This window comes from Gossypium raimondii, chromosome 9, assembly GCF_025698545.1.
Source record: "Gossypium raimondii isolate GPD5lz chromosome 9, ASM2569854v1, whole genome shotgun sequence".
Lineage (NCBI taxonomy): Eukaryota > Viridiplantae > Streptophyta > Magnoliopsida > Malvales > Malvaceae > Gossypium > Gossypium raimondii.
In genome coordinates this window covers 36,485,440-36,629,618 of record NC_068573.1, presented here as the reverse complement: position 1 = coordinate 36,629,618, position 144,179 = coordinate 36,485,440, and the positions used below count along the sequence as shown (strand labels likewise).

The window sequence follows — 144,179 nt, the reverse complement described above, 5'->3', positions numbered from 1 at the left end:
AGTGATGATGAGGGTGATGATGACGACGACAAGGGTGATGGTGAAGGAGAGGAGGAAGGACAAGAGGAAGTTATTAAATCAAATGCTAGTAAAGAAATTGATGCTAGTCAAGAGAGTTTAACAAATAAAGATTTGGATCTTCCGAATTCAGATGATGTGTGCCATGGAAAGGTAACTGAAGAGAACAGTGATAATCAGAAGAATGGGGCAAATATTGAAAACCAAGCAGATAACTTGGAGGAGCCACCAGCAAAGAAACAATGCCTTGAAACAGATACATCAAAGAGTGCAACCAATGAAAAAGAGAAATCCATTGATAAGCTTATTGAAGCTGAGCTCAATGAGCTTGGAGACAAGAGTAAGGTTAGTAAGCTACGACTGCTAAAGTTTGTAATTGATTATGCAGTTTAATCATTAATGGATGCCAGAAGGAGGAGAAATACATTTAGAAAGAAAAGCGTTTTATTTGGATGGTGACATACGCCTTATTGACCATAAGTTATGTTTTTGGCATTTTGCATGAAATTGGAAGAACTAAGGCAATTATATACTTGTTGAAAAGAAAAAGAAGTAAACTAAAAAATGCTTATAAGGTATTTTTCTTGTAAGTTTTATTTTTCATGTATTTCCTTATGATGCAAGATGGAAGTAATACAAATGAGGTTGTTCCTTCTGTGGTTTAGATTCAATTTTGCTAATAAAAACTAAGACCTACTAGCTTGTTGCATTTTGTCTATCAACCTTGTGCATGGTTCATCTGGTTCTTTTATTTGTTTAGAAATGAATTATTACTTACTTTTCCATGTTCAGTTTCCATTTTTAGTGCTGAATTTGTCTAACTTTTTTCATGCAATTAGCTCTTGTCATCTCTTGTGAACAAATAGGTGATGCATGGCATTATTGCATTTTCCTTTTTCTTTCCGTTATTTCTTTTACTTGAACCCTTTTCCCCCCTTTGCATCCTGTTCAAACAGAGGCTGTTCTTCAACCTTGATTCAGGCTGTAATGGTGTTGTCTTTGTGCAAATGCGGAAGAGAGATGGAGTTCCTAGCCCCAAAGATATCGTGCAGCATATGATGACTTCAGCTGCATCCACAAGGAAGCACATGTCAAGGTTCATTATTCACTTGCATGTTATGTTAAATATACAAAGCACATGCACATAGGAAATGGCATCTTGGTAGTAGCAAGCTAAATTCTTACTGTTTCTGTTATTTAGGTTCATTTTAAGAGTCTTACCTGTTGAAGTAGCATGCTATTCTTCAGAAGAGGAAATTACAAGAGCAATGAAGCCTCTCATTGAGCAGTATTTTCCAGTGGAGACACAGAATCCTAGGAAGGTATGAAATAGATGAATCCCATTCTTTTTATTTTGATTTGCATGTGGTAAAATATTTAATTACGTGCTTTGTTAGTTTCCCATAAAAATACAAGAACCTATATTCAAATTAAGTTGGTTGAATTCATAGAATGGGACAAGGTGCATCAAGTTTGAACTTGCTTTCTATAAAACATGGTTGTATTTGTACAAAAGATTATGTTTTAAATGTTCTTTAAGCATCTCTATTGTTTGTCTTTGCTTGATCCCATTAAAGCATACATGAATCAAACTTACACTTGACACAATCCAAATGCATGATTCATACACAAGCTACATGATTTAAAGCCTCAACTTCTGTTTTAGCTCAACGTGGCTGCTTTCCAAGATGAGAGATGGGACATATTTTTTATTTTGTGAGGGAATTAACACTTTGGACCTGTTAAACCTTTTGAATGCAAGTAGTAGCACCTGTGTGGATTTGACAGGAAATTAAAATGGTCTTCAAAATTGTAAGATTGACAACCATGGCTATAAATCAGTATTTGATCCATTAGTGTTCTTGGACTCCATGTCTTGTACTATTTGCTTGTTGGAAGTTCTGTATAAGATTAGGCCTCAAGTTATCTATAAAAGGAGCTGTCAATTTATTCCTGACAAGCCATTCGACTCATTATCCACTTCAATATATGTGAAACTTTCTAAATATTTGAAATGCCTTCGTTTGGTTTGCAAGATTGCTAACTTGAACCAATCTTTTGATGATTTGTTCGCAGTGGATCTGTTAATTTGGTTTTTAGGTGGTCAAATAATGTACTATGGGAAAACATACATTTATATCATATAGGGGTTAGTTTTGTTTTGTCAAGGACCCTACATGAATAAAAGATAGCATCCTTTTGGTTTAATAAAATTGAAATGTATTAACATGTGCTGGGATTGTTAACTTTTATTCTGTGCAGTTTGCTGTACTGTACGAGGCGCGTGCAAATTCTGGTATTGACAGGATGAAAATTATAAACTCAGTTGCAAAGTCTGTACCTGCACCACACAAAGTTGATCTTAGCAATCCTGATATGACAATTGTAGTTGAAATAGTGAAGGTGAGTGCATTAACTTTTGTTTATAGACTAGAATGTGGAACGTCTTTGGGGGGCAAATTTGCTAATTGTAAGATCATTAATTCAGTATTCCGTTTCACTAATTTTTTTATCATTTATTTTCTGATTCAGACAATCTGCTTGATTGGGGTTGTTGAGAAGTACAAGGAGTTGGCAAAATATAACCTGAGGCAACTTACATCACCTAAGCAATAGGGAAAAGAGATGTTGGTTCCATTGATGGAGCTTCCAGCAGCACTTAAAAAACACCTGTTAGATGGCTTTTCTTCTTTTATGAAATTTTGAAAAGATAGTTCATCAGGTAAGGAATCTAGGTTTTAATAGTTAGAGAGTTTTTTTTTTAAAGACATTTTTATTTTTATTTTTCCAAATAAGTGGGGTTTGGATATCTTTCATTTCAATTCCCTGGTGTATGTATTTGACAAGTCCTTTTATTATGATTTATTATACATGTACGATTGTTATTCCATGATAATTATCATCTATGTCTAAGTTAGCCTTGCTGTCTTATAATTTTCATTTTAATTATATCATGATATGATTGCATACTGTTGGTAGAGGATTATGGTACATTGCTTACTAATCTGACATGATGGATGCGTTATAGAGGAAGACAGTACATGAATGAAGCAAAGGTTTCATTAAATCACATTTTCTTCCATCATCTACATCCATTACATAAACATAAGTCAGGATCTGGGGATCAAATATTTCTTTTTTTAATAAAGAGAATAAAGAGATATGGCACACGGGTACAGTGGGATCGAAGGTAGGAAGCTATAGTTTATTATAAAGTTAAACGTACAAACTAAACAACAACAATGAGACAAAGATAAGAAAGATGATTTAAAAAACAAGAAAAAAAAAAAAGGGGTTCTGAGATTTGTATTATTCATCAGGACTTGTGTTTTTCTTGTGCTTTCCCTTTCAATTTCTCAATCTTTCCACTTCCATTCTTCTGGTTGCTTACAGAATCCTCCTGCGCACTGCACATTTGAGACTTCAACTTGAATCCAAATTTCTTCGATACGTTTCCCCAAGTGCTAGAACCCTTTACCCGGCCTAGCTTCTCGATTTCTTGCCTCATGTTTGAGCATTCTTTCTCAAGCTCGGAAACCCGCATTCTCATATTATCCATGCCCACCTTCAAAACCTGATTTTCTCTCACAGCTGAGGCCCACCCTCCTTCGGTAGACCCTGTGAACCCACTCCGTAACTGTCGTGATCCATCAAGATTATCAGAAACCAAAAAGCAACCAGCAATTGAGGTCCTAAGCTGAAGCTGCTCGAAGAACAGGACTTGGACAACTATTCTTAGTGGCAGTCTCTCATTTTGTGCAGCATGGGTACAGGCTTCCAAGGAGAGCTTCTGGCAGTCCATTAGCCGGCATAGTTGTTCTCTGTCGGATTCTGACAACCATGGATGTGACTGCAAGTTTGATAAGCATAGGAAAATTAACAAGTTGGAACAAAAATTGTAGCAATCAAGATTGAAGAGTTCCAAGATTTCTTGTATCATTATCTTTTCTTTTCTTTGCTTCTCAAGTTACCTTCTCTAAGATGCAATAGTCGAAAGTTAAGAACAAAATAATTTCAAGCTCTCTAATAATCAATGCATATAAGATTTGGCTTTTTGGCCTATTAACTTTGTTTCAAGCAGATAAAGAAGCAACTTAGAACAAAAACAACTTGCACCGAGAGCTTTATATCTTCTTGAATTAATGGGGGAATCCCAAATCCTATCCTAACCCAATTTAAAGCTATCCAATCATTCTCAAAACATCTTAGAAGAGACTCTAAGGTGAACTTGGACAAGGTTAAAACGTATGACCATCACATTTGGGCATAACTGCCGAGTTCTTGGATTAGTAAACTAGTTGGAGTAATGTTTGTAGCATATCAAACTGAAGAAAACATTAAGTGGCAATTACATGCAGTAAGGATGGTACCTTGAGATAAATGTCTATTGCACGATATAGACCATCATCCAATGGCCGGGCATAGTCAGGAACTGAAGCAGCAAGAGCCTGAAACTTGGGGAGCTTCAAATTAACATCAGGGGCAACCTCCGCAAGGTACCCATCAATTAGCTTGGCTACCATCGTGATTGGCGTTAATGAGGGTGACCCAATGATCTGACCATCATCAGCCGAACATGGAGAGGCTCCACCTGTGATCTGGTCCATGGCAAGAAAATGCTCAAGAATTCGCTGCACACAGTCGACATTGTAAAGTGTTTCCATGGAATAAGAGAAATTAGGCATCAGTAGATCTTCCAGAGTTGCTTTATCAAGCTGCAACCCAATCCTTTTCTCAAAGTTTGATATACAAGAGGGGCTTGCTCGAAGAATCATGGCTGTTCGAAGCAGTCCAAACAAAAACTTGGTTGGGACAAGACCTTTCTGAATAGGAAGCAACCTATCAATCTCCTCTAGCAAAATCTTCTGATCTTCTTCAGATAGAGGAGCCCCTGAGGCCACAGGTGCAAGACAGGTACTAGAGTTAGAATCATTGGCACCCTGACGACGGTACAAACCAGGTAGGTACCTTTTTGCATAAAAGGTAAGCGAGCCAGCAATTATCTCCTGTCTGATACCACGAGACTCCATTACTGAAATCAATCTCTTATAGAGAGGTAAACTTAAATTCGATGCATCCTCATACCACCAATCTGAACTAGTATTTTTCGGTTTAGCCCCTGTACTTATTCCATTCCACAACACACTTCCACCAGGACTCTGCATAGGACCACCATGTTCCATCATGGGCCATCCAAATAGGTTGGGGTCAGTAGACGCCTTCATGGCTAATGATTCAATGCACCTTTTTGTAATATTCAGTTCATCAGCATAAGAGATAATATCATCGCAGGTTTGAAGTGCTCTTAGAGAGTCTTTCCAATTCCGGAGGACTACTTGATTAAGAAAGGTTTCAGTCTGCACAATAAGATTGCCTTCCCCATATTCCTCAGTCATTTCTAGATGCTCAGCAGCACATCGAAGGTACACAACATTTGAGGCAGTGAGTTCAAGTTTCACTCCATAGCAGAACTTTGCGACAAGTTCAAAAGTTTTGGCCCCTCCAGGAATGTCAGGGAGGCATATGGAACATTTTTCTTCTTCATCAGATGCTTCTGCGATTAGTCTTTCCATAACCCCACTTCTAGAGAGTAAAGGGAACTGCACCAAATGATGATTAAGAAGAGTAAGAACTTAATGATGTACAGTTATTTGCTAATAGACACTTCATTTTACCAAGCATGCACAATAGGTACAATTTCATGCAAGGGACATTGCTGCTCATCTCATGAAAACCAATAGAGGTCTTAGAAAGATGTATGAGGCATGGGAAAGTTGCACTTTGCAGAAACCGGTATAAGCATATAAATTCAGTGAATTTCAACAAGGGGCTAATCAGAATGAATTCTATATAAGATGAAGAAAAAATACCTTGTGAAGATGAAAGGACATTTCTCCAACTTCAACAACAACATCACTGGGAAGTCCAGTTGTGCAGAACCTACATGATATAACATGCATGCTAAGCTCAATGCAGAGAGAAATATAATAATACAAGCTCAGAGAGATGGAGGATGCTTAGGATCAAACTAAAGAAACTCAGTTACATAATATAAAATATTTTTGTTATAAAAAAGTTGTCATTCATCCTAAATAAAATCATATAATAATACAAAATGGTTCCATCTATTATACACGAGACACTAATAACCAATCTTAATGGGCACTGCTGCATCAACTTTCAAGCCATATCTTTCTCATCCAAATATTAGGATACTGCATATGCAAACCCGAAGATAAGAAAGAATATCGCATTCTCAATGAGCTTTCATGAAGGAAAAGGGAATTAAGATATTGAAAACAGACATGATATTAAACTGGGTTTTTATGAAGGAAAAAGAAAGTGAATTATGTTATTTTACCTTAGTACTATTAACCTAAACATGATATTAAAATCGCCTAACCAAGTAGTCATCCCCAGTCGGCAGTCACTTATTCTATCATAGTTCGCAAAATGCATAATGTAACATTCTACAAGTAAGCATAAGAAATATAAACAAAAAGGATAAGATAAAGGTTTAATGTAGGTATCAAAATCTCCTATCACATGGGCATCTCCCTTTCTGTTGATTGTTTAACTAGTACTTTCACATCACAACCTCAATCATAGCTTCTATACGTTAAAGTGCTTAAGATTCAAAGCGTAGCTAGCTTTCTACCAAAGAGTGTATAAAAAAGACAAGACTGGTCAACTAGGTTATATATGTAAAAGAGTCGAAAAGATATTGATCATGGGTTACATGTATGTAGATGACAAATAAGCTACTCACCTTCTGGAAATTGAAGCATTAATCAATTGCAGTTACTTCAACTTCAACCAAAAAACAGAAAAGAACAATGACATAACACAAGTCTATTTACCTAATACTAGTTTCACAAAGTTTATTCTGAGTATACAACGTTTTAACAGTTTTACAGCAACCGAATGAATTACAAAGAAATTAACTGATTGTAGTATGAAAACTTGAGTTTCAGACTAGGAATATGAAACACAAAACGGAGGAACAAAAGCAACATAAGTATGGGTGAGCTTTCCTTATCAAGCAAAACTAGTTTGGTCGCTCAAATCCAAAACCAAAACATGCCATATTTGTATGTCTCTTGATCCATATACATTCAAATTCAAACATTAAAGCATCCCCAAAAACTTGAACCAAAACCAAAAGCTAAAATGACAGAAAAAAACACAATTGACACATATCACAAGAATAAATGAAGCAAAGCAAAGCAACATCTTACAATAGTTAATGACAGAACAAATGTAGGCAGAAGGAGATGGAGATGTAATATAATTGTAGAGATGAGGTGCATACCAAGCCTGTCCTTGCCTTTGAAACGCATCGGTTTTGGATCCAAGTTTCATGCAAGCCATTTTCTCGCAGTGGAAATGGAAACAGCTTCAGCAGCAGAATTCCAAACACGGCTACTCCAGAATCCAAAAGACAAAAACTTTAACCCTGCATCAAAATGGGAAACTCAAGGGAACCCCTTAGTCTATGGCAATATACCAGAAGTGGCCTAAAAACAAAGGTTCTTTCTAAATCTAAAACGAAAACCCCTGTTTTACTTTAACCCTTGCACAAAAAACACGCACCAAGCTGAAGTGCTCAACCCAGCTCTTTCTCACAAGGACAGACCTTGAAAATTAACCCAAATGTAGCTTCTTCTTTAACATGTAAATCACAGAAAAAAGAAATTGCTTGAAATCCATCACCAGATTCATTACATGTACCCCATTTGAGAAGAAGAAGAAAAAAAGCCACCAAACCCACTTCAAAAACACCTTCAAATCCCTGCCTAAAACCAGAGAATCCCCTAATCAGACACCAATTTGATGTTAGCCTTTTAGGTCAACTCCTCCCAAAAGAAACAAAAACCCACCAGCCCAAAATGAATAATAGAATCCCCTGAAAACACTCACCAAGAAAATTCCAAAGTTTGAAAACAAAGGAACAAAAAAAAAAAACCACTCAATGCCCTTTAGAATACATTAAAGCAGAAAAGAGGACCTCTGTGAGTTACTGTTTTTTGAGTGTCTTCTTTTTATCGGTTATACCCCAAGAAAATGATAATAATTCATTGCCTTTGATGCTTTTCAAAGCCATAATGATGATTATGTTACTATATACGGGGACGTAACGAGGATCCCACACGAATACCCAACATTACTATTTCTTTATCATTTAATTTATCAATGTGGATGTAAATATTTTCACTTTGTTTTAATAGGTGAAAACCATGTTTAAATCCTTGTGTAATATATAAGCATTTATGTTTTTTTTTGCTTTTTAAAACTAAAATAAAAATTTTAGTGGTTAAAAGTAATGACTGAATTTATGATATCTTTTATTTTGTTACATTAGTTAGGAAGAAATTTATTATTTACATTGTATAAAATTTATATTTAGATTTCAAGAAAGTCACTATATGTAGTTTTTAATTACATCATTTGTGTATAAATTACAAAAAATTCGGAAATAAATTTATTAGTAAAAAAATGTCTCAAGTTGAAAAATTAAAATTATTTGTAAGAGTATATCAATAATTTTAATAAAAATGAAAATTATTTGCTTAAAAAACTTGTACTTGATATTTTCATTTTGCTATGAATTTTAGATTTTCATTCATTTAATTATATTTATTTATTATAAATGTATAATTGAATATATTCGTAAAAAAGCAATCAAACCATAAAAATAATAAATAATAAATAGACATTTTCAATTTTATATATAAAATAAATTTATTGTATGAGTTTAAAATGAAATTGTTGAAATGATTATTGTTAAATCTAATCTCCATGGTTCCAGTATTTATAAAGGAAGTACTAAATAAATAAAGCTTGGAAAAAACGGTACTGCGCAGTGAAAAAGTCAAGGGGGGTCTGCATACAAAACGACATATGAGGGCATTAATGGCCGCTCACGCCCGCATGCATCCACGTGGGTCCTTTGCCTTTCTCTTTCTTTTTCTCTATCTTTGAGCCAATCTAAAATATTGGTCCCATCGTTTCGGTTTGATATCTGTTTATTTCGCGTTAATATTTTTCATTTATTATATATATATTTTTATTGGTATAATAATATATATTTTTATTGGTATATTTTTATTTTTCATTTATATATTCTATGTAAATTTATAAGTTAAATTTGTTATTACACTAATGAAAAATGTTTACAATCGACGAGAAATATTAACGTTATGATTAATTATAACGAGTTGTTTATTTTTAAAATTAAAAAATTAAATTACTTTGATTTTTTTAAGAGGATCAATTTGCTCAATACTAAAATTAACAAGGAACAAAGAATTTTTTTACCAAAAATATTTATTAAAATTATTTTTAATTGAGCCCAAGTGTTTGGGTGTTCATCCATACTCACACATGGACTTCAGCTGCAAGAATTACTTGCTTAGGTGTGGAAGTATTTTACTCCTACCAATGGTACGTGAGTTGTATAAAAAATACTTTTAATTTCTAACATTTTATTTATTTTAAATGAAACATAACTTTGATATGTACTTGAATGTTTTTAGCCTTTTTAAAACAAGGGTTTTAGTTTTAATTTTAAAAATTTAAAATCCCTGAACAAAATTCATGATTTTATCTCGAGATTTAATCTGAATTATTATTATTATTTTATTTCATTAATTTCGTTAAAATTTATTATCAATACATTTATAAAATCATACCAAATTAAAAGGGAAAATCATTATAACTCAATGACCATATTTGATACTACGTAAATTTTGACCCCAAAAAATACTAACAGGCTAGAATTTATATGAAAAATAAGAGATTAATTTTTAATTTTTATATCGAAAAATAGATCAAGTTAGTTTGTGAGTTTTGATGATGACTTTTTGTTTAAATATATTGTTTTAGGGATTTGTCCAGCTAGGCCATGTGGATCCCTTACTTGTCTTTTACATTAACGTAACGTTATTTACAAACTCCACTTATTAATTCAGTCAACACACATAATTTAGAAGTGATTTTTTCAAGATAATTAAAATAAAAAATGGATAATAATTTTGAGAATCTTTTATTCCTGAAAAAAGAAGAAGAAAATGCTACATTACAATATAATTTGGTTGTGATTGCAACGTCCTAATTTAGACACGGCATTATTTATATAAAAACATAGTTGTAAATTGATATAAAAACTAATATGAATATGATACATAAAAACATTTGAATTTATTTAATATCAACTTATTATCTATGACATTTTCAATAATTCAAATACAATATAAATCAAACAAAAGATTTTGCGAGTCCAGGAATAATAAATTAATTGCTTTTCTTTTTAACTATCCATGGATGATTCCACGAACAAGAATTCTCAAAATGTCGTTTGTTAGAGATTGTGTGACCCAATCCGGTCACTTATTGAAGAAAAAAATACATTGGTAAAATAAAGGAATCTGTGGGGACAAAGGACCGAGGCTGTAGCCCGCCACAAATCTCCATTAAGCACAAATTTGAATTGGGGTTGTGATAGGTATGGGCCAAACATCACGAGTTGAATCTTTATAGAACTATTCTTCTTCTATTTGGCTTTGACTAGAACAGGGTTTTCCAACCCTTAAATAGATGTAGTCGAAAGTCTTCTTGTTTCATTCGTTTTTCAACATTAGTGAATTTCTTTTTTCTTTTCTTATTACTTTGCAATTGTTCTACCACTATTATCTACATTTATTATAACTGTCGTCATTAAACTTTATAAATGCACAAAAGGTACACATAAATGTATTGTTTACTTAGAGGAATTAGGTGGTACTTATTGTTATATGGAAGAATTAAAAAATAATAATATTTATGCTATTTAAAAGTTGCTTGGATGTGCTTCTTGGTTGCAACTGGTAGATAGGTTTTACCTAAAAGATAATTTAATATCAATTTGCAGTACAATATATTGGCTTGCCAAATCTTCAATCATGAACTTTAATCTCCTTGAATTTAGCTTAGGTAGATCTTCAATATAGGATCAAATAACAAATATCTTTTAGGAATGAACCTATCTTTGAAACAATATCTCTGTAATTAAGGAAACTCAATCACGTCAAAAGTCTTCAAAAGAGTCATTGTTTGACTTAAATTCAGAATGGTCCAATCCAATAAATTGCTACAAAAAATCTCCCAAGATATGTATGAAAAAAATTCCAAGACTTTTTTGTCAAAATGATGCAAACAAAGATGGTAAATTCATAGCAATCTAATTGCAAAGCGAGTTGCATCTGGGGCATGCAACTAGCATTAAAAATCTCTTCCTTTGACATTTTTGGCCAAAAAGATAACTACAATCTCAAGCAAGGTAAATGTGATATTCAACACAACACTGCCCCTTAATCCAATCTATCAACTATGAAAAAATCTATGAAATCAATCATTAATACATTAGAGTAGATAACTTTAATACAAGGAAAACATAGTAACATAGCATAGCAAGTCGTCCCAACATTCATACTTTAAGCACGTCCTAGAAAAGAAATTACTAGTATACCAAACCATTAAAACAAAAGTATCACCACCTAAAAAAATTCATTCCAATTCCTCATAATCTCTCCCCTAACTCCAAGCTTCCATTCTCTCATTCTTTTGATTAAAAATGCAAATGATGCATCAAAGTTCACGAGAAAGTATATTAACCTTATAAAGGAGAACTTATGTCTCCTATCTACTTAGGATCTTGGTCTGACTTTCTAAATGTTGTAGTTGTTTATCAATGTAAGTTACATGTTTATCTGGGTGCTCAACCAATCTTGCCATATTTGCATTGGATGGCTTATGAAATGTAAATCCAGTTATAACTAAGGCAACAACTGGCACATGATTCTTATTATCCTCAAAATCAACTGCAACATCAATATTCGCAACTATATGTTTCCCCCATCTTCTATTTTTAAGAATACTTAGTTTTGGCATTGGAGGCTTAGTGACTTTATCTTCTGAAGCTATATCATTCTTCAGTTGTAGTAAGATCTAGTGTCACGGGGCTAGAGTTTTCTCTTGCGATCCGTGTGGCCTTAGGCGATTCGTTCGTCCAAGCTCGCCTAAGTCAGCCTTCACTCAAGTGAGGATTCTTAAAGAACTCCTCCAAGGCACCAAATTGAATAGCGGAAGCGATTTATGCCAAAAGAAGCTAAACCAAAGAACAACAGAAAGAGCGTTCGCAAAGTGTTTGAGTAAATGCTCTCAATTCTCTTATTCACAAAGAATAATAAAACAATGAATGGAGTGAGTACAACTGAGGGAGGGGCTCTCTATTTATAGTTGAGCTCCCCCAAAACCGACGGTCAAGATAAATTTACATCGACGGATGAGATTAGCCATATCCCTTTATTTTAGGGATTTACAAGATATGCCATATCAAATCTAATCTAATCTTTACAAGATATGATTCCTTCTATCTTCTAAGATTAGTTACCATATCAGCGTAAGTTACCATGTCTTCATTATCGGGCCAACTAGGCTTCAATCTGATAGGCTTCTCTAATAGCTCTTTGAACCGGGCCAGTTCTCGTGGGCCAAATGATCCCCATCTAAGTAATAGACATTCATTGGATGCATTTGGTGCGATGGTCACGGGCTTTGAACTGCGGCCCGTGACATTCTCCCCCACCTATTCTCGCAACGTCCTCGTTGCGACTTCCGAATGGTATTGACTTGATTCGCCTCGGTCTCGTCTCGACGCTTTAGCTTTTCCCTTCCTTCGGGACTTTTGCTTCAGCTTACGTCACTTCTTCACTTGAACCGTCCTACTTGTTTGTACGTCTCGATGACAAGAAGTTATGTCACTCTCTTGTCCACATTCTAACTTGACTCGAACAGAATCCTCTTGATTCACCACACTTGGTTTCGCTTTGCCCACAGTGTCTCGGCCTCTTTGCTCAAAAACTTCAAAAGGGCCCCTACGTTCTTGCCAAGTCAACAAGTTAGAATGCAACCCACTATCAAAGTGTTCGGAATGTACATTTGCATTTACTCAGGTCAACTGTCCCTCATGCATCACTTCTTTTTTCTTGAAGTCCGATGCACCACCCACCTCTTCCATAGGTGGAAGCCTTGTCGATAACTCGGCCAACTCCGATGCTTTACTCAACTTGAGTCTTATTGGTCCCAGCTTCACTGTTTTTATCGTAACTTTTTCATCGCAACTTTTTCCTTTAAGTCTGATGACAAACTTACCTCTTCCTTGGGTGGAAGCCCCTCCGATGACTCACCAAGCTCAGACGTTGCCTTTCTTTTGACTCCGGCTTGCTTTGGACAGTTCCGCAACTCATGCGGACCACGGCACAATAAGCACTTTACTCGCTTCTTTTTTGCTCCTCCTTGCCCTCTTGGCTTCGGATTTTCTCTTACTCGAACCAAGCTTCTTGGGCTCCTTATTTGCTCCATCGTTCCCCTCGATGACAGACTTCCTCGGATACTTCCGCAACCTATGCGGACCATGACACAAGAAGCACTCCACTGGCTTCTTCTCATTTTCGACCTCCTTGGCTTCGACACCCCTTGAGCTCGAACCAAGTACCAAGGCCTTATCCACTAGCTTCTCCTTAAGCGCGAATTTCTTTGGACATTTCTTCAACATGTGTGGACCGTCGTAGAGAAAGCATTTCAGCTTGTCCATTTTCCTCTTGGATTTCTTCTTCCAAACTCGTGGTTTCTCATTACCACCATTGTCGCCGTTGCCATTGCCATCAACAATATCTTCCTTGTGATCCATTTCACATACGCCTCTTTCCTCGGACTTGGAAGACCTAAGCTTGTCTTTCCTTAGACCAAGCTTAACCACAGACTCAACTACCGTCATGGCTTCCGACAGCTTTTGGACACCTCTTTGTTCCACCTCATGTCTGACCCACGGCTTCAAACCATTCTAAAAAGCAAGCAATGCTTCTTCCTCGGTCACCTCTGAAACTTGGAGCATGAGTTCCTTGAACTCTCGAACATACCCCCCACTGTGCCCTGTTGCGTTATCCCTTGCAACTTTGCCTGAGCTTCTTCCTCGGCAAACTCTGGGTAAAACTGTCCCTTCAATTCGCATTGGAACTCTTGCCACGTCTCAATCTCACCTTACCTTTTATCTGTGGTCCTGCCTCGCCACCATAAAAGCGCAATGTCAATAAGAAACATTGAAGCAGTGTTTACCTTAATCGCATCATCCACGATGCCTTTGGCACGGAAGTATTTTTCCATCCTCCACAAGAAATTGTCCACATCGTATGCAGACCTTATCCCCATAAACTCTTTTGGCTTCGGGACATCCTCGTTATTGAATGCTACATTTGCCACTCCTTTCCCCACGGCTGCTCGGCACTAGGCTAGCTCTCCCTCGAGCTCTTATATTCTTGTGCTCAAAGCCCTCGTCGTGGCCATTGTTTCCTCCTTCAAAGCCATCATCATGGCCTCGAGAGCATCATTCCTTTCCGACAGCTTATCGCTGTATGAATTAAACAACTCGTTTACCTTATCTATAGTGGAATCGAGAGACATCTTTACATAGTCTCTGGATTGCTCCTTCCAATTTGCTATGCGATCCTCGACCCCATCGAGTGCCTCCTTCACATCCTCCATGGATCCCTCGAGTTTACCCACACGTTCCTTTACTGCCGATAATGTTTCCTTCAATGACTTCCTCGCCCACCTTTGTTCGAACCCTTCTTTCGACATTCCAACGGTGCCTTCAAACCAATAACTCAGATATCACTTGGTTCGAACCAACAGCTCAGATACCACTTGTCACGGGGCTAGAGTTTTCTCTTGCAATCTGTGTGGCCTTAGGCGATCCGTTCGTCCAAACTCGCCTAAGTCAACCTTCACTCAAGTGAGGTTTCTTAAAGAACTCCTCCAATGCACCAAATTGAAGAGCGGAAGCGATTTATGCTAAAAGAAACTAAACCAAAGAACAATAGAAAGAACGCTCGCAAAGTGTTTGAGTAAATGCTCTCAATTCTCTTATTCACAAAGAATAATAAAACAATGAATGGAGTGAGTACAACTGATGGGGAGGCTCTCTATTTATAGTTGAGCTCCCTCAAAACTGATGGTCAAGATACATTTACATCGACGGACGAGATTAGCCATATCCCTTTATTTTAGGGATTTACAAGATATGCCATATCAAATCTAATCTAATCTTTACAAGATATGATTCCCTCTATCTTCTAAGATTAGTTACCATATCAGCGTGAGTTGCCATGTCTTCATTATCGGGCCAACCAGGCTTTAATCTGACAGGCTTCTCTAATAGCTCTTTGAATTGGGCCAGTTTTCGTGGGCCAAATGATCCCCATCTGAGTAATAAACCTCCATTGGATGCATTTGGTGCAATGGTCAAGGACTTTACTGCGACCCGTGACACTAGTAGATAAGTGAAGAAAAAAGTAGCATGTGCTCGGTGTTCTTAGTCTCTATGTGTTTCATAATCTTATTGAAAATTAACAAACCAATACCAACAAGAACAAATGAAACTACCTTATATAACAAAATTATCATTATTTTGTTAACAACCGTATTTTGTGTGTTTGGTAGCCATGGCTTATAAAGCAGCATATGTAGTATTAAGTTCTAAAGTTTTGAAATATTGTCCTTCAGGCCAAGGTAATCAAACTTTGTTTATGAGTTGAGAGGCCAAGTCATCATAATCCACGACATAGTTATTATCATATTCACCTAAGTGATGCAAGAACTTATCACTCCAAGACTAAAGGTAAAGAAATGTCATCTCACATAGGTTCGCATATAGAGTTTAGTGTCCCTGTCTATGATAGATTTTTAAAGATTGACATGGAATTACAACATTAGGTTCTTCAAATAAGGTTTAACATAAGATATAAAGAGCATGAGATCATTTTGTTTTAGAAAAATGTCAATATCATTCTCTATAAACCTAACTTCTTGGACATTTCTTTTATTGATAAATCCTTTCTCTACCATGATCTTCATCCTTTTGCACATGTTGGAGTGAGAAATCAAAGCTTTCTTTGTCCAGGAATAGGTTTAAAAGCCTCAATAACTTCTTTTAGAATATCTCATACAACAGTAGCTTCCAACTTATTGTTTCTTTTCTTAGTTGAAGAGGGAAAATTTGTATTTTAAAATGGTGCTTTGCAATTAAAAGTGCCAAATTAGACAATGTAACATTGATTTCATCAATAGAATCATTTGTACCTAGGGTTTTTCTCTTTGTTTCTACTCGCTTCTTCTTTGAAACTTCAAGAATAAAATTTTTCTTTCCTTTCTAGCTGTCTTAAACTTGGTATGCTCAAACTAAATTTCCTTAGTAACAGAAACCATAGTTCACCTTTCAGATATAGGTCAAATTGCAACTAAGGTACAAACTACCTCATGCTTTGCATTCTTAGTATAAACATCAATAATTGGCTTACCTTGTTCTTTCATTGCAATAATTTTATCAACAAGCTATCTAGCCTTAAGGTTAACTTAAAATGGTTGAGGCTCAATTATGGAATCAATTAATTGATCAAGAATTTTATATTGGTCAGGATGTGGTGGCTCTTCAAGTAAATAATATAACTCCTTTAGCTTGTCTTCTCAGTTGACACAACCTCTACACCTTCTTGAGCATTCTAAACATTCTCAATGTACTTAATCGCAATAGTATTCTCAAAAGAAAAATAAAAGTAAGATCCAAAAAATCATCAACGGTGAGTTCTTGGGGGAATAGAATGATTAGCTTTTTGTTCACTGCCTTGTTTAGTTGCAATTAGTGGTACATCTGACAGTGATTCTTGAACAAGTTGCTCATGGTTCTCAACTTGAGGTAGATCTAAAGAAGTTCCTTCGCCACTCTCCTTAGACCTTCTTCGAATTAACGACTCAAATGAAAGAGACCTCGATGAGGATTTCTTAAAGGTAGAATGATTGAAAGGTTTAGTTTGCTTTACACAAGATATTGAAGGGACTTCTTGAATTAAGTTAAAAAAGGTTTTCTTAGGTGTGAAGTTTTCTTGAATGTTGAATCTTGATTAAATGAATCAAAGATAATTTAATTTCTTTAAGACTATAAATTTGGTTGAGAAGAGTTCAATTCTCATTAAACCTCAATTTTAAAACTTAATCACCCAAAAACATTTTTAGAATTTTCTATCCAAAAATAAAGAAAGTAAATTTGGAGCGAATTAACTCTCCCCAAAAAACACATAAGGACACAAAATTTTAATTAAAAAAAGAAAAACAAACATCACAAAATGGAACTAAAGGACTGAGTTTGTGTTGTACCTTAAATGGTATCAAGTTAAACTCGATATACTTCAACCTCATTCCTTATTTTACAAACTTGGTTACTTCTAAATTCTTGGTAAATAAATCAACCAACTGGCTTTCAACAGACACGATGCTTTATTTTAATCGTGTTAGTTTCGACTAAATCTCTGATGAAGTGATGTATGATTTTAATGTATTTGGTCATTGAGTAAAGCCCAAGGTGCTTTGAGATGTTTATTGGTCTGCTACAATTTGTTGTGGCAAATTAGAGTCTTTTCAGCACTTGACGAGCTTGTTTTCTAGCTCTTTTATAAGTTTTTATTAAGTTTTCAATTTATGTATAATTTCCACAAAATAAACATTTTTACGCAATTTTTAGCCATGTGATGACCTAATGCAGGACATCGATTTTGAATTGAGAACGCGAAGGATGACGACAGCGTTGCGACACCGGTCTTATGGTGTTGCGACACCAAGCGACAAACAAAAATAATTAAGTCAAGGGTGTTTTAGTCCGTACAATAAACATTTATCAGTTTTTAGGGTTGTAATTAACCTAATTAAGTCATACAATTTTGGGTATAAATAGGTGTGTTTAGCCTCACTTTAGGGGGCTTGGTCAAGTGAGCCACTTAGTTTAGTTTAGGGTTTTTATTTTCAATTTTTATTTTATTTCAATTTAGTCTTTTTTATGTTATAAACAGAATTTGTCACATTCCAAAATTCAGGTAAGAAATGAGCCTTGGCTTAATGGTTAACACTCACTCCTTCTCTTGTTCATCCCAAGTTTTAAATTTTGAGTGCTAAATTATGTCAAGTTAATTGATCTAGTTTAGTGGTTAAGTGATATAATTGTGATGCTTGAGGTCTTGTGTTTGATTCATTTCCTTGAAAACTTTTATTAATTTTGTCTCAATATCTAGCTTGACATGTCTAGCTTATCTTTAATTTTTGTACGTTTGTTGATAAGAATGAGCTTGCTGGTTCAATGATTCAGCATTCCCCTATCCTTTTGGTCCCAAGTTCAAATCATGTTCTGTGCAAAACTGGAATTTTTTTTTTTACTTATTTCTTGTTGTGTCACCCATGTTGCCAGAAAGTGAGTCAACTTCAATTCTAAGCAATCTAATAAGGATAACAACAAAATAGGATGTGGTGGGATTTAGTTAATATTTTTAAAAAAATAAGATTATCCCTTAAAATTTCTCAAGTGCCGTCCCTTTCTCTTACCCCTCATTCTCTACTTTTTTTGCACATTATTTTCTTTTATTGTTGTAACTCTCTTCTGCTGAATTTTCTTTGTTTTCTGCACCTTCGCATCTATTCTTTCTTTCCCTTTTTTCCTTCGTTTCCATAAGCTCGCAATTAATACTTTGTTGTTCTTTTCATTTGTTGTCCTATCTTCTGTATCGACAACCATCACAATCTGCCGCTCCTTGCATGCCACCAATCGATGGCAACAATAGCACTTTTCAGCAACCCTTTGGTGACTCGTAGCTGATTCCCTCAACAATTAACAACCTTTATTTGAAACTCCTAGCCCATCCTCTACATAGATCAGGTGTGGGTCATTCTGTTGTGTGTTTAAAAGTATTATGTTAATATAATTTATTAATACAGCATGTTAGTTGCTAGTTTTTTGGGATTTGGCCGAATGGCCTAGTAATGTTAAGGGACTGTCGTGCTGAGTAAGTATTAAAAGGACATGGTTGTATGTTAAAAGACCTAAGGTTTGTTTATTGGATATGTATGTGTGGACTGATTGTATGTCTGATATGAGTTGATTGAATGCACGATATGATATGCTTTGAATGTTCAATATGCAAACCGATATTGATTTATGAATTGCATGTTAAGCGTGCTGTTGATTTTTATATTTACCGTATGCATAATTGTATTATGCCATTGTTCTGTATCTGTTGATTGCATGTGATGACATGCCACTATACCATACTATATCTATTTTTTCCATGATTAATTCTATTACTCCGATAAATATGACGTTGTATATGCATTAGGGTGGGATATGATTATGTATGATTTGGTGGAAGTTCTGGTAGACTACGATCTATGATTCTGGTGGTTTACTCGTAAATTCTGATTTAGTAGTTAAACTACATTATTTGTTTCTGGCGGTATTTCTGCAATAAATGTGGTAGCTTGTCTGCATAATTTCTGGTGGCTAAAGACCACGATTTTGGTGTGTTAGGTGGGAAGGGTTTCTAATTACCCTAATTGATGTGTTGGGTGGACGGAGATGATATGTAGCGGATGGGGGTAGGATCTGTTATGTTGAAATTTTGCATTGCATCGGTTGATCATACTCATGCTCATGCACTGGTTGATAATAGCCATGCTTATTAAGAATTTTGTTTTGATGTCACTGATTGATGATTTGCTATGTACCGTTGTTAGCTTTACATGGATGGCTTATTGTTTCTCTGAGAATATCTTTATGTCTGAATTGTTACTCATAAACTCACACTGAGCTTTTTAAAGCTCACCCCCTAATTTTTTCTTTTCAGGTAATACTCAAGATTAGGATCGGACACGACATTCGGAAGGCTCGTCTCGGACATTTATAAATAAAATATTTCTTTTAAAATGTTATTATCATATTATTTTTGGGACTGTAATGTTTTTTTTTAACTATGGCATGTGTTTGGTTTTGGATTTTGGGCTGCATTATTTGGGATTTTATTTACATGCATGGTATTTATACTGAAAATCGATCAAACATATAAACTGATTTTAATTCATAAGAAATATGGATTTGAAATATAAATTACAGATTTCACGATTTTTCCACTGTGTAATAAAGAAAGAGTTTTTGAAAAATAAATCAACAAAATAGAAACAAAATCAATTGAGTTTTAAAAAATATCACGTTGCGTAATAATTCTTGGCCGACTTGATAAGATGTTTTATTTAAACTAAGGAAAATGCACAAGTTTTTCTAAAATTAGTTAGAATAGGAGTTTTAAAAGAATTTGGACGTTTCACTTTGCCATTTCAGTGACCAATGTAACCTTCAGCATCTGGCTATAACGTCTAGGCCAGGTTTGGGGTGTTAAAGAATTTTGTATTTTGTCGTCTAATAATCCTTGGCCGGCTTGATAAGATGTTTTATTTAAACTAAGTAAAATGCACAAGTTTTTCTAATATTATTTAGAATAGGAGTTTTAAAAGAATCTGAATATTTCACTTTGCCATTTCGGTAACCAATGTAACCTTCAGCATCTGGCTATGACGTCTAGGCTAGATTTGGGATGTTACAGAATTTTGTTCTTTGTTTAACTTGGACTTGATTTCGATCCAAGTCTTTAATTAAGTAGTTTTTTTATTTATTTCTTTTTGGTATTCAATTGCAATCGGGATTATCTTCGCTACTGTCAAAGGAAATCTGGCTTTCACGCACAAATCAACATTGAAACAGATTCATTCTCTCATTCCCTTTTTCATTTAATTTTATGCTTTGCACGTTAAATATGAAATTAGGGATAATTGCATCTAGATCCACAAGTGATTAGTTTCCTTAGGGAGATTAACGAGCGGATGTAGGAATAATTAACGAAAGAATTAGGGTTTGAGTCTGAGTTAGTTAGCTTAATTATTTGCGATTAAACTCTAGGATTGACGACCCTAAGAAGTAATTTAGGATAAATCGTAATTTATCCCGGTCAAAAAAGTGAGGTCGAAAGATAAGCGTGTATTGGTCGATTAGTTAATTAGTTAGAGGCCGAAAGATAATAACTGGTTAATTAATAGCTAACTTGATAAAACTCGAGTTCTAAAGTTAATTAGGAACATTGAAGTGAGTTAATCTTCTGCCTAGTTTATTGGATTAATTTTGATTGTTAATTGGTTGTCTTTAATTTTTGTTCATTTATGTTATTTTGATTAATTACTTTTATTTTGGTTTCTCGTAATATAATTTTAGGTTATTATTATTTAACCTTGTTAGTGTAGGAAACGATCCTTGGAATACTTCCCAGAATGTTTCGTTGTAACACTTTACTATATTACAAATTGACTCGTATACTTACAGACACTACTTGATTTTATATATTTTGCTACAGTATTTTTAGTCTAGACATCCTCACGTCTGGTGACAATCATTGATTGAACTGAATTTTTCACAATAAAATTTTCTAATCGACAATGCAACTCTAAAGTCTTCAAGAATTTATTTCATCCAAAATTTCTATGCACAACAGTTTCCAGCAACTCTACTGACAATTAGATTAAAGATTGCTTTTTATTCTACCAAAACACCAAATTTGTTCCAAGACAAAAACAACCTCCAGATGTACTTTTCTCGTCATTCAAATTGTTGACCCAATTAGCATCATTAAACCCAACCATACTCATGTTGGTGTCCTTTGAAATCTAAATTTCAATGTCCAAAGCCCCATTCACGTAACAAATCTAATTATACATTATTTAAGTCTAAAAAGTTGTTTTTATATAATAATAGTATTTTAATTTTAGGATATATATAATTAAATATAATTATATGTTCTTATACTCATTTCATTTAAATAATTTAAAATCTTGTCCCTATACATTTTGATCTACTAAGTAATTAGCTAAATCACATAGTATTTTTTATTAATTATTTATACCGGTTAATGACCAATCGGCTATAAATGATAATAATAGTATATATTTAATGTTAGTGAGAGAATTATTCAACAAATATAGAATGCTAAAGTAATTAGATAAAGTTGTTTAGGACGTTTATTTTTCTTATTAATTCTATTAGTAATCATATTGCCAAATACTTTTTGGACCATCATGTTATATATACGATGATTTGATTTTAGGTTTTGTTACTTGTTTAGAGAATGTATTTTCTTGATAACTTTTATAATAATTGTTACCCTTTTAGAGTTTAAAATATGTAATTGTGTAATTACTATTTATACTATAGGAAATTACGATAGTCAAACACGTCTAAAGAATTAGAATTCTTTATATTTTCATCCATTTACTCTACTATATCTAAATTGTTTAGATAGTGGAAATTGGGGTTGTTATATCAATATTATTAACATATTTGTAATAATGTATATGCTATCTTAAAATAATATTTTGTTTATCTAATATAACTAATATCTTCATATTATTCAAATCGAAGTAATGATACTCACTTCAGAGTTTTTAGCTGTGTATACATATATTCATACCACCAATTATAGAAATTTTATGCAAGTTTTATCATATTTGAGTTGTATCTAAATTTATTTTAATTTTAATTTGAACATATTTTGATTATTAATTTGATTGTGTTCTGTAATACTAATTTTAGTTGTGGTTAATTAAATTTATTAATTGGAATTGTAATCTTTCAAATATATTAATTATGAATATAAATAAAATAAAATCAATTTTCGCATCTTTAATTTAAGCTACTCCCAAAATTTTATTTAGTCGGTGAACCAAATGGTCCAAACATGGTCCCTATAATAATGAGAACTAAAAGATCCATATATATATATATGCTTTAATAGCCTAACCAACTCAAAAGGGATGTTTCTGCATTTCACTTTCACATCCTTAATCATTATTATTATTTTCGAAAGGAACATCATTTATTAATTAACTATAAAAATATATTTGTCTGTTTGTTAATCTCATTTTTCACGACGGAATTATAATTAGTCACTAATTATTGTTTTATATTTGTTGATACATGTTGGGGATTAATCCATATATGCAATGAAAAAATAAAAGTAAAAGTAGAGAATATCAAATATAAATATTTATGTCAAAAACTCCTCCAAAGTTGAGGACAAAAAATTACGGGCAAAAGAGACTTCACTAAATGAGTAAAAACCAAAAGAGTACAAGATGAAGATAATCTCAACAAATAACCCTATACCTTGAAAGAAAGAAAGGACTCTAGCTAAAACTTGAAATTTCCCAAAATTCCCAAAATTCTCTCGATCTCAAGGATGATAAAAGATCATTATTCTAGGTTACAACAGCCCCTTTTATAGGCTAAATTCGTAGAGTAAATATGACTAAAATAACCTAGGCTAATCAGAGCTTAACTAGGAGAAGAAAACCCGGTTGAATTGGGGAACACGTCGTCACGTCGCAACGTTGCATGCACCTTGTCGGGACGTCATTCTTCGCATTATCAGGATGTGGCCAATCTTTTTGTCAGGACGTTGTGGTCGTCTTGTCACAATGTCGACTCTTCCTCGTCAAGACGACGACTCGTAAATACGAGGCACACTCCAAAAATCTCCACCTTGACTCATATTTTCTCATATCTCCTTTTTCGAGCCCATCACGGGTCTATCTAGACCTTTGTAGGATACTCACCAAGTCCAAACCGATGTTTGAACTTGAAAACTGAAAAACTCTTAATTACAGATCCACTGCCTAACCTGAAAGAGTCGAATTTCTTAGACTGACATCAAGTCAACTCTGACTCTATAATTGTCAAGGAAATTGCTGCTACACCAATCTCGGTTGAACTTTGAAGAATATATAGACTACCAGTCTTTCAACCTCCCATCAAAATGAGACCTCCATGATATACCTTAATGCCGCTTGACTCAATAACGATTCTACACTTTTTTTTAGTCCAACATACTCAAGGAGATGAGGTTTTTCTCTAAGTTAGGCACATGCCTGACATCTGACAGTGTCATTATAATTTCATCGTGTATCCTGATCTGAACGGTACCAATATTGGTTATCTTACAGAGTGATCCATTCCCTATACATACAACTCCACCTTCAACTGAGTTGTATGTAGAGAACTAGCCCCTATTAGGACATATGTGGAAAGAAAACCCCGAATCCAGAACCCACTCGGACGTAAACTTAAACCATTCAGCCGTAGACACCAACAAAAAATCATCATCCTTGTCTTCAGCCGAATTAGCATCAACTACTTCATCTCCTATTCTTATTTTGTAGTTGGTAACAACTTACCTTAATGTAACATTTCTTCTTGCAGTAGCCACATACCTTGTTTCGATTCCTCAACCTTAAACCAGTCTTGCTTCTCACAACAAATGCCAAAGGTTTCCAACCTAAACTGTTATCCTAACCAAACTTATTGTCGAGTTTGTCTTTGCTCAACAAGTTTCCCTTCACTTTCTCGAACGAAAGCTTATCTCTCCCAAAAATCAGGGTTTCTCTGAAAGACTTATATAAAGGGCAAAGAGCACAATAGTAGTATGGCCTGATCTTCATCATCAATTTGAACTTTGACGTTCTTTAGATCATTCAAGAGAGAAACAAACTCACTGATGTAAGCCCAATGGAGTCATATTCTTTTATACGGAATGTGTACAATCGTTACTTCAGTACCAAACGGTTAGTCAAAGACTTTGTCATATATAAGGATTCTAAATTGCTCCATAACCCTATTGTTGTTTCTTCTAAAAGTACCTCTTGTAACATATTGTTCGTAAGACACAACTGAATTGTAGACAAAGCTTTCTCACCAAGCTCATCCTATTCTGACTAATTTAGGTTTTTTGGCTTTTTCTCGGTGATGACCTTTTTAGGCCGTTCTAAACTAGAATTGTCGTCATTAAAACTTGTCATAAACCAAAATTTGTGTAACCTTAAAACTTTTTGATAAATGGCTTTAAGGTATCCACAATCTACAATGTGTTAATAGGGAATGGGGTTGATGATTTACACAAAGTGTTGAGAGATGCTAACAATAATTTTGATGAGTTTTGAAAACTCTAAAGAACTTGATTTGGATACTGATGAGTGAAGGGAGGCTTAACCTTCTCCGTTGGTAAAGAAGGCCTTATAGAGGTGATGAACTTAGTGTGGCCCCATCAGACAACTACCCTATTGTATAGGGTACGTGGTAGTTCTAAAGTGTTTTACTATAATGTGATGTGATATAATCAAATCATGCTGCCAAGTGGAAGGATTTGAAGAGCTTTGTTATATGTCTTGGGATGTGATTAGTGTCACGAGTGGGCCTTAATGTGACCTAGTGGTGATTCTTATGCTGACAAGTTATTTATTAGTTAAAGGGGATTGACTTAGGTAGATGCCTTAGGTGAGGTGGTTATATATAACAATCGTCCTCTCCATTATTCAAGGAAGTTATGAGGTTGTTTTACTTGAGGTAATGGTTTTGAACAAGATGCCGATTTGGAGGAGATGTTATGTGTTGTTGGTAAGCCTAAAAAGGTGAGCTTCTGTGTTGAGCCTAATAGGTGAACTAGGACTGACGAGGCTTGAAAAAGTGAGACTGAGCCTAAAGATACGAGCTTGTATAGATGAGACATAAAGAGGTTGTGCTTGGAAGACAAGCCATGGTTATGGAGAGGATAACGTTTGATAAAAATGGTTTAGAAAACAAGTTTGTTGCATGGTGAAAATTAAAAAAATTATAAAATTGAGCTTTTGTGTCATTTATAGCAATAAAGTTTACCAAACTTAGTACTTGTGTTTTCCACTAAGCAATCAGGTCGTTTCCTTACTTTCAACCAACACGATATTTTATGTTATGCTTGAAACCTCGATTTGCTTAGAGAGTGAACTATAATCAAATGAACCGAACACACAATAAAAACTTTTAATTTTCAAATGGATAAAATTAATTCTTTCTATGCACTAGAAATTTGACTCAAGTACTCATGAAAGATAAATTTTACTTAAGAAATAAATCTCACTTTAATTCGACATAGTAATTATGCTCAAAGTGGTATATATTTTACTTAGCCCACAATCCTTATTTACAGAAAAGAAATTACAAGGGTTCTACTTGAGCAAGATGTGACAAAATAATAATATTTTAATAAAAAAACACTATGTACTACTAGGCTGGGACTACATAAGGTGGGTGGTGGCACCCCTCTTTGCGAACCTAAGGTACCGCCCACCACATGTTTAACGGGTCTATTAGGCTTATTTGTGTATTGAGTGAAATTATAAGTGTATCACCCTCATAGGATACCTTTAATATCTTTGGGCTGAACCCGCTCACTCAATATGATTGTATTTTATATCATGGTAACTATTGCATATTCCTTCATGAAAAAGTCAGTTACTAATAAATAGTAATTAAATCATTAGTCTTAGACAAATGACTCGTGGCCATGTTACTTTTCCATCAACCATACAATGTCGATGAAATGGTATATGATGCGAAATCTCAGGATTGAATTTTAAGAGCCTGAACAATCAATTCAAAGTTTATAACTCTTTCTTGCAACCTAAGTAACTTCTTGCAAGAGTAGCTTCTAAGCCAAAGTTATTGGATTCAAATTTGAAAATTTAAATTAAAAACAAGATAATAAATAAATGGAAAATAAATAATTAAAGAACTAAAAAAATAAACAAAATATCATAGATGGAATGATGCAAAGAAGAAAGAAGATGAATGGTGTCTATGATAAAGAGTTGGACAGATAGCCTAGCCTCCTTTGGTGAACTTGCACCAAAAAAGAACTATATGAGCCTTTAATCAAAACTCCCAATTGAATTGAATTAGGCAAGTTGAAGTTATGAGAAACTAACTCTACGCATTCTTGAAATTGAAGCAAAAGTTCTATCAAGAAATGAACAAGAAACTAGTCTTGTAAGAAAAATCTCCCTTGGAGTATTTTATTAATAAAAATAAAGAAAAAAATTATTGGTGGCTATATAAAAATAATATCATATATATAGACTTAAGCTACTTAGACCCTTAATTTATCTCCAAGCAATTTACTTAGTCATAATCTTACTTTTTAAGCTAAATTAGTCTAAAATACTTAAAAGTCGTAATAAATAAATACTTAAAATATAAAACTTGATAAATACATTATTGGGTTTATATATAATAAAATTTAAGCTTCAAAATCAAATACAATATGGTTTAAACACAAATCAATGCTCAAAACTCGTAATTTCTGTAATAACCCTATCTAGAAATTTTACTCGTATAGTTTTCACTAAAATGGCCATAACTTGAGATCTCGAACTTGAAATTAGATTATTCAAAGTGTGTTTCAGAGCTAAGAGATAGTTCTTTCATTGGTCAAAAGACATCTTGAGCAAGAAATGCCTAGATCCTATCCAAAAATGCATTGCAGATTAATTGATTTTCCAGACTTGAAAATTATTATCTTTGGTGGAATTAAATAATTTTCAACATATTTGTGCATGCATCAATATCATTTACCCTTTATTGTTCTATTAATTCCACTATTGTAAGTAAAGTTACACCACACATAAGTCGTATACCCAACATACCAACTTTGGACTCTATTACCATTAGAATTTAAGCTTTCAATTACTATAAACGTCACAAGTGAATAAATCCATAAACAGATCTAGATAAATTCAACTTGGGTCCTTTTCGGTTGTCAGTCTAGACAACTACACCTATGTCTCTATGTTCCAGGAGTCATCCACTTCGATACCCAAGACAAGGTATCTCCCCAATTGGACTTGTTAGACGACATAATAGTCCATTAAATAAATTTGCTCAAATTTGATTATTCAGACTGCGAACCATTTACATTACCTACTAATATATGTTTTCTTTTCACATCATGATCTAACTATATGATGTAACTTAATATTATTTAAAAATTAGGTAATTAGTAAGCTAATATTTGCTTATACATTTTGCTTTGTGTGCAAAAACCATTAAGGACAAATAAGAAAGATAACAATGTAAATGGTGGAATTTTACTATACTAATTTGTTTGAAAAATTATAAGTAAATATTATGAAATAACTACACTAAGGGACACTTGCTCTAGTGAAGTAGATACGATACCCCACACCCGACCCAATCATTAGGTCTAAATGCAAAACATCATATTCGTTGCCGAAGGAACTTAGACTAACTTCATAACTTTGTATACATTATGTAATCTAATACTTAACCATTTGGATCAAATTATTTCAAGTAATCTGATTTGTTTATAAGACTTTAGAATCAAGTCGAAAACATTTTTAAACAATTTCTGGATGTTAAAAGGTGCTTGGTACCAAGTACGGGTCTCGAAGGGTTCAAATGCACCAAAACAGCGTAGGAACCTAGTCAAAGACCTAGGTATCGATGGCTAACCTAGTTATTGAAAAAGTTTGTATCCTGCCAGCCTAGAGTAGAGGTATCGCACCTTGGGTCCTTAAAATAAAAAATCGCCCTGTAACTAACTTGTTTTGGCACCTAAATGTCCCTCAAGTCAATAAAAATTTATGGGACATAAGTAACAAGTTTAAAACACCTAAAAATACACCCAAAGCACCTCAAAACATGCTAAACATAAACAAGCAACAATAACATACAAGTTCAACCATCTAGTTAGCTTACTTAGCAACCAAGCCACCTTGCAACCTAATACATAAACATCATATACATAGTTTGTTCATCAACCAAACCAAACATATAAGTATATACAAATACAACATATACTAACATGTTCAAACATAACCTTGGTTCAAATACATAACCATCCCAAAATGCCAAAGTGATCGACAAGCATAATAGACTCCAACAACTACCTATTAACTTAGGTACATGCCGAGACACTTATAATTCAAAATGAACAATACAAACATTAAGTGAGTTGAGTTGAGGAACTTGGATGCTACTGAAGATCACAAACTATCAGTATTTATTTGACACCTACGCACAAAATAAACAAATCTGCTCGCTAAGTTATAGTGTGTAACGACCTGATTTCAATTGTAAGGACTTGATTTCTAGTGGTGTCAAGAAATGTGGTTTTGAGGCCTTGATTTCGTAAATCGAGTTTGTAAATATTAAATAGGGATATTTAGAAGTTAGTATATAGATGAATTGAAATTTGATTAAGTAATTTAGCTGAAATTATAGTTAATTAAGGCCAAAGGACTAAATTGTAAAAGTCCAATCACTATAGATTTTTAATTAAGAAATGACTTGAGGACTTGAATTGCAATTAGACAAAAGGCCAAAATGGTTAATAAACCAATTTTAAACATGTTCGAGTGGACGATAATGATGTGTGTTTATTAATATAAGAAATTAAATAAGTATTAAACTAAAACATAATTAATTAAGTAAATTATGATTAATTAACAAAATAATACTAATATAAAAGCTATAAGATAGTGGAAAAGTGGTCATCTTCTTCATTACAACATTGATTCTCCATATAAAAGAAGAGAGAAAAACCATTTTAAGGGTTTGACATTTGGCCAAGTAATTAGGCAAGAAATTCAAGTTCTTTTCTTGTAATTTTTATAAATTTGAGGTCATGAAAGCTTGATTTAGCTAGCCCATATATCAATTTGTAAAACTATTAAAGTTTTAGAAAGTTGTAATTGTTGATTTCTTGAAGATTAGGTGTGAAATTGATAGAATTTAAGTTTAGTTTTAGAAAAGGACTAAAATACAAATTTGACATTAAATTTTGGTAGGAATAGAAAGTAAAAGGTCCCCAATGAGTAAATGTGAAATTGAATTTCAATTCGAAGCTCTAGATCGAAAGTTATGTTTGTCCTAAATTTAGGGACTAAACTGAATAAATTATAAATTATGTTTGCTATTGTATTTAATTGTGATTTGAATGAAAAATGATGGTGTTATATGTTTTGTGATTATATTTTGACACTGAACCTTTGAGAGGGAAAGAAAAAATGAAAGTTCTCGACAAGTGACTTGGAAATTCGGTTTGCATTTCTATGATTTGGTTTATACATTTTTGGTTTATACCATCAACATTTAAATATAAGTAAGTATAGTTTTATACATTTTTTTGCTTACTTACTTATGTGCATCATCTCGACATCTATCAAGATAACATTCTAACTATCTCATGGCATCATACAATTTCACATAATCAAATATAGCAATTTAACAATCAATTTCCAACTCAACATGGCATCGAATTCACTCATTCACCTTGATCACTAAGTGTACCTTGAGAATTGACACTTACCCTTTTATGCTATAGACTTGACAAACTATAAATTCATGTAATGAAAACACATTAAGTTAGCACAAACTGAATTTAACTATTTGTTGGTCACCTTTTCTTTCCATTTCGTCTTCAAGGTTCCAACGTCGTCTTTAGCTACGTATAATAATTTTGATATAAGAACAATGTCAATTTCTCATCATCAGGCATATATAACTTGAAAGTAAGACATGTTATGCACTTTTCCACTTAGGTCCTTAACAACCCTAATGTTTGGAATTCTTGTATCTTTCAACTACTCCGACTGACTCAAAATTCGACTTTGTAACTATTCTCTAGGGACTTCAAACTATCATTTCACAACATTAATTTCCAACAGCTCTCAATTCTTACATAAAGGTCCTTATTAACTCCACAATGACCATAAAACTTTAACTTAATCTAACCTTACTCCAAGTTAACCCACTTCAATTCTAACTAGTTACTCACTTAAACTAAGCTTAACAACCAACCATTTCATGATTCCATGCTTCAATTCACTATGTACTCAGCAATGGAAAATCAATCTAACTTCCAAAATTACAAAAACTAGCTAATGAGTTGGTTATACCAAGCTTGCTAGATCAAGAATCTATGAAAATTTCAAACAACAAGCTTGCTTACCTCTTGAATATGGGCTGGAGGAAGAAATTATTGATTTAATAAACAATTATTTTTTCTAATTTCATGATTGTCTCATAAACTCTTTGTTTCAATATTTGGACACTCTCGATTAGGAAATTACAACCTCGAAATTGAATTTTTTGATATCGATAAAAATTAGATTGTTACATTTCTCCTCTCCTTTAAGAAATTTCGTTTGCGAAAGTTACCTGAAAACAAATGAGGGTATTGAATGCGCATTGTCTCTTCCAGTTCCCAAGTGTCTTCCTCGGTGTTATGACTTCTCCACAATACATTTACCACTAGTATGCATTTATTTCTTAATTCTTTTACTTCTCAGGCCAAATTTTCCACAAGTTCCTCCGTGTATGATAAATGAGGTTGTACTTCAATTTATTCAATTAGAACATGTGAAGGGTCTGATCTGTATCTTCGAAGAATCGAAACATGGAAAACATCGTGAATTTTCTCTAAATCATGTGGTAGTGCCAACTTATATGTCACTGGTCTAACTTGTTCTAAGATCTTGTACGGTCCAATATATCTTGGACTCAATCTACCTTTGCAACCAAAACACAATATTTTCTTCCATGGTGATACTTTTAGGAATGCCTTATCTCCTATTGCATACTCTATCTCTCTCCGTTTCAAGTCAACGTATGATTTTTATCTTTTGGATGCCTTTCTCAGTCTATCTCTAATTAATCTAACCCCATCTATTGTTTCCTGAATTAGTTCTGACCCAACCATTCAACAAAATAGAATTTTACACTTCCTACCATACATAACTTCCTATGAAACCATTTAAATACTTGATTAAAAATTATTATTGTAAACAAATTCAGCCAATAATAGGTAATGTTCCCAACCACCCTTGAAATAAGAAATAAAAGTAGGTAATCTTTCACCTTAGTTTCAATAGAAATATAATTTAAAGCCGGTTTACCTTAAATAACAGTTAAAGCATGGTAATAACATATATTATTTGTTCACTAGTGCTAATAAGATAAAATATATGGAGCAGCTCAAAGGTAAGCATGCTATACATAAAAGCATTGGTCTTTCAATATTGTCGCAGAGAAAATTATAAAATAATATTGTTAATTAGTGCATTATATTATTAAATACGACATTTATTTTTTAAAGTAATGCTTTATCCAAATATATATATATATACACACGTGTATATATTCTTTGCTTGCCTTTTAGGAAACGAACTTGGAACCTCGAAGCTCCTTGTGCTTAACACCCTGGGAAAATTTCTCAATATAAAATTGTTGATGAATCATGTGACAGTGTTGCATTCGCTTCATGTTTCCATTTCTTTCTTCTTCTTTTTTTACTTTTTCTTTTAAGATCAATGCCATGCTCTATTTTCGAATTTAAACTTTTTTATTTTATTTTTATTCTTGTTAAATTTTTATTAGATTCTTTGGTGTGATATTTTGAAATTAAAAATTTACTTGATAATCATGTAATAATTAAAATAACGTGACAATTAGGATTTTTTATAAAAATACTTATTCGAAATTGTCATAATAAAATATATTTTTCCTATTGGAATAATTTTCTTAAGAAAATTTGACGTCATCATCTTGATTGAAATAATTAACAATATTAACTATTTAGACTAATTAATGACATTATAAAAGTAGATGAACCAAATTGTGTAAAAAATTAAAGCATGTAGATTAAATCTCAAGTTTCAAAGATAATTTAAGGGCCAAAATTAAAATTTGATCATTGTCTTATAATGTAAATAAAAGCGATAAAACCTAAAAGAAATGAGAAACCACATGTCACTTTAAAACTCTTATGGTATTCAAATTATATATAAACCACGTAATGTTATAATTAAAAAGTTTACAATATTAATTATTTGGACTAGTTATTAACATTATAAAAATATAAAGACCAAATTATGTTAAAATTAAAGTATAAATATTAAATATTTAATTAATATTATAGAGACCAAAACTAAAACATAGTGTGTATGCCACTTGTGAACAAAAAGAAGGTCCAAAAGATTTTCCTTTTATAGGTATATAGATTTTAAATATTTGTATATTTGATGATAATATATACATCATATTAATAAATCAAATGATATCATCTCCTTAAAGTTTATAAAGATAAAAGGTAAATTATATTAGTAGTTTTTCAACTATTAGTATTTTTTTTTGGTTACTTAACTATGAAAAATTATAAAATTGTCACCGAATTATTCATTTTATCTTCTTCTTTTTTGTCATTAGCGACTTATGATTTACAACTTTTAAAATTAGTATAATACCAACTTTAACTTTTAACATTTGTACATTGTGTCAATTTAGTTTTGATTCTAAAAAATCTAATTCTCAACATTTACACGACGTTTAATTTGGTCTTCTTTTGCAATTTTGCTTTTCTTTGCGACACTTTCACCTAAAAAGCTAAAAGAACAAATTTATCAACTAAATTTGATTGAAAATATACAAAAAAAAAATGGAAACACTCAAAAATCCAAACAGAGAGAGAGAGGGAGAGGGAGAGGGGGAGAGAGAGAGACCAAATTACATAATGTGTAAATCTTGATGATTAATATTTTTAAATCAAGACTAAATTGACATAATTTATAAATGTGGAGGGTTGAAGTTGCTATTATGCCAATTTTAAAAGTTGTCACTATTAGCCCTCTGGTGACCAAAAAAGACAATTGAATAATTAGGTGACCAAAAAAGAAATTTACTGATAATTGGGTGACTAGTAGTGTAGTTTATCCTAAAGATAAATACAAATTGCTTCTTTTTTAATAAAATAATATTATTTAATTTACTAAAAATATTAGGGTTAGCAAAAACAAGATCAAACCTAAAAGTCAGCTTGCATTGACCCAAGCTCGTAATTGCTCGAGCTTGAGAAAATTCAAGCAAAAAAATATTTGAGCTTGAGAAAGCCTAAACTTGTAATAATCTAAACTCGAAACTAATTTCAACTCTCGAGATAGATTCAATCTAAAGCCCCAAAAAAACCCTAATACAAACATAAATAATTAATGTAATTAGATGATAATATTTAAAATAACTATGCTCTAAATGAATAAATAGTTATTCTTTAATTTAAAAAATGTATTTATGAATATTATATAATTATATTAAAATTTTATTAACAATAAAAGTAGTTTTTTAAGATAACAATAAAAGTAATTAATAATAAATATTTATGTTAAATAATAAAGTGCAAAAAATAAAATAAAATAAAAACGTTATTTATGAACATATAATAGAGACGCAAAATTAATAATTATTTAAATTTTAAAAAATAAATTTAAGGAATATATAAAATATAATGATATAATACTTTGATTTAATAATATAATAATTCAAAATTAGTATTATAATTTTCACAAATGACTGAATATGATTATTATGTAATGTAATTAATAAATTAATTTTAAATCTCATTTTACTTAATAAAAACATTATGTATAACATAAATAAAAAAATGTCATTAGAATTATAAATAACATGTACAATGCAATGAGACCCATATGAGAGTATAACATAGCTATTTATATGGGTAGATTATAATATATGCAATATAATAATTATTATATAATACGCATACGTTAATATATTTGACATATTATAACATCGGATGCAAAATATATAAGATTATATTTCTTAATTAAATTACAGCTAAATTAGGCAAACTATTCATATTATATTAATCACATTGACAATATTGTTAAACATTCTATTAATAATGCGTATACAATACAGTACTATATGTGTTAAAAACAAGAAAGGAGAGATGAGGTTTGGTTAGGAATTCTTGAATTGGAGACAAGTCAAGAAACCATTAAGATCTAATCAACATTGAAGCAATCCAATTACTTTTTAATTCAGCTTTAGTGTTTCATTTGAGTAATTCGAATCAGTTGTGTTGATGGTAATGAGATCTACGAAACTAGTGATTCATTGGGATGTTATTAAATTTTTCTACATTTTCTTTAAATTTTTAACTCATATTTCAGTTTGCAACCAGTAATAAATTGATTTCTCTACCATAAGATTATTAATTATTTTTCATTATTAAATACAATCAACCATTCAAATATTTTTAATAAATTCAAATTAAATTCTACTTTTAATTTAATCTAATATCCTAATAATACCAAATATATATATATATTTAAAAAATAGAAAACATATATTAATCTTTTTTAAATTGTAATAAAATAAAATTATAAATAATATATATACAACGTAATAAAATCATCAAAAAAGTAAAATTGTAAAAAAATCGAGTTTCTTTTTTTGTTAAAAGGATAATTTGAAAATTATTTGTTAAAAATATTTTAAAAAACATAGTTCATAAACAATATATTGAATAATTTATAAACAATAATCATATTATTAACATAAGTTTAAACTAATAATATCGATCCACTTTTAGTTCAATTGATATCATTGTTATCGTAACAATTAGGAAAACGTATATTGGGCTCGAAATTTAAAGATAATTTAGCTAAGGAATTGTGTAAAAGGAAATTGAAATAATGATAATGATTCAATATTGCCTTAAGCTTTATTGGCAAGGTTGAGGTTATCATTTTTATATGAGTCTCAAGGCCCAATTTCAGATCCATGTATATGATGGACTTAGTTAGTTTTAATGCTCAATCATGAGATCCAAATCCAAGCAATTGAAATTAAAACTTAACTTATTCGTTCAAAACTTTGTCATGAAGAAATTTCGAGAAGAGTCAAGATGATGGACTTTGGAGTTCAATACGGTGCGAGGATAAATTAGAATGGACCAATTTTGTTCGTGGACTTAAAATCTCAATCCATGATAACAAGCTCATGTGGAAGATGTTAACAAGCTTAGGCATTACACTTCAACGACCTCAATCAAGCCCACATGTCTAGTCATGTTGTAATGAGTTGACTTGGGGTGCATTTTTAGAAGGGATATTGGCATTTCTGGGTCAATATGTCTCTATATTAATTGAAGGTCTGTCTCTTAGGTTCGTAATGCACTTTGAATCACTTGATCTTGATTTTGGGAACTCAAGTTATGATATTTTAGTGAAGACTACGTGAGCAGAATTTTTGGACGGGACTATTACAGAAATTATGAGTTTCGGCTTTCAATTTGAGTTTAAATCATATTGGGCTCGATTTTAGGCTTAATTTTCATTATATATGAGCCAAATATTGTATTTTGTAAGTTTTATTGTTTTATTATTTATTTATTTCGAATTTTGGATATATTTTTTAGGAGTTTAATGTCAACAAGAAATTTTAGTTTATTTGGCAACTTCTCTCTTTGAGTTAATAAATTTCTCTTTGGATTTTTTCTTACAAGAGTTTTAACAAAATTTTCAAATTGTGGGGATCATCTTCAAGCTTTTTCGTGCCAAGTTTTATTTCTTGGAGGAGAAATTAGAGCCGTTTGAAGGGGGTTGTGGATTTATTTAGTTTCCAAGGCTCCTTAGGACTTCTACACACCACTTTTCATCTTTTCCATCTAGCTTGTTTCATTTATTTGTTATTGTGTTTTGTTCTTATTTCATTGTTTCGAATCCTTATTTTGGATTCATTTTTTTTAATCTATCTTTTTTTTACTTGTTTTAATTGTTGCCCTTTTAAATTTTTAGATCTGGTTTGGATTTGTTTGCATTTCAGGTTGTGTCAAAATCCAATTTTCTTTCTGATCAGTCTAGAGCCCTAAGTTAAATCCATGACTTGGACAAACTTGCGATCCTATTCCGCACACATCGTCCTTATCACATTTTTTAAGGATAAATATCAAAACTATACATTAACTTTGATCCAATGTCTAATGTTATATATAAAATTTGATTTTGTGTGATTTTATACATGAAATTTAGGTTTGATTCAATTTTACAGATCATTGACAATATTATCAAATTAGCACCATTTTACGTTGATATATTGCATACACAAATAATTATATTAACCCAATATGAAAATAAATGTACGTATTTATTTCTTTAAATGGTGCACAATTGAATGAAAATCAAAGTTTCATGTATACATATGAACCACAATTCAAGTTTCATGTATAAATCGCACAAACCAAAGTTCATTTATGATATTGCATATTGGACTAAAGTTTATGTATAAATTTGATATTTATCTCTATCAAAACTATATATAAACTTTGGTTCAATGTGCAATTTGATGCATAAACTTTGGTTTGGAGCAATTATACACATGAAACTTTAATTGTAGTTCAAATTAGGGTGAATCTAGAAATTTTTAGGAGGGACCAAGAATTAATTATAGAAATTTGGGAGGTCAAAACATAATTTTATCATTTATTCATTTATAATTTCATCCCTTTTAGGGACTAAAATATTTTTTTATTTTGAGGTCAAAGTGCAATTTCACCATATATTAATTTACAATTTCATTATTTATGAGGGGTCTAAAATAGTAATTTTTTATTTTTGGTGGTCAAAGTGAAATTTCACCATATATTAATTTATAATTTTATTATTGATTAGGGGATTGAAATAGCAATTTTTCATTTTTAGGGCCAAGGCCCTGCCTGCCCCTGTCCCTTAAATATGTTCGAGTTCAAATGTATACATTAAACTTTGATTTTGATTCAACTATACACATAAAAAATAAACACGTCAAATCATTTTTATATTGAATAAATATAATTATTTGTATATGCAATATGTTAATGTAAAATGATGTTATACTAATAATTGTGTTTAGAGGAGAGTAAGTTTCTATCTTAACCGAAAAATTAAAAAAAATTGACCCATTATGTTTTTTTTTTCCAGTTTAATCGGGTAGGGACGGGTTGGTTAGTTTTGATCTCAGTTTAATTGGTTAATTTAGTTAGTTATCAATTTTTGGATCTTGTAACCGTACCTATAGAAAAATCAACTTATTATATATTATTTTAAAATTATTTAAATATAATTATATTTTATATTTTATAATAGATATATAAACATATAAATCCAACCCAATAACCCTAAACTTAGCTCGATAACTTAAAATCGGTTAACTGAAAAACGATCGAACTAAAGTCGGTTTAGTTTGGTTGATTTTTCAACTAAAGTCAGTTAGGTCAGTTGTTTCATGTTAAAGTTGGTTAATTTGATTTGGAAAAACCCAATAGAACATATCCATTATGTTAATAATTTGTGAAATTGAATCAAAATAAAATTACACAAATCTAAATTAATGTATAATACTGTACATTAACCAAAGTTGAGGAGCAATTTTGGACATTATCCCAATTTTTATATAGAAAACTCCTTCACTTAAACGCTTCTTCTTCACTCTTCAGCAAGTTAAGTGCAGTAGCCGAACAACAGAGAGCTTAGTTTCTGGATTTTTGAAATCCATTTTCCCGCGTTTTCTAGACTACCAAACAGGGGTAAAAGTTAAAAAAAAACTCTCTTTCGATCTTCTAAATTTTAACATTTTCATATCATCAATTCATAATCATTGCCGTTTAGTTTCTCTTTCTTCTCGTTATTTTCTGTTTGTTTGCTTAGAAAACGAAGGAAAACACAACGAAAAGAAAAAGGAAGAGTTACTTATCTTGTCCCCTTTAGAAACGCTTAATTTTGTTTCCTCCCTTTACCATTTCGTTTCTTGTAGTTATCTATTTTGAACACGAAAACAAGGGTTTCTTTAAGCACTTGAGTTCTGATTCCCAAGTTACAGAGTTTAAGATTTATTTTCTTTCTTGATTCATTTTCTGTATGTGCGAATTAAATAGCTGTTCCTTTATTTGTTTTGCAGATGGAGTCTTTATATGCAAAACTTTATGATAAATATGACAAACTCAAGGTATCGCAACTCCTCTTTCCCCTAATTCTTTTTAACGATAAACTTAGATTTTACCTTTTCCCCCTTCCTTTATAGATCTGTCATACAATTTTATAAGTTTGGTTGTCAGTAGAACTGAAGAGAAGAGCGAAATGTTTTTTTTTCTCTCTCGTCAAAGTGGAATAAGATTCAGCTGCTAGGTGTTTACGATTTTATCTTAGTTTTAAGTGGATATTTAGGTTCCTTTTTCCCCCATCTGGTGAGAAGCAAATGCTGCTTTTATCTATTCTTTTAATATGATTTTCATTTTCATTTATTTTTCAGAAGAGAAAACTGTCCGAAATGGATGACATACATAGAGATCAAGAAGAGAAATTCTTAAATTATGTGCGTGGTCAGTATATCTTCATGTTATAGTTACTCTTTTTTTTTTCCTCTGTCTTTATGTTTTTTGTGAATCTCTAAGTCTTCTCTTTGTTTTTCCTCATTTTTATTTTGTGCATGTAATAGAAATACAACAAAATATAAGTATGACTTGATTTTGGCTCTTACAGTAAAGATAAGTTCTTATTTTGGACCTTCCTGTGAAATGTAAGATAATCTTGAGGTCAATTGTTTAGACTTGATTTATCTTATATGATAGTGAAAAAGATAGAAGAGATGGAGAGAAACTTGTTCTATTTCATCTCTATGGTGAGCCTATATATATACATGTTTACATAGTCTAAGAGAGAAAAGAAATAAAATAAATCAAATAAAATCCATCCTAGAATTAAGCCTAATATCATGTACATAGTCTTTGCCCAAGAATTTGTAACAAATAGGTTCACATAATGAAAAGCTCTAAAATAGGTACAGGATGCTTTCAAGATTGTGATCACCCCTTGCATGACTATCATCTCATGGAAGGTATAGTTGTGACTTTAGCATCTCCAAATTTGATTTGTTTGTGATGGTAGAAACTAGCTACAATAGATTCCACATAAACTTGTTCTGATAGTTGAACCAATCTTTAAGGCCCATGCTCTAGATGTGAAGAATATATGGCTTTCTAGTCTTGTGTGTTAAAGCAATAAATTGATTCTTATAAGTTATAACCATGAATATGAGGCCATAGAAGGAACCAAACTGCTTGCTAATGGATTGCATTTGAGTCTATAAATGCTTCTTGTACTTCTAATGATTAAATGAGCCAAACATTAACAGAGGTTCTATCTCACTACCTTGTCAATTTTTCCAGTTGCTTTATTACTGGTTAAACAAACTTGAGCAATCATTTAGGATACCTTCAAAATGCTTAGTTGTTTGCTTTCTCTTGTTGCAGCTGCAGAGGAGTTGATACAACACTTGAAGAGTGAAAATGACAAGTTAAATGCTGAAGTTAATGAGTTGAGAAGCGAAGTGGCCTCTATAATGTAAGTAATTTTAGTTTTCACTTTTGGCTTCTACATGTTAGGATGCCAGTGTCTACTTCCTTGAACTTTTGCACGGATGTAATATTGTAGGTCTAGCAAGGACAAGCAATGTGTAGAATACCAAAAGCTTTTGATTGAAGAGAGCCAGAAGTGTAAGTAGTGATGAGTTATTTGTATCTGTTTCTCATTTGAGGTAAAACTGATAATGTTTTATTCAGCAATAGGATTCTTACATATACACATTGTTTCTCTAAATAACAAGAATTAAGAAATGAAATTAATTAATTAATTAATAAATACATGAAATCAGGAAGGAAATCGGAGAATAAGTTAGAGGATTGAACTCCTAAAAATACTCCTAAACTATTGTCTTAGAATATTTCTTAATAGCACGTTTTGTCACACTCCCCCTCAAGCTTGTGAATAGATATTCTCAAAACTTTGATGCAAACTTCTCAAAACTTGAGACTTAATCCCTTTGTAAGAATATTAACACTTGGCCTTGGGTAGACACATAAGATGTACAAATCAAATCACTTTTCTGTTTCTCCTTGATGAATTACTTGTCAATCTCAAAGTGTTTGGTTCAATCACGTTGCACTGGGTTATGAGTTATACTAATTGCAAATTTCTTAGAGTTTCATTGGACCATCCATCTTAATCTTTAAGTCATCTAGGATGATATTTAGCCATATCAGCTCATTCACACCATGAGCAATTGCTTGGAATTCAACTTCTGCATTTGAGCGAGCCATCACATTTTGCTTAGTTTTTTATGTCATGAGATTTCCACTGAGAAAGGTACAACATCAATCCCAAGGAAATATTTTAGTCTCTCTAATACTTTAATCGCAGACTCCTTAGCTAACCTTTGGCTTAGAACCTGTTGCTCTTTATTATCACTTCTAGACACAATCATGTCATCAACATACACTAAGAGAATTGTAACTCCTCACAAAGAAGAGTGTTTGATGAAAAGTGTGTGATCTCCTTGACTTTGTTTGTTACCCATTGCTAACTTAACTCTCACAAGTCACTAAAACCTTGTTCGTGGTGATTGCTTAAGGCCATACAATGCCTTTTTGAGCTTACACATTAAATGAGTAACCACTCATTCTTTTCATACCTTGGTGGAATTTGCATATAAATTTCCTCTTCAAATTCTCCATGCAAAAAAGCTTTTCTGACATCAAATTGCAATTCCTGACCAAAAATAGCTATTAGTGATGGTAGTATTCTAAAGGTATTCATCTGTGCAATAGGAGCAAATGTTTCCTGATAATCGATATTGTAGGTTTAGTATAAGTTTTTGTAACCAATTTTGTCTTATATCTTTTAGTTGATCTGTCACTCTCTACTTCACAGTGTTCACCCATGTAACCTATTGGCTTTTAAACTGTTGGTAACTTCACAAGGTTCTAAGTTTTAAACTTTTCTAATGTCTCCATTTCTACATTCATAGCTTGTTTCTTCTCTTCCATGCAGAAAGCCTTAGATAAGGTTGTGGGAATTGTGATAGAGTTTAGTTTGCAAGGAAGGCTTTATGTGATGATGAAAGGTTCTCAAATAACAAATAATGTGCAAGGGTTATAGGGGCTGTTTTTTTACATTTCTTAGTTCTTTGTCAAATCTTGCATCACTAGGAGTATAATCAATTATGGGAGTAGGATCATGTGAGGTTGTCTCAGGATCAGGATTGAGCATAGGTTCAGGTAAGGGGTGGACTACAAGTTTAGGGTTGGAATGGGATGTACTGGATGAGCTCAAAGGAACTGATAAGGAATCCTCAAAGAAACTATCAGTGGTTCAATTTGATGTGCGGATGGGAGTATTTAAGTTGTGTATATACCTATATGGCAGTAGATTGCGGATATCCTTACAAGTCACCTTGAGACCCCAATTTGATGTGCATTTGTTCTAGTTGGGAACGGTTGGGATATATTCTCTAGCTTGAGGTGGAGTGTGTAAATTTGGGATGTGGTCGGGATTCTTATTCCTAGAGTATCGGGATTTGATTGAAGGGATTTGATGGACTAAATTATAGGAGATTATTTACTGCTAATTTGATTCTTTAGGAGAGCTTTTGGGTGAGATTTTCTTTCTTGTTATAGTTTAATGCTTTGTGTATACAAGGCTGGTTAATCAGGCGGTAAAATTCAAAATATTAAGAAAATTTCATCATTAAATTCTTTTTTAGAATTCTACATGAATTCTTCATAATATTCTTAAAATTCTAGCATACGAAGTCAAGTGTTGTTTGAACACCTCAATCATTGACTAGACATATACGAATTTGAAAGAAAATTTAAGTATCATAATTTGTAAATAATGCATTCGAAAACATAATAAGATAAATAAATGTGCAGACTCTGGCAATTATTGGCTGAATTATATATAATTTCAGAGAAATTTTACCTTTTTGGGGGAAAAAGGATCTAATTTGTAACTTCTCTGATGACTTGCCATTTTTTTGTTTCAACTTTCTAGTGAAACCATCAAACAATTCTATGGCTCTTGTATTTTTACTGAATGCTAAAATTTATGGCAGATAAAGCACTTTCTGATGAAGTTACTAGGCTGCAAAATCGGCATGAAGAGGGACGTGTTAAGGGTGGCAGAAGAGATATTATACCAACGGTCTCCCCTGGAAGTGCACAAGTTGCACCACAAAGTGTTTCTGGTAACTCCACTCGAATGATGACAAGAAAGCGTAGAAGGAATTCTGCTGCTGAAACAGAAGACAGCATTGTTTCTCCTGGTTCAGCTAACCGTAAAGTTGCCACATTGAGTGCATTTACTGAAGAGCTTCCTGAGAAAGCTTTGTCTAGTGAGGTTCTTGCACATGCTCAGCTGGTATGGCCTCAATTGAGCATTTCTTTACTCAAAAGATGTGAGTTTCTACACCTGTATTAATTATTTTGGATGTTTACGCAGCCAGAATGCTGTAAGGGCCATATAAGTGCAAATGCCACTGATTGCGGTACTTGTCTGTTTCAAGCTCTTATTGAGTGCTTAGTGGGCATGAAAATCTCCACTGTTAATCAAACTGAAGGGCTATGCATTTTAGCTCTGCATCAATCAAGTGGTAACTCTTAACTTGAGAATCATACTCAGTTCATTGAGTTTTGAGTATTTCCATACGTGCATATGTACAGTGTGTTTTTGATACTCATGACTATTCAAGAATTAGCTGCTGCATACAAGAAATGAATTTCATTATTTGATTCTGGATGAACAAAACAGGTTACTCATTCAGCCTAACGTGGATAAACAAAACAAGCGGAGAGGAAGCCGAGTTGGTGTACCGGGTATTGTCATTAGGGACATTTGAGAGAGTGGCACCAGAGTGGATGAGGGACGTCATCATGTTCAGCACAAATATGTGCCCCATTTTCTTTGAGAGGTTAGCTCGTGTAATCAAATTGCATTGCTAACCAGTAAGCTCTCTCTCTGGTCTTGGAATTAGATGTGAAAAAGATATGTATAACACTTGTGATAACAAATAGTTGTCAAATCATAACTGACTAAATCTATTGCCGAGTTTCTGCATATTGGTTACTAAATTGATTATTCTTTGTTTGGGACTTTGTATTTACCATTCAAAATTGCAGGAACTTCTGTAATTGATAAAATATGTTTTGAAAACCACTAGAGTAATTTACAAACTGGCAATTATCAGAAAACCACTAGGTTATTCAAACGACTAGTTTTCTTTCATCTTTATTCCTTTCATGTATTCAAATGGCTAAAATATCTAACCTTCTCCTGCTGTACACCGGGTTTAAAAAAAATTCAGTATATAAAAGAGGGATTCATTAGTTTAAAAGTAATTTAGTTATACAGGTTTTTGTAAAAACAATTTTCTTGCAAGGATCGGTCTTACACCAAAATTAATCTAAGGAAGAACAAAAAGAATAGAAAAGGAGGAAACTAAAAAAGACCCAAGTATTTCATTATATAAAAACCTTGGCCCATTTATCTTTAATGAAATTGGGAATTATATTATTTGAAATGAGAAGGAACAGCGGCAAGTAGAGTATTGACTATTCTCAAAACAAGCAATTCAAAGATAAACACCAAAAAGGGTGATTATTACTATGAATTGGAGCGCATGTGTATACTTTGAAACAAGTCATCAAATACAAAGAATGAAAAGGCATTTATGTATAACTTGTCTAAAGCTATCAAACATATACTCCATTTGTGAGCCAGGATAACACAACTCTTCATTGCCTTCACAATTTCTATGAAACACTTGGGCCAACTCATGTAATTGGCAAAGAATTGGTTGGAAAGGAAAGTGATATAGAACGAGTTTTCAGCACTGTAGGAGAGCTTAGCCCCATAAGTTGCAGGTTGCATAGAAATAGTGTTCAAGTTTCAAGCATTCATTGTTTTAATTTGTATGATCTGATCTCTCATCAATATTTCATTTCCAACATTTAGAGAGAGCCAAATAAACAACTGTACATTGCACTTAAAAACTTTTAACCAGTACAACCCAAATATCAGTAATTTGAGTTCCTTTACATGACAAAATCCTTCTTCGATTTCATTTGCTAAAAATGAAAGGAAAAAAAAAAAAAACCCAACTCAGATACCATACCAGGGCTGAAACTACATGTTTTTCCATAATTTACTTCCTACACCTCCAAGCCGATACTGAAAACAGCGGTCGATCTTGCCAGCAAATTACGATGCAGCCATTCTCTTCCTTCATTTTATACCCATCACAGTTATAGCCCTGCAACAATCTCCTTGCGTGCAGCATCCCATAGTAACTCAAAGGAACAGTCCCGAAACCAGCCAAATCGAGCCTTTGTATCCACTTCTCAAGCTTTTCATGTCTCTCCTTCCTCTCAGCTCCCTCACAAGCTATTATGTTCTTTATTTCCTCTCCGAACAGCATCTTTTCCACCTTAAGTCTCTCCAAAGATGTTCTCGAGACCGTGGACTCTGAACAATCGAACAATGCTGCATAAGAGTGAAGAGATTCCAATAGTCTCTCCATTAGAGTAGATCCATTATGATTAGAATCTTGTTCTGTTACCACCATCAGTTTCGGTGACAAACCCCACAATGCATTAAGGAAGCTATCTACCTTCACTGATCCAGTTGAAGATAGCGGTGATGATGAGGCCGAATCCGGGCTAGGGCTGTATCCATTAACCATATCTTTTTCAAGCAACTCTCCTAAAGTGCTCTGGTTCATCTGCAGGGCTCTTTGCAAGTGAATTCCATTCAAATTCTTCGATCCCAGTGGCGATTTCTTCCGAAGAAGTTCATCATCAGAAGTCAAAAATGAATGCAGTTGGAGAACAGAACTGATTGCCAATGCCTCCCCAGTTTTAACACGCAATTTATCAACATCGAGATTCTCTAATTTGCAAACAACCGGATTGAACTGAAAGGGGATGTCCAATTTTTCAGCTTCTTCAATCAATCTATGAGCCATTTGATCCAACACTTCTTTCTGTTGATGAATGCCAGTAATCCTCAAATGAGGCGGCCCTTCAGGCCTTGCACTCAAAGCTTGAATAAGTGCAACCCACTGCGCAGGTTCAGCTGCATTGAGATCTATTATATGAACCATCTTTTCGCCTTCCATGGCTTCGATTATGGCTTGGTTTGTAAGAACAAAGGCCACCTTCAAGAAGGGGAACAACTCGAAAAACAGTTTCCGAACAAGGATTTCTTCAGAAAGCAAAGTAATCCTGGTGGAATTGAGGGCCTTATGAAGACCAGGCCAGGCTTTGAGGATTCTATCAGCAAGGGCCTCAGTAAAATATGCAGCCATTCTCTGCATAGTATCACCATCGGGGGATGCGAGTTGGGATATTTGCTCAAGTGCAATATTAGCATTTTCAAGGCTACCATTTGCTACATGATTAGCACAAGTGAGCAGTAAATGGATCAAATACAACCCCCGTTCTTCTGATTTTAACTCTCTAAGCCAAGGATAGGGTGATCCTAAGTTTGGTGAGAGTGACATCATGGAGAAAACTTGGAGAGGTGATGATGATGATGTTACAGACGATGATTCGTCTTGGAACATTGGCACAACCTTTTGGTCTCTTTTTACTAAAGAGTAAAGTAACAAAGTTTCATGCAAGATCGAAATTTAGCATGAACTAGAATTACCAAAAGATGGTTAAACTTCACAAATTTAACCAAAACAAACCCAGATTTGGAGTAATCTATAGGTTACCTGAAAATTTAGAAGTCTGATAAATGCGTCAGACCAAATATCCTTTAGGATCTAACAAAAAAAATTAAGAAGCAAGACAACCCCAAATAGTCTTTTGGAAAAAAAACAATGAAAGATGAGTTCTTCCCAAAGACAAGTACATGAAAGTAACACCAAATGAATATATATGTATGTATATATTACAGAAGAAGAAGGGTTGAGCGGAATCCTTACTGGGTTTTGCAACTGATCAAAAACCCAAAAGAAAGCACATAAAAATTCCCAAGATTGGAATCTGTAATTCAAGCGAAGTGTGAAGAAAGAGCTTTTCTTTTCTGGGTTTTAAATGGAGTCAAAAGAGGGTTCGAAGGCAGACTCTGAATACTTCTGGAAGGCAGAGGGGGAGGGGGGGGGGGGGAGGAAAGAAAGGAGAATGGTATTAGCTAAGCGATGGGGGCGTTGCTCATCTCATGGCAAGGTTGTCGACAATGCGTGAAGGAAAGCTTTGTCCTTTAATGATTTGTTGTCGTTCCCTCTTTCAGTGGAATATGGAATTTTCTGAGTAAAGCCTTTATCTTTTTCTCAACCTTTGTCTTTACTTTCCCTCAAGTTTCCTCTTCAATTAAATCAAAAAACTTAACCCAAACTCTATTTTTAAATGCTTAGTGTTGTCGTTGCATTAGGTGGATAGGGAATCAGGGAAGGGTTTGGCATCTCTCTCAAAGACTCTGCCTTTTTAACAGATTCCCAAACCAAAGAAGAAGCCAAACATGCCCTAACAAAGACAAACCAAAGAATGGGCTCTTCTTCAGTTTTGTTTCCTAGTGGGGTTTTTATGTGTGAAAGCTCAGCTCATCTCAGCTGTCCCTAATTGGGATTTCCCAATTTTTGATTTTTCAAACCCCATCACCATACAATTTGTATTATCTAATCTCCTTTCTATTACATATATATTAAGACAATTACATATATATTAAGACAAAGAGACAAGTAAGCTTAGCTATCTTCCAAAACTATATACTACATTTATCTCTACTTGTTGGGATTTGTTCAAAACTCAACCCCCCCCCCCTTCCCTCTCAATATATTTCCACTTTCCTCTCCACCTTATAGAGGATTTTATTATTATAAAAATGTTCACTTTCATGAAATTTAATTCGTCAATATCATAGGTCCATAGGTGATATGCTAAAAAAATCATTAAATTTCATGGTGCCTTGAAACAATGAAATGTTTGTGTTTTTTTTTAATTTAGATGAAAACGTAATTTTCATACATGGTTGGAAAGATAATTCTTATACAATAAATTTCAAACTACTAAATTAAAAATATTTTATTTTAAATGTTATCAAATTAAATTTTAATTTACATTCCAATTTCAAGAAACTTTAATAATTTATTTTATAATCATAAAGTGTTGGTGCAGTCACCTTTCAAAAGAGAATGAAATTCAAGCATTAAAAATAATATTATTGGGAAGAATAATCACGAATTTTAAAAGTACCAAAAATATAGTTTTGTACAAAATAAATTAATATTATTTAAAATATGGATTTGTTTTGTTAATTACAAATACTATTGGAAAATATTCAAACTAGTAATTTGTATTTTACTTAATAAAGGTAATTTCAAAAAATATCAAAATATTTATAATAAAGTGTATAATAAATCTGACATGATTATAATTAATGCATTATCATTATCAACTGTTTTAGTTACATTCCTAACACATGCTTAAAATTTGTATATTTATATTACATCATATTTAATGTATTATATTTATATAAATTTTAAACGTTAATAAATTGTGTTAAGTAAATATTGATGCATTTGTATAATATTACGTTGATATTATTTTCATGATGTATCATAACTTGAAATGTATTAAAATATAATATATTTTATATATTAATTTATTATAAATTTAAATGGATTAGTATTTGGTAAATTTATAATGCATTTTTTTATTTTACAAGTAGCTTTGAATATCGACAAGTGTTTTCTTTTAAATATTTATTTTTTAATATTTTACAATATTTTTATAAAGCACTTATTTATTCCTAATTCGCTTGTGGAGTTTAAAATTACACTAAATTTTCTAATTTAAATTTAAATAAAGTATTATTAATTAAATAATTAAGTGAAACGTGTTACAATCTCAGTAATGACACGCAAATAGCATTGCGAGTGTGACTATTTTTGTAAATAATTTTTAATTGATATTTTTAGGAGTTTATTTGTAAGACATATAAGAATTATCTTAAGCTTTTCTTAACCTCAAGTATATGTAGTGCTACTAAGTTCGTGGAAGATAATATTTTTCATATGGGATAACGATTGGTGTTATTAGAGGAGCATTGCTGAGATTTTAGTAAGATATTTACAATTTTTGAATTATTTGAATCTGAATTTATAGTTTAGTCGTAAATTATTTAATTTTTAATATTTAAATTCAAATTAAATCGAATCTACGACTCGCATTGGATACAACACATGACATTTGATGACTAAAGTTATGTTTTAACCATCCCTTAACGTTGGAGTTTAAGGACATATAATATATTAATTGTTATATAATTAAATTATGAATGTAAAATAATTATTATAACATTAGGATATTATAATGTGCATCTTTCTATTAACGAAACCTAAACCTTTAAATATGTAACTAATTGTATATAAGCTCCTCTGTTCATCAACTAGATTCACTCTCACATAAATTTTTTTTTACTGACCAATCCTAATTTAAAATAAATCACTCTTCCTCATTTGTTTATCTTTTCATACCTTCTTTATTAGTGAAGGAGATCCTCAAGAAAGCTCTTTGGCCATTCTGGAGAAATTTGACATATGACGATGCTATTTCCAGCCAACATGTCAAATGAAATTTGATATGTAACCTTATGTACAATTATGTTATTATAATATCCATAACTAATATACCTTAATTATATAATACTAATTGTATGTATTATAGTATACCATAAAATTAGATACATGTTTAATGTTTAGGTTGCACATCATTAATAGAAGAATGCACATTGTAATATCATTATGTTAAAATAATTATTATACATTCACGATTGATATATTATGTTCCTAAAAGTGTATGTATATTGTTTTTATAATATAATATGCATTAAAGATAATTATGTTACATTATAAAATAAATTTATATTTATTTTAATTATATAAATATTAGTTAATTTTTGTTTAAAATAATTTAACTAATTGAGTTGATTAAACAATGAAAGGGATAATAAAAATCTAGAAATTCGATGATTTCATCTCATTGTTCATTAGATTCACGAATACAAAAGAATAATATTTAAGAGAAGCTACATGAGGTTTAAGAGAATAAAATGTTAAATAAGATATATTTTTCTAATAATTTTTAAGCATATTTAAATTTATTACATTTATTAGTAATTATTATATTTAATTTTATCATTAATTAAAATATTTAATTTTAGAAAATATTTTTATTGATATTTATATGTTATTTATTAGTTTGTGTAAATTTTAACTAAAGTGAAGACTAGTATTGATGATTTAAATATAGTTTTAATTGTTAATGATTATGCGTTCAAAGCATGTTGGAAGTAACATTTCAAATATTTTGTAACCAGTTACACGAAGTCGGATATTCTTGAATATTTGAATCTATTATCCGAATAACAAATGCGAATAGTATTTGAATCAGTAATTTAAATTGTCATCCCTAAATTTTAGTGATGCATCTTTACTAACACGACCTTGTGTTTGGAAGGATATGCTTGACAAAATAACTAGTTGATGATTTATAAAGGATGTTCATCCTCCTTTGTGGGTGAGAGAATATTATTAGGATCTATGAGAAGATGTACATGTTGAGATTAGAGATGGCAAAATGGGTCTGAGCTTGAGAACCCGACCCAAAAAACTTGAGACCGAACTCGTTTTAAACTGATTTGATCAAAAAGTTAAAACCTCAAACTTTAAAAAATCTAAACTAAAAAAAAAACCCGAACTTGAAAAAATCCAAACAATTAACCCAAACATCCCTAAAATTAAAGGTAGCAAAATGGGCCCGAGCATGAGAACCCGACCCGAAAAAACTCGGGATCGAACTCATTTTACACCCAATTTGACCAAAAAGTCAAAAATTCAAATTTCAAAAAATCCAAACTCAAAAAGACCTAAACTTAAAAAATTCCAAACCTAAAAAAACCAAACCCAAAGCTGCCTCGAACCCAAATTTAGTAATAAAAATAAAATAATCAAACTATAATTAAATACTTTTATAAAAGCTTTAATTATTAGTTTTATTCAAATATTTTTCTTAATAAATAAATTAATTATTTTATATATAATGAAATAGTAATTTTGAGAAAATGAGATTACAATTTACCACTAGTAATTATTTGTAATTGTATTTAACTTTTAATTTTGGAATAAAAATTGTATGGGATAATTTAATTCCTAATTTAGATGTAAGAAATATTTATATATTATCAAGTAACATATTTTATTTCAACTATTGATAAGATAATTAGAGAAATTATAAAAATCAAAAGCTACATTAGTGTTTAAACTTTTGTGAGTTGGAACAAATAATTTTGTATAATTAATAAAATTTGAATTTAAATTTTTATACTTAAAACATATCATTTATGTCACCAAATATTAATACATGAATGTATAATGTATTTTAGAATTTAAAGTAAGATATATTTTAAATAAATATTATATTTTATTATTTAGTATTGTATTTTCTCAAATTTTATATGAATTCAAATTATAATGTCTTTGATAATAAAAATAGAATGTCAAGTTATATTTTGTTGTACGCATAAATTTTTTCATTATGCAAATATAAATAAGAAAGTAGTATCATTTGTTAACAAAACTAATAGTATAAATTATAATGTATTATTTCATAATCAAGTTCATTTAATCAATTATTGTAAAATTCAATATAATTAACTTGTATTATGTCAATTACTTAGCACAAATGATTTTATATAATTTTATACTACCAAGTAACAATAACAAGTTTAAATTTTAATGTTAATTAAAATGTAATTAAAAATAATGTATCACAATAAAAGATTACTTAAAATATAATAAATTAATAATTTATATTGAGATGTAAACATTTAAATTATGTAGATATATATACTTACATTGAATGTAAACCAAACTCGAACCCGAATCAAACCCGAGATCAAACTCAAAATAACTCGACTACCTAAATTTGAAGGCCTAAACTCGAAAAACCTGAACCTAGAAAAGCTTGAACACAAAAAAAACTGAACTCGAACTCAAAAAAGTCGACACCCGAAATAACCCAACCTTAATTTGCTCGATTGCCACCTCTAGTTAAGACCATAGAAATCATAAGGCACCCTAGATTGTCTAAGTTCATATTAAGGGTTGTACTTTTGATTTGACTAGTGAATCTATTCTCTAGGCATGGCTTCGCATATGTAGGTGTTAATTGTCGAAAGGCGTAAACAATTGCCTTGTGTTTGCTCTTTTAAATTCTTTCAATCTATATTGTTTTAGCCAACATTACAATACTTTAGATAACACACATAACTAGACTTATTAACCAGTATTAGAGCAATTCATCAAATATTTTTTTGGTGTGATCTTGATTGTTTAGTTATTTGTTATGGGAACTTTAAAGGAAGGACAAATAATCTCTCAATCTCCATTGCTTGATAAATCAAATTGTGCTCATTGGAAAGATCGTCCTAGAGCCTTGACCAAGGCTATTGATAAAAAGGCTTGGCGTGCTATTATAATAGGTTGATCTTTACCTATTGAGAGGGTTATCAAAGGAAACAACATTGTGAAACTAGAAGAAATATGAAAAATAATGAAGATAGACTTGATAACTTCAATTCTCGAGCCTGAATGCAATTTTCAATGGAGTCAATTCAATCAATTTAAGCTGATCTTAACTTGTGAATATGTTTGTGATGTTTGGCTCACGCTTTTAAACTACTTATGAAATGTAACAATTGCTTTTTAGTGGTATCGAAAACAGTGGTTTCGAAACCTCGTACTCCGATAACTAAGTTAGGAAATACTAATTTTTAATATTTATGAGTTTATTATAGTATTATATTTATTTTTGATTCAATAATTTTATTGAACGAGTAGTAATTAAGGTACAATGACAAAATTGTGAAAACCATAAAAGTTAACTGCTGTAGATTTTTAAATTATTAAGGGTCCAATTATGAAATTGGACCAATGTGTGATTATGGTTAGTGGAAGATGAGGTTATCATCCATGTAAATAAGGCTTAAATTAAGTTAATGATAGGTTAATTAAAAGATCCTAATATTTACATTTTACCTAACTATATAAGTTAAAATTAATAAATAAAAAGATGATAAATCTCATCATCTTCTCCAAATCTCTTCTATGGTCTAATGTAAGAAAAATAATAAGGGTTAGGGATTTCAAGCTTTCAATATTCAATTAGTAAGTGATTTCAAGCTCGTTTCTCATAATTTTTATGTTTTTGAAATCTCGGGAGCTTGATTTAACTAGATTGGGGACTATTTTGCAAAATTGTTAAAATTTTAAAATGTTGCTATTGATTAATTTTGAAGCCCTTGGTGTTAAATGGTTGCATGTTAAGTTTAGATGTTAAGTAAGACTAAATTATAAAGTGAAATTTGTTAGTTATGAACATAGAGACTAAAATGCAATTATGTCAATATAGATAGGAAAATTTTGTAAATATTTTTCTAGATGTTATAGAAGAATGTATTTGAAAACGGATTGAAGAATGAAGTTTAAACGTGAAAGTTATAATTGTAAAATATGAAAACAAAATGACCAAAGTTACCAAAACTAAAATGGACACCACTGTACACTACAAAAAAAGTAGTAAAATATGAAGAAACTTTGAAAATTTTCAAAACTCTAGTGAATAATGACAGAATACCAAGGTTTAAGGTTATATTAACTCCTCTAGCTAAAAGATGCTTCTAGAAGCCAGCAAACATGACCTCTTATCGCCAATAAAAATGTTGCACCTAGTATTTTTGAAACATAAATGACAAAAGTTTCCCAATAATGCGTTGTAACGCATAATCCATTAATGCATGCAAACGCGCAAGTTTTTTTTGAAATATTAGCCAAGTGTGCCTTTTACACGCATAGACTTGCCGTTCCAAATTCTAAATGCTTCACACTAATTACAATGCTCTTAATCTTAAACACACTTCACTAAACATAAAAGCGTAGAGCTAATTTAGGTCTCTAAGGACACTGTATAACCTTCCTCTCGATTTGGGAGCAATTGTTACACCTCAACCATCCAGACTGAGCGGGAGGCTTACCAACAGTAAGAATGGGCCCCTCGATAGAACCCTTTGCTGAAACCATCCGAGTTAATAGTCAAGTGAACCTTACTCATTAACTGCCACATCAGACTTCTATCACCATGTTCCATCTGAAGTGACATAGGGGACATCATAGCGTCACCCTACTTTGACCCATACCATCAAGCCATTTGGCTACTTGACTCTAACTCATAAATAATAATTGGACACGTGGAACCTTGGAACAAGTAGCTAATGATATATAAAGACCAAAACGTGTAAACAAAAGCGAATCATTTTTCCTTTTCTAACTCATCTACTCTCTCTCTCTTGCCTACTCCTCCCCACCCTCATCTCCAATTATCCTATTTGACAGTTCTCTATTCTATACTAAATAGAATAAACCATTTATCTCACATTTTTCGCCTTGTGCAAATCCATCATCAACAAGTCATTTCTGCAGAAGATTTTGGAAAGCAAATCAAATGCTTTTAAATATATAAACATACAATATTTTAAATATAATTGTAATGCAAACAAATAACATGTGTAAATATACGGATGTCTTAATCAGCAACAAATCCATCTAAATCTAAAGAAATTGGAATGGTCTTTATTTATTGTTGGGGATAAATCCGATTAAGCAACGAACAAGTAAAATAATCAAGAAATTGAAAAGATCGAACACAAATATTGTACGCGGAAAAACCCCTCCGAAGAGGATAAAAACCACAGGTAAAGATAATTTCACTAAAATAACAAAAACAAAGAGTACAAAATATGGAGATAAAACTAAACCTCGAAACTCAAAATAAGAACCCTCAAAACGTAAACACAAAATTCTCTGAAAGCTTGTAAAAACTAATACTTACATGTGTAATGGGTTATTTTTCTAAGGTGGAAGAAGGGCCCCTATTTATAGCCTAAATTTGTAGGTCAAATAATATTAAAATAACTTACACTAATAAGATTTTAAGTGCAAAATTAATATTAAAATAACCTACACTAATCAAATTTCAAGCGAGAAACTAAAAATAGAGTTTAACTGGAAGAAGAAAAGCCGAAAAATACGAGACATAACTCCACAGATCTCCACTTTGACTCGTATTTCCACAATGCTTTCTTTTCCAAATCCCGCCATAGGTTTATCTCGAACTATGTAGAATATTAGTTGAGTCAAAGTTATGCTTAGACGTTGGAAGACTTCTAGTCTTCGACTTGTGTATTGTCAAATCAAAACTGACTTGGGTCTGATTTTCGCGAACGCAGTGCCTTATCTTTTTAAAATTTACACCCAAAAGAGAACCTCTCTTATACAAAACGATCATACCATTTTCCCTCCTCTGACCAAGTTGTCTACGCTTCAAACAAGTCGACTTCAACTCCTTAACAAACGAGGGAAGTCATGTTTCACCGGTCACTGTTGATCCTTCCAAAGCATAAAGACTATCAATCTTTTTACCTTTCATCAAAATGAGAGCCTCACAAGATACCTTAATGTTGCTTGGCTCGATGTTACTTCTACAACCCTTCGAGACCAAAATTCCCAATGAGATTTTTCTTTAAGTCAGGCATATGCTTGACATCTGACAGTGTCCTAATTGTCACGTCGTGCATCCTGATCTGAACAGTACCAATATCAATTACTTTATTGGATGAATCATTCCCCATGTGTACAACTCTACGTTCAACTGAACTGTATGTGGAGAGCCAGTTTATGTTGGGACACATGTGTAAAGAACACCTTGAATCCATGATCCACTTGGAAGTAAGATTAGAGCTTTCACCTGTTGACACCAATAAGAAATCATCACCGTTTCCATTGGTCAAATTAGCAAAAGCTAAATCTTCCTCGTTGCTCTTAGTAGCCCTTTTATTTCGCAATTTGTAACAATCTGTCATGACGTGACCTAATTTCTTACAATAGCGACATCTCTTTTCTCGCTTCCTTGATGTTGCCAAAATCGAAGCTTACCTATCTGATTTGCTATCCGAACCAAACTCATTGTCGAGTTTGTCTTTGCTTAATAGATAACCCTTCACATCCTCAAATGAGAGATTATCTTTGCCATATATTAGGGTATCCCTGAAGGACTTGTATGATGGGGGTAAAGAGCACAATAATATCAGAGTCTGATCTTCATTGTCGATCTGAACCTTAACGTTCTTTAAATCATTCAAAAGAGTAATAAATTAACTAATGTGATCTCTAAGATGCTTACCTTCGTTCATGCAGAATGTGTGCAACCGTTGTTTCAGCACTAATCGGTTAGCAAGAGATTTAGTCGCGTAGAGGGTTTCTAACCTTTTCCATAAGGTGAATGTCGTTTTCTCCATCAAAACCTCATCAACACATTATTTATTAGACATAATTGAATCGTGGATAGAACAATTTAATCTAACCTACCTGTAATAGCCCGAATTTGGGCCTAGTCAAAACAGTGGTTTCGGGACCACAAATGTAAAATTTTAAAAATTTCTACTGTAAGATATTATCCTTGGTATAGTAAAATAAGGAAATAAAGTAACAAAAGAGAAATTTTGAGTTATGTCAACATTGAAAGGTATATTATGACATATTAATGCAAGGAAGGATTAAATCGCAAAAGTGAGAAAAGTTTTGTTACCCAAGAGTAAATACTCAAAAGTTGAGGGGTTAAAGTGTAAATATGAAAAAGTTGAAGGACCAATGGTGTAAATATTTTAAGGGTGGAATAATCTAGAAACTAAGAAAAATGGATGGATTGGGACCAAATTGAAAGAGTTGAAGAAGTTTGAGGGACTAAATCACAATTTAACCAAATTAAATGATGACTCAAGGATGGAATTTTAAAAGATCATAAAGGGCAAAATGGTCAATTGGAAGAGAGAGAAATCTAGAAGATAATGATGATGTTGGAGATATTTTAGATTAATAAATAAATAAATAAATATTAGTTTATTAATATTTTAATTTGATTTTTATTATTAATTTATTTAGTATATATATATATGTGGAAAGAAGGATGAAAAGCATCCATCTCCACCATTTTTGCATGCATTAACGTGAGTAGAAGAGGAGAAGAAAGAAAGTTTTGTTTTCTTTACAATTTGATCCTTTCACCAAAAATCTACCATTTTAACTTAAAAATCAAAGAAATTTCCATAGCCACCAAGAGAGAAAATTGACAAGGAGACTATGGGGAGCTAGAATATCAAGTTAGATTCAAGAAATAGAAGCTGGAGGAGAGAGAAAATCAAGTTAAAGATTGAAATCAATTGAGCAAGGTAAGAACATCAAGATTTTAATATATTTTTGAGTTTGATATTATTGAAAAGGTATGAAATTGATGTTAATGTAGAGTTTTATTATATAAGGTTTTATGTTCTTGGTATGTTAGTGAAGAGAAAATAAGAGAAAGTGATGAGAAATAGTGTAGAGAAAGAAAATAAGAGTGTTATAAACTTAGTAATCAATATTTTGCACTAAAACAGTTTGGACAGCAGCAGTAGGTTAAGTTTGAAAAATCACCAAAAATTGTGGGAATTGAATTAGAAGATGAATAAAATATGAAATTAAATATTATTGAGTTTAGTTTCTCATAGAATAAACGGTGTAAGCAATAGAATTGTAAATCATGAGATATAATAAATTTTGTGAGACAAGGTCAGAATGAATTCGGGTTCCTCTATTCTGAGTTTGGAAAATCATTAAAATTTTACAAAAATTATTATGAGTTATAATTTATATGGTTAGAATCCTTAATGAGTCTATTTTTATAAGAAACAAACGAAAACATCATCCGAATTCTATACAATGAGATAATTAATTTTAGTGAAGAGTGGTCAGAACTGTCAGACAGCGAAACAGGGGAAAATTTAAAGAATAAACTGTACTATTTGGATGAATCAAAAATTCTGAAAATTTCATGGTATGAAGATATGTGAGTCTAGTTTCAGGGAAAATTAACAGATCTTAATTTGGAGCTCTGTAGCTCCGGATAAAAATAATTTAGTGACTCTGACTCGGATAAATAGCTTTGAATATACATGTTAGTGAATATTGAAATTATGGTTAATGTTGTTTAAGTGTGTTATACACATTAAGGATGTGGAATGGAGAGGAGGAAGAGGAAAATTGGGAAATAAATGAATGATTTGTGAATAATTGGTCATATGCTTGATTATAATTGATAAACGATGAAATAGAAATGATATGTTTATATCTTGTGTGATGTGCATAGAAAACGAGTGTGGAAATATAATGAAAAGTAAGTTCATATGGCTGAATTTTTATGATTAATTGTTAATGTGGAAATGATATGTTGTATAAATTCGTATATTGTTACTGAATTATGATTATGGTAAAAATGAGAAGAAGATGAGATTGTTAGTTCAAATTAAGGGATACGCAGGATTGAGTACACATGTTTGGCAACCAACGACGAATTGACAGATAAATCCATGGTGGATCCATGGCAAAGTGTGAAAAGTAGGTATGGTGTTTCGGTGAAGAAAACCATACTGAGTTGTGAAAAGTAGGTATGGTGTTTCAATGAAGAAAACCATACTGAGTTGTGAAAAGTAGGTATGGTGTTTCAATGAAGAAAACCATACTGAGTTGTGAAAAGTAGGTATGGTGTTTCAAGGAAGAAAACCATACTGAGTTGTGAAAAGTAGGTATGGTGTTTCAATGAAGAAAACCATACTGAGTTGTGAAAAGTAGGTATGGTATTTCAAGGAAGAAAACCATACTGAGTTATAGCAATGTGAAATGTTCAAGCAAATCGTGGCACCGGCAAATGATGTACTCGATTCCGTAAGACGATCCTTAATTTGACAGATATTTGTAAGTGCAATTGAAACTAAATGTCGGAGTAGAAGTTGATATCTGATAATTGAGCTAGATTGGATAAATTCATTATTTGAGATTGTGGTTGGCAGGAAATGTTACATTATATATATTATGAAGAATCATAAAAGCATGTTAATAATTTTGAAAGTTTTAATTTAGATGAAATTTTATAACTCGGTTAAATACGTTTACAAGTGCATGTGTTTTGGTAATACCTCGTACCCTATTCCGGTATTGAATACGGGTAAGGGGTGTTACACTACCCCATTATGATTTATCCATTCTGCAGGCTTCTTCTTTGTAAGAACCTTCTTAAGATTGCCCTGAATTAGGATTTCTGTCATCTCAACTTGCCACAAATTGGAATTTATGATGTCATTGAACTTATCAATATCAAACCTTGTTGTTTCCATCTCTGAACAGGTTGGTTGTGGAAATCGAACTAACTCTGATACTAGTTTGTTGGGGATAAAGATGATTAAGCAACAAACATGTAAAATAACGAAGAAATTGAAAAGATCAAACGTAAATATTTTACGTGGAAAAACTCCTTCGAAGAGGATAAAAAACTACGAGCAAAGATAATTTCAATAAAACGGCAAAAATGAAGAGTGCAAAAGATGGAGATAAAACTAAGCCTCGAAACCCAAAATAAGAACCCCAAAAACGTAAATACAAAATTCTCTAAAAGCTTGTAAAAACTAATACATAAATGTGTAATGAGTTATTTTTCTTAGGTGGAAAAAATACATATTTATAGACTAAATTTGTAGGTCAACTAATCAGAGTTTAAGTGGAAAACTAATATTAAAATAACTTATAGTAATCAGAATTCAAGTGAGAAACTAAAAATAAAATTTAAGTAAGAGAAGAAAAGCTGTAAAATACAAGTAATAACTCCATATTTAATTTTGCCAGAGAGTTGGTATAGTTTGAAGTTATGCTATCTTAATTTGCTAACCATGTTTTGAAGAATCAGTGGTAGCATAGGACTTTTCGTGTTCAACCATGAAACCTCAAAAATTGAGTTTTCTCCTCTCGTTTTTATCATAAAATAGTTAATAGCTTGTAATCTTTTGAATTATTACCCAACTATTTTCACCTAAAAAGATAGTTAATAGCTTACGAGAGTTGGGTTTGCTTTGTTGAGAGTAGGTATTATGTTTGAATAAAAATACTTCACCTAAACTCTAGATAGAATTTAAACACATTTGTGAGTAAAATGAATAGCAGTGGAGCCATAAATAACCAATGAAGGTAACATTGAAAATTCAACCTTCTTTTATGAGGACATACAGTCTCCCACGTGAATAGCATTAGTGAACAAGTACAAAGCATCATTTTTATGTAAAATATTCTGGTAAATTCAAACGGAGTTTGGAACTAACATTTATTTTCTTGCAAATTAAAAAAAAAAAAACTCTTTTAATTGTCGTGTCATTTATTTTAATCACGTTTTACAAACAATACTTTAATTAGAAAATTTAAAGATAGGAGCAAATCTTTCAGGCAGAGATTACAACTACTAGTCTAACGTGTTCACCTACAATAGGTCAAGCCTATATTCTCTATCTTTTGTTTTTTTTAAATAATTTGTTTATACAACAATTAGAAATGTTGATGATTGAGGTTTGATTTTTAAAACAAAAATTCATATTATTATTTTTAAAAATAAAGTTTTATTTAACATTTATCTATTTTATAATTAAATTTAAATATGAATCAAGTCTAAAATTCACTCATGAACTAAAACTTCTTTATTTAAATTGATCTAAATTAAACTTGATGATTCATCAAGTAAAATAAAAATTTTGTTTAATCTGGGAGACCAAAGCTAAAAATCTTGTACTATTAAAGCTTAAATTAAATTATTACATTTTCCAAACGATTAAAATTATATATATATTTTCATTTAATCAAAAGTTTTAAAAAAAAAAACCTTAAATTGAATCTTTTAATTTTGAGGAGGGACTAAAAAGATATTTTCCCATTTAACTAGGGGACGGAAGCCTAGTGTCCCCTTCGGCCACGCTCCTGCGATCAGGCCAATGGGCCACCAAACCCGTTGAATTTTTTAATCAAGACAACAATTAAAAAAAAAAAAAAGAGAATGGATCCCATCTTAAAGGTCATTTCTAATTTTATTTTTACATACCAATTGTCGAATCTCTCTAATTTTCATTAAAACTTTATTTATCTTAAAACAACATTATTAGAAACTAAAATATAAGGGGAAAATCATTGTAAATATATAATATTAATTAATTATGTTAATGGATTCATCACTTAAACACCAAATTGATTCGTATCCAGTTCCTTAATTATATTTACAGTTTATAGACGTGGAAAGTGCTAAAATTATAGACGTGTATTTGATATATTATATTTTTTAAATTTATTTTTATATAAAAATAATCTAAAAAATTAGTACGAGTGGACCGGATCTAGTTTGGGTTTAGCATTTTTAATTCGGGTTGAACTTAGACAAAATCTTAGGCTCACTTTTCGAGCTGGGCTTAGAAAACAAGCCTAAAATTTTGTATCCATCCAGCCTGAACCATGTTCGAGACTTATCATGATCAATTATACGTGTAAGTCTTTGAGTGCCATTATTTCAGAGAGTTTTAGTCCAATTAGTCTCAGTTTGTTGGTTTTAGTCTGGACGGTGTCAATTCTGATTACTCAAATACTTGTGGTTAGTGGGTGATGTACTTATAATTCAGTTTTGAAAAAAATTACATGAAATATAAAGAAAAAAAGAAAAAAGAGGTGATTGGCAATAAAACCAATGTGGTCGGAAAGAGAGATGGGCATAAAAGATCCAAAATAATGGTCTTTGGAGATTGGAGTTGTTTACAAGAAATGTAGGAATATATTAATAGAAAGGGAGAGTTTGGTAAGTAAAAGGCATGGTTGAAATCTCAAACATCGTTTTCAACTCAAAAATTGGAATGAAGAAAAAAGCAATACCCAGAATTGAAAACTACAAATAAAAGTGACCAAATGGTTAGGCTTTGCCGTCGTTATAATTAATTTGGTTGTATCTTACGTTGATGCCGATGGAACATATGTTTGGCTTCTTTCGCTTCGCCTTCAATGTTTGTCTTTGTGCTCCCACTTCCAGACAAAACTGAAATGAAAATGCCTTCTTTTTTACAAGTGAAACAAAACAGCATTAAATCTATTTTATTTCTTTCCATTTTATACAATCCATGTGTTTATTCTTGAATTTTCTTTTCTACATATCTCTGAAAAGATTTGCATCTTAAACATAAAGCAAAACATAATTGAGCCAAAACAAATAGTTTTGAAAGAAAGCAATAAATAGATTTGGAAATTTGGAATTTAGTCCTTGTAGTTTCATTTTCAGAAATTTAGTCCCTTTACTTTTCAGATTTCAAAATTTAGATCCAACTGTTAATATTATTTTTTAGGTTAAACTAAAGTTCATATAATGTAATTTTTAATTACATGGCTACCAAGTGAGTTTTTTTAAATTTCAAATCAAATGTAATGCCATCAAATTTAACAAGAAAATTTGATAGTGTTAACAGTTGGACCTAAATTTTAAAATTTGAAAAATAGAGGAATTAAATTCTTAAAAATAAAAGTATAGGGTCTAAATTCTAAAATTTTGAAAACTACAAAGACTTATAGTATATTTTGGGTAAACTACATTAGAGGTCACCCAACTAGACCTGTTCATGGCCCACCCGAAAAGTGGAGGTCCATTTAAAAAACGGTCGAGCCTTGAGTAAGGCATTTTTGGCCTAGGCTTGGCCCAAATTCACAAAAGAGCAAAAAAATCTGTTACTTTTTGTTGTTTTAATACTATTTTATTGTTATTTTCTCCTTATTTTACTATCATTTTATTGTTATTGTTTAGATGTTGTATAACAGTTGTTTTATTATTAATTTTGTTATTATTTTAGAGGCTATTTAAGTATACATATTTTTTTAAAATTTATTTCCAATTTGTTGGGAAATATTTATTTTAATGTTTTTAGTATTTTTGATGTATTATATATATTTAAAAATTATATAAAAACTAATACTGGCGAGTCGTGCCCAAGTTTTAACATTTTTATCAGGGACAAATTTGGGCAAAATTTCAGGCTCATTTTTCAGGCCCAGGCATAGCAAATGGGTTTAAGATTTTGGTTGAGCCTAACCCGAACTCAACTTGACCCATGAACACCTCTACACCCAACTATGATTTTTTTTTTGTCATTCAACTATGAATAATTACAAGATGGTAACTAACCTATTCAATTATGTTTTGTTTTTTTTACTAGTTGACAAACATAAAATTAGAAGTACTAAAAAAATCCAAAAAAGACAATTGAATAGTTTAGTGAATATTTTGTTATAGTTGGATAATCAAAAAAAGAAAAAAATCATAGTTGTCATAATTAAGTAATTAGTGCATTTCCTTTGTATAGTGATGCCTATTTTATTGTTTATATTTAGAGCCCATAGTTATTTTTTTATTAATGTTATTTTTAAAGTTTGAGGGTTGGAGTTTATAAAATGGCATCAACTGTTAAAGATTGATGGACTAAACCGTACCCTAAACCCGGAAGAGTGCAGTAGCAGAAAGATAAAAGCAAACACCACCGTCCGCATATAAGAAAAAAGGGTGGCTCCAACTCATAAACATGTGTTTAAGGTTGCCCCATTTGAGTGTGTCGGCATCAAAGGTATGAGGAAAGTTGTTGTGACAGTTGTAGACTTCAAATCTGTCTACGGTCTGGTCGGCAATATGATTGAAGAATGAAGAAAGTTTGATTGGCATTCAATTCATTTGACAACACAATCTTCTCCTGCGCCTTTCTTCAACACATCTTTTTGAAAATTTTATGAAACAATGAATGCGACCAAATGAGATGGAAAAGAAGATATTTTGACATGACAACAAAGTGCAACTAGATATGGATCCATGCAGTTTGAGCGTTGCATGTGCATCAACATCACTAAAGTTCAATTTATCAGAAAGCACCTTTGTTTCTCCATGTCTGAAATATACGAGTAGGGAAGTATGATTCTTTTGAATATGCAATAGGACATGGGCTATATCTAATATTCCACACATAATTGGGTCTGAAAATATATCCAAAGGTTTCTTTGGATTTCAGATTACCCAATCGCAGTGCTGCTAAGCTATTTGGATACATTTTATAAACTCATTGATCTAACACCAACGATTACATAATTCCTCAAATTAAAGCATTTCCTACTTCATACAACCAGTAAACATCACAATTAACCATCCAAGCATGTCTATCCAGGACCGAGTTCATTCCCTGCTTTGTAACAAAATCAGAAACTACATTAGCATCTCTTTGAATGCACTGCAACCACACCTCCTAGGAAAGTTCAATAAACTTCGATAATGCATCGCGCCTAGGAAAGTTGTCTCAATTCATGCTCCCAGTCATTAAGGATGTCTACTGCTGTGGCACTGTTAGGCTCCACGAGCACACAATGACAATAATCCATCAAGAATGGCTCAAAATTCAGCTTGCAATACGCCGCAAATTCCCACATCCCTGCAGTAACCAACCATCCAGTTCCCTCGGCAGTCTTGAACGACACCCCTTCGCAGACGCTCTTAAGCTACTCCTGCTATACCCCATCTACATTCACCTTAACCCACCTGCAAGGCGGTGGTTGCTACCCCTCATTGCTAGCTCCACATCTAAACCTTTTAGATGCGTACACAACTGCCTTTCTGATGCTTTTTGCCCAAGGCCAGTCTAAACCAATTGCCTCTTGATTAAACGCGAAACTATTGCGAGCCTTCTGGACGCTCCAACATACAATTGCAAATATTATTTCCCATTCAAAGTCCTCAAACCAAGAGCCAAATTTATTCTCCATGTTGTCCACCAGCCATGATTTCAAATAGGAGAAAAACCTATTTAACGACATTTATTTAAGCTAAAAATTAGACCAAAATGCATATTTTTAAATTATCATAAAACCAAATGAAACAAAACACCAAATTGACACCAAACCTAAGGAATCTCACTTTAAAAGAAGCAAAAACTAAGCGTAAAACACCTAAAAATATGTCACAAATTTACACTTATTAACTATACTACACTTACCCTTTAGCTTGTCTTCAAGAAAAATCACTAAACACACCACATACAAATAAAAACGACCCTTAATACATGACTTTTTTTCGTCTAGAATCATTTAATTTAACGTAAAGCCTCAATTAACTAAAAGTTCATCAATGAACTAAAATTACTACAATAGTGCTAAAGTGACTCAGATGAAATAATCATAGTTCAACCATATTCAGAGTTAGGGCTATGAATGCTTAAGTTCTTGTATGTCCATGATCTTTCAACACACGAACAGAACACGAACAACAACTCGAACAAAAAAAAAACGAAGCAATAGGACAATGCTACAAGGTGTGTATCAAGCCACTATCTTTAAGGTTCTATTCACTCCCACTTATACTCGGTGTGCAAATAAGTTTCAAGTAAATAAACCTCGAGGATACAATGAAGCCCGATGACTATTTGCGTTTTGCATTGAGCACTGAGCGGAGTATAGCAATGATATCAATTTCTATAAAGAATTTCTGCAGCAATTCTTTATACAACAATCTAAGAATATAAAAGATGATAGGAGAAATAGAAATAAACTTTGTTTCTATGTTTTCAGGTGTGTCATACAAATGAAATTTCACTTCTATTTATAGGAGGTATCATGTCTCTTCATAGGGATATTTATTGAATAATTATGGTTAATTGTTAATAATCAAGTAACATAACTTTTGAGTTTAAGTGACAAAACTCATCACTATAAATAGTGACAACTTATGGTTAATAACAAAATGATATAACTTTTGAATACTTATAACTTTTTATTTGCAAACTTAAAACACTATATATATTTTAAAAATGTTCCAACAATTAATGGAGTCAACAGTTGATATGTTTGATAGTTTGTCGGGTCTCTACCTTTCTGATTTTGAATTAATGCCTAGGGTCATTAGGTCTTATTAACTTAATTATGATATAAGGCTCGGGTTAAGCTATGATAAAAGAAATTTAAAAATATCTAACCTAATCACTTAGTTACCTGTAAGAAATGACAGACTGTTTAAAAGGTTTAGGGGGCTTTGACTCTCAAAACTTTCAGAAATTATGAGTTTTCCTTTGAACTTTTTAGAATATCTTAATAGGGATCTCAAAATTTTTAAAAAATTTCATTTCTCATTAATCTTTAAAAAAAAAATCGGGAGTCCAATTTTTTTTTTTAAAAGTTGTCATTGAACTCTTAAAAATTTTGAAAAATGTACTAACTGTTGAAAAATATGGACATCACATATATAATAAGGGTAATTATATGTTATTATTTACTATCATAATAGGTTAGCCCAAATTAAAAGTGATCTAATTTAGTTAAAATTTTATTGGGCTTTAATTATTAATTAAAGTATGGGTTAAATATGTGTAGATACTCTAGTAATTGAGTTCTAATCAAATTCTAATTAATGATGAGCTAATTAGGAATTAGAATTAATATGCCAATGTTATAAATAGTAGGGTTATGGTCCCCAAATTACATACAATGTATCTTTTCTAATATCCAATCCTTGGGAAAGAGAGAGCAAATATTTAGAAGATCAAATCCCCAAGATCCGTCGATTTAAGGAATTCATGGATTCAGGTATGCTCATGCATCTAATTTTGTTCTTGATTTATTCTTGATGATTTGACATGATAGATCCTGTTTATTAAGTTTTATTTTAGATTTATTTTACAATTATAACAAGTGGCATCCGAGTTTTGTCATGTTGAATTATTGAGAATGAATTGATTCTTTATTATTTTTGAATTGATTCGTTTTTTATTTTTAATTCTATGGATTTGATATTTTAATTATATATTATGTTGAATCTTTGAGATTCTGATAAATTTTGGGTTTTGATTTTTAAATAAAGTTTTAGGGTTTTATAAATATAATCTAGTTTAATATTTGCATATGCTATTCGAAAGATGAATGTTTATTTATTTATAATCAATTGATAAAAATTGATTTGTGAGATTTCTTTCTCTTCTTTTCACACAATTATTTTATAAATTTTTGTTAAAGTCATTATTAAATTAAAGTTACTGACTTACAACTTTTTGCGATTGAAGAATTCCAATTGGGTTGTATAATTGGTTTTGAAAGTTAATTCACTTAATAATCGAATAAATGAATGTTGGTAAGATATTTTTTTTCGCACTATCTGTTTTAAATTTTCATTTGTGGTTGAATGTATATGGAATTATCATCGTCTTTATTCATAATGAATTATATTCACCATTTAGTTCAATTCATATATACGGATGATTATTTTTGGTTTCATTATAATTATTTTATATAAGTTTTCGTCCTTATGGAACCCGACTAAAATTAAAATATTTGGGATTTATTTTTAAATATGGTGGGTATGAATTTTCATAAGTAGTTCGCATATAAAGGCTTTTATATAATTTTGGATTCTTTTTATATTTAGTGGTTATGGATTCTTTTTAAAAATATTTGTGCGTATAAAGAAGTTTTATGATAATGTCTTTAGTCATGAATATAAATTTGAGTTTATATGAAATATGTAAGGCAAGCCAAGATAATTTTATATTATTATAATTGTGTATATATTATGTGTGTATATATATTATATGCATATTAATGATTTTGAGGACTAATGCATTATTATAGTTTATGTGAATAGGTGTTTATAACCATTATTCAATAAAATATCTTTTATAGTTTAATTGGTAAAATTAAGTTTTGATGGATATCGTTGAAGTTGTTTTTTTTTTTTGTTATGGTTATATATTCAATTTTATGGGTGCTTTGGTGCAAATTCATGTCAACTATATGCATATTTAAATATTTTGGTTTTAAGTTTGGTTCAATAATCTTAGGTTTTGGCATCTTATGGTTCCAAATATTTGGTTAAATTATGATGATATGGTTTATTGTATGAATTGTAGGATATGCCAACTATTATGATTTTTTTTAGATTTATTCGCTTGAAAATATTTTTCAAGTATTCATGTGAATATCTGTTTAATCATAAATACAACTTTTGATTTAGATGGTAAATTTAAGGTAATTTTTTCTATTTGATTATGGATACATGTATATCGTGAATCGCTTTGGTGTTTTTCTCCATGCCAAAATTATGAATAAATGTGCTTGTTAGTTATTTGGCTTTAAACCAGTACATTATTTCATTTGGTTTTGTTATATGTGATTTTGGAACAACAAAAAAATCAATCAAAGATTAAAATTTTCGGTTTTTATTGTATTATTAAGACAACCTTATTTTGGGTTATTTCGAGTTTATAAAGCAATAAAAAATAGTTTTGACATTTGATTATTGGGTAAATTTTAAATTTGAATATTGCTATGTTTATATATATTTTAAATAACTTAATTGAAGCAATAAGTCACCAAAGTGATTTTTTGTATAAATTATTTTGTTTTAAATTATAAAAGGTTGTGTGCGTGTAACTTAAGTTATGTTAATATTGATCGCCCAAATGAAGGTTAATAATATTTCATGTGCAATTATGGTAATAAAATGTGACAATTATTCGGTTTTACATGTAAGCAATAAATTGGCCCAAAAGAAGATTTATGGTTCGACATGTTCTTACTGTCAATATTTGATTATTACACCAATATATCACTTACAAGTTAATATTTTGTCCAAAGATAAAATATTAATAGAGTGTCCGATATCTTGATATGAGGTTTACCTTTATTCAAATTATTTTGGTTTATTTGAAGTCTTATGTGAGGTTATTTATGGTTTATGATTTATTCAACTATTATTATATTTGCCAACATCATTGTATGTTGTTTTGAGATAAATATATATATATATGCATATATATATATATTTATATATATATTATCTTTTAATTTTATTGAAAGATGAAATTAAAAGAAATATTTTAAAACAAATAAATTCAGATTTTGGCTTTAGGTTTTAATTAAGGATGTCTAATATTTTAAATAGATTAGTTGAAACAAAATGCCGCCAAAGTGATATCTTTTGTGTAGATTAGTTTATTTAAAATATCAAGATGATTATATGTTTTGTGATTCATGCATTTATTAATTGACCCAAAGGTAAGTTAATATTTGATGAATTTAAACTACATCTGTGGTGATAAATGTGTGACAATTATAAGGTGCTTTATGTGAGCAATATGTTAGTCCAAAGATTAATTCATTATTTGACATAATTTATTGTCAATGTTTGATTGTTACAACAAGAGTACTTGCTTCTCGTTAATATTATTGTCCAAAGACTTGATATTAATGTTGTGTTTGGTATCTTGAGATGGGATTAGCTATTATCCTGAATTTATTGTTTACTTATGAATATTGATGTGAGCTTATTTTTATTTTTATTTGTTCTATATTCAGCTAATTCATCTTCTACTACCACAATATCTGCTAATATAAATTCTATACCCATACTTAATGGGACTAATTTCAATGAACGAAAAAGGCATTTACTTATAGTGCTTGGTTGTATGAACATAGACATTGCACTAAGGGAAAAACAACTCGCACCTCTCATTGCCGAAAACACCCCTTATGTTAAAAGAGATTTTGAGAGGTGGGATCGTTCAAATTGCATGAGTCTAATGATCATGAAGCACAACATTTTAGAAGGCTTTAGGGGCACAGAATCTGAAATGATTACTCAGGCCAAGGTTTCCTTGATGAAATTGAGAAATGTTTTGCTAAAAACGATAAGGTTGAAATGACATAATTTCTGACTATTTTGATGTCTATAAAGTATAAGGGCCAAGGAAATTCTGAGTGATCTAAGGGATATGAGTTTTATGATCCCACAATTAGGAATATTTTTGAGACGAGAATTGCTTCTTTTAGGATGTTGAGTTTAGAGGGAGAAATAAGGTTAGAGACATTGCTTTTAAGGAGGAATTGAATTCTAACTCAATTCCTACTATCACTTTTGATGATGTTTAGGTTCCCATACCTATCATTGATTAAGAAGTGAATCTAAAACCTCAATAAGACAATGTTGAACAACTCCCTTTTCAAGATTAGATAATTGTTCCAAAAGAACAAACTCAACAACCTCAAGAATGAATGTCATTAAAAAGGTCCACTAGTGGAAAGGTTATAATGACTTTAGTGGAATATTTCGACCTTAAGCTGCATTAGATAAATATTAAGTTAATGGTTTCTCAATGGTAGCATTGATCATGCATTTATATGGTGCAACTAGAAAACTTTGTGTCTGATGATGCAAAGTTAATTATTTGCAAATTAAAGAACTTCATCTATGGGTTTAAGCGTACTTCTCATCAATAATATTACAAATTTTACCAAATGATTATCTCATTCGGTTTAGAGATGAATTTTTTCGATAATTTTATATACCATAAGTTTAGTGGGAGTAAGGTTCTATATTTGGTTTTACATGTTAATGACATACTGCTTGTCAATAATAAGTAGTCTCAATCAATGCCCTAAGATTTTGAGATTACAAAAATGCATAAGATTTTTTACATTTTAGTAGTGGGAAGTCTAATGTATGTTCAGGTTTGTATACATTGGAATATTACGTACACTGTTGGGATGTTAGGCAGATATTTTAAACAACTCTGGTTTGGACCATTGGATAGCATCCAAGAGGGTTATAAGGTATTTTTAGAGAATAGAATATTACATGCTCACATATCGGAGGTCTAATCAGTTAGAGATCATCAGGTATACAGACTTTGATTTTGATGGAATATGAATACAAGATTTTGTCACTAAGGTGCATATTGTGAAAATAAATTGCAGTCTTTTATTACAATAGCAACAGGAGCACATCAAAGTTAAAACACATAGACTTTAAGTTCCTAGTTGTTAAAGTAAAAGTTCAGAGTGGTTAGGTGCCTATAAAGCATATTAGGACAAACTCCATAATTGCGGATCCATTTACTAAGGGAATACACTTAAGGTTTTATAAGAGCACATTGCTCATATGGGTGTAATGTCATTTAAGAATATTTGATTTTAGTGGGAGTTTTTACTTTTAAATGCTTTTATGTTATAGACACATTTTTAATTATTTCAGTTTATGGATACTAAGTTTATTTTCTGCAGAAATAAAATTTATTTGGTTTATTCACACTCTAATTTTGGTAAGGTTTGATCTCACTAAGGTTTAAGAAGGACCAGTTGGAAATAGACATGTTAGATCATATTGCATGTAATTTCCATGCTATACATCCATACTTGATATATGTCATTTGGTTGTGTTAATATACGTGATTAGGGATGGATTTAGTTACGATATATGTAATGAAAGTCGTCTTGGTTCTATGTTAACATAATTAATGGACGAGATTGTTCGGAATACCTTTTGGACATGATAGTAAAATCTTGAGCTCATAAGGTTATATAATGACATGTAATTATAGAGTAATTAGTAAATATATGTGGTCCAAGTGGGAGGTTGTTGGAAAATATGGACATCACATATATAATAAGGGTAATTAATGTTATTATTTACTATCATGATAGGTTAACCCAAATTAAAAGTGATCTAATTTGGTTAAAATTTTATTAGGCTTTAATTATTAAATAAAGTATGGGTCAAATATATGTAGATATTCTAGTAATTGAGTTCTAATCAAATTCTAATTAATGATGGGCTAATTAGGAATTAGAACTAATATGCCGATGTTATAAATAATAGGGTTATGGTCCCCAACTTACATACAATGTATGTTTTCTAATATCCAATCCTTGGGAAAGAGAGAGCAAATATTTAGAAGATCAAATCCCCAAGATCCGTAGATTTAAGGAATTCATCTAATTTTGTTCTTGATGATTTGACATGATAGATCTTGTTTATTAAGTTTTATTTTAGATTTATTTTACAATTATAACACTAACCCCCTCCCAAAACTTAATTCCAGAATTCATCACTGCCCATAAGATTGATTGAACACTTCAAGTCATTTCCCATCTTTCCCAAAAGAAGCACTCAATTCATTTTCACTTCACCTTTCCCTCATAACTCATTTTCTCTCCAATTTGAAGGCTAATCACTTACAAAGCAAAACTAACATATTTTAAATTCGAGGCATTTGTACCATTTTTCTTTAAATTTTCAATTTGAATTCATATGTTCTTACAATTTCTATTTTGCTTTCTTTTCTTTTGCTACACATTTGAAGAGAAAAAATGTTTAGGCTTCCGTGACCACAACCAACATAATGACATGCAAGACTTGACGTAAGTCTAAACAAGCACCTGTTAATGGAGAAAAAATTAAAGAAAAGAATGAGAGAGAATGGTTGTTGTTTTAGGAGAAGAAAGAAGAGAAACTAGTTGTTGTTTGGGCTTAACAACGTAAGAAATAAAAATTCAGCTTGATTCAATACCTCAAGCATGAAGAGTAGTTACTTGTACAAAAGAGGAAAGACTAAGACTACACAGATTCTACACCTCATTTTACACCCTAATTTCATGTCTATCAATCCCTAAAATCACTACACAATCTGTCTCTAGTTTTTCTATCACAACACTTTCCTTAAGTTACAGCATACAAGTCAATAGGCTAATAACTTGTTTTATGTATATATTCAATCTGAGGTTTTTTATATCCTTAGTTAAAATATCTGATAATTGATATAATTTGAATTGAAAAAATTAGTGACAATTGGCCCTATAAAAGGGCAACCAATCTCTATGTATTTTGTTCTTTCATGAAACATCGAATTTAAGGTTGCTTGATTATCGCATATTAACTTCATCAGATTCCTTGAAGCAATTGTCTTAGCCAAATAAGTTGACAAGTAACTAAGACCAGCACTTGATATTCTGCTTTTGCACTTGATCTTGCTGCAACATCTTACTTTCTACTCTGCCATGAAATTAGATGACCCCCAAAGAGAGCACAGCACCTTGAAGTGGATCGTTTATTTGAGAGAAATCCTACACAATCAACATCTGAATATCCAATAATTTGTCTAGTTGTATGATCTTCACATGGTAGACTTTGCCCAAGAGCACCTTTGATGTATCTAGGAATACGTATTATTGACTTACCATACTCAATGCAAAGGAAATGTTTGATTGAGTAATGGTAAGGTAATTAAGTTATTGAATTTTATAAATTTTAAAATCAAAATTTATCATTTTGTAGTTGTTGAGGGTTAATTTTATTAGATTATTTAGAATTTAAACTAAAATGACAAATTTTATAAGCATTGGGAGCTAAATTGTTGATTGTTTTTATATTTAGAGTCAAATTGATAAAATGTGTAAATATTAGAAGGCTAAATTTATTATTAGACCAATAAAAAAACTCACATCAGCTTCCCGTCACTCATCTAATGACAACTACTACAGTAACTAAAATTAATTTCGAAAAATTTAATGACTAAATCGAAAAAATTAATAATTGAGTAACTAAAATACAAACCATTCTAAGCTGTTGTAGAATTTTCCAAGTATAATATGGCGGACATTTTATTAAACCAGCGGGAAATATAACCACCACAAACAAACGGCTCCTCTGCTTTTCTTTTCTTTTTCTTCTTTTTTTTTTAATTAAAAAAATATTTTCATGGCTACCAAGCTCTCCTTGACATTCCGATTCCCTGTAGAGAAATCCCCAAAACCAAGAAAATCAAAACCGGCAGTTCCACAGCTAAATTGTTGTAATGGGTATGGATTCTCCAAGAACAACTCAGGCTTTAGAGGACAATTATCGATGAAAGTGAATGCTGTGCAAGATGAAGCAATTCAGTCTTCAAATTCAGAAACTACCCTTCTTTCCCAAACAATTCCTCCTTCTTCCTCTAAGCTTGTTCTTGTCGTAGGCGCCACCGGTGGCGTCGGTGAGCACCTCCTTTTCTTTTTCCCTTTATTTTTTGCATTTGTATAATTCTACTGTATTTGCTTATTTGGAGCTGTTACTTGTAAATGTATTGATTGAACTGTGCATTTTGCCTAGTTTAATGTTTAGAAAGTATCCGTAGTATTTTTTTTTTAATTCCCCTTAAGTTGAACTAACAAGTACTTGGGTGGTTGCTCCTGCTTTTCATTTGTCACATATTTAGACAAGAATTTAGGCTATAATCTTCCAAATATATACAGACTAATTTGAAAACAAAATTGTCAATATTGGTGTCGACTATCTGTCACTCACCTTAAGTACTCTAGTTTTGCTTTCTGCACTTTATTAGTTATTTTTTTCCCTGTTTTACCAATTAGTGAATTTCTTTGTAGTATTTACTTTTTTTTACACTTAATACCAATTCTAACGTACTTCTTCTATATAAGATAACATAATACAGTTATTGATATATTTTTGGGCGATTCTTTTTTCCTGATTTCTGTCATATATAAGAGATAAGTCGAGTTAGTCGATATAGCAGAAAGTTTGAGCTCAATTCAACTGCAAAACATGATAGAAGCTCAAGCTTGATTTAGTTTTGATTGGCATACATGAGTTTCAGATGTTCTGAAAATTACTTTTGCATAGCTCTGGTTAAGTAGGCTAATTACTGTTTCAAACATATCATACGTTTTGTTTGAAATATATTACTATATAAATGTTCTAAAATTAAAAATTTAATCAAAATCTTAAAGGCCATTTAATTTGAGTACTAAGACTGAAACTTGTCTTGACTGCATGTTTGAGTACTAAAAGGCTCTTTTTAAAAGGTTGAGGGTAAAATTTAGCTCAAAAAAGAATAAGGGCCAAAATGACAAAAGGTGTAAACATTTAGGGCTAAATTTGACATTATGCTTTTCTTTATTACCATATTTTATGTTACCATACAAGGAATGACATGAGGAGATGCGTGTATTTCCATACATAATCAGATATGTTATCATATTTCCATATTTCATGATATCATTCCTTGTACCGTATTTCATGTTACCATATTTCCGTATACTTGTTATTCATAATATCAACAAAGTTTTCCATATTTCATGTTACCATGTTTCTAATTGGTATCATTGCACCGTATTCAACAAAAGAACTTTAATCCCTTCTATACGCCAATGTATAACACAAATTGATATTGTTCCACATTCCATAATCAATTAAGCATATCCCAAATAGCTTTTCTTTTTCTGGTAAACATGCATAAATTTAAATCATTTCACCGGTGCACATTGACTGATAACAGGTTTAAAACTCTTGTTTCAGTTACATTATAGATGTATTGGTTATCCCACGATCCATAATCTATAATAATGTCATATAGCTTCTTCTTCTTTTTTCCCTTTTATATAAAAATTAGTTCAACATACTTCTCATACAATGATATCAATGTGGTATCAGTTGTTTTTAACTTATCCCTGTTTAATTATGCTGTAAGTAATCACGCTTTTAGAAGTTGAGTTAATTGTGAGCTTTAGGTAAATGTTAAAGTAGCAACAGCAAGTTCCATTTTGTGACATAGTTCAAACTCACAAAGGGTACGGTGCAGATGCGAGATCTACACTGCTCGTTACTGATGAAGCAGGGATCCAATAACTTCCTCAACAATGCCAAAGCACATACAATACATTCTTACATGTGAATCTTGTCTTAGATGCTATAGTATCAGATAACCTAAGAGTCTTGAGTTAATCATTCTGTTGAAGAAATTTGGAGATGCAGAAGGTCTCCCTCTTTGAGTAAAACATATAGTCTCATCTAGGTCATTTACAAATTCTACTTAACAGTGACTTGAAGTATTTTATTGGTCTTGTATCTAAGCGGAACCAAAGAGAAAAAGGTAAACATGAAAACAAACATACGTAACCATGTACGGATTAATTCTTCTTCGGCTTAGTGCACTCACGAGCAAAGTGACTGAATGGTTAAATTTTACTTGTGGTCGGTGTCAAACTTTACATGTTTTTCATAATATCAACAATTTGCTCTTCTTTTCAGGACAGTTGGTAGTGGCATCTTTGCTAAATCGGAACATCAAATCACGCCTACTATTAAGAGATCCTGAGAAAGCAATTTCTCTGTTTGGTAACCAAGATGAAGAGAAGCTACAGGTGGAATTTCATCTGATGCATGAATCAACCATGCCCATTGATTATGTTTCTTAAAATATCCTTGATTTTATGTAGTAAACAGCATTCTCTCTTTTAAAATTCTTCTCTCTTTATTCAGGATATTAAATTTATTCTAAAAAAATATTTTTGAAAATTTGATAGGTTGTTAAAGGGGACACTCGAAACCCAGCAGATCTATATCCATCTATATTTGAGGTTTGTGCTTCTTATTTATCTGACCTTAAACTTTTCCTTTTATTTTCTAGATAAATGACCGTTCTTGGGTTGCATTAGTACCTCTAACAGTTCAGAATTAATCTTTCACATGTGATCTTTGTATTAATCTTTCACATTTTTTGTACAGGGGGTTACACATGTGATTTGTTGCACTGGAACAACTGCATTTCCTTCCAAGAGATGGGATGGAGATAATACGCCTGAAAGAGTAGGTCAGAAACTGCTTGAATATACAAAAGAAAATTAATGCATACTGTTATCAACATCTACTTTGGCATTTTCCATGGAATATTGCATGCTTTGTAATGATAAATACATACTACTTAGCATTAACTTGTTCATTCTCTTTACTTGGAATTGTTGATGAACAAGCTTTGGTCTTTTCAATATTGATATCTATGACTTTAGTGCATCTATAATGTCATGTGCGTTTACGTGCACATGGATAAGGATGGAGCTAACGGGGTCTAGGGAGCCCATGACCACTCCTAGCCTTTCCAAACTTATGTCCTAACTTTTCCTAAGTTTTTTCATCAAATTTTTTAGTCTGGCCTCATAGGTTAATACTTTTGCCAATTTACTTAATTATTAATATATTTGAATTTATTAAATGTAAAAGTTTAGAATCCAACTCTCTTTTTATTAAGGAGGCATGTATTAGTTATGGTGTACAAGAAGAAATGTACTTTTCATTTGGCACTAACCTTTTAAGTTACTTTATGTAAAAAAATTGTGCATGATGATTTCTTTATTTTGCAAATTACTAGAAAAATAAATATATTATGCGATGATTTTGTGCAAATAAATTTTAAACTGTTTTTTTAATCTTAAAGTCATTGAAATTATCAGATATTGCTCTATCAATAACGTAAAAAGTTTTCCTCCAAGCTTCTAATCATGTCTCTGTCTCTCCACATGAACTGATGCATAAATGTACACGTGCACAGAGACACAGATTTTGACTATTTTGTATTATTTTTGAAGATTGGGAGGGTGTAAGGAATCTTGTATCTGCATTGCCTTCATCATTGAAGAGAGTAGTTCTTGTTTCATCAGTTGGTGTAACCAAGTTCAATGAACTACCATGGAGGTAAGAAGAATAAGTATTTGGAAAATTTTTTGGATAGTCAATTATGGAGTTTGTGATGACTTGCCTCTGTCTCTCTGCTAGTGTTATGACTTCTACTGACTGCCTGGACATTTCTTCTTTCCATCTGTATTATAAGAAATGGACTTCTAATTCAGTGAAACAGAGAGATATCATGTCGGATTCCATGCTGAAAAAATTGTGAAATATCATCTCTTAGTTCAATCATGTTATTTAAGGCCTCTATATTGGAAAATTGAACTTGCAGCCTCATCAACTAGGGATCAATACCAAGTTCTACCACATCATTGAGTATGCTTTCTTTCGTAGATAATTTGCACTCTTGTCTTGTAAATTCTGAACTTTTGTTGCAACCAATTTGAACACGGACTCGGAGCATGTTATGCTCAGTGAGCCAGAAAGTACAGTTCATAGATATAACTAATTTTCTGCCCATTCATCAAAACCTGACGCACATAGTTAGCAATCGGTATCATACTGCTATTGAGTCTTGATTAGCAATCAAATGATCAAACAGTGAATGCCATTACATGTTTTTTGTTCACTAATGGTCTGTTTTCTTTTGGCTTTAAACTTCAATTCCATTATTATTTCTACTGTATGAATGATTTTTGTGAAAGAGCTTCATGCCTTCCCCTCCCCTCGCCATCCCCATGCAAGAAAAAGGGAGAGAAAAAGAAAAAGGAATGCAGGAGTAATATATAATAATCACAATTATGATATGATTCTTGCTGTGCAGCTATTAATACTGGTTTTTGCTACAAAATATCTGAGGGATGTTGGTTTGCAGCTACTTCTAATCAACTTTATGTTTACATTAATTTTTGCAGCATTATGAACCTTTTTGGGGTTCTAAAATATAAAAAGAAAGGGGAAGATTTTCTTTGTGAGTCTGGCCTTCCATTTACCATTATCAGGTACGTGCGTAATCATAATGTTTTCTGTTGTTAGCATGAAATGGTGCGTCTGTATGCTTTTGGCTGACGTACTTCAATGTTTCTCCAAACAATACCCTTTTGTGTACAGAGCTGGTAGATTGACAGATGGACCTTACACATCATATGATCTTAACACTTTGCTTAAAGCCACTGCTGGACAACGCCGTGCAGTTGTCATTGGTCAAGGTATGTTGAATCAGGTTTTCCAGTGGCGCAAATAGTAAAACTGTTATGTATTAAGTTGTCAAACGTATTTCAACAGCAATTATAGACAATAAAAAGTTCTGATTGATTAAGGTATGTTGAAATTGAGTTTCCACTAGGTTAGATTGTAAAAATGCCTTGCAGCCACCCTTAAAGAGGTGGTATACAAAAAGTCGAAGTCCAAATCCCAGCATTGGCAACCCCTTCTCATATTCTATAGCGTGCAGCCTCCTTTGTAGCAAAAAGGGGAAAAACTGTAAATATCTATTACAGTTTGGACCAAAAATTAGATTGGTTTCTCAGCATTATTTCCTTAGATCCAGTTTTTGTTAAAACAAATATTATTACTCTTTAACCTTTTGATTTTCAGAGAAATTATTATTTCAGGCCCTAATGTACTTTTTCTAGCTTCAAGGTTGAGTAGTCCTTTTAGCATGTTATGAAATCCTCTATGAATTAGCAATCTAGAGTTTGAGTTTTGGCTTTCCATTTATGATAAATTAATCTCAACTGCAGGTATATAGTAGCTTGGCTTTACTCTATGGTTTCAAGGCAATGAACTTGCATTCACAGTGTCACACATTCCCATTGTGTGTGTCTATTTTAGATGTTCCTCCTACCAAGTTGGTGATTGCTTGAAAAGATGATATATTTTTTCATTTTGTTTTTTTATGCACCATTAGCAATGATTAAGTAAATTTAATCTCAACTGCTGTTTTTATGCACCATTGAAAAGATGATAGATTTGATAGTAACTGCCAACAACATAAATTTGACAAGTGAAATTGCTACCGGCTCTTCTAGTCATAAAGACATTTTAAGTCATGCCAAAGCTTTGGAGACAGATTCATATACATATGATTAAGCTGTCTATATGATTCACTTTTGGGGGGGGAAAATGACACAGGAGATAATCTGGTGGGAGAAGTAAGCAGACTTGTGGTTGCTGAAGCTTGCATACAAGCAATGGACATAGAATTTACTGAAGGCAAAATTTACGAAATCAACTCAGTTGAGGTAAGTACTGCAATTTGTTATAGCAGGTGTAGGATTCCATACATGCAATCATTTACATTTTAGGTTTTTTTCTAAAACCGAAACATGGTGCGATTTGAATCTGTAATCTAATTGTGATTATCGAAAGATGAGAAATGAGTAGAGTTATGTGAATTCCTTGTTTGAGGGTACTGACATCATTTTAGAATCTCACTAGAAGTTATTGAGCATATTTTTGGTTGATAAGTTGGTTTGCCAAAATGAAGATATTGAATTTACGTGGCAGGGGGAAGGTCCGGGAACCGATCCAGAAAAGTGGGAGGAGTTATTTAAAACAGCACGAGCGTAGTCCACAAGATTCATCACCATCAAAGAAAGACATGTTGTAAGAGTGAAGCACTAATATAAATATGATTGCTTTATTCACTGTATTGGTTTCTAATGTTTGATATAGGACGAGAACTCAAGGAACTTGAATCGGTCTCTAATGTTGGTGGTATGGTTAAATCTCATATGGGACTCCAGAATTAAAATCCCAACTTCTTACCACTTCTTTTGTACCAATCAAAATCTGCAATAAGACATTTTGTGTGGAGAGAGCTTCTCACAGTGCTTTGGGTTGTGTTGGCAATCACAAGTTTCTGTTTCGATTCTCAAACGAGTGCATTAGAGGGAATAAGGGATAAAGCAAGCAAATTCATACCATAACATGCTCTATTGTAAAGCAAGTACAAATTTCCTGAAACCACTATTATAAAGCAAAAAAAACGCCACCCCTGCCTCTCAACGTAAAACAAAAAAGCAAGCAAATTCATACCCATTATTATTGCCAACAAAATTTGAATGTCGCCAAATAAAAATATTCAAAAATGATAATGTACACTTTTTTCCTTGCATATTCATTTCAATTTTTTTTCTCCTGCCACTTTTGCGCTATACAAGTAAAAAAATTACTGGATTCACTACCAAAAAGAAACTGTAAAAAGAATAAATTGTGGAAAGGCCGCTCCGGCATGCCCTGCACATGTTAGTAAAACCTTTTTTAGCTCAGCTGACTTTTTACATGGATTCAACTCCCGCCTGGTGGATACACCTCCTTAAATCCACCCATAAACACTCAACTTTAAATACCAACTTTTATTTCCATGCCCAAAAAAGAATCCCACCCAATATTCAAAGGCTCAAGTATCATCCAGCACAGCACAAAAAGCTTACTGTAGTTGATGCCCCATGGAAAGCATTGCCATTGTGCAAATCCAGTTTAATGCATCCGATACGGTCTCTCATTATTAACAAGACATTTATCTGATGGTCCTGCCCCAAGAATCCCCAAGGAGTTTGGATCTACCAATTGGATACCATTGTTCGTAGGTCTTTGAGCCGAGGGCTGGAGTTGGGGATGGATATCCCCTTTTGCTCTCCGCCGTCGTTTCCAAGCTTCAAACTTTGCAGCATCAATGCCTTTGTGTATTGGTTGTGATGTTTGATATGCCACTGCATTCTTGTACCCTCTTTGCTTCTCAACAGAATGTGAGAAAGGGGGGTAGTTAGGGTCACCGTCTCTATCAACATGACCAGGTATAGCACCATTGATACGGGAGGGTCCATCCCCTCCCTCTTCTTCCCGCTCCTGCTTAAGTTTGGAATAAATCTGATGCAGCCTCTCACCAGAAAGATTCGAGAATGTAGAGACATAGTTCCATAAGCGCATAGTCATCCCTGCAACGTGAATTGAAATCAAAATAAATGGACTTATCAGACATCTAGAATCTTTAAATGTTTAAAATCGTGAATGCGCATATGAGAGATCCAATGCATATGCAAAAACGTGATAAAACTAATAAACAGAAAACACAATTAAACAGCAAGAAGAACCACATACTATCTTGTCTATAGAGCTCATCTTCATGTTCCAAGACAATTTCATCTATCTTCCTTCCAAGAAGCTGCAGATAATTCCGAATTTTTGAAAGCACCTGGAAGGAAGTAGAACTTTTCAATGCAACTTCAGTTCACAAAACCAATAACAAATACCAAAGAAATCTAAAACAAGATTGGCAAACCTTATCCTTGGGAAGATCAGCACTGGTAGTCTGCAATCTTTGGAGACGGCGAAGGGTTTTTATTTCATCAATCATAACATCTTCACACCACTCCATCCACTTCACTTCTTTAAAGTGCTCATATACCCCCTCATTGTCAGACATTTCGCCCTCTTCTTTAACTAGTTCAACTTTCTGAGGCCTCTTATGCCTGTCCCTACTCATTTTAAAACTGACTTTAGGAGAACCCGGTTTCCCCTTCGTATCTCTTCCACGAGATATTGATACCTTAAGAGTATTCTGCTTTTCTTTCTTTGAAGCCTTTCGACCAGCTTTGGTACTAGCAGTCTTACCACCACCAATTGCAGCAACTTCCTGTGGAGAAAGTACCAGGCAATTTAAATTGGACAATTAGCACAAAAAGAAGCTTAAAGCTTAGGATAACAGCATGCAAGAAACACTGATGTATGTGCATTAAACAATCAGAGAAATATCAACCACACAATAGAAAATTTGTAAGCTTCCACTAATTTGGTTCACTGGTAATAAAAACCCATTTTGTTCCAAATCTTTGTTTTTCTTGAAGTACCCATTTCTGATGCATCACCGGACATGGATAAGGGGATATAAGCCCCTCCAATGATCCTTAAAATACATGGAAAAGCTTTTAAAAAACAGACCATACTCATATCAAACACATACTTGTATCCAACACTGAATTCAAGTAACACAGATAACCAATTATGACTTATGAGGTCAAAGAAAAAAGCAGCTTGGTTATTCTCTACCAAAAACAAAATATTTGCATACAAGTAAATATAGCAAGAAATTTTCAAAAGAAGGAATCTGTAGCAAACACAACAGAAAATACATATACATATAAATGTGTGTGTGAGCGTGTGTAAAGTACATATATTAAGAAAATAAATGAATTCATTTTTCAATACAGTAAGAACTACTCTAGCCAAAGCAGTAAGAATTACACTCCCTTATATTGAAATTGGAAGAGTACCATTTCCAAAAGTGCATTAGCACGTTCCTTCAAATTTGGGGCTCGTGGCAGAAAGGTTTCATGGTGTTGAAGTTCAGCAGGAGCAATCTTCTTCGTGAGGCCAAGCCTTTCATCTAATCTTATCCTTTCCCAATTTCCAAATCCATGGTAGTGTATTCCCAGAAGCAATCTTGCATCATCAACTGCTGGCAATAACAGAAGGTATGATAAGTCCACAGCAATTTTCATTTAATTAAATTCACAGAACAGAGAAAAGCATAAATGGGATATACATACTCTGATTCCATCCGCACCCCTTGGACCAATTAGAGGGTTTAAGGTACATCAACACACGGAACTGTCTTATAGGATCTTCATACCGACTTATTCGCTTTGCTAACAACTGAAGTTCTTGGACACGATTGAACAGATCATTCGCCTTAACAGGGACGCCAAAGAAGTCCAATAATGGTCCCTGAATGTAATTACCACACAAAAGAACAGAATAACAGAAGGCCCTACAATTTAACTGGATGATGCACGCCAATGAAGAATTAAAAAACAAAATACCATTTGTAACTGATAGAACAAACCTTAGGTTCTGCATTTCCTACTTCAACTGCTTCTCTACATCCTTCAACCAAAGCTTGGAAAAGCTCAATCTGTGCATCAATTGGAGCTGCTGCAACAGCACCACCAACTTCCTCTGCTATCAAAGTGATTTGGTTCTCATTCCCAAATTTCATAACCTGATTTTTGGAGCAAAAGGAAATTTCAAAAACAAAAACGCATAAAATCAGTCAGCAGAACCTACAATAATTGAAGAGGCAAATGCAACAAATTAGAGAAGACATGCAGAAGGATAGAACATGACATTTCTAATCAGGAGGAACGGGCTGATGGAGTAAGAATGTGTACTTATGTTACTCCAACTCTCCATCTTGCTAGAAATACTCGTGTATGATGGATATCCAGACATGGGTATGGAGATATGATCTACTGAGGACTCTCCAAATATATGAAAGTCTAGGAAAAATTGAACATATCCACGTTGGATGTAGATATTTGGTAAAAGAGTTGAACCAAAAAAGGAAAACGTGTCTCCAGATAGTGGATAGCAGCAATATCAGTAATATGTTGCAAGATTGCATAGGAAATACGATGAATAGAGAAATATGTTTTATATGCCAGACAAATTCCAGAAGACCAAGAAACCTACTGCTCGAGAAAAGCGCAGAGCATCTCTTTTAGGCAGGTTCCCATAAGACCAGCCTCTCACTTGAGCAGTTGCTCCCTCAATCATTGGTGCCAAGGGAGAGGAGTATTCTGCTTTACGGTGCTTTTGTACTCTCTCCTGAAGCTCCAGAGAATCAGAGCCCTTCTTCTTTCTTTTGTTACTTCTCTCAGGTTGACTTGTCTCAGCATAACTCTTGGTATTCCTTGCAGCACGAGGAGCCAGAGCATCCTAATGCAAAAAAATAATAAATGGATCCAACTAAATGTCAGAAACAAACATAAAAGTTAAAAATGTACAAGTAGGCATTCAAGAAACTTTTCATAGAATAAGATTGATAAAAGAATATCAGGATAATACCTCGGCTTGTGCAATAGCATCTGGTTTTATCCAACGACTCCAGAAAGTACCATCATCTTCAGCATTACAGAAATTAGCAACCTGAGCTTGATGGAAGAAATAGAAACCAGTTACACAAGAAAGAACCTATACACCTATTACAAAAAAAGTCCACTGTAAAAAAGCATAAGTTGCTTGCCTTAAAAGCACTCAACAATTCATTCCCTTCCTCCTCACCCACTTTCTCCTCAACCTTCTCTGCCCTTTCAAGAATTTCATCTATATCCATACCTAACAGCCTTTTTTTGCTTTCTTCATCATTTCTGTCCTCCTTGAACAACTCTTCAGCCCCAAATCTCAAAATTGCTGATAGCTCATTCTGAAATGGTAAAAGAGATTTGAATTGCGTTAAAGATCAAAAAGTATTAAAAACTTGAATAGCAAGAGCATATATTAAGGAAAGAAGAGGCCAATCATGTTGGTGAATTCCAACAATCAAAATCCAGATATAAAACATATAAGCCTTCATACTTGAATAATTACTTCAAGACAAGTCCTTACCTTGTCAAAATGACTCCCTTTCTTTGTTTCTTTTCTCTCCAATCTACCCTCGGCATTTAATTTTTGGATCACCAAATGGTCAAGCACCTGTAGAAAGCACCAAGCAAGAAAACACATTAAATTACTCACTTTAAATGCCTAACAAGAAAATTAAGTTAGGCTCTCTTCACTAACACATGATGAATACTTATATGTGGAAATTTCCAATTCTATGAACAAATTCAATCAGGTTAAGGTGAATGACCATCTTCTTTTTAGCTCGCTCCAGGATGTCTTCCTCAACACTTTTGCTAGTCACAAATCTGTAAATGTTGACAACTTCACGTTGCCCAATTCTATGAGCTCTACTCATTGCCTGAAGCAAAATAAAACGGTAAGCATAAACAAGGCTACTAAATTTTCACCATAAGATAGAAAATTATGCTTGGGAAAACAGAATATCAAGTTTGAGACCTGCAAGTCATTTTGGGGATTCCAGTCAGAATCAAATATTATAACAGTGTCCGCAGTTGCAAGATTTATACCAAGGCCACCAGCCCGAGTAGAAAGAAGGAAGCAGAAATCATCACTTCCAGGTGCATTGAAATGATCCATAGCTTGCTGTCGTAACTCTGCCTTTGTACTACCATCAAGCCTCTGAAATTGGAATCCTCTGAGCAACAAGTACTCGGCTAGTATATCCAGCATTCTAACCATCTGGCAATTTTTACCATTTTGCAGAACATGACAAGTACAACACAAGATTGCAAAACTTAATCAGACTTACCGTCAGACTAAAAACATAAAGGCCAGCTAGCACAGTCTTATAATATCCAGAGGACAACTTTAAACACCCATCCATCATGGGATTAGAAATATAGAATTAGAAGAGAGAAAAAAAATGATAATAAAGTAAACTATAATAAAACATACAGATACAATACTTCCTCTATTCAGCTTTCTCTGTTTCCCTCAAGAACTCAGACTAGATAATTTCCAGAAACCTAATGACTCATCTACCTATATTAACAAATACAATAACACCAATTCTTAACACACACACACATTGTGCAAGTGTATGGATGCACATATGTATACTAGCACATACACAAATTACAGTACCCAGGAAAGTGAAGGGATGAAGGAAGAGTGGTTCAGTTTCAAATAATTGAGATTAATAAAGAAGATATTAGGAGATACTCGTAAAGCCAAGCCACCATTTTCTGCAATAGAGAGTATCTGGAGGGGAGTTATTACCTATTTACCTCATTAAAAGCTTTTGCTTTAGAACAACAATTTAATGTCAGCTTTGGTTTCTTCTTATAACTCATAAAGGATGCAAATACAAAATATACCAAATTATCATCTCCTTTCCTTTCCAATACTCAACCAAACAAGTTGTGCCACATTAACCTTCTTTCTCTGCCCTTCCAGTATATTCAGGAAGCCAAACAAGGCAAACCATACCCTCTCATTCTCCCTCTTCAACCCCACCTTGATTTTCCTTTCCCTCTAAGTTCCCAAAAATAGCATAAAAGAGTAAAAGACTACTAAACAAGTGGCCAACAAGTATGAAAAAGTAAGACCTGACAATATTGGATGCAACACAAACAACACTAAGTACAGGAAAATGTTAAAATCTAATAACACGGATTCTTAACATATCAAAATATATATAATACCTTAAACATGTTTATGACACTAGAAAATAACATGGACATGAACACAACATGGATACACAAATTGCCAAGTCCAATACAAACCTGGGAAAAGACTAGAACTCTATGCTTTGTTTCATGCAACCTGGTAAGCAACTTGTCAAGTATGACTAGCTTCCCACTGCTTAATATAATTCTTTCCAATTTACTAATATCATTCATGCTAATGTCCCCGCCATAACCATGATCAGCACTTTCAAACAGAAAGGGATGATTGCAGCATTTCTTCAATTCAACCACTATATTTAAAAGTGAGACCTGCAATTTAAGAGAAAAGTCCTACATCAATTTTCTACGATTGGTAGCACTGCTTGAGAATAACAGAAAGAGAAGAAAAAATTTATAAACAATTACAAAAATACTCACCTTCGCTATATACTGCATGCTTTTATTGGTAGTAAAATCAAATGACAACCAAACATCGGAAGAAAGAAGACAAAAACAACAAAAAGCTGCACAAGTAAAGTTTTCAAGCAGCGAAATGATACATGATACCAACCTGATTGCCACGAACACCCTTGTTTAAGTCATGGAAGTTGCGTTCCAAAATCCACCTATAGTACCTGCATAAATATGAATAGTTTCATGTGTTGATGCAATAGAAAGATGCATAACTTCGCAAGCAGTTTACAGTTCTTACTGTTTCTGAAGCGGGGACATCTCAACCCTAAGGATACGCTCAATTTTTGGAGGCAAAGATTTCTCCACATCCTTGATAACTCTTCGAAGAATGTGAGGCCTCAATTCCATGTGAAGATTAGCAAGCTACATGCAAATTAAATACAGATTTTGGTTTTAGATCAAGTAAAATATAACATAACCTAGGAAAAATGACAAAAGGATGCAATAACTTCTAATGGCATACCTCATTTTCATTAAATGTGCTAAGGTTCTTGTAATTTTGAACAAAATCATCCTTACTTTCAAACTTGTGAGGATCAAGGAAATGAAGCAGAGCCCTATCAAAAGAAGATTCAGGGATGAAAATAATGGAAAATACTATCTGAAGAAGCATACAAGACTATTCATCAGCCATTTGAAAAGGATTTGCAAGTCTGTTCCCCATGCTAGATTCCAAGTTTGAAATGAATAGAATTATTGGTTTGCCAATAAAAAAGGTTGGTATCATTTTATTACTAAAAATTTAAATAAATAAAAACAACTATTATTCAGCTATCCAGTAACATTTCACAAGAGAGACAAAAAGAACAAAGATAATCATGCGGTCAACCAGAAATAGTGAGGAAAGATGAGTTTAAAAAGTTATAAAGTACAAATATTAACAAGATTAAAGTTAGGCAAAATAATTTTATCCTCAAGAGGCTATGGTTATAAAACAACAATTAAAAGCAGGCACAGAAACTCCCATTGTCTAAATGCAACATATAAAGTTGATATCAGAAGAAATTTCAGCTTTGATAGATTCTCTTCTTTTATATGCATATAAAAAACAAGTATCAAAATCTACATCTAAAATTGGCAAAATCTCATAGTAGTACAAAGCAAAAGAAAATAATACCATAGCTCCTCAACGCTGTTCTGTAATGGAGTTCCAGTAATTAGCAACTTGTTCTTAGTACTAAATTCCTGAGAAAACAGAAAGGCACCATTCAATATTAATCATATTAACATAACCAATATAATTATTTACGGCAGGAAGGGATCAAATATCGCATACTGAAAGTGTTGTGTATAACTGTGCCTCACTATTCTTCAACCTATGAGCTTCATCAACCATCAAATAGTTCCACTTTATCTTAGACAGCACTGCCTTATCCTTCAGAACTACCTCGAACGTAGTTAGCAGGGTATTAAATTTTATAGGTCTGCCAATTTTCTTGTCATTGTAAAATTCATATTGCTGACAAACCTGCCAGCAAAAGAAAATAAAAATGTAAAAAGAATAAAATTGGAGTGAGGAAGGGTTCAAAATATTTTAACTACCACCCACCTTAGTTAAGATACAAAGCAACCAGTACCAGACGTTCTAATAGAAAATTATAACTTCATAGGCAGATAAAAATCAACAAAAAGGGTATATTTGGGTGGAGACAGAACAGTGACATATAAAAACATATTAAACCCACTCCAATTGTCAGATATATTGAATAAAACGAGCAAACATACAAGAAAAACAGGACTCACCTCTCGGCTTGCACGAGTACCAACGTATACAATAACATTCATATCTGGAAGCCACTTCTTGAATTCTTTAGACCAGTTTGATAAGGTTGATAATGGAACAACCACAAGAAATGGTCCAGGGATTTGTTGAGCATTCTAAAAAATAAAAATATCAACGGAAAGCCATACAATTCAGAATAATAACCCAGCTGTTCTTAGAAGACCAGGTTTACCTGTAAGAAACCAAGCATAGATACTGACTGGACAGTTTTACCAAGACCCATTTCATCAGCTAAGATGACATTAGTATCATTTCTCCAACTGTTATGTGAACATGAAGAACATTCATTAATTATATATCAGATGCTCAGGGATTCAGAATTCAGATAATCATTTCCCGTAAAAAAAAAAATGCCTAACCTAAATCAAAAAAAAAAAATGCCTAACCTAAATCAGTAGAAACACGTATATACCTGTTGACAAGAAAATTCAAACCCTCAAGCTGATAATCACGAAGCTTTCCTCCCCTTAACCACTCTGGTTGTTCATCAAGTTTCCGCAAACTTGCTAAAGATGAAAAATGCACCCAAATTAAATGAGCCATTTACATGATGAACTGTAAAAGTATAATAAAAAAAAGGGGAAGAAACTAAGACTGAGTTCTAGAGGGAACATAGAGGGGCAGTGGCTGTAGGACAACCTTTAATAAACACAAATTAGCAGTACATACCTTTGCCTTTCTTACGCTGGTGATCTACAATTTTTCCCAGCACAGCCATTGCAGCATCACGAGCCTGTTTACAGAATGACAAGTAGTTGAATTTGTATGAACATAGAGAATATTTTACACATTCAAAGAATAATTAAAACAAAAAAAAAAGTAACAGGAAGCCCTGGCGAGTGCTGACCAAATTTAACAACAGATAATGGATTAGAATATACATTATAAATTTCAACTTGTCATGTACAATTTCAGTTTCAAACATCATGGCCTATACATGGCTTATACATGTTGCCAAAAATCATTTTACCAGAACCTCCAGCTTGTAATATCATAAGATACACTACAAATGCTTAATTCCTCATTTTCCTTCTAATTCAGCGCCAATTATTCTCCTAGAAAACCTAACAAGCTCTAATATACTGAAAATAAAGATTTCAAAATGGTGAAGACTGTAATCATCAAAAAGCGAAAAGTCATTGGCATTATCTTAAGATATTTAGGTTGTGTTTGTTTCATTGAAAACAACTTCCGAAAAATGATTTCTGAAAAATATATTGAATTTTTGGAAAAGATGATATTTTCTGGTGTTTGAATGATTCTCTATAAAATATTTTCCGTAGTTTGGCAAGTTTTCCTAAAATCATTTTCTAAAAGTTGTTCTTTGTGAAACAAAGATGGCATAAATATATTTGTTGCAAAATATTATAGCACAATTTCCTTTTGACAATCGAAATTTATTCTATAATAAGATAATATTTTGTGATAATCAATGTCATATATAAACTTAATAATAAATAATGCTTAATTAAAACTTAATTTAAATTACATATATGAGAGTACATATTGACACATTAGAGTTGTAAGAGACAAATCAAGCTAAGCATTACTTAAACAAATATGTATATTTATATAATTCAAATATTCATATTTTATACTAAGTTAAAATATTTCATAAGTCCTTATACTCTTCGTAAACTTAAAATTTAGTCCATGTACTTTTATTTTTGGAAATTTAATCCTACTTTTAGATATCAAAATTCAGGTTTAATTATTAACACTATAAAAATATTTTGTTAAATTCAAGTTCATTACAACGTCATTTTTAGTTACATGACTACTGAAGTGGATAGTTTTTATTTAAAATGTGACATCAACAAAATTGACAAAAAAATTAACAATGCTAACAATTAGACTTGGTTTCCAAATCTAAAAAGTACAGGGACTAAATTCTTAAAAATAGAAGTACAAGGACTAAGTTCCAAATTTGTTAAGAGTACATGGACTTATGGCATATTTTAACCTTTATAACATTTATTATTAATATATTTATAATTGTAATAGATATTTATTATCAATATATTAATATTAAATACTTTTCAACAATATATGAAAATATTATTTAAATATTTTAAAATTAAAATTTAAAAATTATTATTAATATAATAATATTAAACTTGATTTAAGTTAATTTTTATATAAAAATAAAATTACCCATAAAGGAGGTCTTTTCCAGAAAATGACTTGCGCTTTTTAAGAGGGTAAGTCATTTTACAATTAAAAGAGACTATTCTCCGTTGACTTGCAAGTCATTTTTGATTGACCAAGCTGTTTTCCATGAAACAACTGCACCCTTAAATAAGAAATAAGAGTTAAAATTGTAATTTAGTTAATGTACCACCTATTTTCTAATACCGAAGTTAGCTATCATGGACCTCTTTAACTTGTAATGACGAAAGGGACCAATGTACCACCAGCCTGTATTCATTTGCTTTGACCTATGTAAAGATCAAACATAATGCTTAACTGCAATACGTCTAACATGGAAACATGAGGCCATGCCAGCAATTCCACTGCAATAACTGAAAGGCAAGTATAGGTCACAACCATATCACTCTGAATAATGCCTAGGCGGTAGTGTCCAAAAATTGCACAACATTACAAACACTGCCACGGTAGCTGTTACAGAAAATTATAGTAAAAGCACGCGCAAGCACAATTTGCAGGACATGTTACCTTATACTCATCAATAGCATCTTGAGCAAATGTAATATCTATATCCTTTTCCCTGATAAAACAAATATGTAACCACAATCATAAATACCGGAGCTGTGTTAAGCAGGACATGCAGAAAGAATAGATAAAGAGTACAAAGTCTACATGATACAGACACAAATTTCATATGTTATTAAACTATAAGTCTAGATTGTTACCATGTTGCTTCTGCATAAGACAATCCCTGCCACTTGACCAAATACTCTGACATGACATTCCCAGAGGCATCCTTACTGATTCGATCAACAATTACTCTCTCCACCTGAACATGTAAATCAATTACGATTAACTTAAGGAGTACAAGCAAGAAAATCAACCAAAACATTAAAGAAACAAGGAATTAATAAAGCTAACCTGACTATTTTGCTTGATTAGATCCAAGTCCATTTCCTTACTTACATCGTTTACCTCAATCTAATGGGTAATAGAGAATAAAAAGTCAGAAGCAAAAAAATAAGCAACTTCCAAAAGAAGGCTTATCTTACAATCTGTTTAACGCAAGTGTACAATTCTTTTTCACTCCTTCCCACGGCAGGAATAACTTGTTCCACATATTTAAGTGCCCCCCCCAAAAAAAAAAACAATAAAAGCATAAATTACCTTAATGTCAAAGCTCTATGATATACCTTAGTATGTGACCACCATGATTGTGAAAACAAATTAGTCTAGTAAAAAAGAAAAGAGTACTGATAATATCACATACTGCTTATAGCCTGTATTCTAGAGAGCTAAAGATATGCAACAAAAGCATTATACCTTTCAGCATGCTTATTTTCTTTCCATTTACCATAAAATTGAGCCATGTAGTTGGCACAGAGCAAACATACATCGGTTATGAATTTGTTCAAAATAATTTAGGTATATAATATATTCAGAACCCAAAATAAGTAAATTTTCCGAAGTGATTCAAATGATACCCAACTTGGAATGAGAAATTCACAAGTTAAGATGCAATGTACCTCCTCACGTGACAGCGCCTTCCTGTATTTCGCATCGTCCATCACCTTTTTTGTGTAATTTAGAACCTTCTTAAAACCACTAAGCTGGATAATCATGCATGGAAACAAAAAGCACAAGTAATCAGAGGAAGAGAGAGAGAAACCCATGGCACTAGAAACAAGCCTCCACAAATAATACTTCTTAAGGACACATGCATTACTATACACATAATAATAACTCACATTTTGTAGCTCAAAAAACGGTTTCCATTGACAATGAAGATGTGACTGCCCCTTCCATTTAATCAGGAATTCCATCTCAATCCAATCTGGTTCAGAATCAAACAAGTGGCTTAGCAGAACAGGCTCTGTAGATCTATTGTTTCTAATAGCATCATCAGCCATGCCCTTTGGTTGATGCCATAACACCTTTTCAATTGAGTCACCATCTTCCTCTTCAGCTTCATCCTAAACAAGCAATATTAGATTTTCAAATAATAATAATATTACTAAAAGACCATCATAAGTTAGATGTTTCAAGATTGTGGACTTAAATTCACCAAAAGGATGCACATTTATGTAAACCAACCACATTCACTACATGGCAAAAAATTAACAGAGCTTCACAAGGTTGCTTCATTATCTCCCATTCAGGTATCCGAAGTCCATGCGCTTCCCACCCCATTATGCAAGTTCAAGATTTAACACGTAAAACCAAAAGAAAGGGCAAACACACATAAACACAAACAAGAGTGGGACCAGATCAACCTCAATAACAGAATTAGAAAGTCAACACATTTTAAACAAGGAATCTCTGGTAATAGTAAGTTGAACTGAGCTAAAAGGGAAAAGCCAAAAAAAATACTTGGGGAGAGTAGGTGTATCATACTACTTGTTCCAATCTCATCTACTGAAAATATGAATCGCCTAGGATACAAAGGCTATAGAGAATGTTATGATCCTAACCATGCAAGCATTAATCAATAGCAAACAATATCGATTCAGACCAAAAAGAATAGAGACAAAGGATTGCCTGACTATGCAGTCAATATTCCAGTTTATCTGTCAAATACATACAAAAAACAACTTGAATAATTTAGATCTCACAAGTTCATTTACAATCAAATAGTTGCATCAATATGAAAGATCCAACTAATCTACTAAAAAAATAAAGTAGAATATATATGCAACAGAAGATCCAACTAATCTACTAAAAAAATAAAGTAGAATATATATTCAACTAATCTACTAAAAATAATTGCTTATAAATTGGAACTACTAAAAATAGTTGCCATGATCCTTGTCAAGCAACTTTTAATCAAGGAAAAATTGCGAGGTTCATACAACATGGATGCAGAATATATATGCAACAGAATGCTGATTACAGAGTCATTATTACATTTTATCTGCAAAGTCCATAAATACCAACTTGGATAACCTACATCAGAAGTTCCAATTTATAAGCAATCAATTACATCAAATATGAAAGATGTTACATACCTGCTAAAATAGTAAAGTATGTAATAATAACCATAACAACATGAGAAGAATTTACCTTTAGAGTCTTCTTCTTCTTGACTTCCTCAATTTCTTCACTTCCTTCACTCTCAACGTATGATACTTTCCGTACAGACCTACTAGAAGTACGGACCTCACTGTTTCTTCCCATGCTTGTGAACGTATTAGAACGAGCACTACTTATACGGTGATTTCCACCTCTTCTAGCAATGCTCTTGAAATCATGGACGCTTTCACTGTCAGAATCCTCAGCTGAGCATTCATTCTCATCAAATGATGATTTCCCTCTTCTTTGTCGATTGGTATATTTACGTTCTTTAGTGGGTTTGACATTAAGTCCAACTTTAACATGTTGCACTCCTTTAGGTTTTTTTCTATAATAAGAATCCTCTTCATCTGAAATATCTACATCACCATCACTATTGTCTTCTTCCTCAGAATCTTCACCATCCCAGTCTTTGTCCTGTTTAACGAACTAAATTAGCAGGAAGAAGTATCAGGCTGATGTAAGGCATAAGCAACACAACCATCATGGACCAACCTTAATGATCGCCATAGAACATATTTTTAATAAAAGAACAGATATCCTCCAAAAAATCCCCTCCATTATTCCCCCTAGAAACTAGAGTACCAGGAAGTTTGAACCTAATTTTAACAGTCAGAAGTGAAATAATGAATGGAATGCAGAAGCAAGGCAAGGGATTAGAACAAAAAATTATGAAGGAAAAGGCAATTCTAAACAATCTACCAATGTATAAAAGGTTCATGCTCAACTCTGGAGAGAGAGAGAAAAAAAAAAAAAAACTAGTCCTTCAAACATCAGAGTAGATAAATGAGAACCTAAGTAGACATTAACAAGAAGAACAATATCAAAACCATAATTTCCTTTGAAGCCATGCAGTAAGACCATAATTTAAATAATTCATATACATAACCACTGTTCCTGTCCTCATCAAAAAGATAAAATGCAATCTCCTGAAACTACCAGCTTCAGTTGCAGTCCCCTAAATTCAACCTTACTAGAAATGTAAGTGAATCTTTTTTCCCTATATCCTAAAACTCATCAATTGGCTTAGCAGTTGCCCAGAACATAACCACATATACCAACACTCATTCCACTACATTTTTGTAGCCCAAAACCAAAAGCAGGATCATTTGAAATCTACAAGAACAATTCTTACAACAACCACGCGAGAGAGAGAGAGAGAGAGAGAGAGAGAGAGAGAGGGAAGTTCTCTCTTATGAGCATAAACAGCTTTTTCAGGTGACTAGATATAGCTTTCATAAACCGATAATAATTATCTATGCAAATTGCACATTCAACCAAGTCCGACATCCATTAGGGATACCCATATCCAACACCCTATCCCTAGTCCATGTAACATAGACCAACATGCTTCAATTCCTAAGATTAAATGCAGCTTCTTATACATATCCTCCTTTCTTCGTGATTATCTTTTTACTTGAGCCAAAAATGGATAGGATAAGATTTGCCTTCAAAAATTACACAAAAGTTACAGTGTGGAAGTGTCAAAAATAAAAACCATAAATTTAAAATCAAAACAGAAGGCGAGTAGCAAACCAAATCAATGACCTGATTCCCAGCACGACCACTTGCAGCATCATAGTCAGGCTCAAAATCTGCATCATCAGGGTCATCTTCTGCAAATAAGACAGGAAAAACTTGACATCTCAAGACAAGACTAACTAAGAACTGTTGTATAGTTAAAATCATGGGAGAATATATCATTTATCAAGTTCAGTGCACTGGTTTATTCGACCTTCGCGGTGACCCAATGTGAAACATTGTAATAAGAAATAAGGCAGAACATGAAAATAATACGGTAAGATATAATGTACCATCTTCTTCCTCCTCCTCTTCATAATCAACATCATGATTGTTTTCCTCATCATCATAGTTGAAGTTATTTAAAGCTCTTGAACTCCCGGACATAGTGCTACTAAGAGAAGCAGGCTTAGACTTTGGCCTAGTATTTAACCCAACAGAATTGCTAAAGCCTGTATAATGCATGGTATCACTTTGCTCTTCGCCATCCTGTTCATAGTATTCATCAGATAACATCTCATCTGCAGGAACATCAGAATGGCCCCTCTGAGCCTTGCCTTTCTGCGCCTCATCATCTTCCAAATCCAACCTATCATCCCTGTCATCTGATGAATTATATTCCGAAGCTTCCAAATTCCTGTGGTCAGATTTCGAATCCTGCCCAGAGTCCGATCCACCCTGGTGGTCCATAGGCTGACAGTCCTTCCAAAAAGTCGAACCCCATTTTCCAGGAGCTACTCTTCTTCCCGGTGGCTGAAAATTTGAATTTGAAACACCAGCACCGGTAGCAGCAGCCACCTCATTATGGAGCCTAACAGAACCATCTGGCTCCCCGTCACTTTGATAGCGTGCATTAATATCAAATTCTCTTTCGGAATAAGTCCCACTCCCACCCACATCATCATTTCCTACTGAACTTCGAATCCTACCAATGCTTTGTCCCTGGCTTTTCTCTTCCAACACATCGTGTGCGTCTGTGTCATTTGAATAGTTCCGAAAAAATGCCATCATTTCATATGGAAATCCTATGCAAATAACTCTCCTCTTTGACAAATATACAAAGAGATTTGAGGAAATGCAACGCAGCTTCACAAGCTTTGCTGAGAAGCTGAGAAATCAATCAGCCAAAAGTATTGCTCAGACACTTGCCAGGTGAATTTCTGGACAGAACGATCGAAATTCTAAATCAATCCAAACAATCGAGAAGTCTGACCAAGAAGGCCGAAGAAAAACGTGAATTGAACAAAGAAAACAAAACATCCATCAGTCTAAACACGGGAAAAATCCAACACTAGAAACTCCGGTTAACAAACCCTAACATTAAAATTTTAAAGAAAAAGCTCGCAACCCAAAACCCTAAACTCAAAGCGTCGAGGACAAAAAATGAGTAGGAAAAAAAAATCGACCGCCAAAAATAAAAGCCGATTATTGTTCCAAAAAGAGGCTGACCATTAAAAGAAAATAAATGAGAGCTTTTTGAGTAATGAGGAGAAGAAATATTTAGGGTATAAATGGACAGGAGCAGGGGTTAACAATGAATCGTGCATGCCTATTTAAATCGCCCAATAATGAAACACAATAATCCGCTGTCCATTTTTTTTTTTAAACAAAGAGACCGTTTTCACTCCGGTCCCTCCCGGGTTTGAGGGTGGTTCGGGTCGCCGAGTGTAAGGTGAGAGCTCCCGATTCCAAAGGAGGAAGACGAATCGTTTTCTGAACTATCGTCCGATCGGAAAAAGGGAGAGAAATGTTGATTTTCAGAGGGAAAGATAGTGTAGGATTAAAAATACAAAGACTATAGATGCGATAAAAAAGGGGGTTAATTTGGTTTGGAGATTAATGTTTTATGGACAAACACTAGTTTGTTTGTATACCGTGCGGGTGAATTGTACATTATGCTTACTTTCTATATATCATGTATCTATCACCTTCATTTTCACCAAAAGCCCCTAACTATGATAAATCCAAGCTAGTGGTAAAATTTTGATATTTTCGGTGTTTGGATGATTTTACATAAAAAAAAAATTTTGTTATTTTGTAAGTTTTTTAAATAATCTTTTAAAAGTTGTTTTTTACAAAATAAACACGGCATAAAATATATTTGTTACAAAATATTATAGTACAATTTTCTTTTGACAATCGAAATTTATTTTATAATAAGATAATATTTTGTAATAATCAAAATGATATATATAAACTTAATAAGAAATAATACTTAATTTAAACCGTTGATCGATACTATTATCGATCCTCACTACCTACATTGGTGTATATTTCATAAGTAGCCTCACAATTGGTCTATATTTCAGTGGCTCCACTAACTATTCAATTAATTGGCTAAGGTTTAGTTATCATCTCGTCACACTCCACCCAAGTATATTCCTTAATCTATATATCACCTAAGCTAATTATGAATAACGAATTGAATAGTTAATGTAGTTATGATCTAAATTCATCTTTAACTTATTTTAGCTATTAATCCATTAATCTACTATTTCTTCACCACTTACAATAATTAATTCATAATAAAATTCAAATCAACACCAAATATAAATAAGAACATAATCAAAACAAATGAAAAGATTAAATATGTTAGAATTGTGTAACCTGAATCCCGTTTGATCCAACCTAAAAAGTTCCTGCTACCATTATGTTCGGAATGAGACTGCAACTGATGTCACCACCAACCTGGCTACAGTAAGAAAACTACTTGAGAAAGAGTATATTATGCTGTTTTAACAGTGAACTAATTCTTGCTATGGAGGCTCTGTTTGATACAATGAAAAAGAAAATTATGTTACCCATGATACTTGGTTGTCCAGTGGTATAAAATAATGTATTTGCAGTTGTAACTGTTAGGTTGTTTAGCTGGTGTGAAGATTAAGCTTGGAAGTGGAGTTGCTGCTGCTTCCTTCCAGGATTTGATCAAAATATGCTATCACCTCTATTTACTTTAACCTTTACTTATATTAATATATATTTAAGGGTTGAATTTTTTTTTACTTAAAACAAATAATTAGAAACTTTTAATTTATGTCACATGATCTACATCAATAGAGAAATAAATTCAATGGTCGGCTTGTCAAAATATTAATCATATAAAAAGTTATGGTTAGTTTTACATCACTGTAAGTGGATCTCTTCCAAACCGTGGAATTTATCGATATAATTGTACTTATCATACATGTAAATTTATTCAAAATTGATATACTACTAAGTAAAGTTCATTTTAGTCCCTCTACTAACAATTACTCCAGATTAGTCCTTGTGCATTAAAATTTTATTCAAATCATGACATTGTTTAATTTGCTATTAAGTTGCTGATAATTTGGACAAAATATCATACCAATTAATTTACCCATGACCCAACTGAACCCATAAAAAAAAATCCAACCATTCCAAAAAAATCCATGTATCTTTAAACCATATCGTGGTTGAAAAATATGACTTAATGATTTTTTAGTCAGACAATAATTCAAAAATACATGGAAATTTTTTGGGAAGATTGAGTTTTTAATATATAAATTTAACATATCATGATTTGAATAAAATTTTAATATACAAAACTAATCTGAAACCATTTTAATAGAAGGACTAAAATGAACTTTACATATTATAGGGACTTCTAATAGACTTTCATTAATTTTGAATGATTTGTTTTTCTGGATTGTGATGAAAATATTCATGTTTTCTATTTTCTTCCTCTCACATCTTTTCTTACCAAATCACATTTTATCTTCTTTCCTATATTCCATTATATTCTTCTATCCTTTCAGTTTTGTACATAATTAAGCACACCTTTAATTATTTAATTCTATATATTATTAATAAATAAGATAATGACGGATCATTAAAATTTTTAGGGTAAACATTCAAATAGTTAATTAAGTTTGAGGGCATTCCTATTTAGGTCACCATTTTTTTTGTTAATTTAATCACTCTCATTAGATTAATTGCATTTTGTAATCGATCCATCGTTAAAATGCCTTTGGCCACCGAATGGAAGGCTGACATTACCTTTTTTTAATTGATATAATAATAAATTTAGCTTTTAACATTTTACATATTCTATCAACTTAGTCCTAATTCTAAAAAATTTGACAAATTTATCTTCAATATTTACATATTTTGTCAATTTGGTGTTGACCTTAAAAAAATTTTAAAATATTTTTTTTAAATCTCAAAATAAAAATACATAAAAATTCAAAAATATCATAAATATATAAGTAATATAAAATTACAAAAAAATATAAATATTTGAGCATCCATGCAAATTCAGTAACCGCGACGACAATGATAGTAGGAGGGGAGTATGAGAGGGTCATGCCCACCAACATTGACAACAACAACAACCATTACAACTTCATATCTTGAATAGCATTGCCCGCCAACACTGGCAGTGACGTACCCAGTAGCCTCCTCCGAAAGGGATTTCTTTGGCAACCCCAAGCCGTCGCCCCACCGCCACTATTTCTCCCTATCGTACTCGCTTCCATCCTCCCCTTAAGGGCCTCCCCCTTCTCTGCTTTTTCATTGCCTCATTTTATTCCTTTCTTGTCTTATAAATTCAACTTTTATTTAGGTAGCTTCATCGTTATTTTCACTTGCTGAAACTAAGGGATATAAAGGTGTCAGGTAGTATCTCTCATCTTAAAGGTAAGGGACCTAAAGGTAAAGCTGTCACATTGCATTGCCCTTGTATCCTAGTTCAGTCACATGCATTTTCATTTCAGCATGTCTCCACGCTAATTGTCTTTGATTTCCATTTGCTTGCATTTATGCTCTTTGCCGATCATGGTTGAGAAATAGGTTCCGAGACGAAACTTTAAAGTTTACTTCTCATTGGTATATGTTATAAATTAAAGAACAAAGACGATAAACAACAAGAGAAATAGAACAATAAAAGAGAACTATGTATCTTATTCATCAATCGAGAATAATAGTTTATAATATTCTTTTAAAATTTATATTTATAGACATAATAAGTATAAATTATATAAAATTCTATTTTAATAGACATTAGAGTCTTAAACTATATTAAAATTCTTATCCTAATGGACGTGCATTTTATAATAATAAAATATTTATAACACTCCTTCTCTGATGTCCATCGATATATAATGTGTTTCATCAAAACCTTAGTAATATAAAAATCCTATAGCAAAAAAATTCTTAGTGAAAGAAAAAGAACGCACATATCCTATAGTTTTCTCATTAAAACCTCACAAAAAAAACCCAATAGTATAAAACCTCGATTAAGGAAAAAAGAGTACAACACGTATTTACTCCCTCTCGTGACATCATATAATATCTCTGTAATAGCCCGATTTTAGGCCTAGTCGGAACAGTGGTTTCGGGACCACAAATCCGACGAGAGAAAAAAAAATGTAATGGCCTGAATTTTCAGAGGTGTCGGAACGGTGATTCGAGATCACTAAATTCGACAAATGAGTAGAAAATATTATTAATTTAGTAAGCATAAGTTAAATATGAAGTTAGGAAAATTTTTGAAATAGTGAATAGTGCACTAGAAATAAATATTAAAATAATTAGAATCGAAATGAGGTATCAAGACCTCGGGATTTTAAACTGAGCCATAAATATTTTATAAATATTTATGGAGTGTTAAAAGTTAGTATTAAAGTTTCGTTAAGAAATTTTAAAGTTCCGATAATTAATTGAACAAAAAGGACTAAATTGTAAGAAATGCAAAATTTTGGGAAATGATTAAATAGCTTAAATGATAAAAGGAAGAGGGCTTAAAAGGAAAATAGACCCAAGGTCTATTTGGGCTGCACGGCAGAGGCATGAAATCAGCAAGAAAGTAAGGAGAATTAAGGGCAAAATTGGAAAATTGCAAAATTTGCTTAATAAAGTTGGGACCCAAGTGGAATTATCTAGATTTCTCTTCATTTTTCTGAATTCTCATCAGCTAAAACACCATGGAAGGGCTTCTTCAAGCTGGTTGTTCATATTTTTACTAGAAGTAAGTTCAATTCTTGACTATTTCTTGAAATTTTTGTATTTTTATGACTTTTACAACTAGGCTCACTTGTTAAATTCATTAGTTTTTGATTTTATGAAAGAAGTTGAAAGTTGATATGAATATGTGCTGAAAGTATATGATGATTTAGCATGGAATTAGAGCTTTAAATTGTTCATATGCTGATTTTATCGAAAGAATTGAATAGAAAGTGAATGTTTGGGACCTAATAGTAAAAGAGTTTTAAGATAGAGTTATATGTGGAAATTCTGAAATTCAATAGTTGTGTAACAACTTATAATGTCTAGGTAAAGTATTAATTGATAAAATTAGATTAATTGAGGGGTTAATTGAGAAAGGACCGAATTGTATAAACTGTAAAATTTGGGGCAAAATGGAAATCTACATTTTGCACTAAAGCAGTTTTGGACAGCAGCAGTAGTGTAACTTTGAAAAATCACAAAAAATTGTAGAGATTGAATTAGAGTATTAATAAAATATGACATTAAAGCTTATTGAGTCTAGTTTCTTATAAAAGAAACGGTGTGAGCAATAGAATTGTAAATCATGAGATATAATAGATTTTGTGAGACAAGGTCAGAATGAATTCGGGTTCCCCTGTTCTGACTTTGGAAAATCATTAAGAATTGTAAAAAAATGATTATGAGTTATAATTTATATGGTTATAATCCTTAATGAGTCTATTTTTAGAAGAAATAAACAAAAACATCATCTGAATTCTGTACAATGAGATAATTAATTTTTAGTGAAGAGTGGTCGAAACTGTCAGACAGCGAAACAGGGGAAACTTTAAAGAATAAACTGTATTATTTGGCTCAACAAAAAAATTCTGAAAATTTTATGCTATGAATATATGTGAGCCTAGTTTCAGGGAAAATTAACGGATCTTAATTTGGAGCTCTGTAGCTCCGGGTAAAAATAATTTAGTGACTCTGACTCGGATAAACAGCTTTGAATATACATGTTAGTGAATATTGAAATTATGGTTAATGTTGTTTAAGTGTGTTATACACATTAAGGATGTGGAATGGAGAGGAGGAGGAGGAAAATTGGGAAATATATGAATGATTCGTGTATAAATGGTCATATGTTTGATTATAACTGAGAAACGATGAAATATGAATGATGCTTATTTTTGTGCATTATTGGTCATGGTTTAAGCTCATGTGTGAAAATAAAGTTTCATAGTATGTGTGTATGGTATATTCAGTATATGATTTGGCATGAAATAATACCATTAATGGTTTATGAATTAACACATGTTGGTAAGCCTGATATATGAATAAATGATCAAATTGAGCGGAACGCCGGATTTGAGTACTTCTGATCAAGTGACAAAGTGATAAGTGGTAGCTTTAGCTACACTTATCTAATCAAGTGACAAGTGGAAAGTGATAAGTAATAGCTTCGGCTATACTTATCTGATCAAGTGACAAAGTGATAAGTGATATCTTCGGCTATACTTATCTGATCAAGTGACAAAGTGATAAGTGATAGCTTCGGCTATACTTATCTGATCAAGTGACAAAGTGATAAGTGATAGCTTCAGCTACACTTATCTGATCAAGTGACAAGTGGAAAGTGATAAGTGATAGCTTCGGCTACACTTATCTGATCAAGTGACAAGTGAAAAGTGATAAGTGATAGCTTCGGCTATACTTATCTGATCAAGAGACAAAGTGATAAGTGATAGCTTTAGCTACACTTATCTGATCAAGAGACAAAGTGATAAGTGGCTACACTTATTTGATCAAGAAACAAAGTGATAAGTGGCTACACTTATCTGATCAAGAAACAAAGTGATAAGTGGCTACACTTATCTGATCAGGGACAAGTGATAAGTGATCATACGTAAGACCATAGTTATACTATGGCAAAGTGAAAGTGAAGTACTCAATTTTCCGTAACCGTTCCCTAATTTGATTAAGGATGGTAAGTGACAAATGGGCCCAAAAGAATTAAAGCAATTGGATAAGTGGTAGTGTATTTATACCAGGATGATGTTGTTATTTAAGTTAAAGTGATATCTTCATTGAAAAATTGAGAATTTCATAAATGTGTTAGTGAATGGTATAATCGATAAACGTTGAGTTAAATGGTAAATACATATTAGTGTTAAACTTAGTGACATTGAATTGTACGTGAATTAAATGGAAATTGCTAGTGATATGATCTAAATTGTGAGCATGAGAAATTGCGAATTGAATGAAATGGAAATGAAGCATTGAATTGCATGAGTATGTGACGGGTCTCGTAGGCCCTAATTATTATGATTATAATATTTCGAGGATATATTGTGAAAAGTTATAGAAGCATGTTAATTATTTTGAAAGTTTTTATTTAGATGAAATTTTATAACTCGGTTAAATACGCTTACAAGTGTATGTGTTTTGGTGATACCTCGTACCCTATTCCGGTGTTGGATACGGGTAAGGGGTGTTACAATCTCAGTTTCTACATTTTCTAATATTAAATACTATCTTTTTAAATGATCACTTGAATGGATTTGATAAATATTTATATAATCTTTCTTTTGAAAGTCACTCGGTCATGAGTGAAAAAGAATTTTGGGGAAATATATTATAATCTAAACAATAATTATAGCAAGCTCTGTACATGATCCTTTTATAATAATACATATGTTCAAATCAATTTAATAAATATTTTTGCAAACAAATTAAACCATTTTTTGAAATTTTCTATATGCTTTCAACAATCTAAATCCTTCAAGGAATTTAATATAAATTTCATTATATAATGATTCATATAGAAGGCTGTACCAACAATCATTAGATACGTGTCAAGCCTTTCATAAATTATACCCCACTAGCTTTATACATTTAGAAATTCGGACTTCTAATCTAGAAATTTGGACTTCTGGTCTAGAAACTTCACATATTTGGACAAATTTATTCAAGATGCTTATTCTCTTCCATTATCTCAATAAAATTATTGCATGCAAAACTGTTGACGACAACTTTTCATTTTAATTCCATATTTTCTTGTAGTGACAATACTTATTAAGATATCTTTATTTTCATCATTCATTTTCAAATTCGTACTTGAATCTCTTGTGGAGTTTTAATAATTAATTATATATTGGGTCTCTTTTGGAGCACCTATCTTCGCTATAAAATCATTTTAATTTATTATTTTATTTTACGAGAAATTTCACCGTTGGAATCAATCAATCTACTATACTTCATACATTTATTAATTTCATTTAGGGTTTGTTTGTTTCATTGAAAATGACTTTCGAAAATGATTTACTTTTCTTAAAAAGCTAATATTTTCTTATGTTTGGATGAATTTTGTAAAATATTTTCTGTTATTTGACTAATTTCTTAAAAATATTTTATAAAAGTTGTTTTAAATTAAACAAACATACATTTGAGATTTTCTTATCTTTTCATTGTTTAATAGAGTTTATTTTATATCTATAAATTTATATTTTAAATTGTTTTTACATATATTAAAAATATTTTATTAAATTCAGTTTATTACAATGCCATTTTTTAGTTACATGATTACCAAGTGAGTATTTTTATTTAAAATGTGATATCAACAAAATTAACAAAAAATTTAACAATTTCAACAATTGGACTTGATTTTCAAATCAAAAGTAAATGGACTAAATTCTTGAATTACGAGACTGAATTGTAAATTTGTGAAGAGTACATAGACTTATGACATATTTTAACATTTATACTACAAAACATTTATAATTAATATATTTATAATTTTAATAAACATTTATTATTAAAATATTGAATATTGAATATTGAATATTTTCAATGAAGAATATTATTTAAATTTATTATTTTTAAAATTTATTATTAAAATAAAATTAAAATATTAAATAATTTATTAATATAATAAATTATATTAATTATATTAATAATTTATTACATGACAAAGTATAAATAATTAAATATGTATGTTTAATAATATTGAAAATATAATATTTTTAAATATTTTAAAAAATAAAAATAAAATTTATTATCAACATTAAACTTGATTTAAGTTAATTTTTATATAAAAATAAAATTACCTATAGATGAGCTTCGGAAAATGACTTACGCTCTTCAAATTAGTAAGTTATTTTACAAGAAAAAAGGCTTATTTTACGTTGACCTGTAAGTCATTTTCAGTTGGTCAAGCTGTTTTTTGTGAAACAAACACAAGAAAATGTAGAAAACATTTTCCGTAAAACATTTTACATGTAAACAAACGGATCCTAAATCTAAAAAATTGTCTTATTGGCACTTCTAAATATCAACTAGTATATAACACTTAGTTGTTCTCATTAGGTCAATAAATGCATTTGTGAATTATCTTTTGAACTCTTGATTCAAATTACTTTTTACAATAATCTAGTTAATGATAATTCATTCATCTCTCCTAATTTGAGAAAACTATTAAATCAAAGTTGTAATAACCAAATAATATCATAACTGAATCAAAATTCCATCAAAAATTTAATAATAAAAGGAGACTCATATTAATATGTTCTCAACTTTCTTTGAATACCCAAATTTTTACAATGTGGATGAGCAACTTGAACTTATACCACGTATTCAAATAAATAATTCCAAAATGAGTTGTATTTGGATCTTGATCAAAAACCATTTATAACGGAGAATATTTATATATGTACAAAAATTTGTCCTCAAAAGTAATACTTAGTTACTAATTGGAGACAATTAATAATTAATTATGCTAAATCATTTTATACGATAAACAATAGGCTTTTGTGATAGTTACTCGTATTGACAATCTAGCATACAATAATCATTGAAAACACGAGAAATAAACTCACAAATGACAAATTGTGAGTTAATAACTCACATGTGATTATTTTATAGATACATCTACCAAAATAATATCAAAACATCCACTTACTAGATAAATGGGCCTATATTTCTTTTAGAAATACAAGAGATTCAATTTCAACTTTTATGAGTGAGGTTTTAATAAATCACCTTCTTTGAAAACAAGCAACACTTAAGAAATCTTTAAAATAATGAACATTTAGGTTCTTTAATAAATATCAACATACATCCTCATTTGTCACATTATTATTGGTCAAGATAGCCTAACTGATCATGCCACTAATTAATATATTTGAACTAGTAAATTTCGGTTCACTATACATGTAATTCAATCATACTAATATAGAGAGTACAAACTAGAGAAAATGCAAATAAAATTTTCATTAGGAAATTCATCCAATATAATAGATAGAAAATAATCTAACATCAATTTCAATAACATACCTTATGTACTTCGTAGCAATCAAATGATTTTAACTTATAATCTAACAAACAGAAAGCAATACCATGCAAACAAATATATTAACATCCTATCAAAGAAAGCATCAAATTAATAAATCTAGAGGTTTGAAGTGAGGCAAACTTAGAACATTCACATAAATAAAATCAGAGCCAAAGCTACATGTATTTGTTGCAAATAAATTTCATCGCTTCACAAAATGCGCACCCAAGCCAATATGAATTTCAACATCAATCTTATTATTAGTCTCCACATTATCTTCACTAAGAATTATTATGACTACCCCTTTTTACTATTATAGAGTCACTTATCACATCCACATTCAAGATTATGCCTTTTAATTTATTAAATATTGTTACATTTATTTCAGAGAATGGAGAAAATTTGGTAGGACGGATTTTATGATTTTTCATTTAATAGCTTATTATTTTATTCAATCACAAGTAAACATTATATTAGTTCAAATATGTATTTTAAAGCCTTTTTCACGATATTGCTACTACAGGAGCACATTTGAAGCATAAAAATTTGAAAAAAAATTCTAACAAGCTTTCATAATAAAATTCCAATATATATATCAATTACTAAATTAAAGAGTTAAAATTCCAATCTACCATATTTGACAAATTAAAATATAAAGCACAACAAATTCGAATAATCAAAAGTAATGACAATTACTACTCAAGATAATAAACTTTATGCTATTTTGTTCAATACAGTAATTAAAGTTTCGACCCAATATTAATTCAATTGTCAAATATTTAATTATCCAAATATTATGCATAATAATTGAATGCTTCTCTTTCCTTATCAAAATAAGAAAATACTGGTGTATCAACTCTTGCCTCTCTTTTCTTTCCATCTGCAAATGAATCCCTTTATCATTTTTTTGGCATAAAATTTCCAAGCCTTTGGATTAGGTGAGAGGTTAAAAACAATGATAAATACTTAAAGGCTATAGGTTGGAATCTTACTTTTGATGATTTATAAATTTCTCGACGCAAAACAAACCTTTAGGTAGCCAAGCAATTTAATTAGCGAAGAAGAGTGACGTGAGTTTGAATCCACAGTTAGATATCTTCTTCTTGAATCTTGATCCCATTACTTTATTTAAATTTTATTCACATATAATGGGAAAAAAATGGTGTTTTAGGTGAGAGATTAGAGTTATTTCTTATGGGTAAAAGGGGTGTGGATGTAGGGGATTTTTTTTTCAAAATCTTTTGGTTTAGAAGAGAAATAGGAGAGAACAAATAAAATTATATATTTTATTCATCAATAGTAATAATAATTGACAATGTTTTTCTAAAATCTATAAATATAGGCATAAGAAGTATAAATGATATAAAATTGTATTCGTCAGTAAACATCACAATCTTAAATAAATCAACCTTCTTATCCTAATGGGCATTCACTTTATAATAATGAAATATTTATGCAAGTGTAGTACTTTTTTATATTTTAATATTTTATAATATATTTTGTTTTTAATATTACTTTTGAAGACTTCTGAATTTTTAATCTTTTGAAATTTTAGGATCAATACTAAATTGATAGAATATGTAAACATTGGAGGATAAATTTGTTAAAATTTTAAAATTAAGACCAAATTAATAGAATATGTAAAATATTAAGGGCATCATTTATCCCGTGACCAAAAGCATTTTAACAGTGAATTGATTAAATTAAAAATATTCAGTGACTAAAATAGAAGCACTTTAAAACTTAAAAGGACTATATGAACAGTTGGCCTAAAATGTTAAAATTTGTTTAGTTATTTATTAAATGTTAATAAAAGAATAGCATTGAAATTTCTAGATCTCTCTTTGAAATTTACTTCCTGTACGTTCATGAGCTTCGCATTTTTATTATTTTGATAAAAACACGTTTCAACTTTCATCAATTTTTATTATTATTATGGAAAAATATTTGATTTATAGGTGTCACACCTGATTAATTAATAATAAAATTATATATCATCATTAAATTTAATAAAAATACGAACAATGTGTGAATAATGTTAATAAATTTATTTAAACATAATTAAACATTAAACATAACTATTAACGACTCTCCTATTTAGGGTCTTGAGTTTAAGAGTTTAGTGTCTAAGGTACTGAGTTTAGAGTTTTGATATTTATTCATAATTAATTATGTGTAAATAAAGTTATTGTTTTATTTAGGGGAAACTACATCTATTGTCTCTATTTTTTTATTAAAATTACATTTTAGCCGCTCAACTTTTAAAAGTTACATAGTTGTCACTAAAGTTATCGAAGTGTTACATTTTGGTCATTCATCCGTTACCTTCCGTTAAGAGGATGACGTGACATGCTAATTTAAAGGGTTAATAGTGAATTTAGTCCCTAAATTATAACTAAAATATCAATTTGATACTTTTAAAAAGTTCTTAATAATAATTCTAAAAAATTTAAAGGGTAAACTACTCAAACAGTCACCTAAGTTTTAATGCGTTCCTATTTCAGTCTCCGAATTTTTTTTTTGTTAATTTAGTCACTTCCATTAGATTAATTGTTATTTTTAGTCACCGAACAGAATGTTGATGTGGCAGTCTTTTGATTGATATAATGCTAAATTTAGCCCTTAACACTTTACACATTCTATCAAGTTAGTCCTAGTTCTAAAAAATTCAATAAATTTAACCCTCAATATTTATACATTTTGTCATTTTAGTCCAAATTAAAAGATATATAATTTAAAACACTCGAAAAATATAACTTATTATAAAATTTGTTCATAGAGAAAAGTTAATGTTGGGCATGTAATGATAAGAAAACAAAATGAGGGATAGATAAGGTTTCCACGCCATCACTGGGGCTCTTATGATTGTCAACTTTGAACAGCTCCCCCACACTGACCCTTTAGGCCATTAAACACAATCAATGTTGCTTAAAGCTTAAACAAATGACAAAATCAATAAAATAAAACCTTAGCTTTTCAAGCGTGTGCAAATCCATGGTCAAAACGCGTACACTTTGAATTCTTTAGAAGAAAAATCACCAAAATCCTATAAAACATCCTCCCATGCTCTTCTTTACAGGATACCCAGAGCTTCATTTCGTTCCCGCAACACCTAAATGTGTTACAAAACCCAGGAAGAAGATGATGATTTAGCTTACTTTGATTGTCTTCCAGATGCTCTTCTTCTTCTCATCTTCAACAAATTGCATGATCTCAAATCTCTTACCAATTGTCTTTCAGTCTCAAAGCGTTTCCGTTCCCTTGTTCCTTTCACCGACACCATTTTCATCTCAATCCCACCTCTCCCAAAGCCAAGCAATACTGCTGCTTCATACATAAACAATACTTTGAGACAGGTTTTTCACAACTTGTTCCTCAAACCAGTCAGATGTTTCCATCGCCTTATGGCTTCCCCCAAGTCAACGACAATGTCATTTGATATCTCTTGTTGTCACTCAAATGGGGTTTTGAGAATTTTCAAGGAAATGAAATCGTTGCATTTAGAGCTTCCATTACATGGAGCTGGTGAGTTGGGATCAAGTAATGGAGCTACTTTCCTTCAATGGAAAGCAGATTTTGGAAGCAACTTGAGGACTTGCATTATCGTTGGGGCTACATCTTTTCAAAAATGCAATACGTTTTCATCATCGGCTATTTTCTCACAACGGAAGGAAGAGCGGGTATTCATGGAGGAAACCGTGTTAAACGATGACGAGCTGAAATTAAGAGTAATATGGACCATTTCTTGCTTGATTGCTGCATCAACGAGGCAATATTTGTTGAAGCAAATCTTAGCTGACAATCCAAACATTCCAATGCTTGAAAGAGTGGTGATTTCTGATGCAAACAAGCAAGGGATGTTTAGTATGGGAAAAGAAGAGCTTGTTGAGATGAGGAACTCCATTGACACAAAACAAGAAGCATCATCATCATCAATGGAGAGAAGTCCAATTCCAGAAGTGAACATGAAACTGTGGTACTTGCCTATGCTTGATTTACCGGATTCAGGGTATGTGATGAAAGGGGCAACACTTGTTCTTATCAGACCTGTGGTCGATGGGATGATTGAAAACAACAGTGATGATCCATTGGTGGGAGATGAAAAGCCTTTTAGTGAAGCTGTAAGGGAGATGATCAAAGTGAAGAAGAGTTATTTGATGACAATGAGTTCTTTTTGAGATTGTTATAGCCTTGTTTCTTTACGTCCATGTAACATACTTGATGACTTCAGAATTTTGTCTTTGTACATGAATTTCTTTTTAAGTTAAAATATCAGTAGATTTTTTTTTATTAGAAAACTATTCTCCGGTAGAAGAAACCACCGGGCAATCTTGAAAGAATTGGTCACAGACCAATATCATCTAGAGCCGGCAAGGAAGAAAACAAACCCATTAGAAACTGGCGACTGACACCATCAACCACAACAGCCTTTAAGCCGCTTCAAACATATTAGGGAGAGTTTAGATGAAGAGTACATTTATATACAGTTAGTATAAAAACAGTAATAATTGTGAAATTTGATATTGTAATAATACTGTAATACGAGACAAAAAATAAATTAAATGTACCGTACCACACCCCGTCCATCTAAACCGACCGTTAGACCAGCTCAGAGCACTAGGAAAGCACTCAAATCGGAGGCCCTATAATCCCAATGGAGAGTGGTCCGCTTCGTTAAAAAAAAGGGTAGGTACTCCAACTGAAGGGGAATTGGGGATATTAGGAATCTGAAAGGACCACTTGGAAAAGCCCATGGACTAAAGGATGATGGGCCTGATGATGGGCCTGATGTTGGGCCAAACACAACTATTCAGAATGGGCTAGAACGTCAGGATAAGTAGGCAAGTGGACTTGTGAAGTAAAAGGCCCGGAAAACCCAAACACCAAACTTAACGTTAGCACAGTTTGAACAGAATCAACTGAATCAAGCAGCAACAGCTAGATAAATAATAGTACGGTTGTTATAACAGAATGGTCTATATAGGGTCTGTAACAACTAATTTTGCTCATGAATGAATTACACAACTATTTCCTTCTTAAATCCCTTTCGTCTATTCTCAATCCCTAAATTCTCTTAAATTTCAATTACAAATTGGTATTAGAGCTTCCAAAGATTCACTAATTCGAGCTGGGAAAACACAATAAAACCATTCTCATGGTTGGGTTTGATGGTGCCAGGATGCAACAGCTCCAGGGGCAACTCGATATCCTACAGGATGATAACAAAAAAGTACTGAAACTAAGTTCATAGAAACCCAAGGATACATTACCAGAATCCTGGATATGCTATCCAAGGAAGAAAGGCCACTACCCCCTAATACTGCAACTACACCCAGATACCTCAAAAGACCTTATCGAAAGCTGATGGGAAAAAGCCCATGCACATAATGGTCATTGATATTCATGAGAAATTCACCTACCAGCTTGGAGAACCTAGGGTCCTAGCATCACATCCCATTCAAAAGAACACCCTTCTCCTAACCATCACCTACCCAAAATGGGAATACATATAGTTGGGTCCAGCAGTAAGGAGATGCTAGAAGAATCACCAGTCGTGGACAGGGACAGTCGTACAATGACACAAGGGAATTTGGGTTTGTTTAACCCCAAACCAAAAATAGAACTTCAGAACTTTGATGGCCAAAATCCAACAGGATGGGTGCAGTAGTGTCGGAAGTACTTTTTCATTATTCCATGTAGGAGAAAATCAAAAGGTGGAAATAGCTTCCAGGTTTTTAGTGGGTAAAGTAGAAACTTGGTATAGTGGGTACATCATGCAGAAAGAAAGAATCACGTGGGAAGAATTTACTAATGATCTCTGTTCGAGATTTTGTGATAGAACCCGTCTAGATGTGGTGGAAGAATTCAATAAAGAAGCACAGAAGGGAACAATTGAGGACTACCAAGAAAGGTTTGAAGAACTTCAAGCCTTTGCAATAAAGAAGCACAGAAGGGAACAATTGAGGACTACCAAGAAAGGTTTGAAGAACTTCAAACCTTCATGCTGCAATACAACTCTACTTTGATAGAAGAGTATTTCATTTCTAGTTTCTTAAGTGGGCTGAAGGATGAGATCGAGACAAGACTAAGGTTAATGGTCTGATTGATTGTATGGGACAACTTGATCTTTTAAGCAAAAGGAATAAAGGGATCAATACCTTACAAACCATTGTCAAAGGGCACCCAAGTTTCATTCGCATCCCCTTCATCCCTACAATAACCAAGCGCCTTTCTTCTTCCCCTACAGCTGACGGTCAATGATAATCCACCTCCTCTCACACCCCAACACTATCAGAGCGTGTTTGGTTGGGTGTATTGGATTAGCCAATACACCCCTAATCCGTGGGCCCCACTAATCCCCACTTAATCCCGTGTTTGGTTTGATGTATTGCCTATTACAGGCCTATTACAAGACGGATGTATTCCTCATTTTCTCTGCTTCAACAACGATTAGTCATTCCGTTTCAAAAGTAAGGATTAGCTAATCGTTTACTTTTACCCTCCCACCAAAATCGCTACTCCACCCCACCCTTTCCTCCCAACATCAACAGCAGCTTTCTTGAACCAAATCTCCACCGTCTCGCGTTTGGGAAGCGAAAGTGCGAGAAAAATGAGCGGACGGGGAAGAAAGTCGTCGATGTCGCGTTCAAAGCATCAAAGAACATTGATTGGGAAGGGATGGCTAAGCTTTTGGTCTCCGATGAGGCTCGCAAAGAGTTCGCTACTCTTCGTCGCACTTTTGATGAAGTTAACTCTACTTTACAAACCAAATTCACCAGTCTTTTCTTATATTCTCTCTAATCCCTAGCTCCTTTTTAGCATTTTATTGATTTTTCATAGATTTGTTGGGTTAATCCGTTGATTAGATCTTAGGGTTTTAGTTTTTAATGATGATTTTAATATTTTATATTGAAATAAATTTTCAATAAGGTTGAATTTTTTGTTCAAGGTTTGATTTTGGAACCTTTTTTTTCATTTTAAGGAAATTTTAGTTTTGTTCAAGGTTTCATCCTATCTTGTTAATAATCCGATTTCTTAGCAGAACTCGAACCCATTGACTGGGAGTACTATAGAAAAGGAATTGGCTCTCGCCTGATAGATATGTACAAAGAGGCATATGAGAGTAAGTTAATTTGATAGTTATCATATTTGGCCTACTCTCTATCCAATTTTCCAGTCATCCTATATATGGTTATGCTTAGATCAGTTGTAGGTCTGTAAAATCATAAATTGTTTGGCTTCCACATGTTTGTGTTCCTCATGCGGTGCCACTTCCTGAATTTGTTACTTTGAAGATCATCTCTATGGTACAAGGGAACTATTACTTAGTTGGATGCTGATATGGTCACCTTAAGTAGCTAGCTCTTTCCTTTCTTCACTCTCGGTTTTTGGGGTTTTGGAAGGGGTATTAGTAAAGTATGGATTTTATTGCTATTGCTTTATATTTCTCTGATTTTTTTACGGAAATATCAATGCGACCTATATCTGGACCATAGATATGGGGATATGACCCTTCAAGGACCCTACAAATTCTTGGAAAAAGTTGAACATACCCATTTTGGACATTTAGCCCGATCGACACTTGCACTCGAGTTTGCGTAACACGCTTATCAATCATTTTCCACTCGGATCTCCTTGATCTTTCCTAGATCGATTCCATGCCCCATACTTCACTAAAAGTTAAATGGAAATCAATTGCCAATGAGGACATTGTTTAAATTGGCTGCTATTTTGTTTGCAAATACAATTCTTATTTGTGTGCAATTCACTTGTTGAATGCTATTAGCATTTAACAATTTCAGATTAATCTTAGTAGATGTTTCATTTCAATAATGCTATTATGTGATCGATTCTTACGGACACCAAAACTTGAGATACTCCTATACTTATGTTCAAAGTAGAATGAAGAAAATATAGACATCTAGCTACTCAATTCTCACTTGTCCGCAATTTCTAGCAGTCGAAGTAATCATATTTATCATGCTTGTTATAAGGTTTGGATGGAGTTTTGAGGGATTCACCGTTACAAATGTTATATACTCTTCCATTGCAGGTGTAGAGATCCCCAAGTTTGTTGACACCGTCACTCCTCAATACAAACCAAAATTTGATGCATTGGTGAGAATCAACAGGATAATTGACTCTCTTTTACCCTGTCTCTAAGTTTTTTCCTCGAATGATGTGCTATTTATTTGTGGTTATAGCTTGTAGAATTGAAAGAGGCAGAGGAGAAATCCTTGAAAGAGTCTGAGCGATTGGAGAAAGAAATTGTCGAGGTTCAAGAACTTAAGGTAATAAATAAAACAATGCCGAAATGTGTGTTGTTGTGTTCCAAATCACAATTGCTGAATTTTTTACCTTTTTTATGTACAAGAAAAGATCAAGACCATGATCGCAGACAGTACTTTGAGAAACATCCGAGCTTAAAAGAAATTCGATGATGAGATCCGAATGACTCTGGGGCTATTGACATCTTTGTGAATTTAATGGCCAAGCTTTTGGTCTCGACTAGAATTTCTGAACCGTTTCATTGTTTTAACCCTTTTTCTCTTGTGCGGTGATCTGGTTGGAAAGATTAGGTCAGTAATGATAAGAAAATAATTGTGTGAGAAAATTTATCCAATCATTTGAGAAACAAGGTGGATCTTGTAAGACATGCATTCTATTTAGCAGGCATCCGCATCATACTTTCATGGCAAAATTTTTTTATGCGCCCTCTTCATTCCATTCATTTTATGTTTATTATTTGAATATTATCTAGATACAATTGAATTTGGACACCTATTTATCTAGATCCATTCTATATGTATTTTTAATAACTGGTTATTTATATTATTAGTATTTTGAAATTTTAAATTATATAAATTAATATAAAAAGGTTTTTACATCAAGAATGAATTTATTGATTCAAGTGCATCTAGACAATCATTTATCCAAATTCATCGAGACGTGCTTTTTAGTTCTTTTAATATTAATTATTTTAAATTGTATAAATTCATATAAGAAAATTTATTATCAAGAATTTTATGAAATTATATATTATTATTAAATTATATGTAATAATAATTATTTTAAATTATACAAATTCATAAAATATAATTTATTAGTTATAATTATTTTAAATTTTATTAAATCATATATTTTAATTAAAATATATTTAATATTAATTATTTCAAATTTTATTTTATAGTATCATATATTTTGATTTGAGTAAATTTATATAAGAATATTAATTATTAATAATTTTATTAAATTATATATTTTAATTATAATATATTTAATAATAATTATGTTAATTTATATTTTACAAGATCATATATTATGATTTAAGTAAATTCATATAAGAATATTAATTATTAAGAATTTTATTAAATTATATATTTTAATTATAATATATTTAATAATAATTATGTTTAAATATGATTAAATTATTTATTATTGATATTAATAATCTTATTAAAATTTAAATAACAATAACAATAATAATTTACCAAAACAAATTTCGCTAATTATTAAGAATTTTATTAAATTATATATTTTAATTAAAATATATTTAATAATAATTATGTTTAAATATGATTAAATTATTTATTATTGATAATAATAATATTATTAAAATTTAAATAACAATAACAATAATCATTTATCAAAACAAATTTATGCTAAGGGTATTCTAGTCATTTTAGTTTTTTCCATTATGCTATTACACCTCTATTCCATTCAACCAAACACAAGATTACTATTACGCCTCTATTCCATTACATTCAACCAAACAGTTAATTTGCTATTACACCTCTATTCCATTACATCTCTAATCCAATACAGCGAACCAAACGTGCCCTCATTGCGGAAAATAAGTGGTTAATGAACTTCTCCTATCTTAATCATATTTAAATACATTTATATCTAATTTTTATACCTCCTTAATTCATGCTTTACAAATTTTTCTTGCTCTGTCACATTGTCATATTTTAATTTTTTTCCCCCCGTAAGTTGCCATGTCTAAAAACCAATCAGCACAACCTTGATACGAGAAAGCTTACTAAGGAAAAAAAAATGTCATTACTAATATCTTAGAAATTAAAAAAAAAAAAAATTAGATGAACACCAAATAGCAAGTTGTTAAATATAAAGCCGAAAAACAGCATTTGGAAACAAAGCACAATCACCACTCCACTTGAGTCGCCATAAACGAAACAGGATGATTTCAGTAAATTTTCAAGCACCAAATCTCGAAATATCTTGTTCTAACCCTCAAAATAGGGAACAAGTTAGTATCTTCTCCTAGGACTCCTGGAGCGATGTGTCCGTCCAGATCTGCGAAATTTAGAAAGGGTATTGTTAGATTTAAATGTTGCACTTATTTTTAAACTCATGGAGAGAAGATACAGCTTAAAGTTCCATCTTATGGCTAGAGTTGGGTAACTTTGTGTAATACAAATTAAAGTGGAATTTGAACATCGGTTAAACATAATTTTGTCATAAAGTTGATATCTGTGTTTGTTTTCTTTCTAATCAAGTTAGTTTTTAAAGGAAAAGGTAGAACGCTTAAGGCTCACTTTAGAGATTTCGGCGGAATGTTGGCATCAGGCAACCAGGTTTATTTAAAAGCTGGGTTGTGCTCAGGTCGTTGCCATACAATTTTGGATTGCTTCAGTTCAAGTAATAAAGGGCTGTAAATTTAAGTCCAGTTTAGTTGAACGAATGCATCATTCTTTCACCACTTACAATTGATATAATTAACAGACCTCAATGAAAATCCAAGAGCATATAAATAGAGACAAACCTCATATTTTTTCGTTTGAAGGCTGCAACACTAGGTCCATTGCTAAAGGCCCAATCAACATTGATGGTTTGTGTAAGAAGTTCTGCTCCATCCATTGTCGTTATGGCATTCCTTGCTTCTTCAAACTTTTCGTATTCAATCAGTGCATATCCCTAAGAGGAAAAACTCTCATTACTTTTACTTGAGCAAAAATATTCAATCCTAGAAAATACCGTAGAAAAGGTAAAAACTCGTCAAAGATTTGTCCTTTGTTATCTCATCTTCAATCAATGCTATTAAATAAAAATATTGCAATGTGTCAAACTAGCATTTAGTAACAACATGGATGGTTAGAAACAGTAAACTGATTGATATCTTAAAATAAAACTGAATCCACATTCTCTAATACATACAGAAAACACACGGAGATAAAAATGTTAAACAAGCAGACATAGATAACCAAAACATTTCCAATGCACATACAAGAATGCAATGTGAAGAGCTCCACAACCAAAAAGAGAACATAATACTACACTTGTGCAATGGTCATAGAGTGAGATGCAACAATTTACTAAGTTGCCTACCTTGACAAATCCAGTGCGGCGATCAAGATTTAAATGCAAATTCTTGATCTCACCAAATTCACCAAATGCATTGTGCAAATCATCCTCTTGGGCTTCCTCATGTACACCACTGACCAAAATAATCCATCCTTCAATAGCTGCATATTTATTAATGAGACATAAAAGAAAATATTATTATTGAGAAAAGAGTTCATAAACGTAGAGGAAAATCTTAATTCATTCTTGTACACAATTGCTTTTAGAGACCTTACTCTACAAGTTGAGTTATATTGACATTGTGTAGGAAAACTAGGGGTGGTCACACGGAGCTCATAAACCTTTAAATAGCTGGATAGATTGAAGGTTAGGTTCAGTACAGTATAATACGTTTAATGAACTCAATTGGGTGGTTGAAGCATGGCAAAACAGGTAATAGCAGTCATTGAAGAAGAGCATACAGATTTAAACCTGACCAACAATGAAATAAGAATCTTTTTCCTTTTCTTTTGTTGGACATATTGTCCTAGATGGAAGGGAATTTCAAATATCCTCCACATGATGTCCCAACAAAATTCTGAAGACAGGAAAACAGGATCAATTGCCATCCCGTTATTTTGATAATGGAATAAAGTGAACCTCAAGAATCAGCCAAGGATGTATATACAAATAGTATCAACAAAGTTTCCTCCGAAATCAAGAGAAGATTTCTATAAAATGTAATATATTTTTTATTGAATTTTGGGTCATGTTCATCACACAGGTTTAAAAAACTAGTATCTATAATAGCAGAAAAAGGAAACTACTTTCAGGAATTCCCTCTAATTCCTAATACAATTTCCACTTTAGAAATATTAACCACCACCACCTAACAGGCGAGTGCAGAAAGAAACAGATCTAAAGCCTAAATGACAAGTACTTCTTACAGTTTGTGCGATGCATACACAACACAGACCACGAAATTCATGAAGCCTCTGCCATTAAATTTGTTCTAGTCTCACAAATGACTTGAATATATTATACCTCCAAACTTACAATCTCTAATGAAAAGGGTAATAAAGCAGTTATTGTTAATGAAGGGTTCCTACAAGGTATAATATAATTAGAAAATATTCACAAAGACGAAACTAATAACATTGCTTCTAGGAAACGAACTATCAAAAGGTTAAGTTCTAAAGACCCACAAAACAACTCATTTTGATATATAATCCTCAAAAAGCCCATTATAGCATGAAACAATGATTAAGATATCTTCTCAAGGAAATTTATTCACTAAGATTAGTCTTTTGAACTATTTACTTATGAATAAGCTTTAGCAAATGCCAACTGAGTCTTAGCATTGTATAATAAGAATATAAACAAATTAAAACTATGTTCTGAATATTTTCAATACTAGCCTATTCAAACTACCAAAGCTCCCAGTTTATTTCGACCAAACTGATTCTAAAACCATTGAGAAATTTCAAAGCCGTAATTATCTTGTATTCCAGACCACACATAAATAAAACCCTAGATAAAACAAATAGGAAACAACTTAATAAACGAGGAGAGGAAAAAGGAAAAATAGGGTTTATTGGAGGGACTAACATCTCTGGGGACCGGGGCCACCATCAGTGCCAAGGGACTCGAAGTCGCGAGAGGCGAGACGGGAGTGGCGGTCAGCATCTTCCTCGCGGAAGCCACGGCCCTTGGTTTTCTTAGGGGCAGAAAGAGAGGCTGAAGCACCGCCAGTGATGGCGGACTTGAGCTTAGGCATGGGAGCTTGAGGGGAGGCGTCGCCGGCGGCGTCCTCGTCCATGAGGTCATCTTCCTCCGGCTCGAAATCCACCGCTTCCACGTCAGCATTGGCCATCGCTGCGATCTGAACGTGCCTTACTTTTCGAAAGTGTTCAACAAAATCTATTTGTTACTGGATTCAAAATTCGGGAGTGTGCTGTGGAACTAACTGGAAAAAGAAAAGTATGATTAATTAAGCTTAGCTGATTGAGGTTCTGAAACTGAATTTGGATGGGACTGCTCTTCCATATTTTGCACACAGGAAGTTTTGGGCCCAAATTTGGACTTCATTCGTAACCCAGTTCAACTAGGTTTGGACCCGGTCTAACCTTTCCACAGTTAAGCCCAGGCCGTAGAGAAGATTTCTGCCTTATTGCCAAAATTTAATTAATCCTAATTCTTTTTATAAAGATTATAATTTTTTTTAATGTGTGAAAATCTCAAGATTCAAGCTCGAGTTCTACTATATATGCATGATGTCTGGGGTTTTAACTTTAATTTTTATCATGTATAAATCTTTTTCAGATTGATTCTAATGATATATTGATTTTATAATGTTAATTATGATGAATTGTTTGGATTTATTTTTATATTTAAGTTAATTCTAATATTAATTAATCATGTGTTACTTGTAATAGAAATATATTATTAGACTGGTTCATTTTTGTTAAAAGAAATGATTAGAATAAAAGAAGATTTACTTCTCATGATTGTCAAATGCAATATCAACAAATAATCATAGAAGAAGAAGGGTTGAAACAAAATTTGGAGGGTGGAAAAGGAAGGACAACCTACATCGTCTGAGGTCTACAGCATATAAATATTCCATGTTTCACAAAGTGGTTCTTCTCTACCCCCATCAATAAATCAACACAAGCTTTACATAATCGTGGGATATGCCAAGACGGATTTTAGAACAATGCTCCCCTCCACTTTCAGTACCACCATTTTTATAGACATGCATGAGGAGGGAAATGGCTATTCCAGGATTTCAGCTGGCCACAGCCGCTTCCATGTCGATATCTCCTCGACGCTGCCAAGTTTTCGGATTCCACCATAAAATCCATCTCCCTCGTTTCCCTCCTCCCGATGTTCTTTCCGGTCGATCGTCGTGTGTCGCCACCTTGAGCCCAGGGCATACTGGTTGAACTCTAACACAACCGTATCTGTCAACCACACTCAGACGCTCAATTATTTTCAACACAACACAAATAACTAAACCCTTTATTACAACACCATTATAAATCAATTGCAACAGTACATGTGCAACTCTGTTTTCTCAAGTTGCAAATAATTACCGAAAGAGACCCTTTCTTTTATTTTGATGTAACATGGACTGGGGGGGGGGCATTTTGAGCTTTATTGTCAATAAATGAAAATTTGGAAACGTAAAACAATCATTGCAGCCCCACACAAGTTAAAAAGATTGTAGATAAGTAAGCAAATAGAGTCCATGGGGGGACATTGGGTTCTTTTAGTGTGGTTGGCCATAACTGTTCTGCTGAGACACAAGTTATCACAATGTTGGTTGAATGACAACAATTTGTGTTTGGGGACCAACCCAACATCACAACCTGGGCCCCATGTATTCCAAATATGAAAACATCCTACCCTAAAATGGAAGTCCATTAAACTTCAACTTTTTCAACTGCTATATCTTCATTTCTACTCAAACATAGGTAATAGGGTAATGAGGATAATGATTGAGCGTATTCACATTAGACACGTACCCGTATCCGATAGTTAAGTAGCAAAATTTGAAACAAAGTACCCTTGGCCTCTCTCTCTCTCTCACACACACACACACACACACGGTGTTAATTTCTTCAAGACAAAGAGTAGATATTTCCATTTTGTGTTTGATCTTATATGCAGGAGATATGTCCCTTGGAATAGCTTAAAAGTCGGATAACATGTGATGCTTGCAATAATACCAAAGTAGTATTTTCAGATTCCCATTTGAGAAAAGATGAAATCAACTTACCACTATTATGACAACGGCAGTAATTTTCGTTCCCATCACATGATGCCAAGTGACCAACTACACCATACCACCAACCTGCAATATATATGTGGCAGTTTTATCAGCAATAGAAACATTATAATATGATTAATTGGGTTATTTGAAAAGATATTTGTTGGCATACCAATTGCCTCAACTCATCAAAGAAATTAAGATCATATTTGCAATATGGAAATAAACAAGACAAGCCTCCAACAGGATAACATTTCAAGTAACTTCAAAGAAGAAACAAAACATACAAGTTATGAGATACGAAAAACTAACCATAAGGGAATTCTTTGTTTCTTCTCCATTGAATCTCAATGTGATCACCTGGGCGTAGCTCATTCAGACAATCAGAAATATGAAGATCATGTGGTGAAGTGTCAACGGGCGGTGCTCTTATCCGTTCCCACGGCACGTTATTCTCTATGGCTACTGCCCTCCTTCCATGAGGAGGGTACCTGAAATCATCAAACCAAATCTAATATCAATCCACCAAATTAATTTTCAAAGCATTAGGCCTGTTTTGATCCCTTTGATATGGAACCTGATTCCAGCAAAAGCATGTTCATATCCCAAATTACCTTGCTTGGAATGTGTCAGTACGTTGATCATAACACAGCTCTGCATCATAGCATGATAGCATAAAACCAACATGGCCATTCTGCCAAGGAATCTATAATCAAAAATCGAATCATAGAAAAAAGAAATGGGAAGAAAGCATAAATTGCAATGCTGATTTGAATGAATACCTCACGGTTATAGACCTGAGCAGGGAAGCAGAATCTACCAGTTTCCAGAGCAAGAAACCAAGACATGATTGACTCACGTGGCAAAGAACTCTGCTTACTACAATCATCAACCTTTGGTTTAATCCACCAAGATGGCCTAACAATGGAGAAAATCCTCATCAAACCTTTTGGTCTCCATTGTTTCAAATGACTTGAATCCTTTCTTAAAGCAATAAGCCATTGCCACTCTCTATAAGCAACAGGACCAATAATTCTACCCCACTTGTTTTTCATATGTTTTTCCCAGAAATGATCAGTGATACACCTACTTCTTAAAGAGCTGCAAACACCAGCCATGCTACAAAGACTAGCAGGTGGTAGTCTTTCGAGAATGCTTTCCAGGACCAATTCTGGTAAGTCCAAAATTGACATGGCAGCTCCTTCTTCAACAACTTCCTCCTCAAAGTTGTCAACTTTTGAAGTGAGAGACATCTTTTTGAGAGACATTTTGGAGGTGAAATAACAAAGACTAGAACTAGTTTTGATAAACTTGGTAACGGAAGAAAAGGAAACGTCTTTCCCAAACCAGAGAGACAATAATTTCACCTCAGTATCCCATGGTGGAAGTGATTTCTTCAACTTAAACAGGAAGATGATGGGAAAACAAGTAAGGAAGAAGTAAAGTAGTAGCATTCCAAGAAAAATACAAAATGAAAAAAGAAAAGAAAGAAAGGTGAAATTATTGTCTGTGAGTCCAAATTCAATGAAATAAGGCAAAAGAAATCAATGGTAGAACCCAATTGTCTGTCCTCTCCTCTCGTCTTCCTTCCATTCATAAACAAATCGTCCAAAAAACAAATCACAAAAAGAAAGGGTTTTTATTGGTTAATATCAGAGCCCACCAAACCCCAAAAGTGGGCCACCCTTTGTTAATGACTAATCAGAATAAAAGTTATTAGTAAATTAGGAGAAGAAAAGAATTTTTCTTTTGTTGCAAACAACCCCTAAAGAGAAAAAGGAAAACTTATTCCTTTCTTTTTATTAAGAAAAACAACTCAGCCGTACAGACAACTAAACAATTGTGGTGTAATGAGAAAGAGATTTAGTGGATGAAAACCCAGAAACAGATGAAATGAAATAATGGTGGTGGGGTTACTGAGATCTGATATGGAGGTATTTCTGACACCTGGAAAATTTTATCCACCAAAAAGAATCTTTTCACTGGGATAAATAAAAGTCTAGATGCAACCACCCATATCCATTCAATTTTCTTAAAAACACTTTATTTTAATTTTAGGAACAAATCCACAACATTAGAAAAATCTTGCCCTCTTTTCCTGTTTGAAGACAAAACAAAACAGACAACAAATCTGGGTTAGATTGGGATTGAAACAAAACATAAGGAATGAGATTCAGAAATTTGATGAAGAAGACCTTATTTTGATCTTCTTCATCAAATTCTTTCCTTCTTTTTCTCTTTTTTATTTCTGGGCAGATGAAAAATGATGAATGGGCGGTTTTGGTTAAAACGGGATATATTTATACAATTTTGTGTGGATATTAAAAGCAAAATTTTATGAAAATTTTTCTGTCATTGTTTTTAACAAGTGGGAGGAAAATCCGTCCCGCCAGAAAAACCAATCCCTTTTAGTTTTACGATAATTTTAATTAAAAAATATTTCAAATATTCAACTTAACCATAGACAAAGATTCTCTATCTCCTCATTTAAATCAAACTGTTAATCAACTAACAGCTCCAATCACAAACTTGTTTCAACTTCAATACTTTATATTTCACAATCTCAGCTCAAACCTAAAATTGGATTTTCACTTTTCTTTTTAGTTTAAACTTGTTTAACAAAATTAATATTGTTTAACCTAAAATTTCACAAGTAAAGTTATAATTTGATAAGCAAAATTTTGTGAATTAATATCCATAATATATATATATATAATATGTACTTGGCGTGTTAGTATCACAAATTAACTGAATATTAAATTGATGGAAAATGGTTAAAACTTCCTTCTTTTACAATGAATAAATATTTTGAGAGTAATTTTGTCTTTTAAATTTTATATATTGTTGATTGGGGGCTAGCAGGACCTGCCCTAAAATGAATTTTTTCATTTAAGTCCTTTTATAATTTATAAAATTTTAGATTAGTAATAGTAAAATTACATTTTGCCCCCCAAAAACGATAAAAATTTGATTTAATCTTTTAAAAATTATAAAGATATAGCTATTAAAATAGTGAAATTGTATTTTTAATTACTATCGTAAATATATATAATTTATTTTCGACTCCCTACAAAAAATTTCTAGCTTTGCTCCTGTTGTTGATACAAAATACAACAAGTGAGGAGATAAAGGTGGTGCAATGGTGGCCGATTCACCTATAAAGGCTGAGAGTCGAAACCAGGACAAGTGTTCAGAGTAACTCTAGGGAGCTAAAAGCTCGATCTCTTGTTCATAGTTTTCCAAAGTATTTATAAGAAATGTTCATTTGTCCACTAGCATGATATGGCTGGATTAGCGTCCAACCCGCTAATGCATAATAGATAACCATAGACACATATTATTGGTTTCTATCCATAAGAGGTAGTCTAGCCTAAATAGATTCATTATTGTCTTGGAAGTGTGTTCAAAGTAGAATAACATTCACCTTTAAGCTCGAGTGGCAGGTCCCGTTTGAATTGGGGCGGGTGGTCATACTTAGGAAATCAATGCAGAATTAACAATGTCTTTTGGACTTACCACGTGTCTCCTTAACATAGAGATATAACATATATAATATCAGAAATCAATTTAAATCAATACATAATGAACACAAATCATCGTAGCTTCTAAAACTTTAGCTTTACCAATTCAACTAACTTCTCATTTATTTTAAGGTTATTATTATATACATTGCCAGTAGAAAAGATAATTCCACAAGTAAGCTTAAGATGATTATATGTGTCTATTTATTTATTTATTTATTAATTCTTTTAAATATAATTTAATGCACACATGTCATCATCTAATTCTTGCTTGGGAAACTTTTCTTTCCATTAATAGTGCACCAACATATAATCATTATTTTAGTTAAATTGGTCTAAGTCAACTAGACATCAATTCATTTGGGAAAATTCTAAAACTTTTTCTTTTTAAAAAGTAATAAATATTGTTATACTGCATATAAAAAGTAAATTAAAAATTCATACGGTGAGATTTGAACTTAAGCATTATAGGATCTAAAACATTAATTTTATCAATTCTACCAAAACATCATTTATTTTAACATCATTTTTTGTAAATATATTTATGATACTTTTTTTTCACATTTGATTCTATATGTGCCATAATTTAGTATTTATCTATACTTATTATAAAGTCTCTAATTGAGTTAGTGTCACGGGTTAACTGGATGCTAATTTAGTTAGAAAAAATACCCTCACTTTACAAAGTAAGGTGTTGTTTGATAAACTGAAAAATTAAGTATTGAAAATTAAAGCACTGAATTTAAATTATAAAATTTTGATATATTACTTAAAATTAATTATGGAATATAATCGATTGTTTGATAAATATGAATTTTAATTTATAAAAAATAAATATCTACATTTCACCTTATTCTAAACAAAATAAAATTTTAAACATAAAGTTTTTATAGGATAGTATAACATTAAAATAAATAAAATAGAATATAATTAATTGAAAATATTCTCATTAAGTGATAAGTAGTTGGTATCTACTTATTCCTTTTATACCTTTTAAAAAGAAAATCTATCATATTATTTTTATTTTAGATTACCAAATCTATGTAAAAAAATTAAATTAATTTTTCACTATCAAACAAGACCTAAATTGTAATATTTTAAGAGTATTTTATCATTTTATTTTAAATAAAATAGAAAAATAAATATACATTTAAATTCAAACCTCTTTAATTTTTCATATTTATATTTTACCATTTAACCAAAATTTAATTAATGGATAATTTATAAATATATTTGTTATATAATTAAAGAAAAAAGAGTATCTAAAATAATTCAATTTATAGTTAAAGGTGGGCGGTTGAAAGCGCGGACCAATCATCGTAAAGGTTAAGGAGCAGTGGGAACTAGGAAAAATGCACTTGATTCCACCAATAACGCTGATTTTTGGATCACTAAAGCAAGTGGGCTTGCACGTGCATGCTTCTTCCTTATCTTCCCCCATCTCACTCCTTCTTGCAAGGGAGTTCCAATTTCCAAGGTTGTATTTTTCTTTCATGGTTAGACTTTGTTATTACTCCCTTTACTTTATAGAAGTTATGAATTAAGTTCTTGTACTTTAATTTTGTCATTTTTAGCCCTTATACTTTTTTAATTTTAAAATTTCAGTCCTTTTCAAATGATAATTGTTAAATTCATTCATTTAAGTTGCATTCTTTCTATAATTTGATGGGACAAATATATTATCATGCGTGTTATATCATATCAACTTGTTATTTTCATGTATTACTTGCTAAAAATCTAGTCAATGGATTAATGATTATTATTTATATCAAGACTGAAATTTCCAAATTCAAAAGTGTAAGGACTTAAAATGATCCAGTTAGAATATATAGACTAAATCTACAACTTTACGCATAATACAAGACAATGACTAGTAATTGAATTTAGCTAAACAGATTTAATATCTATTGTTTAAGCCAGGACTAAAATTTCAAAATTCAAAAAGAATAAGGACTAAAATTGACCAATTTGAAAAGTTCAAGAACTAAATTGATCAAATTGAAGTGGAGGGACTAGATCCATAACTTTTATGAAGTATAGGGACGAATAGCATAATTTAACCTTCTTTTATTTAACTAGTGTTGGGAAAAACAAAAACAAATCTTGCCTAAGTAGATCTTCCCGTAAATGGGATGCGATTATTCGGATCAAATTTAAATATGGTAGTGATGGTTTTTATAATAAATTAATTTTTAATTTTATAAATTGCGGTTTTATATATTTATTTTTTAATTTATTAAATAATTTATTTTTATTTAATTAGTTAATGTTAAATAATATTAATTATTTAAATTATTAAACATTGTTGAGTGTTTTTTTGTTGTTTCTCATCGAAAGGGACAATCGAATATTTATACACATGATTACTGTTCATGGAACTAATATTCTTAGTGACATGTGTGTTGTTCTAGTTTGCCTGCAGGACTTTGTGACCTCTACATGCAAACTCTTTGGGTATATACAAACTGGAATCACAGGCTCCCCTTGCGAGCCCTTCTTGGCATATGCGAACTGGGACCACGAGCTCCTCGTGCGAGCACTCCTCGACATATGCGAAGTAGGACCGTGAACTCCCTTTGCTTAGCCCCCCCGCTAGAAGGCCTACACACATCCATCTAGTAGGGCCCAGTAGGGTTACGAGTAGGCAACTCGAACTTTATCTGAGTTTCAGGTTGGTGATCACGAATTCATAACAAACATAATTGAAATATATTAACTACTTTAATAATTTATTTTATAAATAGTAAAAAAAAAACTCAAAACTCACCATCTCAAAATGAGAAATATAAGTTCCTAAAACACTTTTTTTTAATAATTTTAAATTTTTTAATAACTTTACGTTCTTTAAAAATTTTGCAATTTTTCTATATTTTTTACAAATTTTTAATGTTTTTAACAATTTACAATTTTTAATAATTTTTATAATATTTTAATAATTTTATTTAATCAATGTAAGTGATTCATCACATCATCAAATAATATATCATGTCATTGATAATAAGATACGTTAGCATCGTTTAACTTATTTAAGTGTCGTTAATTTTAGATACTAAAATAAGTAATAAAACAAATTTATGTACTAAAATGAAAAATAGTTTAAATATTAAAATGGGAAAAGGGTTGTAATTCAATTGCGAAATGAATAAATCTAAACTATATATCACTTTTTTTTCTAATGAAGAAAACATTAGAAAAGTATTCTAGAATTGTCATACTTTTTAAATAAGAAAGTAGTTTTATAAGTATTTGGGGTTTGACCTAACAATCCTTATGTTGCTGCCCATTAAATCAACCAAATCTTTTGTTTGTTTTTAATTACTAGTTTTTCCTTACCATTCACCTAATTTTATATAATTTGATTACTGTTTTCAACTCAATATTAAAAGAGTTTACTCCAATATGAGAAGAAGAAGAAAATACTCAACTAAGAAATAAGGAAAGTTGACAATTTTATTTAATTTTATAAAAAATTCAAATTCATTTTGGTTTGATTCTCAAAGCTCTTTTAAGTTTTCAAGAGGAAAAAGAAAAGAAAAGAAGACAAAATGGAAATATCCAATCTTTTGAATTAAGGAATAATTGATTATGGATATTGTTTTTAATTAAGTTGGGTTGAATGGTTATATTGAGATTTAATCTCTTTTTTTTTTTTTTATTTTAGGCTTTAAATTTGATGATTGTTTGTGTATTAGGGTTTGAATTAGAGGTGATCATGTGCCGGACCTCAACATAATTTTAGGTTTGGGTCCGGCCCAAAAAATGAGTTAAAATTTTTGTCCAAGCTCGGCCCGGATAAAATATCAAAACTTGAGTCCAATCCAGTCTACTCGTATTAAATTTTTTTATATTATTATTTTTATATAAAAACATTTAAAAGATATAATACATCAAATACACTAAAAACACTAAAATAAATATTTTTCAACAAATTAATAATAAATTAAAAAATATTTAATATTTATGCTTAAATAACACCAAGATGCGCCAACTTAGCAAGCAAATGCCTCTTAAATAGTAACAAAATTAACAATAAAATAAGAGTTATACAATATCCAAACAATAATAACAAAATAATAACAATATAATAACGATATGGCAGCAAAACAGTGGCAAAACAACACCAAAACAGTGAAAGCGACAATAGTTTTTCTTTTTCAAATTTGAGCCAAGCCGAGCTAGGCTCCGGCAAAAAAAGCTTACTCGATACTCAATTTATTTAGAAAATGGGCCTCATTTTTTGTCCATACTCTCCTATTTTTTAGGCAGGTTAGGTGGCTCGACTCATCATCAGTCTAGTTTGAACTAAATAATTGTTCCCACGTTGAGGTTTGATTTTTTTTTGTCTAAATTAACCTTTGAACTTGACAATTGATCTCATATTGAGACTTGAACTTGAAAAATATTTCTATATTGGGCCTTAGGATTTTCAAAAAATAATTTAAATAAAAAAATTTAAATCGAGAAAAACTATCAAAATTGACTCGTTAAATTAAAGATTGTGTTTCCTCTCGATTAAAAAAGGAAGAGCCTTTGAATGGGGTGATTAATGGGCGGTTGGACTTGATGGGGCGGCGGAGGGTATAGTGTGTATGGAAGTCTACTAGTTCACGGGAGAGGTCATAAATGGTGACGCACAAAACATTTTTTATTGGTTAGTGTAGCGACAGCATCATGTTTTTAAATCAGTAAAAAAGAAAAAAAGAAAAACTACCAATAATTTAAGAATACGAGTTGAATTTGTTTAAATATTGAAGAGTTATCTCTATATTTTTTCTTCTTATTGGTCAATGTTGAATAACGAATTAAAATATTTATTTAATTTAATGATATAATACATTTCTTAAATTACTCATAAAATTTTCAAACTTCAACTAATTAAATTTAAAATTAATAATACGACTAATTAGCATGTTTGAATGCACAACCTTCAATTTACCGTAACCTTAACAACACCAATTAAATTAATATTATGATATTGTTTGATAAACTGAAAAATTAAATATAGAAAAAAATTAAATGCTAAAATTTTAATGCGTTGAATTTACATTATCAAATTGTTTATTATGTTAATAAAAAAATTAAATACCAAATATAATTATGTTGTTTGATAATATCAAATTTTTTTTGGTAGAAAAATAGACAGCTTAAAGCGAAAAACTCGAAAAATTACTCTAGCGATTCAAAGCAAGAACATAATCCGTCTCAATTAAACTTCTAGCTGATTGCGGAGGTTCTTCAAACCAATGAATAAATGATGGATAAGATGCATTTCAGTCAAATGACTATCTGCAGCTCCGCCATCTAAAATCAATTTAACTAAGAGAGCATTGTCACACTCCACTTCCAGCTGTCGATAACCTTTCCTCCATGATATAAGTAGGCCTTCAAGTAAGGCTCTCGCCTCAATCTTAAAAATTGAATCATTTCCTAACTGCACCAAAAAACCACCTAACCACTTTCCGCAAATGAGTTATTTCTCGATACAGCTCCATCCGTAATAAATTTTAATTTTTAAAAATACTTATTTCATAATTTTAATCTTAATATATAATATGATATTTTATGTTGCTTTTGATTATTTTATTTTTAACAAAAGTAAATAGATAATGAATTTTGAATATTGTTCTTTTAAAATAAAATCAATTTCACTTTTTCAACATTAAGTGAAAATTTATTATGATTATCAAATACAATGCTTAGAACTACTTATAGCCCATAAATAGGAGGATAATGCACTTCTGTGCACTCGAACCGATGTCTTCCTACATTCACAACAATGCGCATGCCAATCAAACTAAGACTCAATCAATTTTTTAAGAATCAATTATTAAAAAAAAAATTTAGCATATTTGAAGCCACTTATATGATATCATCACTAATGGTTGAGTTAGGTTTGAAAATCTTGGTGGCATTTATTTATTTCTATCATAAAGCATAACATTTTTTAACCAAAAAAAGAGAAGTGTTGTTTAATGTATGATAGTGTGTGGAATTATAGGGAAATTGTTTCTTAAGAAGTTATATTATTAATTTCTTGTTAGCTTAGGGTTTTCATAAGACTCATAGTCTCATAAAGGTTAAGCATTCCATGCATCATCCTCCATTAAACTTTTCTTTATTCCTCCAAAAATGGATTGGGGTTTAGTGGATTTGCCTAACCCAATTTCTACCTCACTTATATCAACTTCTTTTTATTTTATTTCATCAACATTTATTTATTCCATTCATTATTACTGTAATCCAAACTTTTCATAAGTAAATCTAATAAAACAACACTTTTTTTTTTCTTATTTTTGAAGTTTAAACTCCTCAAATTTATTAAATAATTTTTGTTTAAAGGTTGATGATAGTGGCTTCCTCGTCTTTAGGCGATCTTAATTGAACAGGAATAGAGATATCTTATTTTATTAGGTATTTATTTTTACTATGATAACGGTCACGCGTTAGAATTTTAATCTGACAAATCACGTGATTTTAAGTGATTTTTTAGGTTCAAATCCGCCTAAGTTACTCTCGAAAAATAAGAATTCTCGTAAAAATTCTCTAAGATATCGAAGCAAAGTGAAAACAAACTCGAAAGAGAAAAAGCAATGCAAGAACGAAAAAGCTACAAAAAAAAAATTGCGCACCAAGTGTTTGAGTAAATGCTCTCAATATATTTTTTAACTCAAGAATGAAATCCAATGAGATGATTGCAAATAAGGGGGAGTACCTCTATTTATAGTTGAGCTCCTCCAGATTTAATGGTATATATTGAGTTACATCAACGACTGAAATTAATGTCTATTTACAAGATGAGAATCCTAAGGGTTTTAAAGTTTATACATTTTTATCTCTTAGGATTTACATTAATTGCCTTGGTAATTTAAACTGAGGTTTCAAGTAGATATCTTCTTCATAGATTCCATAAATTGGGTCAGTTTAAATGAGTCAAATGAGTCCAATTTAATCAGGTGACCTTCATGAGATGTTCTATACGCAATGATCACAAATTTTGATCCGCGACTTGTGACACAAAACATTTAACTTGAAATTTAGTGTTCTATTTGCTCTACAAATATAAAAAAGAAAATCAAACAAATATCTTTTTATATAATTTTGAGCTATACTTAGATAATCCATTCCTCTCCCGTCTTATATATTTGTTTCCTAAAATGTGTGGTTGAAGATGTGCTAGTAAAGGTGGACAAGTTTATTTTTCCGATAGATTTCATTATCTTAGATATGGAGGAAGATAGAGAGGTCGTATTTATCCTTGGCGGACCATTCCTTACAATTGAAAGACCACTTATTGATGTTCAAGAAGATAAACTTACCGGTTACCATGAGGGTCAATGATGAGCAGGTAACTGTTAAAATTCTCTTCTGTGAAACATTCAAATTATAAAGAAGAATGCTTCTCAATTGGTGTGGTAGACAAAGCTAATTTTGATTCTTTTGAGAATTTTTATCCGGTTGATTTTATGCAAACTGAAGCTAAAAGAAAATATGGTGTGTTCTTTCGATTATATTCCAAGCTATGCGAAACCAATCTCAAAGTTTGAATAATTGAGTTTATACTTGAGATCTTTTAAGGATTTGAAGTTCTTGACTAAAGAGCCAGTATGACAGAAGACTTGCACGAAAATGAACTGAGCCAAGACAATAAATGTTCTTATTAAAATCACGGCTCAAGCTAAGATTTGAAAAGTGAAAATTTTGCTAGGTAAAACTATTTCGGGTTTTAGAAATGTTTCTTTATGAAGTAGTAAAAACTTCTTCGAAAAAGACTTAAGTATTGTTGGGGAGGTACTGTAGAGCATCGGGAAGCTGTCATCAAACTTTAGAATCTAAGAAAGTCACTGTAACTAAGCGATATGTCTAACAAAATTATTTCATATCATATATTTATAAATGTTAATTAGAGCCATAGTTCTTCGTTGACTACAAAGCAATATGCCTAACGTTGGTTGATGTTTTTGTTCTTATGTAAATTAATTACATTATTGTTGGTAGGAAGAAAGAAGAATGAAAGAAAAAATAATTTTTCTTATTGTTTCTTGGTGTTGAGATGCAATTAAGAACCATGACTGACATTAAAATTTCAATAGAATGAGCCAACCAAATATTGCAATTGCGGCATAATAGAACTCAAGGATTTTGTAGGATTATTGCAAACTAGATTTTAACAACATCTGTTCATGCATTGTAATTAGTTCAAGAAAAGGGAGGCATGAAATGCAAAGCAAAAGGCAATTATTCGAGTGTTAGGCGATTGGGCTAAATCATACAATAATCTACCTATATATGACTGGCTGCAATGTAACATTTCAATCCTACTACAATTGCAGAACTGCAAACAAGATAGTTATAGACTGGTAGAAGATAAACATACATTCCATACACATATTTTGAGATTAAAGTCATGCATTTATGGGGTTTGTTTATTATGACATTTTATGATGACTAAATGACCATCTTGCTGTAGGGAATTTCTTGAGATGTGATCAAGCAGGTTAGCACGTTTTCATTTCTTGTGTAAAAAGGGCCACATTCACACCATTACGACATCGGACAAACAAAAGGCTTACGTTCATCCATAAACCATCTTATGTAATCATGAGATGGTTTGAAATTATCACCAAGAATCCATTCTTTATGCCTAGTAGGCCAAACTTCATCATGGTGCCCGCCCATATCAATCTTGTGAAGCTTATCAACGTTGATTGGCATTTTGGGAATTGATTGTTGCATCCCAAATTGTCACATTACTCCATCAGTTTGTTGCCACTCCACAACTGCAAAGCATATCAATGTTGTATTTGCATTCCATAAGTGACAATGGTCATAAACTTCTAAAGGTAGGCATACTACAATTTCATTTGAAGAATATGGCATCCAAATAAACTGCAAATGATTTATTAAAAAAAGTTTAAAGTATTAGAAGAGTGCATATGCATCAAATGCATGAATACTTGAATCAAATTATAAAATCATTTACCTTATCATATTCTAATCGATCTAGTTGTAGTCTAATGCTTGCAAGGTCAGATGGAATACCAGTATGATCCTTACGGTTGTTCCATCTGCTAAAGTCATATATAAAATACTAATAATTATATGAACAATACAATCTGGTCCAATATGAATTAATTAGCCAGCGTTTTTACCTGCTAGCAAGAGGGTATAGCCGTTCGTGGTGAAAGAAATGGCAATCGATTGGAGTAACACTAAACATCAGGGCTCTTTGGAAATGTAGCACGACAGAGTTCTTTATACACGCAGAACCCCAACTATAAGTCCCAGCCAACTCAAAATCTCTAAGTAATGGAAGATACATTAAATGTTCTAGACTTCCAGATCAATCGGGCATTAGCATTCCTTTAATCAGACATAGAATATAAATGTTGAGGAAAAAAATCCATAATTTATTTTATTTCTGAGATTTCTATTATAGAAAAGTGTTTTTTTTATTAATTTTTAAAAAAATAGAAAATGAAACTGTTTTTCGAAAATATCAGTGAGAAAGTATGGAAAGTGAATTAACTTGGGTGAAGTTCACCATTTCTTTCAAGCCTTGTACTGCAAATTAGATCAACTATCAAATTCTAGGTAAGCTAAGCTAAGGAAGATTAATGATGATTATCAAATATGTCTAAATCAACCAAAAAAGCTAATCAGTGGAGGCACAGCCAGCATTTCAATTCTCGCCGAATATTAATGTTTTCGGGGCGCAAACCGTTCGTTGTCAATGAGAGGGACTCCGAAAAGCTTCACATTACTGTTATTTGGCACAGTCAGTGATGATGAGTTGCCCAAAACGCTGGTTTCAGCAGTTTCAGTGCCAGAAACATGGATTGAAGGACCCAATTGTATGATGTTGGATCCTACTGTATTGGCCTTTTGTTGATAAGGCACTGGTTTCACATGATTTTGGATGAAATAAATAATGTCATTGTAAAGGGTCTTCATGTGAGTGAGTTCAGATACTAGCATGTAGTTCTTTCTTCGTAGTCTCTGATTATCTTGGGTAAGTGCTGTTAGAATGTCGGTACTGCTGCCTCTCGGAGATGGCGATGGAGACTCCATCCAACCATGGCTGTCTTCTGGTTTCAGAAACAACTGTTGAGGTTGTTGCTGGTCGTGGTGGTTTCGATGGGTTTTTCTTCGATGGATCTCTGACAGCAAGTGCTTAGCTCCTTTCCTGAAATTCTCATTTGCAAACTCCCATCTGTCTGCCACTACTTTCTTAAATCCCTGTAAACATATGTTTAAAGATGTTGAGAAAAGATGGATGAGCACTGAAAACACCAGATTATTTAAGCAATCAAAGCTTGAAAAACCATTTCAATGCAAGTGGAGAGATCTAGAGAGAGAGAGAGACATAGGTATTAAGCTGCCTGACAAAGCTGGAGAAATTGTTGTGCTTGAAATAGTTAGGGAGAAGATTCTTGGCGAAGTCAGTGATTCTCCACACCACGAAGGAGGTTTCATTTTCACCCCAAGACACAATGTGGTCAGTGAGAGGGTCATCAACAAGCTGGTATGTCTTTGTTAGAAATGGTGCCGGAACTGGGTTCTGGGGTTCCACACTGAACACCAACTCTTCACTCCTTTCCATTAGTTCACACTCACACCTAATAGCAGTAAAAGATGAGCAAGTTCTAGTTAATTTCTAACCAAGGGGGGGTTTAAAGCAGTTTCCCCCACTTCTTCTCTCTCTCATTATCACTCTCTAACTTTATGAAACAGAAACATATGACTTTGTCAATAAAATATAATAACCTTGCTATCCTTTTTGCCTCTCACTGCTACATTACCATTTTAAATTTATTAAATATCATCATCTGAGTATTCAAATTCCTGAAATTTATAACTTTAAGGAGCATATGACAACGTCAGCCAAAATTTTTGAGAATTTCAAGATTTACTATAATATGATCCATTAAGACCATTGATCATCCAAATTGTGGCGGTGAATGGAGTGATGCTTCTGGAACATTTTCTTTGATTAGGCCACTCCCAAGTTCTTATTTTAATATTCACTCACCTTTTTTTCTAAATAAATAATTTTTTTAGCCCTTAAAGATACTTTGTTTTTTGTTTGACAAACTTACTACTGATTTTGTTGGAAACTAAAACTGGTTATATATATTGGTGAGAGGAATTCTATTTTCTTTTTTTATAAAAGTTTTCAAAGAGATGATAATTTTTTAATAGATAAAAATATATATTTTTTAAAAGTCTAAGGCGGTATCTTATTGTACCGAACCAAACAAGACGTACAATCACTTATTAAGAGATGTGATTTAGAACCTTAATTTATAGCTCAATAATGGAGCATGGTATCAGTTGATCTAGATAAAACTCGGACCAAAAGGACCCTCAACTCTCAACAGACTCCTCGAATAGAAAGAAGTGGCGTAAATTGGAGAAAGGGGTTTGTAATTTGGGTTTAGTCTGCTTTTGGACACTTGCTTCACCCTCGAATGCTGTTCAAGAGTAAATGTAGTACGATGTGAAAGAGCATGGTAATGGATGGAGTGCCCTTGATAGTTTTTGATGTTTCAAAAGGCAGATGGTCGGCCGGCGAATTTATTATAAAATTATAAATCATTTTCAGAACAGAAAGATCCAACTTAAACTCCAGATTCCAAGATTAATGATGTGATGAAATGGTTTTAATGTTGTTTTGTCCTCCATATCACCAACATTATATTCTTCTCTACAACACTACCTTGGTTGCTAGCTACAGTTTTTTTAATATTAACACACAACACATTTAATATTTATATTTAGTTTTTAAAGAAATTAAGTTGATTAATTTACATAATTAACGTGCAAGAAAAACACATACACAACAAAAATTATCTTACAAACAGACAAATTTGGATTTATAAAACAGTGTTTCAGAAAGCACTAACTCTTAGATTTATGGGAATTAAAGAGTGTTGCAAGTTGGCTTAATATATTCCCTTTCATTTCTGAATACACCATAAATGGCTTCACAGTATCAAACCTAATCCAAGTACTTAAAACAAATCAATTAAACCCTATCCCCATTTTTTACCTTAATTAATTGGACCTTTTTTCCATTAGATTTGACAATTGGTGTTATTGATGGATAATTTAACTTTTCTTATGTGAGTATTTGTGTACTAATTTGATAAAAGAAATTCAAAAGATTATTAAAAGTTATTTTAATTACAAAAATTCAAAATTTCCAAAAAAAAATTGTTATGAGAAGTGAGATTGTAATAAGAACAAGAGAGACCCAACATAAGAAGATAATACTTCTTTTCTTATAAATCAAGAATTTGTACCTGAAATTTATTTATAAGACTTTAATTATCATAGGTTATGAATGCAATGAATTAATTAAGGTGCATTTGGACACCACGAAGTAGTTGGATGAAAGTGTAATTATTAATATAGTAATTATATCCTCTTGTAATTATAATAAATTCTAATTCCACCGATGTGTTTGACTGATAGATTATAATTATATTATTATTTTTCGTTTCATGCTTGGTCGTATAAATTATAATTACACTGCTACATGATTTTAATTTCTAAAAATATAATTATTATAAGATTATCAATAATATTTGAGAAGTAATAAAACCTAAAATCAAATAATCTTATATAATACCTTAGCCTAAGAAAGTATTGAACAATGCGACTACTACTAACCAAAAATAAACATCCTATTCAATTTTATCTGATTACTTTAGTATTTCATATTTGTTGGGTTATTCTCTCCTCTCGACATTAAACATATATTCTTTGTTATTATCGATTGGTCTTTGACCAAGTATGAATAATTAATAATAAATTCTATGCAATTTAGTTAAATTTAGTTTAAACAATTTATAATATATACTATGTAATTTAGTTAATTATTTAGCGAGGCTAAAATGTATCGAAAATTATCTCTCTTCAATAAATACTCAAATTATTTAAACAAGGTGAACATAATAACATATAGTTATATTTTAAAATAGTACTATTATTATATAAAAATAACTTTGAAAACTTAAATCATGTATGAGCATGTTTGAAAACTCACAGGGCAATCGAATTTGAATATAATTATTGTATTTACTTGCATAATTACTCCAATTATTATCTCCTTAAGAATTAGATCAGTGAGACCCTCTAATTATAGTGTTGCCCAAACATGCCATAAATGTGTAATACGAAATTCAGTTATCAAGTGGGTTTCCAAGCTCATCCTAAATTTCTCTTAAAGTCTATGGGAGTTTTAGGAGTTGGGAGGTCATTCACGTTATTATTTGGGGTTATTGTAGTTGAAAAGATATTCATTATATGATAGGACTCATGACAATCGCCTTGGATGTTGCATTAAAACATTATTAGTAAAACGTTGTGAGATAGAAACTTAATTAATGAAAGAAAAAGAGTATACAATCTCTCATTATGATTTGCCTTGTCAAAAACTTTTAATAAGAAAACTTGATGAGACAAAACATTGATAAGGAAAAGAGTTGGACTCCCTGTATAAGACCTTTTACCTAGCTCAAACTAAGACCCGAGTAAAGAATGCTACATTAAAAGGCCAAACTCATCATTCATCTGCCACTCATCTTTTAGACATATTTGAGGTCATTTAAGGCTTTTCAGACGATTTCTAAACTCCATTTGCAAAACGGATGCAAATGGAGGTAATTTGAGACCCATGTTGAAGCAAAACAACTTAATTTAGGTGTACAGAGTAGATTTATCGGTACCTACACTCAATGTATCGACACTTGTACCTTGATATTTATAATTTTTGCATTCTGCTTGAGATGTACTGATACTAATCCTTCATGCCTCAATACCTCGATGCAAGGGAATGAAAAATAAACTTGAAAACACTTAAAAACATATAAAATTATATTCTAATCATTCTCAATCACCCTCAATCATTCTAAGCATCATGTATATCATCATCCATGATCAATCTCCAACCAATGTGTTGTAAAAACTCATAAACATTTCCACTTATACACTATTCTTCTTAGTGCCATTGCACTACTATTTCATTATGTGAACCATATATATGTCTTACAAATATAATAATTAATTATCATGCATATCAATCCCTTAAATATGATTTAAAAGTAAAATAATAAATAGAAAACACCCATTTTATTTTTCTAAGTATGTTTGATAGATATGTTAAACCAATTTGTGAATCTCTTCAAATTCATCATATAAATCATATCATTAAATTGTAAAAGGACAAACATGCTAAAATCAATAAATGCAGCCGTTTCATTCTTCACAAACAAAAAGTAAATTGCCACGTGTCAAAGTTTTAACATTCATGGCATTCTATTTATAGAAAAAGTGGGCCTTTGTTCTTTTATTGGTCAAAGCAACCACAGGAAGCATCAAAAGGACGGAAATTTCGATGTTTGAAATTCATGCTTATGGGATTCTCCAACACCCAATTAAGGCAATGAAACGTTACCATTATTTTCATCCATCCTATGTGTATCTCTTCTTTTCGCTTAATAGCCCCTTTTACTATACCTTATTTATCGTTTTAGTACTTGTACTATTTTTTCTATCTATTTAACCTTTGTATTCTCATTCTGTTATATATTTTCCGCTAAAAAAAGTTAGACCAGCCAATGACACGCTGCCACGTATCAATTAAAGTGAAAACAAATAGTAAAATTTTAACGAAAATCATTAAAATCCAAAAAAGAGAAAAAACCCCAAAAATCTTAGAAATTAAAAGATTTATTAAACACATTAGAAAAATCATAATCTAATTTTTGAAAATTATAAAATATGTTTTAAAATGATAAGTATGTGAAACTTTAAAATTTTTGATACAATTTTACTAATTTTATGGTTTTTATGTGTATTTTAATGAACTTTTTATATTTTAAAGGAATTTTGAGTTTTTGGTAAATTTTTTGTTTAAGAAAACTCATAATTACTTTAAAATATCATAAAATTATTTAAAACCCTAACATTTTTCAAAAAATCATAAAATTATATAAAGATTTCATAAATTTTAAATTTTATAAAAAATCCAGAAAATCCAAATAAACGAAAATTTAAAGTTTCGCATACTTGTAATTTTAAAATATTTTTATAATTTTCAAAAATAGATTATATATTTTATTTTTAATGTTTTTCTAATATTTTGGGTTTTCATATTTAATATATATATTTAAGATTTTCTGATTTTTAAAACTTTTATTGACACGTAGTAGCATGTCATTGGCTGATTTAAATTTTTAATGGAAAGATATAGATGGGTAACAGGTATACATAATGAAAGTATAAAGACGAAACTGAAAACTAAAATAGAATACAAGGGCTAAACTGAGTACTAAATGATAATTTAACTAGAGTACAGGGGCCAAAAAGGGTATTAAGCCTTCTTTTTCAACTGAACCCATACGTTTCTAACACTAAAAACTTTAACCTATAAATTGGGTTGGAATGAATGGAGCACCATTGTGAACAAAGAAAAATCATTTCTTGAAGAGGTTAGATTTTCAATATTCACTTTTTATTATTTTTAACTTCATTCTTTTGTAATATGTTTTCTTATTAACTTTGTTTTGATTATTTATGTTATGCTAACTAAACTAATATAATCATCAAGAGACTAGTTAGTTTATTGCAACATTTTGCTTCCAATTATGTAGGGTGTCTTTGGATGGATGGTGTATTTACTTCCGATAAAGTTAAAAACAGCAATGGTGGTGATATTAATTACTATAGCCGTGAGGTAACCAATTCCAGTGATCTTCCATTCAAAGACACCCTAAAACTAGAAATAGAGTTGGTCCACATAATTAAATTCTCTATATCACTTGTTTAATTATTAATAATGGAAATTTATTTATTTTTCTTGCTTTTGTCAATTCTAATATAGTTTTAAATGGCATTAAAATTTTCAGAGAAAAATGATGTGTTACTACCGCTTGTTTGTTTTGCTTGCACTCTCAAGTTTTGTGGTCGAAAGTCGACATCTCAAAGGAAATTCATACGAATTATCCAGCTTCCATCGTTCCCGCATCAATGCCACCATTGAACCCAAAATATGGGCAGTTTTAGTTGCTGGCTCCAATGGCTTTGTAAATTATAGGCACCAGGTAATACTATTTTTTAAGTTTTGTATATTCTTTATTAACACAATAATTTGTATACAATAATACATGGAAATATACGTTGCAGGCAGACATATGTCATGCATATCAAATTTTGAAAAATGGTGGACTAGAAGACGAAAATATTATCGTTTTTATGTATGATGATATCGCATTCGACGTAGAAAATTCGAGACCTGGTGTCATTATCAATAAGCCAGATGGAGACAATGTTTATAAAGGAGTTCCCAAGGTTTTTCTTTTTCTCCCATTCTGTTTGTTTCCTTGAAAATTCATTTCATATAGTTTTGTTAATTTGTATGGGATTTATATGATAGGATTACACAGGGGAAGATGTAAATGTGGACAATTTACTTGCTGCAATACTTGGGAACAAAACTGGTGTTAGGGGTGGAAGTGGGAAAGTTGTGGAGAGCGGTCCAAATGATCATATTTTCATATATTATGCTGATCATGGCGGGGCTGGAATACTTGGTTAGTAGCTCTCAAAATAACATTACCACCCAATCAATTAAGTGTAGTCTAGTTGTTACCATGTCAATACATTATTTGTCTAAACTCTAAAATTAGATTTGATTTAGGTTTAGGTTTGCTTAATATCAAAGGATTTTGACCAAAATATTGGACATGAATTTCAGGTTAGGAAAAATATTAAATTTATTTAAAAATTGGATTCAACTTGAGTTATATATAAAGCTTCACCTCTCCAATATGGTAAAATTGTCTCTTTAATCCCTTTAAAATTTATGAATTTATAAATTTATTTAATTCCTTCCCCTCCAAAAATATATTATTCAATTTTGCCCCCCCCACCAGCCATATATATTGGTTCTTGACTCACGCTTCGCATTGAGTTAATTATTCATTTACCAAATTATTGAGTAAAAATTTGAAAGTCGAAATATACTCTAAGTTTCTATACTATCATGCATTTGGAATAGTATTTATAATTTTATTTTAGAAATTTAGCCCTTTACTTTTTGGATCTACAAATTTAGGTCCAATTAACACTATTAAAATGCTTTTGTTAAATTCACTAGTGTGACATATTGAATTAAAAATAAATCAGTTGGTAGCCATGTGACAAAAAATAACATTGTAATGGGATTTAACAAAGAATTTTAATAGTGTTAACAATTCTTAAAATTCATGCCAATATTTTAACCAGGATAAAATATTTGGATTAACTAATGACATTGTAAACATTAAGGTATCAAATTATATAAAAAATTAAAGTATAAAAATTAGATTTCAAATTTGAGCATAATATAGGGATCAAAATTGAAATTTGACTAATATTATATAATCTTAAAAAAGAAAAGAATGTTGACAAATACACCTTTTTTTTGGGTTAAATTATAAAAATATGCCAAACTAGATAGCATAAAAATTTTCAGGGGAATGTGTCAGGTCAATTAAACTTAAGACTTCAACTTAATTTGAATCTTGAAATAGGAAAGAGATAGCTAATGCTTTCAACTTCAATTTTTTTAATACACTTTTTTGACGAAGTTAAAAATTATTCATAATCCCTCCTCAACCCTTAAATAAGAGGATAATGTGTTTCAGTGTATTCAAACTTACATCCTCCTACCGTGAACATATTTATATAAGATTTGAGCAATGTTATCAAAATCCCAACATAAAACATCCAAATTTGTTAATTTTCATAGTCTAAATTTCTCTTTATGAATATAGGAATGCCTTCTGGAGTAGACCTTACTGCCAAAGATTTAATGAATACGTTGAAGAAAAAACATGCAGCGAAAAGCTACAAAAGCATGGTAAATTTGATTAATTTTGACAAATATTATACCCTAATTTACTCATTTATTTAATATGGAAAGGATATGTTTCAGGTTATCTATGTTGAGGCATGTGAATCAGGAAGTATCTTTGAAGGACTATTGCCAAAAAATATGAATATATATGCAATTACAGCGGCAAATGCAAATGAAAGTAGTTGGGGGACTTATTGTCCCGGAGAATTTCCAAGTCCCCCTTCTGATTTGGACACTTGTTTGGGTGATTTATTCAGTATTTCTTGGATGGAAGACAGTGACATTCATGATTTGCGGAAGGAAACTCTGGACCAGCAATATCAGTTGGTAAACCAACTCACCAGATTTATGCATTTACACTCACCAAATACACAACATTAATTTTTGTGATTGCAGGTTAGGAGGAGGACAGCAGTTGATGATATGGTTGGTGCTTCTCATGTGATGCAATATGGGAATAAGACGATTGCAAAGCAATTTGTGTTCAATTATATGGGTGCAAATCCAAAGAATGATTATTATTCACCTTCTTCTGATGATGACTCCAGTTTAACAACTACTCCCAGTATTGTTAGCCAGCATGATGCTACCCCCCTCCATTTCTGGCATAAGGTTTGCTTTCTTAACCTCACCTCTATTTTATATCATGTAATCTATATTCAGATTCATTTTTCGTAGTTCCGTAACGCTCCGGAAGGCTCTCCCAAAAAGACTGAAGCTCACAAGCAATTGATGGATGAACTTTCCCTAAGGAAACACATTGATGAAAGTGTAAATCAGATAATATCAGTCGTTTTTGGGCAAGAAAAAGTTCCAGAGATGCTCAACACTGTTCAATCTGCAGGGAACCCTCTTGTTCATGATTGGGATTGCTTCAAAATGCTGGTAAGTATAGCAATTTCATAATGAACAAGTGCAGCTGGGAACCATACTGATGCTTGTTTGATAATGTTGCAGGTTAATAGTTTTAAAAAACAGTGTGGAAGCACATCAAGGTATGAAATGAAATACAGTAGAGCTTTTGCAAATATGTGCAATGCTGGGGTTCATATCAACCATGCTACCCAAGCAATAACTCAAGCCTGCTCCACCAATTCTCCTCCTCCATGAATACATACATCTTCAAAAATAATTTTTAATTAATTATAATAAATTGAATTTACATTCAGCTCATGATGGATGTTTGATGTACTTCAAATGGTTTTTAGTCTTTAAATGATCAATGCTTGACATAAATATTTGTCTTATTCAGCATTTCTTCTTTCTGTTTCTATATTTAGTTTTGATTAAGTTGAATGAATTATTGTTGCTAGATAAACAGATAATTTTTACAATTTGCACATATTTATTATTAATAACCATTTCTCTTAAATAAATAGTTTTGACAGATTTGAAAATTTATGAAAATTTTAATTTTAAACAACACTTTTAAAAAAAATATATGAGATTTTTATGGGTTTTCTACCTAAATAATATATATAAAAAAATATGAAAATGGTATGTTGCAACAATTGTGTACCAAAATGGTACATTCAAATGAGTGGAGGGTGGTGCATAGGCGGCACCACCCTGATTTTCTGACACAAATCACATGAAAAAAAAATAATGGTAAAAATCGGACCCGATGGGACAGCACACTGGGTCACGCCTAGGGAAGAGGCGAAACCCAGTGATGGAGGAGGCG

At 31.9% G+C, this 144,179-nt stretch overlaps 11 protein-coding genes and 2 long non-coding RNA genes across 29 annotated transcripts in view; 7 read left to right on the top strand and 6 right to left on the bottom strand.

Moving 5' to 3' along the window:
- Positions 1–2,914, top strand: part of LOC105799368 (uncharacterized) — a 13,810-nt gene extending 10,896 nt beyond the window's left edge. For all 3 annotated transcript variants that reach the window (XM_052620492.1, XM_052620491.1, XM_012629897.2), the window contains exons 3-7: positions 1–363; positions 975–1,114; positions 1,220–1,340; positions 2,281–2,421; positions 2,551–2,914. The exon at positions 1–363 is cut by the window's left edge and continues 93 nt beyond it. In XM_052620492.1, the coding sequence (XP_052476452.1) occupies positions 1–363; positions 975–1,114; positions 1,220–1,340; positions 2,281–2,421; positions 2,551–2,634 (849 nt within the window). In that variant the 3' untranslated portion in view covers positions 2,635–2,914. The remainder of the gene's footprint in view (positions 364–974; positions 1,115–1,219; positions 1,341–2,280; positions 2,422–2,550) is intronic.
- A 146-nt stretch (positions 2,915–3,060) lies between these two features.
- LOC105799367 (BTB/POZ domain-containing protein At1g30440) lies at positions 3,061–8,101 on the bottom strand. Its single transcript, XM_012629895.2, is given in 6 exon segments — positions 3,061–3,364; positions 3,366–3,868; positions 4,389–5,618; positions 5,889–5,958; positions 7,331–7,474; positions 7,612–8,101. Coding segments are annotated over 5 exon segments (1,899 nt in total). The 5' UTR covers positions 7,390–7,474; positions 7,612–8,101; the 3' UTR covers positions 3,061–3,327.
- Positions 8,102–38,072: 29,971 nt separating this feature from the next.
- Positions 38,073–43,599, top strand: LOC105799366 (uncharacterized). 3 transcript variants are annotated; one of them, XM_012629893.2, is made up of 8 exons: positions 38,073–38,216; positions 38,588–38,635; positions 38,939–39,008; positions 39,939–40,029; positions 40,120–40,181; positions 42,578–42,882; positions 42,964–43,114; positions 43,273–43,599. In XM_012629893.2, exons 2-8 carry the CDS (start codon positions 38,588–38,590, stop codon positions 43,461–43,463), a joined length of 918 nt encoding a protein of 305 aa, XP_012485347.1. In that variant the 5' UTR covers positions 38,073–38,216; the 3' UTR covers positions 43,464–43,599. The 3 variants fall into 3 exon arrangements, with proteins under 3 accessions (XP_012485347.1, XP_012485348.1, XP_052476973.1); XM_052621013.1 differs by lacking the exon at positions 38,073–38,216 and adding an exon at positions 38,330–38,374; XM_012629894.2 differs by lacking the exon at positions 42,964–43,114 and having other exon boundaries at positions 42,578–42,919.
- Positions 43,600–44,420: 821 nt separating this feature from the next.
- LOC105799365 (scarecrow-like protein 3) lies at positions 44,421–47,016 on the bottom strand. Its single transcript, XM_012629892.2, has one exon. The coding sequence runs from the start codon at positions 46,082–46,084 to the stop codon at positions 44,666–44,668; it is 1,419 nt and encodes a 472-aa protein (XP_012485346.1). The 5' UTR covers positions 46,085–47,016; the 3' UTR covers positions 44,421–44,665.
- A 25,908-nt stretch (positions 47,017–72,924) lies between these two features.
- Positions 72,925–79,540, top strand: LOC105799364 (uncharacterized protein At2g37660, chloroplastic). Of its 2 annotated transcripts, XM_012629890.2 has the most exons (9): positions 72,926–73,281; positions 75,336–75,448; positions 75,611–75,664; positions 75,813–75,897; positions 76,670–76,775; positions 77,624–77,710; positions 77,820–77,917; positions 78,843–78,952; positions 79,218–79,540. In XM_012629890.2, exons 1-9 carry the CDS (start codon positions 73,008–73,010, stop codon positions 79,278–79,280), a joined length of 990 nt encoding a protein of 329 aa, XP_012485344.1. In that variant the 5' UTR covers positions 72,926–73,007; the 3' UTR covers positions 79,281–79,540. The 2 variants fall into 2 exon arrangements, with proteins under 2 accessions (XP_052476970.1, XP_012485344.1); XM_052621010.1 differs by lacking the exons at positions 78,843–78,952; positions 79,218–79,540 and adding an exon at positions 78,452–78,836 and having other exon boundaries at positions 72,925–73,281.
- A 180-nt stretch (positions 79,541–79,720) lies between these two features.
- LOC105799363 (protein CHROMATIN REMODELING 5) lies at positions 79,721–96,548 on the bottom strand. Of its 8 annotated transcripts, none has more exons than XM_012629881.2 (30): positions 95,012–96,548; positions 94,734–94,813; positions 93,189–93,626; positions 91,877–92,101; positions 91,655–91,738; positions 91,050–91,109; positions 90,854–90,957; positions 90,657–90,708; positions 88,650–88,713; positions 88,393–88,486; positions 88,153–88,240; positions 87,941–88,075; positions 87,474–87,665; positions 87,315–87,382; positions 86,661–86,754; positions 86,436–86,560; positions 86,295–86,358; positions 85,841–86,053; positions 84,552–84,794; positions 84,343–84,453; positions 84,099–84,185; positions 83,737–83,916; positions 83,559–83,639; positions 83,184–83,429; positions 82,558–82,713; positions 82,262–82,439; positions 81,986–82,170; positions 80,995–81,348; positions 80,814–80,907; positions 79,721–80,650 (listed from the first exon to the last, which is right to left on the bottom strand). In XM_012629881.2, exons 1-30 carry the CDS (start codon positions 95,727–95,729, stop codon positions 80,193–80,195), a joined length of 5,271 nt encoding a protein of 1,756 aa, XP_012485335.1. In that variant the 5' UTR covers positions 95,730–96,548; the 3' UTR covers positions 79,721–80,192. The 8 variants fall into 8 exon arrangements, with proteins under 8 accessions (XP_012485335.1, XP_052476968.1, XP_052476967.1 ...); XM_052621008.1 differs by having other exon boundaries at positions 93,189–93,614; XM_052621007.1 differs by having other exon boundaries at positions 94,746–94,813.
- A 12,509-nt stretch (positions 96,549–109,057) lies between these two features.
- LOC105799360 (F-box protein At1g30200) lies at positions 109,058–110,294 on the top strand. Its single transcript, XM_012629876.2, has one exon. It carries the CDS (start codon positions 109,113–109,115, stop codon positions 110,172–110,174), a length of 1,062 nt encoding a protein of 353 aa, XP_012485330.1. The 5' UTR covers positions 109,058–109,112; the 3' UTR covers positions 110,175–110,294.
- A 2,743-nt stretch (positions 110,295–113,037) lies between these two features.
- On the top strand, positions 113,038–114,289 carry LOC128032393 (uncharacterized). The gene is made up of 3 exons (XR_008188485.1): positions 113,038–113,119; positions 114,050–114,114; positions 114,201–114,289. It is a non-coding gene; the product is annotated as an uncharacterized LOC128032393 (long non-coding RNA).
- A 1,735-nt stretch (positions 114,290–116,024) lies between these two features.
- LOC105799361 (RNA-binding protein Y14) lies at positions 116,025–119,320 on the bottom strand. 2 transcript variants are annotated; one of them, XM_012629877.2, is made up of 4 exons: positions 118,909–119,318; positions 117,346–117,482; positions 116,783–116,934; positions 116,025–116,313 (listed from the first exon to the last, which is right to left on the bottom strand). In XM_012629877.2, the coding sequence occupies exons 1-4, from the start codon at positions 119,171–119,173 to the stop codon at positions 116,268–116,270; spliced, it is 600 nt and encodes a 199-aa protein (XP_012485331.1). In that variant the 5' UTR covers positions 119,174–119,318; the 3' UTR covers positions 116,025–116,267. The 2 variants fall into 2 exon arrangements, with proteins under 2 accessions (XP_012485331.1, XP_052476472.1); XM_052620512.1 differs by lacking the exon at positions 116,025–116,313 and adding an exon at positions 116,550–116,669 and having other exon boundaries at positions 118,909–119,320.
- Positions 119,321–119,777: 457 nt separating this feature from the next.
- On the bottom strand, positions 119,778–123,302 carry LOC105799359 (F-box protein At2g26850). Of its 2 annotated transcripts, none has more exons than XM_052620463.1 (5): positions 121,855–123,302; positions 121,687–121,778; positions 121,385–121,563; positions 121,082–121,156; positions 119,778–120,263 (listed from the first exon to the last, which is right to left on the bottom strand). In XM_052620463.1, the coding sequence occupies exons 1-5, from the start codon at positions 122,524–122,526 to the stop codon at positions 120,076–120,078; spliced, it is 1,206 nt and encodes a 401-aa protein (XP_052476423.1). In that variant the 5' UTR covers positions 122,527–123,302; the 3' UTR covers positions 119,778–120,075. The 2 variants fall into 2 exon arrangements, with proteins under 2 accessions (XP_052476423.1, XP_012485328.1); XM_012629874.2 differs by having other exon boundaries at positions 121,687–121,766; positions 121,855–123,297.
- An 8,401-nt stretch (positions 123,303–131,703) lies between these two features.
- On the top strand, positions 131,704–133,565 carry LOC128032452 (uncharacterized). Its single transcript, XR_008188616.1, has 2 exons — positions 131,704–131,938; positions 133,061–133,565. It is a non-coding gene; the product is annotated as an uncharacterized LOC128032452 (long non-coding RNA).
- On the bottom strand, positions 133,235–135,271 carry LOC105799358 (heat stress transcription factor B-4b). 2 transcript variants are annotated; one of them, XM_052620599.1, is made up of 4 exons: positions 134,957–135,271; positions 133,743–134,829; positions 133,574–133,661; positions 133,235–133,370 (listed from the first exon to the last, which is right to left on the bottom strand). In XM_052620599.1, the coding sequence occupies exons 1-2, from the start codon at positions 135,191–135,193 to the stop codon at positions 134,290–134,292; spliced, it is 777 nt and encodes a 258-aa protein (XP_052476559.1). In that variant the 5' UTR covers positions 135,194–135,271; the 3' UTR covers positions 133,235–133,370; positions 133,574–133,661; positions 133,743–134,289. The 2 variants fall into 2 exon arrangements, with proteins under 2 accessions (XP_052476559.1, XP_052476560.1); XM_052620600.1 differs by having other exon boundaries at positions 133,574–133,658.
- Positions 135,272–140,060: 4,789 nt separating this feature from the next.
- Positions 140,061–143,742, top strand: LOC105799357 (vacuolar-processing enzyme). 2 transcript variants are annotated; one of them, XM_012629870.2, is made up of 9 exons: positions 140,061–140,087; positions 140,505–140,699; positions 140,782–140,946; positions 141,032–141,188; positions 142,413–142,498; positions 142,574–142,822; positions 142,892–143,107; positions 143,174–143,380; positions 143,453–143,742. In XM_012629870.2, the coding sequence occupies exons 2-9, from the start codon at positions 140,511–140,513 to the stop codon at positions 143,603–143,605; spliced, it is 1,422 nt and encodes a 473-aa protein (XP_012485324.1). In that variant the 5' UTR covers positions 140,061–140,087; positions 140,505–140,510; the 3' UTR covers positions 143,606–143,742. The 2 variants fall into 2 exon arrangements, with proteins under 2 accessions (XP_012485324.1, XP_052476558.1); XM_052620598.1 differs by lacking the exon at positions 140,061–140,087 and adding an exon at positions 140,254–140,332.
- Positions 143,743–144,179: the final 437 nt, after the last annotated feature.

Bases quoted from the DNA above. Each gene is read 5' to 3' on its own strand.
- LOC105799366 (XM_012629893.2), top strand. From the start codon at position 38,588: ATGGAGTCTTTATATGCAAAACTTTATGATAAATATGACAAACTCAAG. The intron at 40,030-40,119 runs GTAAGTAATTTT...GTAATATTGTAG, and splicing joins AGCGAAGTGGCCTCTATAAT to GTCTAGCAAGGACAAGCAAT. The intron at 40,182-42,577 runs GTAAGTAGTGAT...AATTTATGGCAG, and splicing joins GATTGAAGAGAGCCAGAAGT to ATAAAGCACTTTCTGATGAA.
- LOC105799359 (XM_052620463.1), bottom strand. From the start codon at position 122,526: ATGCTACTACTTTACTTCTTCCTTACTTGTTTTCCCATCATCTTCCTG. The intron at 121,779-121,854 runs GTATTCATTCAA...TTTTGATTATAG, and splicing joins CTCAGGTCTATAACCGTGAG to ATTCCTTGGCAGAATGGCCA. The intron at 121,564-121,686 runs GTAATTTGGGAT...TGATGATTTCAG, and splicing joins ACTGACACATTCCAAGCAAG to GTACCCTCCTCATGGAAGGA.
- LOC105799357 (XM_052620598.1), top strand. From the start codon at position 140,261: ATGGATGGTGTATTTACTTCCGATAAAGTTAAAAACAGCAATGGTGGT. The intron at 140,333-140,504 runs GTAACCAATTCC...TAAAATTTTCAG, and splicing joins TTAATTACTATAGCCGTGAG to AGAAAAATGATGTGTTACTA. The intron at 140,700-140,781 runs GTAATACTATTT...TATACGTTGCAG, and splicing joins TTGTAAATTATAGGCACCAG to GCAGACATATGTCATGCATA.
- LOC105799361 (XM_052620512.1), bottom strand. From the start codon at position 119,173: ATGGCCAATGCTGACGTGGAAGCGGTGGATTTCGAGCCGGAGGAAGAT. The intron at 117,483-118,908 runs GTTAGTCCCTCC...ATAAATATGCAG, and splicing joins TGGCCCCGGTCCCCAGAGAT to CTATTGAAGGATGGATTATT. The intron at 116,670-116,782 runs GTTTGTCTCTAT...TTAAATTTACAG, and splicing joins TTCAAACGAAAAAATATGAG to CCCTTTATTACTTGAACTGA.
- LOC105799364 (XM_012629890.2), top strand. From the start codon at position 73,008: ATGGCTACCAAGCTCTCCTTGACATTCCGATTCCCTGTAGAGAAATCC. The intron at 75,665-75,812 runs GTTTGTGCTTCT...TTTTTTGTACAG, and splicing joins TATATCCATCTATATTTGAG to GGGGTTACACATGTGATTTG. The intron at 77,918-78,842 runs GTATGTTGAATC...AAAATGACACAG, and splicing joins TGCAGTTGTCATTGGTCAAG to GAGATAATCTGGTGGGAGAA.
- LOC105799358 (XM_052620599.1), bottom strand. From the start codon at position 135,193: ATGGAAAGGAGTGAAGAGTTGGTGTTCAGTGTGGAACCCCAGAACCCA. The intron at 134,830-134,956 runs GTCTCTCTCTCT...ATATGTTTACAG, and splicing joins TCAGGCAGCTTAATACCTAT to GGATTTAAGAAAGTAGTGGC.
- LOC105799360 (XM_012629876.2), top strand. From the start codon at position 109,113: ATGTGTTACAAAACCCAGGAAGAAGATGATGATTTAGCTTACTTTGAT.
- LOC105799363 (XM_012629881.2), bottom strand. From the start codon at position 95,729: ATGATGGCATTTTTTCGGAACTATTCAAATGACACAGACGCACACGAT. The intron at 87,666-87,940 runs GTGAGTCCTGTT...TTTTGCTGGCAG, and splicing joins GTACTCGTGCAAGCCGAGAG to GTTTGTCAGCAATATGAATT. The intron at 82,171-82,261 runs GTATGTATATCC...TGTTATTGCCAG, and splicing joins GGGGTGCGGATGGAATCAGA to CAGTTGATGATGCAAGATTG.
- LOC105799365 (XM_012629892.2), bottom strand. From the start codon at position 46,084: ATGTTCCAAGACGAATCATCGTCTGTAACATCATCATCATCACCTCTC.